The sequence below is a fragment of the Lagopus muta genome, chromosome 18 (assembly GCF_023343835.1).
Source record: "Lagopus muta isolate bLagMut1 chromosome 18, bLagMut1 primary, whole genome shotgun sequence".
Taxonomy (NCBI): domain Eukaryota; kingdom Metazoa; phylum Chordata; class Aves; order Galliformes; family Phasianidae; genus Lagopus; species Lagopus muta.
The window spans coordinates 6,064,681-6,204,937 of NC_064450.1; the positions used below are offsets into that span (position 1 = coordinate 6,064,681).

The following is a 140,257-nucleotide window of genomic DNA, read 5'->3' on the forward strand; positions in this document are numbered from 1 at the left end:
GCCCAGGAGGGCTGTCCTGGCTGTGCCCTTCCCCAGGAAAGCCATGGGGTTTCCATAGATCATATCCTCAAAGGCACATCAGCAGCCATCCCTGCCAGCAGGAAGGGCAGCACAGAGCTTGGCTGTGTGTTTTGCGGTGCTGCCTCCTTGAATTTCCCCCCTGTGTAGGTGATGTTGCCACCTCTGTCCCTTGTGTCCCTCAGGGCGCAGCCTCTGTGCCCTGGCCCCATCGCCCTGCAATCAGCGTGCAGCCTTGGTTACCCCCAGAGCACTGAGGACTTTTCCCACCATCTCTCTCCACCTTCCACCTCCAGGTCCCATATTCAGGTTGCTCTGCAGAGTTGCTCCAGGAGGGCTGTCCCCATCCCCTTCACCTTGTGCTGTCCCAACCTGACGCTGAGCATCACCCCGTCACCGTCCTCCTTCCTCCCCATCTAAGCAAAGCGTGGTCACCTCTGGCCCCACAGCTCAGCCCCCTCTGCCCCACTGCTGTGTGAACTCAGCCACTGAGCTCATGTTGGTTGAAACCAGATCTGATCATTGAAAAAAAAAGAAAAAAAAAAAAGAGAAAAGAAACGAATGAAGTGAAGGGGCAGTGAAGGAGGGCTGATCCGAGCTGATGGCTGAATGGTGAGGGGTCAGCTGGCCAAGGCAGAGGAATGCTTGAGTCTTTTCAAGGTTCTTTTTCCCTTCCCCTTCCCTTCCCTTCCCTTCCCTTCCCTTCCCTTCCCTTCCCTTCCCTTCCCTTCCCTTCCCTTCCCTTCCCTTCCCTTCCCTTCCCTTCCCTTCCCTTCCCTTCCCTTTTTCCCCCCTCTTTCATTAGATTTATCATTGAATTTTGGCCTCATGTAGAGATCTGTTCCTCTGGGTGGTCCCTGGTTTGGTGAGACGCTGCCTCACCCCAGCAGCTGGTTTGGTGCTGGCAGATAAACTCCTCTTTGTCTTTCAGCTTGCCAAGTATCCACTCTGCTGAAAAGCCATTTACTGGCAGGCACGGATTTGGGAGAAATGCAAGGCCCCTTCCCACACGGCTCTGACTTCCATACAACCCATGGGAGAGGGGCAGGGGGATTACGTGACCACAGAGCAGCTTTCAAAGTCCCTCTGAGTCTCTTGCCATCCATTCCCAGCTGTTCTTCGAGGGTCATGGAAAAAAAAAACAACAACAGCGTTTGTGACCCCTGTCCTGGAAATGAATGTTGCAAAGTGCTGGGAGTGTGGTTGCCAATGGAGGGAGAGGGTGACCTGACCTTCCTCCCCAATCGGGAGGGAGGGCAGGGGGCTCCCCTGGGTGCTGTGCAGGAGGGCAGAGGGCTTGGTGTGCTCCTGCTCAGCCCTTCAGCTCCCATTATCCTTGTTCAGAATGTCTTAGGGACGCGGTCAGTGGGCGCAGTGGGGATGGGTTGCCGGTTGGACTCGACAATCTTAGAGGTCTTTCCCAACCTGAACGATCTATATGTTGTTCTTGAAGCCTGGCCATGCTCCTGCTGGATGTAGCAATGGGGCAGGTGGGGTCTGCAGAGGGATCAATGGGTCTGGTGGCATGCTGTTCTCTCTGCAGCCCCTGCACGAGGTTGTCCTCCTCTTCCTCCTGCTGCCTCCCACTCCTGCAGCCCTTCCTGTGTCCAGCTCCTCGCCTCCCGCCTCTCTCGTTCTCCCACTGCCATTATTTGCCTTCATAATGAGTTTATTGATCTCTGCCGAGAGTAGAAGGACCGGGCTGCACTGAAAGATGCTGCTCGCACCGGCCGTGAATCATAACGATAACTCCGGATGCTAATGAGCCTCTGGCAGCCACGGGCTGCAATCCCAGCTCCCGCCTGTGTCTCTCCCTGCTGCGCTCTGTGCTCCGCAGGGCACGCATTAAATTTAACAATGCGTTCGGCAATAGAAATTCATGCAGCCACTCCCGTTGTTGGGGTCAGTGACACCATGTGCTGCATAACCTCGCTGTCCCAGCAGAACACCTGCACTTTCTGGCTGTACTCCCCCAGATCTGTACCGTGTCCTTTATGTCTCCCACAGCGAGCCTGAAGCTGGCAGAGAGGCATAAAACTGTCACTCGGTGCTCTGTGATGGATGGGTGTCATCAGCTCTGACTCATGCAATGGAGATGCAGTGCCCCTGTCTGATCCTGCTTGGGGGGCAGCTCGCTGTGCCCCATCCCCAGAGGAGAGCTCTCAGGAAACTCTCATTCCTTTGGCTTACCAGTGGATCCAGATTGACTCCATGCATCGCTGCAGACACTGATGGATGTGTGCTGTGCAGCAGCCAGGCCACAAGGACACACTGCTGGCAGGGCAGTAGCACGGGGGTAGCAACAGGGACACTGGGTGTATCTGCAGATACACCCCAGGTGTGGGTGCCTGTGCCATCGCTGTGCTGCTGCCACAGTGATCCCCACTGGGAGCTTTATCTGAACAAAGTGAAGGGGTTTCTGTGCTGGTTCCAGTGCTTCCTGCTGCCTCTTATTGAGAGACACTGCACAGGACTTGCTGCCCCTCTTGCTGTTTCAAATCACATTTTAGGGTCTCTGGGTCTCATCCCTTGCCAGCTCTGCCTACACACCGCCTGCACTGTCACAGTGCAGAGCAACGATGTCCCCATCCCTTACCAGCACTGGGCTGCAGGAAACAGGCATAGATAGGTGGCAGGTGAGGTCAGCCCCATTATTTTAGGGCAGGGAACGTGGTTGCCTGTGCACGTCACTGGGGAAGGAAGGTGTGAGCTGATTTTGTTGGTGTTTCTGCAGAGACTGACTGTTCCCATTGCCCAGGGCTCTCTGCTTGTCTCCACACAGGGATAGCCCTGCTGGTGTCCCTTGGCCCTGCCAGCTGTCCCCACCCCACGTGCCCTCATCATGGCTTGCTGGGAAGCTGGGGCTGTGGGCGGGAGCTTTGTGTGCTCGGTCCTCACATCCCTCCCTGCTGGCACCTCGTGCCACATCTGCCTTGTTACGGCAGCTAATGAAGGATGCAGGCAATTATGGGGAAAATTGATTAAATCCTAAATCAGAGAGGTTTCTAATGGCCTCGACCTTCCCCAGCTGCAGCAAGGGAGGCTGATCAAAAACTGTTAAAAGATAAGCACTAATGAAGAAGGGTGGTGGCGTGGAACTCAGTGCATCCTGCTGCTACCTATGGTGCAGCACACATTGGTGGCACCGGGATGTGCTGAGCACAGAGGATGGGGTTCCTCTGCTTTTGGTGTAAATCCCAATCCCTGGGCTGCTAGGGTTTAATCGTTCCAAGGGAGGGATGCTCATGAGGCTGCTTCAGCCCTGGGATGGGGGGACGGATGATGGTGGATGGGGAGGTGCTTGCTGGGCTGTACTGCAGCAGGGGGAGGAGGTGTGCTGGTCTCTGGGGTGCAGCCCGAGCAGGATGTCAGTGAGCAAGACGTTAATGAGCGAACAGCGGGACTGATGGAGCTGCACACACCGAGCTGAGCGCGGGGTCTCGCTCGGGTGCTGCTCCTCCCTCGGTGTGAGGGGAGGGGACACAGCCTGGGGACACCCCGATGCAGGGACCTCCTGTGTGACATGAGGACACAGCACGTGGGTGGCACTCGGTTCGGGCTCATGGGGAAGCTCCTAATGGAACAGCCCTTGTCTGTTCAGCTCTTTATTTTTCCCGAGAATCGGGTTAATTCTGCCTTCTTCCTCCGTCACCTCGGTGCTCTCCCACGCCCGCCCGCGCCGCTCCACCCCCACCTTGCCGCGCCCGCCCGCACAGCCGCTGACGGCCCGCCCCCGCCGCACTCCCATTGGCGGAGAGCTCGGAGTGGGCGGGGCGTCGAAGGCGACACGTGTGCCGGTACCAGGAAGTGGCGCGGGGCCGCAGCCGGGGTTCGGGGCTGGACGGTGAGTGGGGCCGGGCCGTGCGGGTCGGGCCGTGCGGGGAAGGGACCTGGAGGTGCCGAAGAGGTTTAGGATTGTGAGAGTCTGTGGGGTTGGGGCCTGGGCGTGAGGGGCTGCGGGCTCAGGGCTTTGGGTCTGGGGGTTTCAGACCTCCGGCCTGGGCTGGCGGGTGTGGGCCTGGAGCGCGGAGGGCTGGCAGCTGGTCTGTGGGGTGTGGAGGGGGGCGGTGTGGGGGCTGTGGGGCTCCGCAGGCGCTGGGGACACAGGTGGGGAAGTTGGGGATGTCCCTCTGCTTGGGGCCGGGTAGCTGACCACGCTAGGGCAAGGCTGACACCTGCTGGGGGCTGGGAGGGCGCTCTGAGCCCCCCAAGGGGAAAAAAGAGACAAAGGTGTGTGTGTAAAAATATATGTTTATCCCTATATGCCTGCATTCTTAGCGAGCCTGTCTGTTACAGAGTAGTGCTGCTCCCAGGTGTGCAATAATTCCCTCCTGGCTGTAGCCACTAGCTGTGGGTTTTGAGCCATGCTGTGGGGCCCATTCCAGGGATGATTCTTTTCCTGCTGTCCTGGCTGTGCCATAAGGATGTTTGTCTTTGTGATGCCTGTAGGATGGGTTTTTGGCACAAAGAAGTGGGGTGTGAGGCTTGTGTCTGGGAGCTGCCAGGGGATGTGGGCCGAGCTGTGCTCAGTGAGGTGTTAGGTTGATCCCTGTGTTCTTCCTGCTCCTCAACATGCACGTGAGGTCATGCTGGAAGAGCTTGCGTGGGAGCTGGGCTCGTGCTTGCTCCAAGCAAAACACCCTCCAGACTTGGGAGATGCTCCAGTGGGTGGAGGATGCCATTCCCTGCCTGGATAGGGCTTCTGCTCCCTGGGTCTGAGCCCAGCGTTGGCTGTGTGTAGGGTTGGACCTGCCTGTAATCTCTCCTCTATGTTTGGGTTAAATTGCAACAAGAAATGCAGAGAGAGAGGGCACACAGCTCAGTGAGCTCTGTCCCTTGAGTGAGGGGCTGAGCTCCCCCATCAGCCAGGCAGTGACACGTGGGTTGTCCCACATCCTTACACTGCAGGCTTCTCCTGATCCTCCCTGTCTTTCCTAGGCTGCCGCTCCCTGTGCACTCAGCATGATCCCAGGGCAGGGCCCGGTGCTGCAGGCGGTGCTGGGGACCCTCCTCACCTGGGGGCTGACAGCTGCTGGCTCAGCACTGGTGTTCATTTTCTCCAGTGGGCAGGTGAGTACTGGGCAAGGGCTGCACTCAGCTCACAGGCAGCTTTGGCAGTTGGAACCTGAGCAGAAGGGACTTTATTTTGGCCCTGAGTGGTCCTTGGGCTGGCGGGGAAAGAATCCAGCTTGTTCCTCTCCTGCGTGCCAGCACAACAAAGGAGGAAATGAAATTCTCAACCCTGGGCTGTGGTGTTGGGGGCAGAGCAATGGGCTTTTTCCCCTCTGCTGTGTGATGCTCAGAACAAGCAGAGCTCTAATCTTCAAGTTATTTCATATTCCAAAATTGGAGACCCCACCCCCCGCTGTTGTGTTCAGAATTGCTGTGCTGGATTTATTATTTATGTCTCTCTCTTGTGATGATTTATTCAGGAGTGCACTGCAAAGTGAGATTCCCTTTGCAGCAGCACGCTGCTTTTCTTCTTGGGGGAGGGCAATGTGCTAAAGGAGAAAAACTGCTGTGGGTGAAGCAGGCAGGGTACGTGCTGGGCTACAGACTAATGGCTTTGTTTGTAGCAGCACGTTGGTAGAGGAGTAAAGACCTTCAAGGGAGGGGAGATGAATGTCAGTGGTGTACAAATGGCTTCTAGTTTGCCCCCTACATCCTTGGGGTGATCACAGGGCAGCATTGGTGAGTTGGCACGTGAAGTTGTTGCCAGGACAGCCCTCAGGCTCTGGGTGACACTGGAGGAGACCCCTCTGCTCCAGGAGGGTGGCTGCAGGGCTGGATACTGAAGCACTGCATGTTGTATGACAGCGTGGCAATTGCTTGGGTTGCAAAAATGGGAAGAAGAAGAAAGTCACCTTAGTGTGACACCAGCACAGCTGCCTCCTCTCCGTGTGTCTTTGTGGTGTGGCTGCACTCTGCCTGTTGTGCCCTTAGTAAATGCTGTGCTTTGTGTTCGTTTTCTTGTTTCAGAGGCGGATCCTGGATGGGAGCCTGGGCTTTGCTGCAGGGGTAAGTGCTGCATCCTCGTCCTGTTCACTGCCTCCACGTGCTTTCTCATGCTGACATCTCTGCTGCTTCTCTGTACATCGTTTGGTTACTTGCTGCTGTTAGCATCTCCTGGTGCTTACCTGCTGCTCTGGTGTGGCAGCAGAGGGGCATGGTGCAGTGCTGGCTGGGGGCACGAGGGTACCAGCTTTGGGGTTATGCTCTTCTCACCTCCTTGGGCTCCTGAATTCTTTGTCCTGGAGCAGTTCAGTTGGACTGGAGAGCTCTTGTCCTGCAGGCTAGTGTGCATAACTTGCTTCTTGCTGTCCTGCTGAGCTAGAGTGCTTAAAATCCTGGAGAATAAAGGCAGTGAAGCCTAAATCAAGGGCATACAGTAAACGTAGTGCTCACTAGGTCTTGAAGGAAGAGGTGAAACTGTGGCGTCAGTTGTGGTTTGAAGTTGTGCTGGGCTTGTGGATATAGAATGTCTCCCACTGCCCAGACTCTGGGGTGTTTATGAGCAAGTGGAGGCTCATTCAGACTCAATAAATCACATTTGTTTTCTATGTCTGAGAGCTGTAGATGTTCTCTGGCTGCCGGTGCTTGGTGGACGGCGCTGCTTTTCCCTGCAGTGCTGGTGTGTCTTGGCGACCTGCTGAAACACCAACCTGTCAGCACCCGAAGGCTTTAGGAAGGCACATCAACCCTGGTAGGAAGCCCTGAGGAATGCTCTTGGCGTTGTTGGGATGTGCTGTGGGAGCTGGCTGTAAAGAAGGATTTCAGGAGTGGTTTGGCTGTGGGTGTCTGGACTTCCCACGTGCTGTCAGATCCATTGCTGTGTTAGCAGAGGTTGGATGCAGCTCCTTGCTGCCCAGTCCAGTGCTGCCTCCCTCTGCCCAGTGCATTCCTAGTGTCCATGGACACAGAGCAAAGGGCTCAGCCAGAGCCCTCTTTCTCACTGTGTCCTGGCTCTGTTATCTGGCACCTGGAGCATGGAAGGTGCTGCCAGGTTTCAGGATGAAGCAGGAGCCTGTCTGTTGCACAGCGTGTAACTGCTAGCTCTGATGCTGTGTGTCGAGCAGGGCTCTTTGCTATGTGTGTATTCCACTGCAGCCCTGTTGATCAAGGTGAAGTTTGTTTACAGCTCTGGAGATCACAAGTCTTCCTCTGTTGCAAATGCTTGAGTCAAACCCAGCTGCGCTGGGGTCAGGAGGAGCTGCACCCATGCCTAGGCAGGTAAGGTGAAGCTCTGCAGAACTTGGTTTGCTTCCTATCAGGTTTTTCTGGAACATATCAGTGACCTGCTAGTGATGTGAATAATTCAGGTAGTCTCTTGCAACAAGTTCTTGGGTCATCTTTTATAAATTAATCACTTGTTTTAGGAATTGCCTGTTCTGGAGCTTGGCTCCAGTGCTTGATTTCTGAGCTGCCTTGTTCCTATGAGCAGCTCATCTGCAAGTCAGGGAGGTGCTGCCAGGTGCTTCCTGCTGTCTCCATCCCGTTCAGCTGTGGCACTTCTGTCCCCATCTGAGGAGGTACCAGGATGTGCTATGGGTGCTGCTGCCTTCTGGCAGCTGCTGTGTTAGCTCCAGTGCTGTCACTGAGTCATCCCTGCGTGGCAGAGGTGTGGCTCAGCCGCAGAGCAGATGTCCTACAAACACTGGCTGTTCCACGGCTTTCTTGCATTTGCTGGGAGCAGGGAAGGGAAATCTTCCTGAGATCACTGCAGTGTCTGAGGGGGAACGCCATCAGGACGTGGATGGGCTGCAGGGTCTTGCTGCTGGAAGCATTGCTACCCGCTGTGACTCGTGGCTGTTTATGGGTTGCTGGTTCTGGTGAGCTGCCCATGCCAAGCACGAGCTGTGCAGCCCTGCTCTGATGCCAGCGGCCCCTGGGGAGGAGGTGATGGTAGCAATGCACCTTCTGGGAGCAGCTCTGCATCCTAGGGCTGAGTGCTTGGGCAGCACTGACGTGGCAGAAACACTGGAGCTTGGATCTTTGTCCTTGCTGTTAGATTTGTTCCAGATGTGCCCATTGCACTCTGCCTTTCGTCTGCTAAGGGACCAAAGTGCCTCCTTCCAGAGGCTGCACTTAAACCCACACCTTTAAACTGCCCCCGTGCCAGTGGGGGCTACCCCAAGTAACAGAACCCCATCCAAATCCCAGCCAGGCTTTGCTCCTTGCAGCTGGGCAGTGCTGTAAGCCCCTTTCTGGCCACGCTGGTGCCCTTCCAGCAGAGGAGAGCAGGCAGTCCGTGGGTGCTCTGTGCATCCTGACTGTGGGGAGGAAGAGCAGGATGTGAGCAGCCTGTTCTGAAAGCTGTTTGTGCCGTTCTCTCTCTCTCTCTTCTGCCCTGAAAAAAAATGTTTCTTCAGACAGTGATCAGGGACTACTTCTGCTGTAAGGAATTTCTGCTAAACGCCGTCTCTTTGATGTAAATCTCCTGCCAATATATACAGGCTGTGTCTCCGAGTGCTGGAATAGAGAAAGAACTGAATTTATCTGTGGTGCGAGCTCTGAAATCTGGGCTGTTGGGTTTCTCTGCATTCCCCTGTGCTCTGCTGGAGCCAGCAAACCTCCTCGCCCCGTGTGCTGCATGGCTTCTAACTGCACTGCTTTGGTGCTCAGCTCCATGTCCTTGGAGCCACTGATAGGGCTGCTGGGGTCTGTTCCGTGCCCTCCAGGGCCAGGTTTGCTTGTGAGATGGGTCACAGCAGTAATTCTGTCCTGCTGGTAACAATTTCCCTGCCTGCGTCTTGGGAGCCTTCATTGTGAAGTATTGAGAATGAAGTCAAGACTTCTCTGCCACTGCTGGCTGAGCCAGAGGTCAGGGATGGGGACACTCGAGTGACTCGAGGTGGATGATCCGGTGTGGTTGGAGACCTGGGGAGCCACAGCTCGCCCTGCAGGTCCACCTCTGCTCTGGGGGGAGTGGATGCAAGCTGGAGCCTGTGCTCACATTACTGTGCTGCCCCGAGCTGGGGCATAGCCACAAAGTGAAGCACGTTGGCTTCACCCCTTTGGTGTGGCTGTCTGTGCTGGGTGGCACGTGTGGAGGTGCAGTGAAGGGAATGCTTGGCTGCTTCCACCCCATTGCTGCTGAGCACCTGGCTGTTTGTCTGCCTCAGTTCCCTCCATGCAAACCATGGGTAACAGCGGGTTGGGCACGCAGAGGCGGTGCGTTTCCATGGAGACCAGGCTTTGCTTATTGGGGCAGCTGATGTGGAATTCTGGCTTTTCTCTTAAATCTGATGTTCTTCAACAAGATCTTTTTTTCTGAAATGTCCCCTGTTATCTCAGCGTTGTCCTGGAGGTGCTGTGCTATCTGAACATCAAGGGGCTGATGCCCATATGAATGCTAGCAGTCCTCATCCCCTGCGCGGCTGTTCCTTTTATTGGGCTGTGGTTTGATTTCTTTTGTCCCAGGTGAAGCAGAAAAATCATGAAGACGTGCTCTTTACGCTGTACCAGATGAGTCTGGCAATGAATATTCCCTTTCAGTGCTGCTTAAAACAGCATGGGTAATTTACACAGGTCTGCTGAGGCTGCTGCTTGTTGCTGGAGCCTTAATGAAGTCAGGCACAGAAGTCCACTGGGGAAGCGTCCTGCCAATCTCTTGCCTTGCAGTTCTCTTTCCTGTTTTGTTGGGGGGAATCTCCCTTCAGGTCCTCCCATCCGTGTGCCATTCATGGGGCTGCTTCCTCTGAAGCTGTGCTCCCACTACAGAAGCATGATGCCAAGAAGAATCCTGCAGAGAATGCTTTAATTTTGACACGAGTGTGGTTTCGGGTGGCTGTGCCCAGCTGTGGCACTGTGGCACCCTGCTTGGGCTGGGGAGGGGAAGTGCAGAGCTGGGGCTGCAGTGTTCTGGGGAGCTTTGGGTGCTGAGTCCTCCCCTGGATGGAGATGCTGGTGCTGGTGGGGAGCTGGCAGTGTTATTGTGGTTGTGGACTGGCACATTTTGGGCTGTTTCCCATCAGTAGGAGGAAACAGGTCTGGCTTCACTCATTTTCCATGGTGCCTGGCTGTCCTGGTGTGAGGCAATCAGGTTCTGAGCCCATGGGAACCCCTGCTTTTCAGAGCTCAATCTTGTGTCAGCTCAATTTCGGCTGTGGAAAAGTCTTGCACTGCTGCTATGGAGGTACAAAGCAAGGGAATGAAACCAAACCAACCCTGCACATGTGTTCCATGCTCCTGGCTGAGAAGACCTGCTGTATCTGGATGTGCTGGCTGCTATAAGGAAAAGCTGGGCTCCCTGCAGCCTGGAGGTGCTTTAGGTGCAAAACTGCCTTCTGCTGGGCCTCCTCCTCCCCATCCTCCCTTTGTTTTCCCAAAGCTGGTGGCTTTATGGTGTTGTTGCAGCTCAGCTCCAGAGCATGAAGGCTCTGCTAAGGGTTTGGCAGGAGCTGTGTGTGCCTGTGCCAGCCTGGTGCTGGGCTCCTGCTCCTCTTGGAGCTGAGCAGACCGCTATGCACTGCCAGCAAATGCAGTGGGAAGGCTTTGTGCAGAACTTGTCCTCTGTGGGAATGGCTTCGTGCTCTATTGATCTGAGCTGGATGCAGGCAGGGCTTTCTCTTGAGTGCATGGTGCATGCTGGAAGGGGAGATCATGCTCTCTTATTTTTGCTTTAGGTGCTTCTTGTCCTGTAATGCTGTGGTGGTTGTATCCTGTCTCTATGGAGGGGATCCTGGGCTCTGTGCAGCCATAACCACTGTGTGCCAAAGGAGAGGATTGGTGACCCTGGGAGTATTATGGGAGGTCATCTGAATGTCCCACGGCTGAAATACCATTGCCATTCTTTCTAGGGTGGCTGTAGAGGTTCACTGTCATGCTGACAACCTGGGCACAGAAATGAATCCCTTCTTCCTGAGCAAACCCAACCTCTCAGTGCATCCCAGCACTGCTCCTTGAGCGTGGTGAGGTTTGGGCAGCTTAAAGCTGTGCCTTGCTCCTCTGGGGGCTGCACGTAGCAAGGCTGGGGGAGCTCTGATGCTGACTTCAGTGGTAAAGGGATTTGGAGGCTCAGCTGTGTCAGCCCTCTGCTGCACGTGGGGAATGATATCTTAACATAAGATGACAATATAATTCTGCACAGCCTTTCCCAGTGTTTCCATGTTGGGGTGTGTTGTTGTTTTTTTAAAGGAGGTGGCATTTGAAATATGAAGTTTGACAGCTGTGGTTAAGTCTGACATGACAGCCTGCTTTCTTCTTACTCACAGAGAGCTGAGATTTACACAATCCCTCAGGGACTGGTATCTACAGCAATAGGCATCTCACTCCTTCTATAAAAATGATTTAAAGTGGGCTAATTCATTACACACCTCTGTTCTGCAGGAGGATGCTCATACAGCAAGAGCAAGCTGGGCAGGACCTCCTCTGAGCACCATGCAGCTGGCAGAGCATCCCATAGATCCTGTGGGGTCTGTGGGGTGGAGAGCAGCATCCCCACTGGTGGAGGAGGGAGACCCCTGGAAAGATTGCTCCCCCATGGTCTCTGTCCTCATCCCAGTGACACAGACCCATCTGTGCTGTAGGAACAGTGGGCATCCAGCTGCTGCCTTTGCTACCTCTGCTTCACATCTCTTCCCTGCCCCCCTGTATTAAGCCTGGCTTGTGGATAGAAACTTAATAATCATTGAGCCCAATGGGGTCATTCCCCAGAGCTGGTCCCAGGTGAGCTGCAGCGTTGTTGCTGGGGCTGGGCTGGTGATTTCCAATTAACCCAGCCCAGTGCGTCATGCAGCAAAGCAGAGGAAGAGATAAGGGGATAAAATACACACTGGTGATAGGTTCTTTAGTATAAGCTGGTGGAAGCGGTGCCTTGCTTGGCTTTCTGTTCTCTAATCTGGGAAACACCCAGAGCAACCAGCTGTGACAGAACCTGCCCTGCTCTGGGCTGGGTTGGAAAAACCCCACAGGTCCCAAATTCTATTTTTCTGGGATAGTTCCTTCTCCTTCCCAGGTGCTGCTGCTAAGCACTAAGCAATGCACAGAGCTCTGCTGGGATCTGTGCCCAGAGCAGGCAGTGCCTGGGTGCTCCCCAGGGATGAGGGAGGTTTTCCTGCTTTGCAGCTGCTGAATTCCCCAGAAAATTCCCCTAACCATCTCATGTGCTTCACTCACTGTTTTAGGCTTCAGCCAACAAAAACACTCCTGGTTCATACTGATGGAAAATCCTTCCTTCTCCATCCTTGAGTTGGGCTGGGATGCTGGGTATGGTGGTGGGGCTGGGTTACAGTGGCCACACTGCTTGCGTGGCTGAGCGCATCGATGCCCATGGGGACTTCGGTTCTCAGCCTATGGGAGCAGAGCAGCGTGGTCCCCATGCTCTCACCACTCACCTTCTGTCTCCTAGGTCATGCTGGCTGCCTCCTACTGGTCCCTCCTGGCCCCAGCTATTGAGATGGCCGAGCACTCTGGCAGCTTTGGAGCCTTCGCTTTCGTCCCCGTGGCCGTGGGCTTTGCTCTGGGAGCAGCTTTTGTTTTCTTTGCTGACCTGCTCATCCCGGTGCTGGTAAGTGCACTCCCAAGGCTCTGCCTGCTGCACACCATGGGGCTGACCCAGCGCTGCAGCCACAGCTGGTGCCAGTGTGCTCTGGGGTTGCTGTCTGGGGTAGAAACGTGTTCCTAACCTCAGTGTAACATTCCTGTTTCCTGCAGTGTGGGGTTCGTGGAGCTGAGCGGGGCACTGCTGTGGGGTGGGTGCAGGAGTTGTGCACAGACAGCAGTGGAGCAATGCTGCTGGGTCTGCTGGTAGTCCCAGGCCACGAAAACTCATCTACTTTTGCATCCTCTGTGCTTCCTTTGGATTCTGCTGTGACAGAAGCCAGATACAGGCTGTTTTCTATCACAGATCTAATGAAACTCTCTTTTCCCCAGGACTCTGTGGCTCTGCCTGCGCTGAATGCAGCTTTGGGCTGTCTGTGCTCTTTCCTTTTTGCTTCCTTTATTTTCCACGCTTCTGCTTTTGTTCTTTTCACTGGCAACACTTCACAAACAGCTCAGGTGTGACCTTCTGTTTCAGCCCAGAGGTTTAATTTGCAGAACTGCCAGCCCTCTCAGCATCTCAGAATTGAATGAACCACCCTACTGTCTAAGAGTATTATTAAAAAAAAAATAAATAAATCAGAAGCTGTGCTGGAGCTTCTATGGCTGAAAATGGCTTCATCTGAAAGGATGTTATCAAAACCCTCCAAACAGATTAAAAAAAAAAAAAAAATCGATTATTTTAGTGCAAGTAGGATTATTTGTGATGAGGAGCATGAGATGTTCCCTTTGAGGAGTGGCAGGGCTGGTGGTTGTGGCTGTGTCCATGCCTTTGCATTTCAAGCCTCCCCTAACAGGCACAGTCAGATGGGGCCAGGTCTCTCCCTGCCTCCTCCTGGTGCTCCCAGAAACAGTGCTGTGCTCTGGGGCTGTGTGCCTTTGCTCAGCACCTCTCAGCAGCAGCACTGTGCAGAGCTGAGGCTGCTGGCCCTGGCTTGCAGCACTGGGGGACTGTCAGCCTTTTGTGTCTGCTCTGTGCAACCTGAGGGCTCCAGCACTGGTTTGCCTTGGCTGCATAGTGCTGCTGTGTTTGATCAGCTGTCTGATGCTGGTGTTTCTCAACAGAACAGACAAACAGTTGCATCATGAAGCCTGCTCTTTCCTGGTGGCTTTGTGCTGGTGTGCATTTTGAAATGGGAGTGTGTGTAGGGGTGGAAGAGCACTGGGGCATGAAATTCTTGTGTTGTAAAGAGCAGGATGACCAGGGACAGTGCCAAGCGTGTTAGAAACGTTGGTCTTGCTCAACGTCCAGCCCAGTCCTGATGGGAGAAGAGCTGCTGCTCCTGCTCAGCTCTTTGTGCTTCCGTGAGCTCTTCACCAAGCCTTGCTTCTTTCTACATCACTTAGCATCTTGCAGTCTTGATTTTTGTTTCTTTTCTCCCTCCTCTTGGAATCAGGAGACAGAGGCATGTCGATGAGAGCAGCGGGCACCCAGCCCTGGGCAGGAGGAGCCGTTTCCATACGCAGCTCTGGCACAGAGCCCTGCCCACCCCCGGCACCCCTCCCTCATTGCTGTGCTGTGTAGCAACGGGTCCTAAAAGCTTTTAATGACTCCTTATCACCCCAGAGCTGCTCCCAGGTGGGGAGCACTGCCTCGCTCCCCCCGCAGCTGGCAGCAGCTCTGTTGGTACCCGGCTGTTTGCTCAGCAGCAGTGCTGGGGGGGGGCAGGGGGGGGGGTTTAAGCCAAGACAAAGTGGTTAATGATGCTGAACAGCTGTAGTCATTAAATTCCCTACAAAAGACAGATTTAATCTATTACATCTTTATTGTTCACGGCTTCCCTGTGGGAAGGCTTTAGTATGTTTGCTTGTCTGTTAGCTGAGTCTGTAGAGCTGGCAGAGAACAGCAAGGTGTGACACGGTGTTTGGGTGCGCTTGGGGAGCGTGACCTCTGCAGAACAGACCTCAGAACCCTGAACAGTGGGCCTCTCCTTTATGCTACTAACCACCTCCTTCCATGTCATATTTAGCAGAGCTGATTCTGCAACAGGGTGTTGTTGTACCTTCAGGGAATACCTTAGCCTTACTGAGTGACCTGCCTGCTTCTTTCTTCCCCTGGCCCAGGTGATGCTGCAGCAACTTCCTCCTTCCTGTGCTGAATTCGAACATTATTCCCACTTGGTGATGTTCTGAGGGGCAGGTGGTGGGGTGAAGAGCTCTCCCCTGTGCACAGAAAGCACTGGGGCTGAGGGTAACAATCAGAGCCTTTGAAGGAGGACTGGCTTAATAAAAGCTGTGTGTTGGCACAGCACTCTGCACAAAGGGTCCCCGAGGCCGAGTGGCTGCCTTTGGTCTACAGTAGCACATAAGAACACTGGAATTAAGGAATATTATTCTCATCCTTCAAATCTGTCTTGCAGCTCTGCTGACTTTGCTGCCTTCTGGTGTGCGTGATGTGTTGTGCTTCCACCTTTGGGTTCTTGCTCTGGCCTTACTCTTCCCAAAGGAATTCTACACGAGTCTGAAAGAGGCAGCCAGCTCTGCCCCTGATCTTCAAACACTCCCTGGCTGCTTTTGCTCCTAAATCTTTGCACGCATGCATGTGTTTTCTTTCATCTTCAAGCTGCTGGACCCTGAACAGCCTCTTTACAGCCAGGTCAGCAAGCCTCAGGCGGGGGCTGCAGGCAGTCCCAGTGCCTATTACTACTCTTGTGTCCAGGTGGGTGTATTTGGAGCACAGCCTGTGTTAGAGCTGTGGCTTGGAGCAGCTCTATTGCTTTTTCCTTTTCTGGATCACTGCTCTTTAAAGGCTCCTTTGAGGGAGTGAAGCTTGGTGCTGGTGGAACAGGGAAGATGGTGCAATTCAGGGAAGGGAGAAAAAATGCATCTGGAGGTTAAAAATTACTGCAGGGCTCAGACCCTCGTGGGCTGCGTCACCCCGATGTGCTGCTGTGTCTGTCCTTCCCATTAACCACGACGTTCCTTCCGCTGCCCGGCTGCATGACATCCTCTCTGCTTTGGGGTCATCGTGCTAAATAGGATAATGATGCTTAATCACCTTCGTCTCCTTTACCTCAAGGCTTGTGGGGCTGGAAATGTCGGGTGGACTCCTGTGCTATGCTGGGGTCTGGGCGTGTGAAGGGGATGTGAGATGGGCAGCAGCTCATGGGTACCCTGCCAGGGAGCTGTTGGGTACCCAGCCATAGCTGGAGCAGTGTTTGGGTAAAGGATGAGTGGAGAGAGGCTGTCGTTCCATTCTGGAAATACCTCCTTGATTGAATTTTTTTTATTTTCTTGCCAGCTAGATACAGGGTTTGTTTTTTCTGACTGCAGGTAAATCAATAAAGCTGCATGTGATGGGTGGAGCATTCCTTAGATTTACAGTAAATAGTATCTAAAGTGGCTTTTAAAAGCCTTTCTCCTGGGTTGGCAGGTGCTCTGTGAGAGGAAGCTGCATGGCAGAATTGTGCTCAGCACCTGGCTGATGTCTCTTACCTGATGTGGGGCTTCTCACACTGCTCTGTGCAGCTGTGTGGTGGCTTGATGGGCAGGTGGGAGTGTGAGGAACTTGGCCTGGGGTCAGTGAGGGAGGAGTGAGTGTGTGCATGGGGTAGCAAGGGCCAGATGCCATTAACTCCCCTCGTAGCAGAGCAGTGCTGTGCTCCTGCCCCTCATCCACGTGTTTGTGAGCACTGCAGTGGGGTCTTGGTGTGTGCTGGCCTGGGTGAGCGCAGCAAAACCAATGATGCGTGTGAGCTTTTTTTAGAGTCTGTTGTGGGATCGAGCACTTTGCATGGTGAATTTTAGGCTATTTCTGGGAGCACTCTTGGGAAGGACTGGAGCACTCAGTAAACAGACATCCCAGGGACGCTGTCCCATGTAGTAATGATGGTATCTGCAGTTTGGCTCAGGATGTGCCTGAAGGAGGGATGCGTTGCTTCCCAAATCCCTGCCAGCCCCACATTTAAGGCAGCAACAGTGCAGCTCTCCTGTGGGGTCTGCGTGGGGCTGGGGCTGATGGCTGTGTTATTCCATGCGGTGGTAGGGGTGTGCTGGGGCTCATCAGCAGCATCAATTTATAAACAGAATAAAAATTCCTCTGATGCAATTTGTTAATTCCCCTGAGACGTGCCCATCACGAGTTCCCATTCTTAATGTGCTTTTTCCTGTTCATTTGTGACTCCTAGAAAGTTAATTAGCTGCACATCCTCATTGCTGTAGTAGGTGGAGGCTTTGTGTTCTGAGTGTTAACCTAAGGGTCTGTGTGTGTGTATGTGCCCAGTGTGTTTTCTGGCTTATTGAGTTCCTGGCCATGGGACAGAAGCTGCTCAGGGTTTGGGAACACAGACTTGAGCTGTGTTGGATGAGGACCTGGAGCAGGGGATTGCTGGCTCTGGTTCCCGAGGCACTGGAGGAGTTGTGCAGCGAAAAGAGATGATGCATTTCATCTGAGCTGCTCTGCAGTTTGTTCTGTAGTCAGCTCCTGCCTGGGGAGCTCTGGTTGTTGGACTGGGTGGTGATACTTCTGCAGAAGGTGGGAACTGGCAGGCCTGTAAATGCATGGTTACAAAACTTGTCTATCTGTGAGCTGTGCTTGTTGCTGGGGTTTCAGGCTTGCTCCAGATCCCAGCTGAGCTCGTGTTCTGTGTGTGCAGGGGCTGCAGGAGTGGAGTCTGCCTCGTAGCAGGGATGGGATGAGCTGGACGGATGGGGTTGGTGAGCTGCAGCCTGACTGCATTCCTGCTCTGATCTGACTTCCTTTGCTTCGGGGAAAACAAACAGCAGCCCTTCTGCTTGGTCTGCTCCATGTCCTGCTGGCTCAGACAGGGGGATCCTACTCTGGTCACTGAGGAAGGGGACCGTCTTTGGGAGTGTGGAATATGGGGAAGGTGCTTCTGCTTCTTTGAACCCATCTATGGGATCCTTGGTGGATACCAGTTCTCCTCTGACAGCATCTTGCTGGTCCTGCTCCCCAAGGCAAGCCTCCATTTAAATCAATGATATTTCTTGAGTGCTTTGACGGCAGATGGACCCTGCAGAGGTAGGAGCTGCTGACAGCAGGAGGTGTAAATCCTGCAGAAGTCAGGGCTGGGGGACCCTGGCTTAATTCAATGAGCTGTCAGCACTGTGCCAGCCATGCTTCTCCCCCATTACCTCTATGCTGTGCATCTCTGTCCATTCCCTCTGGTTACCCTGAGTGTGGGGTGTTACCTGTTGATAAGGCTCCAGTCAAAGTAGGGCTGCTCTCTGCCCTGATACACTGATTTTTGGGTACCTGCAAGAGGCCCTGTGCACCTGTGGTACAATGAGTGCTATTGATGGCTCCTCATCTGTTCCTTCATCTTCAAATCCACCTTAGAATTTGCTTCTGGCATCACCCAAATGAATGCCCCCACTGCGAAGCGTAAACCTGCCATTAAGAGAGTCAAGCTCCAATTGGTTGGTTGGTGAACTGTCAGGGAGAGGAAGCCTGCTTTCATGTAAAGCACGGGAAATCTATCTGCATCCATCTAGAAATGCAGCACGATGTCAGCCTGCTCTTGAGGTAAGCTGTGATTCACCCAGATCTGCTCAACACGCTGCCTGCCCTGTGATGGGCTGCGAGGAGCTGATGTTGTGCCTCGTGGTGAGGACAGCAGTGCCCATGTTAGGACATACAGCCCCACACCTTGCTGCTGCACAGCCCAGCATGGCAGGGAGCAGTGAGAAGGTTTTGTGTGTTGGTTTTTCATCCTTGAGGCTTTTCTCATGGTGCCCACCTGGCTGTCCCTCCCCCTCTAGCGAGGCAAAGGGGGGCACTGGGTGCTGCCTGAGGATGTCACAGTTCAGGTGTGAAAGCCTTTGAGATGCATTTTGCTGCCTCTTGCCCTGCTCTAATTATCAACAAGGCATTGAAGACGAGGTGATGTTAATGTGGTGCTCTCAGGCTTCACAGCCAATGCGAAATGAGGAGCTGTCTGCGTGAGCCCTTCCTTAGCTGCAGGCTGGAAAGGCATCTTGTGTTTGCTTTACATTTCTCACGTGCTGTTTTTTATTTTAAGGCCTGTCAGGACTTTATTGGTGAGGTAAATGCAGCACATATAAGTAAGTGATATTTCATGGGTGCTTGGGAGAATGAGATGCAGCCAGGAGGGGAGCAGCACTGTGCAGGTTTACAACCACCAACAGAGCTGAGTTGTGAAAACCCAGAGAGTGTTTTTTGTAGGTTTTGGTAGAATGAGCGAGGAGAGGAGATGTGCTCTTCTGTGCATGTGGGTTCTGCCCTATTTACCAGCTTGAGAAAGGGAGAGATGCTGAACCCTGCTGGGTTCTCTCCATGCTGGTGCAGCAGAACTGGGTTCCTTTGCTGGAAGCTGTTTTGGAATGCAAAATGTGAACCAAGTGTCCTTGAATCAAAGGGTGAGTGCAGGCTGTGTGACTGGTTAAGGGCAGGCCCCAGATCCAGCTGTGCCCTCTAGGGCAGTCTTGCTACTTTTTGCACTCTGAAGCATGAGAAATTGGTTAGCTTCTCATTGGTGGTAATTAGGAAGTGCCTTGTCCCTCATTACACCTCTCTCTTGTAATGAATTAACGAACTAATTGGACTGATGGAAGGGCCTCTCCTGATGAGTGCTGGGAAGGCACCGGGCTCCCTTGCCTCCTGCAGACACCCTGAGAAGCCTGCATCTCCTCTGTGAGAAAGAAAAAGCAGCAGCAGAACCTTGAGCTGGGGAGTGAGTTTGCTGCAGGCTCTGTCTTGGGATGATGCTCTGATGCTGCTGGCTCAGGGGCAGTGCTGCAGGGGAAGGGGCCGTGGCTGAGGAGCAGCATTCTGCCAGCCCTTCCTGGGCCTGCTCTTCCCTTTTTCCCCATCAGTTCAATCTGCACTGATAGCAAATCATTCCTGAGAATTACACGGTGTGAAAATGAGCTGTTAATTGAAGTTCCCTTGGCTTTTTTTCTTACTGTTGCAAAAAGCCTCATGCGATAGAGCCTGCGAAAATACACACTGCCACGTTCTGAATATGCAAAGTGAGCAGGAAGCAAAGACTGGGGCAGGATGCAGAGCTGCTCCTTTAGGCTTCAGTAAGCATGAGGAGCAAAAGCTTTGGTTAATCCCATTGGTGGCTTAAAGGCTTATTGCTCGCAATTAAAACCTCATCTCGCAGCACCCGCTCAGTGCTGCTGTGCCAAGTGATGGCAATGGGCTGAGCCATCCCTGGGGGAATTCTTCCAACCTGTTGCAGCTGGAGGACAGCAGGATGGCTGCATTCCATGTGTGTGCTTCTGGGTGTTGCCACCCCTAACCTTGCTGTCCTGGCTCAGCAGCAGTGCCTTCCAGAGGTGGATTTAGATGATTGCTTAGCAAAGGGCTGCTTGGGTTCAAAGTTCCTCCAAGCGTTCTCAGAGCAGGAGATTGGTGACATCAATTTGTCTTCTCCTTTTGCCGAGGAGCTCTTGTTTGTTTAACAAGTTGTTTTCAGCTGGATCGCAGGGAAAAAAAAAACAAAGCTCCATTTGCGTGCCTTTATTTTTTTTTGGAATGGCAGAGGTTACAAAAACTTCCTTCCCCTCTGCCATGTTAAATATTGCTCTTTACAAAACATCACGTTGTGTAACAAACCCCCTGGGTTTCCTCGGGGGCTTGGGAACGGGGTGCCAGCAACATTCCTGTGGTGTTTGTGCTCCCTCCTGGAAAGGCAAAGTCCCGAGCACTCAGATGAGGAAAAAAAAAACCCAGTATATTTGGCTTTGACCAAAAATATCTTTTACCATCTTGTCTGCCTTTGTGGGACACCCGGGATGCTCCGGATCAGCCCTTGGGACTGTCCTCATCCCCTGGGAGATGTGGGAGGAGGATTGATTTATTCCTGCAGCTCGTCAGTGGGGAGCGATGATTAGAGCTGCTGTTTGCAATTTGGAAGAATTATGAGTTATCAAAGCAGCTGATAATTAGCAGTGAATAAAATGTACTCGCAATAGTATTACATCAGTTACAGATAAACTGATACCGGGCTTCCTTAATATTCACTTAAGCTCTCTTGCTCCCGGTTCTTAGGGGGAAGTTTTGCTGTCTCATTGCAGCAGGAGAGACCTTCTAGTTTGCTGTTGTCTTCTTGCAAGATGCTGTTGGAGCAAAAACCTGATGAACAAATGCTGATTTCTTTTCTATCCAGGGACAAACCTTCCCTTCCCCATTCCCGCTGCCATAGCTACGGGCTGTGTGGACGTGGGAGGATGCAGTGTGGCAGGAGGCAGATGGAAGATGCTCAGTGTGGGCACTGGAAGCCCCAGACCCCCCCATCTTTCCCCTCCCCCCAGTGGCTGTCCCAGCCCTGGGGTGCATTTGGGTGAGTGTAGTGCAGGCTGCAGGGCTGGGGGTGGTGGGCTGAGCGCCCTGGGAAAGCTGTGGGGTAGAGGTATGGTCCTGGTGGGGCTGAATGATGATGGGATTGATTGTTTTATTGGAAGCTGAAAACGTGGCTGTGCTCAGATCCAGATCCTGTGAGTTGGTGCTGATAGGTCTCCAAAGGGCTCGTGCTGTGATGCCTCTGGGAAAGGTGATCCCCAGCCACTGCTGGATAGAGCTCAGCCCTGGGGCTTCAGTAGGAGGAGAGATCACGGCCTCACGTTGCACCAGAGGATGTTCAGGTTGGATGTTAGGAAACATTTAATCCCCAAAAGAGCGGTCAGGGACTGGTACAGCTGCCCAGAGAGTGGTGTGGTCACCATCCCTGGAGGTGTTTCATGACCATGGGGATGTGGCACTGAGAGATGTGGTCAGTGGGCACAGTAGGATGGATTGGGGTTGGGCTTGGACATCTCGAAGGTCTTTTCCAACCTTAAGAATCCTGTGATTCTGCAGGGATGGGAAGCAAGGGTCCAGCTGGGAGCTGCCTGTTGGGATTAGGGTTTGGACTGGGTTTGTAGACCCCAAGATCTTTGTGTAACCACCAGGACCACGCAAGCTCATGCTGTGCATCCCATGCATTTATTTTTTCCGTGCGTCATCTTTTCTAGCATGGTCTGTGCTCTCCTGGCAGTGCAGCTGGGAGCTCTCTGTGGGTGGCTCTGATTGCTGCCTCTGGTCATGCCTGCTCTGGTTCAGGCGTTATGAAACCTCAGCCAGCTGACCTCTAGGGGGAGAGTGCAAGAAATCCTGAGACACCTCCATGTCTTACAGTGCAGTTAGCAGAGCTGACCTGGCTCTCATTAGCAAGCCTGCGAAGAATTGGCTTTGAAGTGCTTTTCTGTTGCCCTGCCTGTTATTGCTGGTCTGTTCTTAGCGGTCTGCAAATTAAAATGCAAAACAAGATGTACCTGAAACACTTGAAGACCCACAGCTTGCATATGAAAACAAATTTGGCTTTCTCCTCCTTACACAGTACTGTGTGGCCGTGCTGGGAGCTGGGGCTGTGCAGGGCTTGGGGCTGCCTTGCTCTGTCCCTCACAGCTCTGCTCTTTGTCTCCACTGCTGCCCATCTATCCTGGTGCTTTGCCTTTCTGTTGCCACTTTCTCTCTTTTAATAAGCACAAACTGAGTGCCTCTGGGCACCATCAAGGCATCCTTATTACCCTCTCTTATTTGTTCCTCTGTGTTAGCTCCTGGACAAGTTAGAAACGTTTATTTAGTTTTAAAATCGCATCATAAAATCCATCCCATTTCTTTTTCCCCTTGAAATGCTTTCTGCCATTGGCTGATGGATGGCAGTTTGTGTCCGTGGAGCTGCTGAGGCATCCAGCACAGCAATGGGTTGGCAGCACCCTCAAGTTCTGTACTGACTGATCCCCGCCAAGCTGTAGCGTTGTGTTTTGTCATCCTGATTCCTTCATTAATTTGTTCTCCTTTATTGGTTGCGTGGGGAAGGAGCAGGTTGTTTCTTAAAGGCATTGCTCCGTTGTGTTGCTGTTAAACTTGGTTCTGCTGGCAGCTGGTGCAGAAGGACAGATTGGCATCATGTGGGGGCATCTGGGATGCTGTGCTCCAGGACTTGACCCTGCTGTGTGGTGAGAGCTCTCCTTCAGCCACCATACAGCTCTGTGCTGATCCCTTTGCCTTGCAAGGACATGGGGAAGAAGAAAAGCCTATCCCATGCAGCAGGGCCAGGGGGCTATTGTGTCCATCTGCAGCATAGGTTGCTTTGGGGAGCTGGACTGGGTGCTGCTGCCGGTCTGCTCCTTCCCCACACTATGGCTGCTGCAGGTGAGGGTTTCACACCCCAAATGGGATTTCCCTGTTGCAGGGCATGAGCTGCTGGCGCTGCTTCCATGCTCTTGGGCACCTCCTTGACTTTTCATTGTGTATACATGTGGAAATTGACTGTTCTCTGCTGCCTGTAAGGCTGTATTTCCTTTGAACACAATCGGCCATGAAATCCTACCGACTTTTCTGCTGCAGCTCTGCAAAGAGAAGCGAGGGCCGCGGGGATTCCTGTGCCCAGAATAGCTTCCTCCCAGCTCCGCGGGTCTTCCTGTGCCTGTCTCCCTTTGCATTTGGGCTTTTGGAAAGCAATCAGCCCCCGTGGTTATTTCAGTTAACGCTAATTAGTGGCACAAGCTAATTAATGTGGGTTGACTTCCCTCTTCTCTTTCTAATGCTTTTTTAACCCATTGACACGTTCCAATTAAGGGACTCATGCAGGGATCGGACTGAAATGACTCAGAGCGATCGCAGTTGGAAGAACCGTGTGCTTTCCTGAAGGTCACTCATATTTTTTCCAATTGATAGAGTTGTGTGTTTGTGCAGCCAGCAGGGAGGTGACCTGACCTTACAATAAGCATCTTGAAATACCTTCAAGTTTTGCGTTTCCTTGCACGGAAGCAGAGCTGCTGGTACCGTGTTGATAATCATTGGCTGTGCAGCAAATAGCTGTGGGATGCTGCTCTGCAGGACTGCAAATGTGGAGGCAAGCGGCCTGACCTCGGGAGAACTGTGCTGCTGGGACCTCTTTAACTTGAGCTGCAGTTGTTTGGATGGTTTGGTAGCTCTGTGCATGGGCAGGGAGAGCGTGCTGAAGGTCAAGATCCCCGAGCCCAGCTGCCCCTCAGTACCACATCCCCACAGTTCTGAACACCTCCAGGGACGGAAACCCCCCACTCCCTGGCAGTTGTGCCAGTGCCCTGCTGCTTTTTGGGGGAAGAAATTGTTCCTGCTCAAGCAGAGCAGCAGCCCCTCCTACAACAATGCTGCTTCCAGGTGCTGGGTTAGAGGAGGTGAGTGCACCCTGATTAAACTGCAAGAGAAGGCCGGCAGCGAGTGTGTGATTAGTATTAAAAGCCCAGGTCAGACAGTATTATGCAAATGCTGGGAGAAGAGACGACTGAGTTATTCATCTTTAACCTTTACTTTTGTTTAACACGACCTTACCCAGCGGGGCTCCCATTACTGCTGGGGGCTGTTGGGTGCACGTCCCTTCCTTCTGCTGCCACCAGCACAGAGCTCAGCCCGTGCTCCTGCCTGGTGACATCCATCCCTGTGCGTGCCATTGCTTCTGGCTGGGAACCATGGGGCTCCAGGGGGATTGAGCAGCCTGGGGCAGAGCTCGGTGCCACGTGTCCCAGAGCACAAACAAGGCTGTTAGGATTCTTTTAGCTGATGCTCTGGCAGTCCCCAGTCACAGCAGGTTTGTGTGAGCCTTGCCTGGGTTGGCAGGGCTCAGGGTCCCTCTCGCTGTATGCTCTGCTCTCTGCAGACTTTGCACGTAGCTGGATGTGTTGGTTTTGGCCATCTCATGCTGTTTTCTGGAGATTACAAGTGCTGTAGGGACATACTCCAGCTGAGTCTGGAGTCTCACAGGGCCTTCTGGCTCTGGAAATAACACTGGGTGGTTGTGAATGTGACATCTCACTTAAAGGCCGAGGAAACTGGTTCATTTTGGAACATACTGTTTCCCTTGCAAACCCAACACAGCCTGAAGAAATGAGACCTCAGTGCCAACCCATTATTGGGGTCAGCAGGACTGGGTCACCAACCCCTGGGCACGTAGGAGCTTGTTGTCTCCCAGGCATTCCCAGCCATGCAGATGCTGGAGCAGTCCCTGGGGACAGGACTGAGAGAAAGCAGATGGGAAGATGTGGGAAAAGCCTAAATTTGCCTCTTGCATTGCAGGGTTTCAGCGGACCCCCCTCCACTGTGTTTGCCATGAGCTGCGACCCGCGAGCGGCGAAAGAGAAGTGTGAGCAGGATCCTGCCTGCTGGCCAGACCACGAGAGCGAGCTGTCCATCCGGATAGGTAGAGCTGGGCACCATCCAGGCAAGCATCCTGTCATATACCACCTGCAGAGCGTTTGGGAATGCCCCTCTTAAGCTGGCACCCAGGCTGTAACGTATGTGAATGACATTGGCTTGGTTTTGACACATGCGTGCGAAGTGCACCTCCTCTTCCCCTTCTGGTTCTGTCTCTGCGCTGGCTTTCATTCCAAGAATCATTATTTCTGTTTCTACTTCACTTCTCAAAACCACTTGCACATCTGCCTGTGGCTATGAATTATTGATAACTAGATATCTAATTCACCAGGGAAATGAAATCATCAGCTCAGCCTGAGATAAGTTTACTGTGAGCGTGGGCACAGCCAGCACTGCCCTGCCCTTGCTGCTCAGTGCCATACGGAGGTTCCTGCTCCGCTGACCCTCGGTGCCCTCCCTAATAACAGATGAGAGCCTCCGGTCGTGCTGTCAGTCCTCATTTTGGAGGCTAATAGGATTTCAGCTGCCAAAGCGAGGAGTGAAGTGTCTCTTTGGCAGCTCTTTCCCTTTGGAGAGCTTTTAAAGAAGGAACTCCCAGTTCGGAGTGGTGGAAGCTCGCCAGGTTTCCAATGGCCGTGGTATGTGGGGGGGAGGGGGTGCCATGCCCTATGTAAACCCTCTGTGCGGCACAGCTTGCTGTTCTGCTGCACTTCAGCCTTTGTCTAGGCAAAGAAAACATAATTTAGGGAATTAATCTCATCGCCCTTCTGCTTTATCTTGGTTGGCAATGGGGTGAAATGCTGTTTTAGCTGTCAGTAATTGGATGCGGGCTGAGATGAAGAAACGATCCTTTTTGCAAAGAATAGCACTATCCTCGTACACCAGGCTCTGTTATTTAACAGCATTGCTTAATTGCATGTTTCATAAAACGTTTCAAATCTGTGCATTCGTCAGGATTTGAAATGCCAGCTTGCATTTCCCCAGAGGGAGGGAGGGAGGGAAGCCCTGAGCTGGGCACAGTGTGCTGGGGGGCTCCCAGAACAGCCTGAGGGCTGCTCCAGCATCCCCTCTGTGGGGCTGCTGTGGGGGTTTGATGTTCAGTGGGGTGGAAACTCCATCCCAGGGACAGAGGAGAAAGCAGGCAGCCCAGCAATCGTCACAAACCTAAACCACTACAGTTTGATGTTTTTGTCTTCTTTCATAGTTACAAACAGTGCAAACAGTTTTGAGAATTGAAAATTTTCATCGGGCTCCAAGGTTTTTTTTTCTCTCTCTGTGGGAACAGCATTAAGAATCTACAATGCATTAATTCTTCTGTTTGTTTCTTGCTGCTGCTTTTGCCTGCTCGGTGTGCTCACGAGGTACGTGGAGCCTTCTGAGGAGGCAGCTCTCCCCCAAGTACTGCTTGGCTGGGCTCCTGGGAACACTTTGGAAACATAATGGGTATTTTTGAAGTCTAATGGGTACGAGCTGCAACATTTCAGCCTTAATCGCTGTTGAATCATTGACCCTTACTTTGTATTTACGTGCTTGAAAATCGCTAAAGCTGTGAAAACAACAACAGCAAAATCCCAAAGCGCACCGCTGTGTTGTTCTCAGTTGTCTTTACTGGCTGTAGGATGTGGAGGTGCATGGACCCACCAGGCTGGGCTCTGTGGATTTGGGGCTGGGAACCCCTTGGCCTTAATTCCTCCCCATGCAGCTGCTGACTGCTCAATGGGTCCCTAGGATGGGGGCTGCCCTGGAGGTGTAGGAGGTGTTGATGTGGTTCCAAATGAGATTTGATGGGAGTTGGTAGGGGGCTCCTCCTGCATGCATGAAGTGGGACATGAGTACCTGCATGTCGATGTGAAATGGAGTATAGGCAGATTTGTGTGAATTGCAGAGAAATATGTGTCTAGACTCAGTGTTTGATGAGTGAGATAACCTCTGGGCTTCAATTACTACAAATCCAGCCTTGTCTTTGCTTTCTCAGGGTGAGAAATGGTGGTAAGCTGTTTCTCTCCCTCCCTGGGATCGGGTTGTGATAAGAACAAGCAGGTTTCTTTGGCTTTGCTTTGCACAAAGCCCTTCAGAGTGCTGCCCCCTCCCCATGGCTACCCCAGCTCCATGGGTCCTCGTGCTTCCAAAGCACAGGAATACTTCCAGCAGATCACTGTGGGCTGTGCTTCCTGCAGGTTGGGAAGTCCGGGTTTGACCCTTTGCATCACAGCTACGTGCACGGTGTTCTTGGGCAGTTCTCAGAAAGGATTTACATAGGGCATGGCATCCTGCAACCCGAGCTGTGACTCACACCCCTGCAAGCTGTGGCGATGGAGCAGCAAGGCGTGCTGATCCTTCCCCATGTCCTGGTGCAGAGCCATTCATCTGATGGTGGGTGATGATGTTCACAAGCAGCCTCCTTCATTCCTGCTCTGAGTTCCCATTGCTGTATCATAGCGAAAGTTCTGTGTCCAAGGAAATGCCTGGATGTTGCCAATGTGTGCATCCAACAGGGTGCTGCCAACGTGGAGTCATCCCTATGAAGGGGCACTGGGCTTTATGGTAGTGGCTCTGCTGGCTTTCAGAAGGGGTAATGATAGGACAAGGGGGAATGGTGTTAAACTGAGAGAGGGGAGGTTTAGGTTAGATACGAGGAGGAAGTTTTCCTCACAGAGGTGGTGATGCACTGGAACAGGTTGCCCAAGGAGGCTGTGGATGCCCCATCCCTGCAGGCATTCAAAGCCAGGCTGGATGTGGCTCTGGGCAGCCTGGGCTGCTGGTTGGTGACCCTGCACACAGCAGGGGGTTCAAACTAGATGATCACTGTGGTCCTTTTCAACTCAGGCCATTCTATGAAACGGCACCATGGCGTTCTTGCACAGTTCAGTGAGCGAATCCACAGGGGAAGAGCAGCTGGGGGAAAGTACTGGTGTGTGAAATAGCATGTTTACGAAATGAAATTTCATTAAATGTGTTACTTATATGAGCCACGGGACTTGGGGACATTGTAGACAAATCTTGTTAGATGAAAATTGTATTTTTTTTTTTTTTCCCTCTTAAATTTGAGCTGCTGCAGCAAACCAGCTGCACTGCCAGCACCAGCCCCGGAGCTGCCTGAGACTCATCAGAGCCTCTCTAATTCTTTGCTTTTTTTCTTCTGAGGGTCATTCTGTCCCTTTCTGCTTCTTTTTTTTTTTTTTTTCCCCCTTCAAAGGCAATTATTGTGTATCACAGTTGCTGCCGTGGACTGTGCAGAGAGGAAGCAGACCTCATTCATGCAGCACAGCTTTCATCAGCACGCGGGCAGTTAAAATCCTCTAATGATGTAATAAACCTCTGATGAAAGGAAGGAAAGGAGCTGCAGAGATGAAAGAAGGCCCCAAACCCCTTAGAGAGTGATTAAAAAGAGAGGGCAGAGGGTGGAGCGTGGGCTTTGTACACCAGGCACAACATACGTTATTGCTCACCTCTGTCACCTGGCTGTGTCCCTGCAGCTGGAAAATCCCCTCCTGGCCCCATTTCTCATGGGTTTGGGGCTGGTGTGTGCTGTGCTCACTGGGATGACTGGAGCTAATGGGGTTCCTCCTGTCTTGGTGTTCCTAAGACAGAGAAGGAGCTGGCCCTGTTTGGTATCTTAATATCTTCATTGATGATCTGGGTTGAGGGGATCGAGTGCACCCTCAGTATATTTGGCACCAAGCTGGGAGGAAATGTTGGTCAGCCTGAGGGTAGAAAAGCCCTGTGGAAGGATGTAGGCTGGATCAATGGTCTGAGGCCGGTGGTATGAGACCAAGTGCCAGGTCCTGCGCTTTGGTCACAGTGTGTCCCTGCCAGCCTGGGGCAGAGCAACTGGAGGACAGGTTTTACAGAGTGCAGCTGAGGGAATGGGATGGTTGGTTCTGGAGGAGGCTCAGGGGAGAGCTTATCTCTCTTCACAGCTCCCTGCCTGGAGGTTGTGGTGGGGTGAAGGTCAGCACCTGCTCCCAGGTAACAGATGGGGTGAGAGGGAATGGTTTTATGTTATGCTGGGGGGTGGGGTGTTAGGTTTGATATTAGGAACGTTTATAGGTGTATGTAGGTGTTTCTTCTCCTAAAGGGTGGTCGGGCACTGGCACAGCTGCCCAGGGGGGTGGGAATGTTACCATCCCTGGAGGTGTTCCAGAACCATGGGAATATGGCACTGAGGGATGTGGTTATGGGCACGGTGGGATGATTGGGGTTGGACTTGGGAACTTGGAGGTCTTTTCCAACCTCAGTGATTCTGTGCAGCAGTGTCTTTAGGGCTGCTCTCTATAGCAGTGTGGAAGGCTGCGTTCTCTTTGGGATGTAAAGAAGTGTTTTGAAAATCTGAGGTTTGTAAGCTCTGCATGGCTTTTGGGTACAGCATTCGAGCAAGAATTTGGTGGATACAAGAATAAAATGGGTCTCTGAGGGCCCTAAGGACCCTCTGCTCCCTGGTCCAGCTGCCAAGGGGGAAAACTCCTCCATGGCAGTGACCTGTGCCCATTGCAGGGCTGTACCCCCCTCTTCACTCCCCAGGCAGCAGCAGAGCTGTGAGCAGTGATGCTGCACGGTGCCTCAGCAGCCACGCGACCCGCAGTGATTCATGGCAGCAATATCCAGCCAGAGCCCCGTGTGTGTGTCAGGAAGGTTCATTAAACCATTACAACGTATGCAACACGCAGATCCTCCTGCAGAACGGGATGCTCACTGCTTTTTGTTGGTCCCGCTGCATTTGTAACAGCGCTGACACGCTCATGCCATGCTTGGCCTGGAGAGCTGCTGCACTCCAAAGGCATCAATTCATTTTGAATTTTAATAGCCAGCTTGATGATGAACGCCTCTGGCTATGGCTGTATTGATTTAAAAACATTCTAATGCCCCTTTCTTGAGCATTTCAAATGGTTATTGACCGTCCCTGTCAAGCTGGGTGCTGGCGGTGGGTTTTATGGCCATGACTAAGTGTGAATTTATATACACAGAGCTTCAAAAAGTAAACATAAAAAATCAGAACATGCAATCCCTCAGCAACTGATAAAAAGCTGCCTTCAGATGGGGCCTCATGCCCCTGTTCTGATCAGAACCTGCAGTTCTGAGTCTAGATGTGGAAGGGTGGTTTGTCCTCCTTCACCCTTGGCGCAGTGTGAGCATCTCTTTGTGTGTCAGTGCACCTTGGCAGGTGAAAAGTGTTGGGGAATGTTTCTGTGGGCTCAGTTCTGTCTCCCTGCGCTCCTCCAGGTCTGCAGTCAATAACTCCTGGTGTGAATCTGTCGAGTTTCCAGCCACATTCAGCCCAATCCCCGAGTAAACATCAGCCTGCGACCTCTAGGGGCAGCTGTGCTGTGCTGTGGGGCAGAGTCCTTGTGTCTGTGCCCCAGCTGGTGGCTGCTGCTCCCTACAGCCCTGTGCTACTCAGACTTAAGAGTCGTTTCTTGAAGGCAGCTGCAGTGGAATGGTTCCCCTGTGCTATCCCACTATCCCCTTGCAGTCTGTAACGGGATGAGGATGGATCCCAGCCCTCTGCACAGCTTCCAAAGCTCAATGCAGCCCTGGAGAAGTCCCCAAGGGATGCTCCAGTGGATGCTCCTGTAGGACTGAGAAGAGCTGCCTGCTGCCCAGCCCTTGGGGGGGGACGTTTGTTCATGCCTTGCACTCCTGGCACTGCTCCCCACTGGCTCTGCCTTCCATAGCTTCTTGGTAACGCATCCTTCGTTCCTTCAGTGTTCTCCCAAATGGAACGTGGCCAGAAGGGCTCAGCTTTGCTTCTGGCTTCTCCATCTTCGTCTGTTCAGCTCTTGGAGATGCGTCATTTCCATTGCTTCCATTCCCTTTTTGGAAATGCAGGCTCGTTTCCATCAGCCCTCAGAGAATGGTGACATTTTGTTCTCCTTGAATGTTCCAGGGATGTGGTGCAGGTGGAGGAGGATGGCACAGAATTACCTTTAAATTGCAGAATGGTTTGGGTTGGGAAGGGACCTTTAGAGCTCATCTTGTTCCAACCCCCCTGGTAGGGGGGTCCAGCCCTACCAACCTTGCTAGTCTTTGGGCTTTGGAATCCCATGGATGGTGCAGTGATGCCTCGTGCACCCTGTGCTGTGTGTGTGGGCAGGGAGGGGACAGATGCACCTGAGAATGGAGAGGCTGTTTGTTGTCTTTGAAGTGGCTTTTCCTGTGAGCCTCTTACCTGTTGTGTCAACACAGGCACAGATTTAACAGCACAGGACGTGGCTTTCTGCTCTCCTGTTTGCTGTGTGTGGCTGTCCCTTTACTCTAAAGCAAACCTAGCAAGCCAGGTGGGCTGGGTGGGCTCCCAGGTGCTGCAGCCTTCACACCCACCTGCAGAGCCCTTTGCTCTGCTCCGTGCTTGCTTTGTGTAAGCACAATCTGTTCATCCGTGGGGCTTATTGAGGTTTGCTGAGTGATGTGCTGTCAGGACACGCTCTGAAATCAGTGCTATCAGCAGGCTTGGAGGCTGCCGAGATGCTTTCTGCAGTGCTTATGGCCCTTAATCAGAGAAGTCATTTCCCAAATTGAGTCTCGTTAACTCTGTGCAATATTAGCAAGGAGCTTTAATTTCCTGGCTACGCCCGGCAATCTGTTACCTTTCTCGCTCAGTTTTTAACTCGGCCTCTTTATCAAATAAGTTATGCAGCCTTGGTTCCACCCTCAGTTGGTTGGGGCAGCTCTGTTGGCGCTGTACAGTGATGCAGGATCGTACAGAGTGGGAGAGCCATGAGAGGTGGGCTCCTCTTCTATCCTCGGTCCTACAGGAGCATCCACTGGAGCATCCCTTGGGGACTTCTCCAGGGCTGCATTGCGCTTTGGAAGCTGTGCAGAGGGCTGGGATCCATCCTCATCCCGTTACAGACTGCAAGGGGATAGTGGGATAGCACAGGGAACCATTCCACTGCCGCTGCCTTCAAGAAACTCTTAAATATATCAAGGTTTATTAAATTGAGCTGAACTGGCAATCAGTGTTATTGCTTTTGAAATGGATGTTGCTTTGTTGTTGTTTTTTTTTTTCCTCTTCTTTTGACTTCATTCAATAAATGCAATAATTCATTTATTTTCTTGATGTGGCTCTTCAGTTGAACGGGGACAGGCATAAATGTGATTTGCCCTAAGGATGCTTTGGGGGAGCGAAATGATCATTGGGACCTCTTGCAGTCATCAGGTATGACAGCAGTGATAGCAGCCAGGGATGCTTACAGGACGTGGAGCATGAAGGGCATAAAGGAAAGGGAATGAATTGCATGGGGAAATGGGTTGTTCCCCCACATTGAAACTAAACAAACAGTAAGTATAACAGTGTATGAAAGCAGGCAGGGTTGATGTGACTTCAAGTGAGTGAGGCGTGCTGTGGGGCTGGGGAATGATGGGCTGGGAATTTGGGCAATCCTGAGCTGCAGCAAGGTGAATGGTGTCCTGCCCCATATATATGTATGTGTGTGTGTATAATGTTTATATATATAGTGTCTGTTGCCACACAGGTGCAGTGCCCTGCTCACTTTAGGTGTGACCATGGAGGGCTCTGCTTACACAGCCCTGTGCTGCTTTGGGATTTCTGATCATTGCTGGGGCTCTCCTGCCTCTGCTTTGCTTTGTGCCAACTCTGAGCAAGCGCAAACCTCCCAAGTGCTGCAGTGATCCTCTGGGTGCAGGGAGGGCCGAGAGGCTCAGGAAGCTGTATTCCTTCTGAGAGCAGCTGATTGTTTTTTCCTATTGGTGGGAGTCCTCCTGTGATCTGTGGCACTGATTCTTTCCCATCTGATTTCAATTCCAGCACGTTTCCACGATGGCCTGGGCCGGTGGTTGCTGCCCTGGCCCTCTCCATGCAGTCTGCTCTGTGGTATATGGCACAGGATGATGAACATGCCTCTGCACTAGAATCCATGCTTTCTTTCCTCCCCCTCAGGAAGCTTCCCCAGCTCTGAGCATCATTGGCACTGACAAATGCTGCACTCACAGCACTATTGCTCCTGGAACTGGTGGGACCAGAGCTCTGCTGGGCTCAGGGCTTCGGGTTGGTAGGCAGCCTCAAAAGGAGCTCTTAAAAAAGCAAGGGGTGATGGTGGAGCTGTGCAGGCAATGGGATCTGGGAGAGGTGCTGGGATTTTGTACTGCTGATGTAACACCTGGTGTGTGCAGATCACAAGCACACAACATGGTGCTTTGCCTTCAGCTTGTAGCCCTGGAGGAAAAAAAAAAAAAAAGCTTGCAGAGCCTGCAAAGGAACTTAATTTTTAACCTGTCTGTATCTATTTTCATGCACTTGCTTCTTAAATATTAATTGCTACATAAGGTATGCAAGAATTGCATGAATATATTAGATGGAGGTTTAACAACTGAAGTGCAAGCAGAAGTGTTGCTTCCAAAAAAAGCCTCTGTGGTGTGAAACAGGGCTGCTTCCCCCCAACTCTCCAGGCACAGGGAAGGTTTAGTGCCCCTACTGTGCTGCCAACAGCCCTGGGTGCAGGGATGCCATCACCAGGAGCTTCCCCAGCTGCTTGGGCTGTGCTGTTTAGAGACGTCCTCTGAGTACTTTTGAAGGATTCGAGTGCTTGAATAATATTTTTGGAGAAGTCCCCAATGATGGCTGTGCTGTGACAGCTCTGGATTTTACATTGCATGCCTAAGGCTGAATGTATGACTGTCCTTGGTGCCATGGGGGGACTTATCAGTGGCTTCATTTCATTTGGATTTCCTGGTGTCTGCAGAGTGAGCTCCCGCTGGTGCTGTGCCAAGGGAGCCCTGCCAGCAGAGCTTCCCCTGTGTAGCCCTGCTCCAACCTTGCTGGCACCCAGTGACCCACCTGAGGGCCATTTGGATAGTGCTGGGGACCCAGGTGACCTCCTGCCCAGGCACCAGCCTTGTGCTCAGCCTCTGCCTTTGGAGGCTGCACCTTGACTTCATCTTCATCATGCAAAGCAGCTGCAGTGTATAAGCAGAGGGCAAACAGGGCTTTTTCTCTTATATTTATGTGTATATGTCTATGTGTCTTATATTTTTCAGGAGGCTATGGGGCAGGAGCAACCCCAGCACATGGAGCTGATGGCAATCTGTGCAGTGCTGCTGGGGAGGTGCAGGATGTGTCCCCCCTCTGCTGTGTCGTCTCAGCTTTTGTCCAAAAAAAAATCTAGATGTTCTTATCTACAGCTGAAAAAAACCACGTGATGATGATGGTTATTTTTCCTTTTTTAAGATGAGGTGGTTTCTCATCACATTTTCTCCCATGCTCAACTCCAGGCTCTATTTTTGGAGCCCTATTTCCCTGTGAGTCCCGGTGCTGTGCACGCTCGCTTCCATCTGTCTGCACGCTTGCAGCACGCTCCTCACCCCCCATTTTGCTGCTCCCACCCCACACGTGCTGCATCCCACAGGGTGTCTGCAGGGCTGCACCGGGTCTGTGGCAGCAGATGGTGCAAGCTGCCTTCGAGCAGTGCAATTGCACTGAATCTACAATTCCTCAGGTCGAAATGCTGCTTTATTTATTTTGCTGCTCCTCCGGGCGGCTCTTCTTTGTTAGCGAGGGGATCTGCCTGCGTGCTGCAGTGTGGCTGTGCCCTGCAATTGGAATGCAGGTGCTGACAGCATCTGTGAGCCATTCCTGGATTGTAAACGAATCAGTACAATACTTTCTAGGCTCTTTCAGCCCTTTCTAGCTGTCCCTGTGCCCCATTCTCTTTTTTTGGTGCTGCTCCTGCTCTGCTGCAAGGAATGCAATTTGTAGAATGATTTTTTTTCAAGCTGCACTTTGTTTTCTAGGAGCTTTGTGAGAGCGTGGCGAGGCGTCCAACCAGACTGGTAATGTTCTGATAGCAATGGATGCTTGGGCAGGAGTTGGTGAGTGCTGTGCTTGGAGCAGGGCAGCTGATGGCTGTGGATGGGTGCTGGCACTGCTCTGTCATCCTCTGTGCAATGTGGAATGTCAATGGGCTGTGCTGGGCACGGCCCTGCGGTGCAGTTTCTGTGGTTGTTTGGACCTCTGGTCCCTCATGCATTTATTCATCGATTCCTATTTTCCAACAAATTGAATTAATTTGCAAAGGGAACTTCTGTAGCTGAAGCGGCGATGTCCTTCTGGGATAAAAACAAGAAGACTAAAAGGACTTTGAATGAAGGCATGTGAGGCTGAAATTATGGAAATAATGGAGAAGAATAGAGCTGCTCCTCTGGGCTGGTTTTAGGCTGGCGTCCTGGGAGTGCTGCAAGAAGTCTGCACAAAGAGCAGATGGATGGAGCCCTGCTGAGGGGCTCTGTGGCACAATGATGGCCATGAGGATGTGATTCTGAGCATCCGGAGCACCGTGGTGGCCCCATGGGTGGCACCACTCCTGCTGATCCCATCCTATATCCCAATAAGAGCTCAGTTTCCTTATTATTAACTAAAGAGATTTATCTGTTGTTCCCTTCAGGAATCCAATGCATGTCGCTAAGATCAGCTGCTGTTCCTTGCTAGGGATCAGAGATCTGAATGCAGCGTAGTGCTCCAAAATGAAGCAATTAAGTTATCTCAGATGTGTAAATTTTCAGCATAAAATGATTCAGCAGTACACTCCATCTACTGGGAACTCTTTGAAGAGCTCTTGGAAGTTAGCAGGAATAAGTTTGCTTAAAACGACCTGGTGCATGTGATTACATTTAACGTTGTGTTGCTGCTCTTGCCCAAGAAATTAATCTTTGAATGCTGCAGACACCAGGAGGTGAGCTTTGGGCAGCCATCCTCCTCCTCTTTGGCACAATGTCACCTATGTCACCCTGAGGGGTGAGGGATGCTTTGGCCTCAGTGTTACAGCAGTGCCGCTGTGTGCTGGGTTGGGGCTGTGCCTCTGCTGCCACTGCTCAGTCCTTCACCCAAGCACAGCTCTGTGGCACGGCCATGTGAGGTCCTGATCTTGGGAATGTCTCCTCTGTGCCTTGCACTGCTGGTTTTGGGGTGGGGGTCAGGCTGCTCCCATGCCAGGCGTTCACTCCCTGCCCCATCCTCAGTCAGGTCCCTGCTCTGGGGACCGTCCTGGGCCACCACCACCACATGTGGAGGCAGCTCCCGAGGCATTGGCTTTGCTGCAAGCAGATGCTTGAGGGTTATGGGAGTGAATTGGTGCAGCTCTGGAAAAGGAAGGTGCTGCTTTGTTGCACCTTGTGGAGATTTCCAGAGGCTTGGCTTGCTGTGCTGTTTCTTCTCGTTTTCATTGCTTTTCTCAAGTGCCTCTTTGTCTGAATTAACAGCTGTGTTATGCACTCGTTTTCCCATCCTGGAGTGCACCTCTGAGCACAGCAGCAGCTCCCTGGGACACCTGGAGCCTTTCCCAGCCTGGACATTGCTGGCAGCTCAGAGCATCACCTGCAGCAGGAGAGAGATCACAGAAAATATGGGAAGATAAAGGGAAAGCAACAGTAAGGCCCATGTGTTGTGTGCCTGCTGTGTGTGATTTCTCAGCTGCTGTAGGTAAAGGAAGGTGCTGAGGGCTGGAGCAGTGATTTCATTGAATTTCACCCATTTTTGATGATGGATTACAGGGAGGGAGGAGAAGTTCTTGTGTTAGCATCAGGGCTGTGTGGATGGAGGTAGCACTTGTGAAGCTGGGGAGAGCTGCTCTGGAGCTGCATGTGTCCCCCCTTGCTGGGATTGCCCAGGGTGGGGAAGGTGTGGGGCAGGGAGGGCAGCCTTGGCTCCAGGAGTCTCCCAGCTCCTTTCCCTTTTTGGCCATTAATACTGGGCTGATTGCAGGCTGTGTTGTTCTGTGCAGTGCTGTGTTGGGAGCTGGGCTGCAGGAACCCCTTTGCTCATTGTGTGATGCTCTCTGGAGCAGGGGATGGCTGCTGCCTCCTCCTGACTCCAAACTTCAGACGGATCCCAGCAATAACCGTGTGTCTGAGAGCCAGTGGTAGTCAGTCATGCTGAATTAAACAACCTTTTATGAGAGCTCCTGTGCACGCTTGGATAAATGAAGGCGCCTAATAGACAGTGAGTCATGACACTCTCTATTTATCTTCTTTACTGAAAGCCCCAGCAGATGCAGAGACCTCTTTTATCTGCCAGAAATGTTGGAAATAAATTTGTTCCTTGGTGGGGGGGGGGGGGAGCAGAGTGCTGAGCTTGTGCCAGCGGGCTGGGACTGTGGTCACACAGCGTGTAAATGGTGTCACAGGTGTCCCCTGGCGCTCATCTCTGCTGGTCTGTGGGTTTGATCCCTGAGCTCTTCACTGCTGCTTTTGCTGGTGCTGAATAAGCAACGTGTTTTAAAAGCACCATTCTTTGGCCATAGCTGGGCAACTCCACGGAGCTCCCCGTTCAGCAGCTTTGTTGCATGAGCAGACTTTCTGTCAGCTGTGCTTCTCTTGCACTTGGGGACTTGTTCCTTGAAACAGGGAAGGGAAAAGGCTGTCTTTCATTTCCATTCCCTCTGATCTCACTGTGGGCTCTGAGCAGAGCAGACCCAGCTTGGGGCCCTGCAGTGCCTCTCCCATCACAGGTGCTGTGCTTAATTACTCACAGTAATTAAAATCTGTTAAAGAGCAGCATGTGAAGGGGAGCAGGTGCTCGCCAGCACCCATCTGCTGCTGCTGCTCTGCTCCCTGAAATTCCTGCAGAATATAATGAGGGAATGGCTTTAGCCAAGGGGTCCCCTGACCCATTCCATGGAGTGTCTGTGCCTGTCAGATCGATGGCTGCACAGTCAGAGGCTGTCAGCACCTGAGCAGAGCCTTAAAACAATAGCAGGAAAAAGATATGAAGAAAGATTGGTGTTGTCCTGGAAAGGCTGAATGTGCTGCTGTGAGAGCTTGTCTGGCTTGGCTTCCCCGGGAGCTGTGGCTGTTAATTTTGAAGCACTTTCTCTTCTGGGGTTTCCTTATGGTCGGAGAGTGAAGGAAGATGGATGGGAGGCAGGGAGCAAGGGCAGGGCTGTGCTGGGTGCTGCTGGGCTGCAGTGTGAGATTCCGTCCTGCTGTGGGGTCTGCAGGTCCCGTAGAGCTGCTCCTGCTGCTGTGCTTTGCATTGCACGAGATGAGTTCAGTTCCATCCCAATTTGATGCACTGAGATATTATAGTCATAGAACCATTAAGACTGGAGAAGATCTCTAAGTTCTCCAAGTCCAGCCCTGCTATGCCCACTGACCACATCCCCATGGTTCTGGAACCTGGGATGGTGATACCCTCACCTCCCTAGGCAGCTGTGCCAGTGCATCACTGCTTTTTCTGAGAACAAATGTTTCCTTATCTCCAACCTGAACCTCCCCTGGAGCAATGTGAGGCCATCACCTCTCATCCTATTTCTATTAAACGGAGCAACTTCAGGGAGTTGTGGAAAGAGAGCAGCTCTCCCCTGAGCTTCCAATTCTCTAGAATGAACCATCCCCTTCCCATAAGACTCCAGACCCTTCACAGCTTGGTTTCCAGGCTCTCAGCTCAGCCTGTCTCTGCTAATTGCTAATGAGCTGCTGACACCTGATGGGCAGCTCTGGGAGCACTGTAGCTCAGCACTTAGATGAATTTTTCCCCTCTCTCCCTCTGGGCTGTGCTGCCTGAGCAGAGCAGGCACTGAACCAGCTCCTCACAGGAGTAGCGGTGATGGAGCCCATATGGTGTGGGATCAAACAGGAGCATTTGTTATGTGTGCTTAAGGTTAATGGAGCATCTCAGGCTTATGGAGGGTGAAAGGGGCAGTGCTTGGGTGTGTGTTACCAGCTGCATGCCCTCAGCATGTGTTCTATAAGGGGCTTGGGGGATCTTAGGCGTTTCCCATACAATTTGATCTCGGTCATTAGGGGAGAGAATTGGACGTGCTGTTATTTTCTGCACCTCAGGAGGGACAGCAGCTCCTTGTGTCGTGGTTTTCCTTAGCAGGTTGTTCTCTCTTCCCCACCCCACCCTCAGACAAGGGTCAGTGCACACTGGCTAATCTCTCATGTTTTTAATAGAGCTGCTGTAGCGTTTAGTGCACGTTTCCATTTTGTGCAAAAGACTGAGTGCCAACGCAGTGCGGTGTTGGGCAGAGTGGGTGCGTGTCCATCTTAAAGGCTTCTGAAATGAGAGCATTCCCTGTGCAAGCTGACACAGAACAGCTTTTTTGATTGCCTTGTGCATGGCATTTAGTCACATTTTTGTAAGTGTTGTTCTTCATGCTCAGCACTTCTTCCCTTCTCCCACAGGTTGGGGATGGGAGCTGACAAATGCTTATCAGTAGTTAGTTACACTGAGGCTGCTAATTTATCTCATGCAAGTTTGGCAGAGGGCAGAACCTCCACATGGCCCATGATGTGCTGTGCTGTGCGGTGATTTCCTCCTGTCTGCAGCGCTCCGGACGCTGGCAGTAAAATCCCTTCCCAGCAGGGCAGATGGTCTTGTTGCAAGAATTTGATGAGGAAATCAATGGGGAAAAGATTGAGCAGCATGCTGGTGCTGTGAATGATTTTCATTCCAGTACCTCTAGGCGGGGAGGCACTGAGTGCTGTGGGTTACCCCATCCCATCCCAAAGGGATGAAGGCACATGAATCCCAGCCCTGTGTTATATGGGCACCTGGACAAGACCTTGGACAGAGAGTTGGGGGCTGCTGTTGGCCAAAGCCATCCCTGAATGGGGAGGGCTCTGAAGTAAAGAGCTCTGTTGCCTCCATAGGGTTTGATAGTAATTCAGGAAGTCAAGTCGTGAAGGGTTTTTTGGGTGCAGATAGCAGGTAGTGTATTCATCTGTTTGTGTGTGCTTGCAAGTGCAGCAGAGCTGAGCTCCGGCTCATGCAAGCAGTTTTCATTAAGAAATAATAAAAAAATAAAAAGCTGTTTCACGTGCTGATAAGGAGTCTGTTGGCTTTTATGTTTTGCAGCAGTTTAAGCCATACTCAAAGCCATTTATCTTTTTCAAGGGCTGGCTACAGAGGATATGAAAAATGCAGCAGGCTGCACGTATGTAATTAAACTTTTGGCAGAGTCTTTGCCCTGCAGCTTTATGAAGAAATTCAATAATGATAAATTGAGGAGAATATATAGAGGAGTTTTTGTGAGCAGGACTCAAAGTAATGCATGTGGCACAGATAATTATTTGCTATATAATTGTCTTGGCAGCATCCTTGCGAGCAGCCCGTCTGATCACAGCAGCTATTCCCTGAAAGCCGCCCCCTGCTACACTCTTAGCACTGCTCCAATTTGCTCTTGAGGCTCTTCCAGCCCTGTTTAGCTTTTGCTGTTGTTTTGTTCCCTGCCCTGTGCCCTGGTTGGAGCTCTGGCTGCTGTTGTGTGTTGCAGTGCTGTGTCTCTGCCCGTCAGCTGCTGCTGTTACTCCTTTATTCCCCAGTTTTCCCCAGCCAAGCAGTTTTCCCCCCTTTGTAGCCCTGCTGCTACATGTGAGTAGGGAATGATGCTCGGGTTGTCTCCCTGGTGGGGATGCTGCTGCTTTTCCTTCTGCTAAGGCACAGATAATTTACATGAGAGTCATTCTGCTGTTCAAATCACGAATCTAAATTGCCCTCTGTGTTTCTGCAGAAGCTGTGTCTGCTCTGTTTATTCCCATAAACTGCCCTCGTGCTGCTGTGCTCTGTGAGACTCGTTACAGGTGTAGTTCTATTGCACTTTGGGCTGTTTCCTCCCTACTCCTGCAATCCTGGAGGTAATAGTGCATGAAAAAGAGCCAGAAGGGAGATGGGAGAAACGTATTTACAAGCAGAGGAGGTGCCAAAGCGAAGCTGCTTTGTTCAGACCCCAGAAGTTATATTTTAGAAATGCTGATGACATTTGTTTTATCACTTCTGCTAAGTGCCAAGCGAAAGCAGCTGGAAGGCTTTGATTCTGGTCTCGTTCTGTACAAGCTTTGTTACAGCACTGCCCAGTGCTTGTTCCTCCCTTCACAGCCCTCCCTGGGGTTTGAATAGAGCTGGTGGTCATTGTGCTGCTGGGAGCAGAGCTCCGGGAACCCGGCACCCCCAGAGACATTAACAGATGGCAGCAACAAATCTTGCTGGGTGTTTTTCCTTCTCTCTACATTCTCCTTCTGAGAGGAAAGGTGGGAGGTGTCCACCTCCTGTCCCATGCTGCTGACCCACATCTGTCTTTCTGTCCCCTCAGATAAGGCTGAGAACGGGGAGCCCTACCAGCGGAGGAGAGGTGCGGGGACCCCCCTGCCTGACAGCCCCCCAGCATTCCCCATGGCCAGGGATGCTGCCCTGACAGCCAGCAGCAGCAGCTGGAGGCGGATCCTGCTGATGATCCTTGCTATAACCATCCACAACATCCCAGGTAAGGCCCAGCTGTCTGCCCGGCTATCCATCAATCTGCCTATCCCTCTGTCTGTCCATCCCTGTACCCTTCCCATAGCTGATGCTGAGCTGGACACAGCCCAGGAGGATTTTCTGGGGCTGCCTTCTCTTCTCCCTTCCTCCTTTTCACTGCTGCTTGCAGATGGCACCTGCCTAGTGGGATCTATCACACTGCATTGCGCTGTTTGCATGGGGCTGAACCGATGGAAGGTTTTGGCAGCAAAACCTCATACAGGGAGGGGAAATTGCAGGCTCACTGGTGTGTCTTTAACATCTGCAGCCTCACTTTGTTGCCAGCCTGTCGTGGGCAAAAATTGTAAATCTGAGAGAAGATTGAGAAAGACGGCCCTGTAAAGACAATGGGATTCTGGTCTCTTGTTATTCCTTTTTTTGGTCTGTGTACAACAAGAGATGCATTTTAAAGCAATTCTTCTCTGCAGGAGCAAGTACAATGATGACTTTCTTATTCAAGGGATGGAGTGTGCCAATAGATGGGAAACCGCAGGGCCAAGAATCTTGGACTGCATTGTTCCAGGAGCTGGGCTTTGAGGGTACCAGAAATGATGCAAGATGAGAGAAAGTGCTAACAGCTGAAGGCACTCAGCTGCTTTGCAGATCTTAGTGATGTTGAAAGTAATATCAGGTGGTTTTCCTGACTTCATCTCCCATCTTTCCTCTTCTGCTCCCTCCCATCTGTTCCTTCCCCTTTCTCCATCCCTAGCTTCCTTTCTATCTCTCAGGCTGTTGCCTGAATGAAGGCGAGGGGTTTAAGAAATGGCTTTTCTGCATAACTGGAACAGTAAGCATGGGGAGGATGGTGAGTGCCCTTTAGAGAGCTGTGGTGTGAGCACGGGGTTTATGGCCATGCAGCTGCTATGAGTGCAATAGCCACCTCATCCTATAGCTGCAGGCACTGGTCCCAGGGCTGCTCCTGTTTGTAGCCCACAGGGTGCACAGTCTCTTTACAAATTCCCAGCCCTGCTGTGCACTTGCAGGAGAGGAGCAGAGAGCTTTGAATTAGCCACGTGTGTACACAGAAAGGAGGAAGCTTTTGCTCGGAGTGAGCGGTAATTGGATTGCATTCTGCAAATGAAGTGCCAGGGAGCCTGGAGTGGGGAGCTGGGTTGTGTGAGCAGCTCACTGCCTCGGGCTGTGTTGGTGGGGGATTCCTTTCACTGTCACTGCAAAAATCAAGTTTTGTAGAGGAACGAACAAAGCAACACCCACAGGACTGAGTTAATGACTGCGTGCCCCAGGTTGCTGTAGAGACGCAGATCCAACATTTCATTGCTTCAGCAAGAGCACAAAGCCACCTTTGGGCAGCTGTGAGAGCTCAGACGTTCTTTTGCATCTTAAAGGTCACAATATTAAAGCTTAATATTTGGGGAGCTGTGCCAGTGGGGGCCCTGAATCCAGCCTGTTGCTTGCTGCTGCTTTATGTCCAGCCCATGAGTTGGGGCTCAGTGCAGTGAAGTCAGGCTCGTGGTCTCTGGACAGTCGGCAGGATGCTGCTGGGTTTGGTTTTCCCCAGAGCTCTTGTGTTTTATCATCCCAGTGCCGTCCCCATGCTGCCAGTGTCACCAGTGCCTGGTGGCACACCCAGATCTGCTGAGCTCTCCGCCTGCTGCACAGGGTTTGGAAACACTGTAATGCTCTACCTCAATTATCATCCCTGCCGGCGGAAAGGCTGACGCTGTAATTAGTGCAGACTCCTGCAGTGGAATGACACTGTGCTTAATGCTGTGCTGGAGGAGGAGCACGGAGAGCATGGGGCTGAGCTGCTCTGTGCAAGCTGAAAAGCTGGGATGCCCTAGAAACCGAGATGCTGATGGTTGGCAGCATCGCTCCCAGGGTTTGCCATCCTTCCCTGCTCTATTTGAAGCACATCCATGGGATGAGGGATGGGCTGGGTACTGTAGGAAAGTGAATGCAATTGGGAAGGGGCTGCTTGCAGCAACTGCTGGAGCTCTGTTCTGGCCTCCTATGGGCTAAGAACTTAAAGGCCAGAAGGGAGAACAGGAGCACCGGGGCTTTGCAGGTGTGATAGTTGCACCTTAGCTCCGGGCAGCAGCTGTTCTCTTTCGCCTCTGGCCCAGCAGCACTTTGCCAGAGCAGAACCAGAGGTAGGGCTGGGGGGCAGAGCTGAGCCTGCTGCTCCACAGCCTTTTGCTCTGAGTGCCAGCAGAGTGCTAGGCTTGTTTACTCTGAGCCCTGCTTGGGGATGAGCACATTTCAGCCTTGGCAGTGTGTCTATCTTTCCTTCCAGGCTTGTTGCTGTGTGTGCTGAGATAATTGAATGTAGGGACCATCCTCCTGAATTTGCTGTGTTCTGCAGGCAAGAAAAGCTTTGCTAATTCCTTCCAAAGCTGGGGCTGGCAATGTAAAGAATAAATTGATAATGACAGGAGATGCCGAACAGCAGAATATCCCCACTAATTAATATTCATATATGCCGGCTTTAGTAGAACATTAATTATGTATTTAATCAAGCCCTGTTTATTCTGCTTCATCTTTGTACCTTAGGTGGTTGTTATGCTGAAGACTTGAAATTAATTAAAATGTTACTGGTGTATCACAAATAACAATTAGCGAGGTGTGAGCTTAAACTCCTTCCTCTGTGCGCACATCCCTGAGGGAGGAGGGAACGCTGTGGGATGGAGCTGTGAGTCTGGCATGGGCTCCCTGCTTTGCTCTGTGCTGCCCAGTTGCAGACACACCATTCAATGGCAGGTATTTGGGACTGCAGGTTTTTGGGATGGCTGTTCCAGCTGGCTCTGCTGGCTGCACTCTCTTCCCCTTCCTGCAACCCCTGCTGTGTGCAGGCACTAAGAACAGTGTGCACTGATGCTCGCATCTTGTGCTGGTCTTGGGGTGCCACAGGGGTCCCTGCAGCCCACACCAGGGGATGCTTGCAGCCAGGGTGATGTTGCCAAGGAAACCCAGCCTGAATTTTCCTTATGTTTCTACGATGCTGTGGGGCTGGAGGGGCTGCAGGCACTGCGCTGAGGGACCCAGAGGAGCCCACTTAGTCCCAGCCCCATTGCCCCATCACTTCTGCAGTAAGATACCCCGTGTTTCTGTCTGTGGCCCTATTACTCTGTGTTTGCTCCCTGGTAAGATTTCTGCACTATTTCCGCCTCAGGTGTCCGAGTGAAGTGGGGGTGAGAGGGAGAAAGCCAGTAGGAGGTGGTAGTGGTGGTGGAGGCATCCACGGTGTGCCCTAAACCCAAAGGGCTCCACACAGAGCCTTTTCTCCATTTCACATTCCCAGAAGCTGACCAACATGCTGCACTGCTCTTGTTTTTCCCTGAGAAGGAACAAAGCAAGCACAGAAGTGTGAGGATCAGTAAAGTGTGTGGGCTAAATATGGAACAAAGTCATCCTTGGCTGTGAAGCACAGAGGAGAGGAGGGAGGAGTCTTGCAGTGACAAAGTGAAGCACCACTATGGGCAAGAGAGGAAAGATCTGAAATGAAGAAACTTTCAGCTGGTGACATCTATAAGGGCAAAGGACACTGCTTTCTTTCTTGTTTCCCACAGCCTTAACCATTCTGAATGCCTCTTAATGTGTCACCTGTATGGTCATCTGGGGTGAGGTGCTCTGCTGAGGGGCATTTTGCTGTGCCACCTGCACTGATGCTCACTGTGCTTCAAGCAGAGCATGAGGACAGGAGCTGAGTGCTGTGCTGCTCAGTGCTGTGCTGCTCAGTGCGTGTCTCACCTGCATGCACTCTTCAATGCTCCCCTCTTCAATGCTCCCCTCTTCAATGACAGCTGAGTGCCTTCTGCTGTTGGTTCCACTGGCATTGCTTTGAACAATTGCACTCAGCAGTCTGTGAACAGTTCTCTGAATCTCTGAACAATTGCACTGAGCATCTCTGATTGCTGCTGTGAGGATTTGTTTGTAGTGAGAGAAAGGAGAAGATGTGCTTGTGTTTGAATTCCTGAAAACAGGGTGGGACAGAGGGCAGGGGAAGGTGCCCCTATGTTTGGTGCATCGTGCATGCTTTGCTTGTGCAGTAGCTCCGTGGAACCAAACTGCTGCAGAGGGAGCATCGTGCTCACCAGGTTGTGCTTGCTGCTTAGAGGGAAGGATGGTTGTGTCCCAGGTCAGGGTCATGGCCTGGACCTGGTGGATGGGGACTGGTTGGGAGCAGAGGGAGCCATGCATCCCCAAAATGTTTTGCACGGCTGCGACTCAGTTGCAATCAGTCGCTTGCTGTGGAAAAGGTTGCACAACCCTTTCATTAAACCTCCCACTAATTGCAGCCTCATCAGCACATATTTTGACATTTGCACGGATGAAGTGCCTTGATGGATTGAAGCGACTCACGCAGAGCTGTTGGGCTTCTGCAAAGGGGGAAACGCATGGAGAGGCACAGGGATTCCCTGCTGTGCCCTGCATGGGGCCATGCCAGCAGTATGGGGGATTGCCCCACTCCCATGAGCTGCTGTGTGTCACACAGACACGTGCTTTGGCTGCAGCTCTGCTGTCGGTCCCAGCTCTGAGGGCAGTTCTGGGTTCTCAATATAGGAAAGGGATTTGCTCGCCCATCGATGCGTTTCCATGGTGGCAGCGTCAGGGTGTGGGCAGTGGGTTGTTTAACACCAGGTACCTCGTTTGGGTGCACAAGGCTGTGTGCAGCTCAGCTCTGCTGCGCTCGCTGGTTGGAAGCGGGGATTTGTGCCCAGTTGTGCTTTGGTGATAGTGGAGAAAAGAGGAATAGAATGGCGTGCTGGTGGTTTGGCTCCTGAGGTAAATCAAGAGGAATAAAATGGAACTGCCTGGTCTACCCAAGTCCATCCTACTGAATGACAAAGATCCCAAAGCAAGGCCTTGTGGTTCCCAAGCTGTATTTCCCTGTGTCTGCTGGCACCGTACACCCACAGCTGCCATGGTGCACACCACCAGTTTGGCTCAGCATTCTTGTCCACTTCTTGTTCTGCTGCTGCAAACCAACCTTTCTGGTTGCTTACAAATGGGTGAGCAGCTGTGCTCCAAAACACCCCATCCTGCTGCCCTTCTGTGAAATCACCTGGCATCCCCCTACAGAAGGCATTGGGATCAGAGTGCATTGCAGCCTAGCATCCCCTCTGATGAAGTTTGACCCCGTTGTGTTGCACGCAGTGCTAGAGCTGTTTCCTTTGTGTCAGCTCTGTGCTGAGCACCTCAAAGGGATGGCTGTTTGTTTTTGCAGGCTTCAGCCTGCCTCCAGCTGCTGTTTGCTATCGTCACATGCACAGCATTGCTCAGATCTGTACTCAGATCTCTGGAAAACTGGAGGCAAAAAATAATCTTGCTAAAGTTACCTCAACCTCTTGCTTGCTGTTCTTAATGGCAGATAATTGGAGATGTGAAATTCACAAAAATCATTGGTAACCTCTGCACTTTCTTGCACTGTAATGGCAAAAAGATGTTGTCTGATGGGAACTGGAATTCAACCTTTGGGTAAAACTGAAGAGTTTGAATAGTGGAGACAGGGACATGCTTGAACTCTTAGAAATACAAACCTCATTAGAGCCAGATTAATTTTCCACGAGGAACTTACAGTTCTTCAAAGAGGGAGATGAATAATTGATGGTGTGTTGGCATCCCCAGCCCCTTCCTGGAGGAAGAGGGTTCGTTTGCTGACCCAGGAGAGCTGCCTTTGCCCTAACAGGAGGAGCAGTTAGCTCAGCACCATGCTGCTTCTGCCAGCCTGGAGATGCTCAGAGCTGCAGGTGCATCACGGCTTGCACAGCGGCCATTGCAGTGCATGGTTGGAAAGGATGTGGGCAGCAGTCTGCTTGCCCAAAGGTGCTGGTTTTATTTAACCAAAAGCTCTGGAAACAGCTCATTGCTGCTCCTGGTGTAGTGCTGCTGGGCAGGGTGGACCCAGAGGGAGCTCTTGCACTGAGCTAGCACGTGCTTTGCATCAGCTGTGCATTAGCTAATGCAGAGGGTGTTGTCCAAATTGCAGGCTCTTTCCATTGCTCCCAAGGAAGGGCTGGCACATCTTTAATTCTTTCCATTCTTTCAGATGCAGCACTCCAATATGCTACAGCTCTCCTTATCTCCCCAGGAAATCCAATATCCCTCAGGCTGTGTGGCAGCATCTCCTTTGTAGGCAGAAGCCACCGACAGCCCCTTATTTCCCCTTGCCTTCAGTCTCTCTCCATGCCTTGGCTTCTGCCCCTGCTCAGCTGTGTGCTGTGCACTGCTGCTCAGCTCATGATCCCTATGGAAGGAACCTGAGCCCCCATCCTGCCAGCTCTGCATCCCGTTGAGTTCCTGCAGGAGTGTTAGAGAGGGTCTGAGTTCCAGGGTGTTCTTTGTTCCTGAAATGGAGCTGTGTTATTACAAACCGGGAGGCAAAGAGGGATCAGAAATGCTACTTTTATCCTTTTTCTTTTTTTGGTTACTTTTGTTATTTGTTTGTAATCATTGCATTGCTGTTCTCTGCCTGCAGCCTGTGCTCATTTTTCTGCTCTTTAAGCCATGTAACACAATAGCTGGGGTTAATTTACTTGCCAGTGTGATTTCTAAAGGCTCGGTGAGCGAGGCTTGCTGCTATTAGTTTCTTCTGGAGAATCAGGAGGGCTTTGAGTTCTGGGTGCTCTTTGCATTACAACTGGCTCCCAAAGGCTGCAGAGCTCACTGCATGCTGAGAGCAATGCTGGAAGCAGCCAGGGCCAGGTGTGTGCATGGCGTGTCCCTGGAACAGGGGAGCTCTGCGGCTCAGCACACATAAGCTGCAGTGAATAGGATTTAGAAGGGCAGTGGGTTTTATTTCACCTGGTTCTTTCAGCTGGTCGAGCTCTTAACGACTTGTGCAACGGATGGGAAGGGAAAGGTCTGCTGGGATGCAGTCAGCCATTCTGCCTGCAACTTAATCCTCTGAACCATGCATGGGTTCTGCATGGCCGCGTGCATTGCAGCAGCTCCTGCAGTGCTGTGCATGGGTTTGTGGGGAGCTTTGATGGAGCTTCCTTCATCGCTGCTCCTCCCTTTCTGGATGAGCCCTTCACTACGCACCATCTGTTGATTCTAATTTCCTATAATTTGTTCCCATGTATCTGTAATTTGTACTTGCATTAATTGTGCTGCTGAGTTCCTTACTGCATGCGATTTCCTTTACAGCAGGGAAAATCGGTGCATTGTTTCCAAAACTCTTTTCCTTTTTTGCACAAGTGGGCACTTTTACCCCTTGAATGCTGCTCTCGGGGTGAGTTACACTTAAAAAGAGATCTTTCAAAGGAGCAGAGTGAAAGCCCTTTCTGCAGAGCTCTGTCGTGCCCTCCTCACACTCAGCATCACCATGAATGCACTGATAGAGCTCCCTCCTCTCTCCCCATGGTGCTGTTGAGCAGCATGAGAGCTTTGCATGGGGGCTTTGCACCAGTGCTTTGCCTAACCCTAACCTTGGCATGTGGGTTTTGCAGGAAGGCTTTGCACAAGTGCTTTATATGGGGGCTTTGCATGAGGGCTTTCCACCAGCACTTTGTACAGGGACTTTGGCCATGGCTTGCACCACTGCCTTGCACTTTTACCTTAGGAATGGTGAGGAGTTTCCTCACCCTGTATGTAGGACTGATTCCTGATGTCGTTTTCACTGTCTCCACCCTAAGCCAAAACTCAGATCAAGGCTCTGGGTTCTTTTTTTTTGTGATCTGTTTCAACTTCACACACTCAGCCTGTAGCAGGGGACGCCGTGCTGATAGTAAATCAGTGCTGCTTCTTATGGTGTGTTTCCAAGGCAACTGGAAATCCAAGGGGCCACAAACAGACACGGTTCTGTTCCTCTGAGACCTCATCCTCGCAGGCACATGTAACACCTTCCATCTGTTTGAATGCCTTCTGAGCGCTCCCCTGCATGGCTGTCACACAGCCTGTGTGAGGAACTGCCTCCTCGAAGGCTGCAGAACGTGCAATGGCATCGGGCTGCAAACCAGCACTGCTGCTGTGCTTTGGATGGCTTCCCCCTGCTGTGCTTGGAGTTGCATTGAAGCTGCTGGGGGTTGTGGCCTTTTCCCCTCCCATGTGCTCATTACAGGCGTAGAAGTCTCCCTGTGTTTGGCTGCAGTGCATTAGGCTCAGATCAGGGAGCCGTGAAGGAGCCCAGCAGGCAGCACCTCTGCACCCGATGCTGCTCAGTGTCACCCCTTGCCCTCCTTGTACAGATTTGCACAGAATTTAGGTTCAAATGAGAAAAAGCAACACCCTGACCTGCAGCCCTGCTTCCTTGGGCGTGCTGAAAGAAAGGCAGCCCCAGAGATGCTGCAGGATCTGACCTTAATTCTCTCTCCTTCCCATTGCAGAGGGGCTAGCAGTGGGAGTTGGATTCGGGGCTATTGGAAAATCGGTGTCTGCCACCTTCCAGAGCGCCAGGTAAGGCAGAGCGCGGTGCTGCTGCGGGGCTTGGGGCAACTCTCCCTGCCACAGTTTGTCCCCTGTCCCAAACGGGGTGTGCAGCATTGCTGCTGGGTATTTCAAGGCTTGTCAGGCGGAAAGAGAGCTTCTCTTGGTGATGCTGGTTCCTGAAATGGTTCTGTCCCAGTACTGCTGGGCTGCTAAGTGGGGCTGCAGGAGCTGTGCTGTGCCTGGCACAGTGGTGGGATGGGGTAGTGGTGGCTCAGTTTTTGCAAGCAGTGACTCAGGGACATCATCACTGCCCCCAGCACAGGGGGCTGCCAGTGGCTTTGCAAAGCAGCAGCTGAGGTGCACCTCAGTGTGTTCTCATCAAATGCTTTTATTTTTCTGTTTGAATCGCATACCTGAATTTTACCTTTTGATTACCAGACCCGTTTATAACAAAGGTGTTGTGGAGGGAAAGCAGCATGTTCAGGCTTTGCAGTGCCTTTCCCAGCCCCTCCAGGTGGCACGCTGCATCTCAGCCACTCCAGTACTGCTAGTGGTCTATGGGGCCCCAGCATTGAGTGAGAGCTGCATGCAGCCCCCAGGTTTTATGCCTGGATCTGCTATGGGCCTGAGTGTTGCCCATGTCATCCCCCTCGCAGCCGAAGGCTTGTGCTCACTGCTCTGCCCTGGGCACTCGGGTTGTAGCAGATACAATCCAGATTTGTGGTGAGCACAGCACAATAAAGCAGTTATAAACTGCTTTTCTCCAACCTTTTGCAATAAAAGGCTCTTCATAAAGCCTGCAGAGACTCTAGGGATTCTCTTACAAAAGGATGTGTGTGGTTTTTTCTTTTTTTTGTCAGCTGCTCAGTAAAAGCTGAGAAACCAGAAGCAGCTGCTTCTTTCTCTGTATTTACAATGGCATTAATCATGTTAGATAAAAGGTGGAGTCTGCACCAGGGAAATACCAATGCAAATGTTGTCAGCTGCAGAAGGAGACAAAATGACTTCGTTGCCATCAATCTGTCTATCGTTGTCATCTGCGGGCAGAACAAAAAGCTCTTCGTGTGGCCGCTGCCCCGTGGAAATGGTTGGGGATATCCAGGAGTGAAACACTGTGCTGTTGCCAATTCCTCCTCATACAGCATCTCTGGGGAGGACGGGCAGCTCCTGCCTGCTCTGCAGGGCAAGAGCAAAGCGTGGCTGTGCTGGGCATGGGAAAGAGATGCAACTTGCATGGAGTATTGGGAAAAGAAATTGCTGCTGTTGTGGGGGGGTTTTGTGAAGAGGAAAAGATGGGGACAGATCTCACAGGGGCTTTGCAGGAGCCCTTCGTGCTAGAAAGTAGCAGTGGAGTTACATATATATGTATTTGTATGTATAAGGTGATGAAATAGAGTTAAATCTTTTGACACATTTGAAGGGAAAATTGCTCTGGGTCAACCCCAGCACTTCGGGGATGTGATGGCTGTGATCTCCTCCATCTCTGTGATTTGAAAATAGCATTTCGATGGAACAGCTGCATGACTCAGTTTACCCCCTTATCCCCTGGCTGTGACTGTGCGTTCCTACAGTGATGTGAGCTGATTGGCAGCAGGGCTGAGCAGCTCCAAACCGAATTGTGTGACAGTGCTTCTGACGGCTCCCACACTCCGATACAAGCACCCAGGGCTGCATTGCATATGGGTGGGTGCTTGCAGAGCCTGTTGACCCCGTGCTCGCTTCTGCCTGCTGCTGGCACCGTGCAGATGCTGATCGATGCATTTCACTTCCCCCATCGGACTGAGACCTGTGCAGGAGCTCGCTGTAGGACCCTGGGGAAGCTCCGTCCCAAAGGGCTGTTCCAGCTTTGAGTGTAGGAAATGAATATCAGCAGGGAGGGAATTATGAAAACCGGGAAAGCCCCAGCTGCCCTGCAGAGGGCGGCAGGAGGAGGCCGGGCCGTGCTGGCTGCTGTTGTTCTCCGGTCGGTGCATTGGGGTCCCCTGGGTGCCGCTCCCCATCGCCCCGCTCCGGCCCCGCAGCTCCCGGTGCGCGGCTCCGCGCTCCTCTGCTGCCCCCGGGCGTGCGCATCCCGCTCCTGCTGCCGGGCCCGGCTCGGAGGAGGCTCTGCTGACGATGTCACCATGCACAAACAGCAGAGATCTCGGCAGCAGAGCTGCTTTTTTTTCCTTCTGATGTTAGGCAGGGATTGCTCACCCAGTTCTAGATCTTGTGTGCTGCACTCCGGAGGGGCCTCAGGATACAAAGGAGCCTGCCCTGAATTTGGGGAGTGGGGAGCAGTTTGAGTCCCTCTGTGCCAGATCCAATCTGTTTTGCATCCCTCTGCTCGCCATGGGGCAGCCAGGCCCCAAGGAGCTGCTCAGCACAGCGCTGGGAGCAGGACAGCTGTGCCCCACTGCTCAAAGTGATTGCATGCAGGGAGGAGGAAAAAGAAATAGTTTGACCAAACCTCCCCATTTTGTGTGGCTGATTTAAAAGGAACCAGATGGGGCTGGAGCCGCCCAGTGTGGTTTTGCAGGAGAAAAAAACCCCACTGAAATGTCTGTCAGTTTTTTCTTGAAGTCTGTGGACCCTGAGGGGCTCTCAGCATCCCCATCCCATGGGGGTTTTGCTTGCAGCAGTGTCAGGGAGGGGAGGCCGGGAAGGTGCTGCCCACATGAAATGCACCATGTCCCTGTCCCTTCATCTCACTCCTCATCCCTGTCCCCACATCCCTTTCCCTGTTCCCTTGTCCCATTGCCCATCCCCACATCATCCTCCATCCCCACATCCCCCAGACGCAGTGCAGCACTCCCTGTCCCTGTCTTTTATGGGCTCTGTGGGTGTAACCTCTGGGTGATTCATCTTGCAGCCCTGGTGTTATTCTATTGTCATTCTTTACAGAATTGTAAAAACTGAAAGATTATTATTAAGGATGGAAAACCAAGCCTGGAGCCACTAGAAAAAGCTGGGGATAGGACTGCCTGTGCAGTTCTGACAGTGCATAAACATGGTAAGAAAGCAGCCTTTGTCACAGCCTTTGTCACAGCCCATGGCTAAGTCCAGTCACAAGGGATAGTTGGTGCCAGAAAATAAAGTTGTTTCTTTTTTTCTTTAAAAAAAAAAAAAAAGAGAGAAGTTCACCATGGCAATTTTTCAGTGGTCTGCAGCAAGGTGTGAGCGTGATGAAGGGATTGTTTCATTTCAGAGTCAGACAGTGCTGCGTGTGGCCGTGCTCTGTCCTTCATTCAGCCGAGGGCAGTGATGCCTGGCTGGTACCTGGTCAAAGAAAGTGGGAAGTGTCAGCATGGTGGGCTTGGTCTGCACATAGGTGGGATATTCCTGCACTTTTCTTCCCTACACTTCTGCTTTTTTAATCTGCTCCTGTTGCAGAGGTGGGAAGCTGCTGTTCCTGCTGGCTGCTGCACAGTAGAGTGAGGAGATCCCAGATTGGGCACCAAAGAAGAGCCCCATCCCCACTGCTCCTCTCCCACCTGGCACTATGTGGTAACACCCCTGCTCCCATTGCCTGCTCACAGCAGCACTGGGCATGCTTGGTGCCTTTGCACAGCTCTCATGGAAGCTCTGGCCCTGCTGGGTGTCTCCCTGGCAAAGCACAGAGCAGGAGCTGCTCTTTCAGGTGCAACGGAAAATTGAAAGAAGTGAAAGAGGTACAAAGCAGCAAAATGCAGAAATTTACTTGGAGCGTATAAAGGTCTCGAAGTTGGAAAAATGATGTGCAATATTGCATTGTGCGTGGTGCAGACAGCAGGTCCCGATAGGACACCTGCCCCGTGCTGAATGAAGGCTCCTGTTCAGCTGCAATGCGTGTGTGGCAGCGACGCAAACAGATCTGTTTCCCTGCTGGTGCTGGGGAGGGTTCCTCACTGCAGCACAATGGCCCCCATTCACAGCCCTGTGCAGGGAGTGCTGGCCCTGTTGTGCCCACAGATTGTTTCCTGTCCAGCTCTGCTGAGACAGAAAGAGGCTTCGGGCTGGCGGTAGGACTTTGACGATGGCTCGGAAAATATTATTTCATGGGACAGCCTGTGCCTCCCACACTGCTGGAAAAGAGAAAGAAATAGGCTGAGGCTTGATTAATGCATGGAGATTGAAACCAGGCAATGCTTTTACGCTGTGTTTTCTTGGAATGAATGGGAATCATTGTGGTGTGAGGCAGCAGAAGACGCTCTGGGTTCATCTCTGCTATTTGCACACACCAGCTCTGTCTCTTTGCTACAAATAGGTCATGGAGGAGCCAGTATGGCTCAGGTGGCATGGAGATGTGGGCCTGGATCCTCTCTCCTTTATCAGATCCATGGGAGCACTGAATGGAAACACCTCTTCCTGCTGCGTGGTGGGGCTGGAGGGGAATTCCGTGCCCTGAGCTCTGTGTGTTCCTCAGCCACTGCTCCTTCCTGCAGTGCAGCCTCTGGTTACAAAACAAAGCTGTTGCAAGATGCCTATTAAGCGCCTCTTAATTAACCTGTCCTGGAGGTATATGTTTATTATTCAGTGATGGTTACTGAGCTGGGAGCTTCTCCCTTCTGGGTGCTGAATGTTTTCCCCGTGCACTGAATGCCTGCCTTTGTGTCATTCAAGCAAGTGCGGGTGGGTTTTGGCTCCTTGGGTGCTGCATTTCTCATCACGGCTCATTAATTAATCTCAGGGCTTCTGCTCTGTTCCTTGAGCAGTGCTGGGAAGGCACTGGGCATAGCAGTGTGTGGATGGAGGCATGGATGCTCTGCCATGTAGGTGCACATGGCCCAAGGCAGCTTGCACTGAACGCTTCTGCTTCCCAGCTCGTTGCAATGCCAGGAGGGTGAATGTGGGGTCTTCCTGTGCCTTGCTGCTCGGTCTGTGATAAAGAGAGGTGCAGCAGGGAGCAGAGACCTCTTGAGTGGGGTCTGTTGTGATGGGACATGGGGAAGTGGTTTCCTGTGCCATCCCTCGTGGGTCTGTGCACGCCAGCTTTGATCTGCACTGCAATTCCCATTAAAATAAAAGAAAGAGGGCAAATAAAAGAGTAGAGAAAGAAAAAGCTATTATCCCTATTTATCTTATCAAGATAAGGCCAAACAAGGCTCACTTTGAGCAAGGGGCTGGCTCTGCACTGCAGCCCGTACCTCTCTGTAGCAGCGTGGATTGAAAATAAACCTTCCTAGGAGGGGAAGCAGTTTGAATGAAGACATTGTTACCGTACAAGATGTGATAATGGGGCTTTTTATAGCTACATCTGTTAGTAAATTGTTTAGTTCCAGGTCTGGGGCTGCATAAAGGCGCCGCTGCGGTGCTTTTTCACACTCTCTCCAGGCGGATTTTAGCAGCGATGTTGCAGGACAGGGAAGGGAGGAACCATTTCTGTGCTTTTCATTCTATTCTTACCTTATTCTTACTGGCACAGGTCCCAGCAGTGTGCAGTTTATGGCAATCACTTGAAGCCCCCCCAGCCCACTGGGGAATCTGTGGGGCTGGGACCTATCCTGAGTCCTATGGGGATGGTGTGTCCGTCTGTTGGCTCTTTGGGGATGTCACTTCATTCATCCAAGAGACAAGAGGGGAAAAGCACACATGTGCATCTACCTGTGGAATCATAGAATCATTAAGGCTGGAAAAGACCTCTAAGATCCCCAACTCATCCCACTGCGCCCATAGCCACGTCCCTTAGTGCCACATCCCTGCAGTTCTGGAGCACCTCCAGGGACGGTGACCCCACTGCTCCCTGGGCAGCTGTGCCAGTGCCCAACCACTTTTTCCAAGAAGTTTCTCCTGTATCCCACACGAACATTCCCTGGTTCAACTTCAGGCCATCGCCTCATCCTATCGTTCTCATGTAATGTAACTTTCTGTGTGAAACGTGCTTGTGATGTAGAGTCACACAAAGGGAGAAGGTTGGTGTTTTGGGTGAAGCTATAAATGTTAACGGGCAGCTTGTATTGGGGTTTATAGGTGGGCCGCAATCCCAGCCCTGCTTTTGGACCACCCAGCCTGTCTGTGTGTTTAATTTCTAAAATATATTTTAATAACCTTTATAGGGCTCTGTATCTGCCTCCAGCTCAAGCCCTACCCGCGATCAATGCGGCCACATCATTAAAATCAGGTTATTTATGGGTGTGCCTACATGAATATGTAAAAATTTAGATTTGGGTGTAGCGAAAAGAAGAAATGGGCTCAGCACTGTGCTCAGCTGTGCCTCGCTTGCAGTGAGGCTGTCTGTGCATCTCTGCAGTTTTGGGGTTGTTGTGCATCCAGGGGTGCAGGCGGTGCTTTTTTTTGCTCTGGGTCCTGTCTGCAAAGCTTTAGATCTGTAGTGTGATCGTAGAATGAAGGATCCCCTGGTGCTTGCCTGCCCCAAGCCTCCCTCTGCCCTTCTTGGGGCTGAATTTCCTTTTTCACACTTTTCCTTCAATCCTGAAGGGCCATTTTAGAGAAGAACATCATCGGGAACAGATTGTTCACTTTGAAGTTGGCACGTGGGGCCTTTCGTGCGTGTGTATTTTTGCTCTGAGCACCCAGCACACGAAAAGCACAGCTTCGAACATCCCTGGGCGCTCCCTGCTGCAGTAAGAGCAGAGGGATGAAACTCAGCATTGTGCCCGGTGGGCAGGGGGAGATGCAGACCATGCATGAGGCTGATAGAGAAAATCAAACAGTTCTGGAAGTAATAGGGCAGATAGAATATGGATTTTTAACTCCCCCCTCACCCCAAGGGAAGAAATAATCCCACACATTGGGCAGCTCTGCTCTGGCTCTGGGCACATGAGGACATCCCTGAGCCCTCTGTGAGCTGATGTTCTGTCAAGAGGGGGACTCTGGTGGCATCCATGTCCCCTCTGTGTCACCGTTTGCCCTCCTCACAGCCCATGCTCCTTCACCTGCCTCCTCCCTTTGCCTGGAAGCAATGGCAAAGCGCTGTGAGAGCTGGGGGGTTTTGTGCTCTCCAGCTGAAGTTCACGTCCCGGTTGCTGCGGGCAGAGGAGAGAGCAGGTTTTATGATGTTCAACTTTGCTCATGTGCCTTTGGGATAAATTAAGGGTAAAATTTCCTAAAATTGTAAATGTTTACTGCGTGTGGACCCGGGGCTGTGTATGTTTAAGGCTGGCAAGGGGCCAGGCGAGCAGATGGGACGCAGACTGCACGGCACGCTATTGCGCAGCGGGGCAGGCGGATTTGGGGAGGTGACAAAAAGCAGCACCAGGAGAGGCTTGGAGCAGCCAGGCTGTGCCACCACTGCTCAAGGATGCTCATGTAGGCTGCTGAAACCCCTGCAGCTGGGCATTTGCCAGTTTTAGACTTGCGCATTTGCGGTGTTGGTTTGAGATGGCTGCCTGTTCGGCTCTGAGCTCTGGGTGTTTTCCACTGCTTGGTGCCCTGCGTGATTTCCTTCTCTTGTGCTTTTTGCTTCCTTCCAGTTTTACTGATGCCACTTGAAGCCCTCGCTCTTTGTAGAGGTTGGGTGGGATGTTGGCTTCCCAATGGACTCGACTCGGACTTGATGACTCCAGAGGTCTCTTCCAACCCCTATGATTCTCTGAAAACTAGACTCTTGCTTTATTTCACCTTTCTGTCCCATGAAACTCCCACCTTATCCCTACGCCTGCTCCCAGCCTGCTTGTTGCTGCAGGGAGGACAGCTGCTCTCAGGACTGGAGCACTCCACAGCCCAACCTTGCGTGAGAGGCACCGTCAGTGCTGCACAGAGCTTGGCGTGCCGAGGCAGCTGTGCTGAACAGGTAGGGCAGGTATGGGGAAACGCTCAGGGCCCCGTGCTCACCGCAGGGCTCCTTCCCACCTGTGAGCCCTGATCAAACACCTCTCCAGGCAGCCCGAGTGGGAAGCCATGATGTAATCTTGGGAACCCAAAACAATCGGCCCTTTCATGGCAAGACGATAACAATCAAAACAGTATGTAAGGGCCTGCCATGCAAGAATACACATGCACATTATACACTGGAGGGAATTGAAAGCCGTAGTGAAAAGGGGCTTGTTAAGAATATGTAGCCTGCTTTCATAATCAGTTTGTAAAAGAATAGGCCCTTGAAAACAAGGGTTTAGGCTTATAGAAGGCTTTCTGTGCCTTGACCTTGCAAATATGCAGAGATGCCAGCTTTTTTCTGAAAGTGAACTTGGAGTCTCCCAGCATGATGCCGCGGCGGTTGGCAGTGAACTGGGCAGCACTCCTGGGGTGCTGGTGCTCCCCGTTGGGTCTCAGCCACAGCTTCACCTCTCCTCCTACTGGAATGCTGCAGGAGTGATCACCCCAACGCAATGTGGATCCATCTGTGGGACTCGTGGCGTGCCCAGGTGGAAAAGGTGCCGGAGCACAGCACTGTAGTGTGCCCATTTTACAGATGGGGAAGCTGAGGTTGAGCACTGGGGAAGGAAATATTTCCTCTTTCTGTGTATCAGTGCCTTTCTGTACACTGGGATTGACCTGAAGCTTATCCTAATGTCTTTTAAGTGGATGTAGGTGACCCACTGGACAGCACAGGCTTTGCTTTGAACACTTCGTCACTTGCACAGCTATTCCCCACCTTTCCCAGTGTAGATCCCAATGTCTCTGGATGTTTGCCTTTGCTGCCTTGGCCAAACCATCCTGCAGGAGCTGGACTCAATGATCTGTTTCCCTTCCAGCTTGGGTTATGCTGTGATTCTATTCTATCCCATCTCTGGAGCAGCCTTTGGGTCAGCCTGCTCCAAGCTGTCTTTGTGCATCTGTTTTACAATGTGTTTCTTTGCAGCAGGGGGAAACCTTCCAAGAATCCCCACCTATTTCCGTAATAAGGAAGCCTTTGTTTTCCTGGTGCACAATGCAGCTTTATGTGATTTGGTTGCTTTCTGACTGACCTCAGTGCCATCAGCTCGACACCAAGGTGTGAGGTGTGCACAAGTTGGCGGCCAAGGGAGGAGGAACACCTCCTGGGACTCTTTTGTTCCCAATTTGGGCACCAGAGCTCAGTGTTCTCTGCCTGAGCACCTGGGCATCTCCCATTTGCAGGGAGCCAAGGCAGGATGGACAGGGAGGTTGGAGTGTTCCTGGCTTCTGTGTTAGCCAGGATTCATTCTGATCCTGCTGAGATGCTGAGCCCCAAAATCCGAGTGGTGCTCAGGCAGAGCTGCGTGATAGGAAGCACTGAAGGAACAAGTGGCCCCGTTGGGTGGTGGAGAGTGGTTTCAGCAAGTGAGAGCCCTTTGGAGGGACCTGAAGCCATGAGGTGGCAGAGAGATAATGCCACCAGGCAGCTGAGACCCTTTCCCTATGCCACATCCCAGGGTGCTGGGGCTCAGCTGTGTGCTTGAGCCTCGTTCCACTGTGATACCTTGCACCTACGTCCTTGGGAAAACCCTAACCCAAAACCTGACCTGGAGTGTGGGGCACGCCGCTGCTGCCTCCCCCCCCCCCCCCAGGGGAGCCCTGAAGGGTTTGCTATAGGGGCAGAGGGCAGGGAAAGGGCAGGGGCCAGCCCACCCGTCCCGGCTTCTCCTGCTGGGTCCCTCCCTGGCTTAAATTCCCTTCCCTGTGCCCCTCGGGGCTGCCTCTGTGCATGGGCAGCCCTGCAGCGAGGGGTCAGCGAGGGGGGAGCGTGCTGCTGCTTCCCGTACAGACCCCTCCATTCACACTTCCCTCTCCCACCCCATTAATTTGTTGTGGTTGGGGCTAGTAATAGCTGCTTTGTGCGAAGGCGAGTGAAGGAGGAAAAAAAAACCCAGCACACAGACAGCGGCTCCAGTGTTTTCTAAAAGGGATGTTTTTCCCCCTCCGTTCTCTCTCTCTTTCCCTTGAATAATGTTTTTGATTGTAATAGCCTGTCCTGGTTAGGGAAACCCACAGCCTCTCCCCCCTTCCCCTCCCCTCTTCTGTAAACCATGGTTGAAGTTTAAACAACCCGGAGAGATTTTTCTCACCAGTCTTATTTTACTAATAGGAAACAAGTGTTTAAAGGGAGCTTTCAGCTGCTGGCCAAGGAGCCCCTGACTCTGCCTGCAGAGCTGGGAGTCCCAGTAATCCTTGGGACACGCATATGTGTGCACTCTGCTATGGTGGTAGTGGGGAGCAGCCTCTGCTTAATGAGGTGCCTGGTGGAGGGGCTCAGGGTGCGACCACAGATGAGATCAGACAGACCCCACAAGTGCAAATCTTTGTTGCTTGGCCGTCAGCTGTTTCCATGTTGGATGAGTGGTTGAGTTGGAGAAGGTGCTGGCTCAGGGAGTGTGGGGTGCTCTGAGGGTGGATGCTGTGCTGGCTGCCAGCACGCAGCTGGGGCTGAATTTTGGAGGGGAGATGGAAAGAGGAGAAACCTCACCTGTTTTTCTGCCCTTGAATATCCTTCCAAACCTCTCCTGCCTGTCCTTGAGCTTTAAGCTCTAAAAGAGCTGTGTTTTCTGCCACTGGGGATATAGGGCTTTAATTGGAGCAGCTCAAGTTTACCATGCCTTCCTGTTATAACCCCCTTAAGCCTTTTATCTTTTGGGCCTGAAGAAATGGTCCTTACAGCAGTCTGCATTCTCCTGCATTACTTTACCAATGGACAGACCTCTCCTCTCCTCTCCTCTCCTCTCCTCTCCTCTCCTCTCCTCTCCTCTCCTCTCCTCTCCTCTCCTCTCCTCTCCTCTCCTCCACGCTTTCTTCTCCTCTCCCTTTCTCTTTTTCTCTTTCCCAGTCTGTCCTTTCCACCCAATATAGATACAGATATCTACATGTTCTTTTCTCTTTGTAGGAACTTAGCTATTGGGATTGGCATTCAGAACTTCCCTGAAGGCCTTGCTGTCAGCCTGCCTTTGCGTGGTGCAGGATTCTCCACGTGGAAAGCATTCTGGTAAGCAAAGCTCTGCCAGAGCAGGGACCCCTGACCTACAGCTCCTATAAGCAGGTTCCTGTGACATGCTGCCTTGCACCCATTTGCACTGCCTGCCCAGGACACTGGTGGGGTCACCATCCCCGGAGTTGTGGCCCTGAAGGACGTAGTTTAACAGGCACAGTGGGGATAGGTTGGGATGAGACTTGGTGATCTTGGAGGTCTTTTGCAACCTTAATGATTCTTTGATTCAGTTGTTCTATTTGTGATTCTACTGGGCTGCCTTTGGGATGGACTTGTGTTGGCCACGGACTCCATGGAATGCTCAGCCTGCAGGCTGTAGACCAGCAGCTCCTGCAGCCAGCATTGCCCACGGCTGAGCCTGGGGCTGCTTTCCAGCTCCCTGCAGTGGGTGCTGCCCCAGTGCCCTGAGCTCAGAGCAGGGCTCAGCCCCGAGCCCTGCGGTTCGCCCCATTGTGGCTCAGTGCCTGTGGTTAGCTCCCAGATCCTGCACCAAAAGGGGATTTTTACTTTGTTTTCCATTTTTTTTTTTTTTTTTTAAATTCTCTCACTTCACTCTGGGCTGCATTTCAAACCCACTTTGTTTTTTTCCTTTTCCCTGAGGTGAAAAAGCCAAGGCCATGAACTCTGCAGGCACAGGGCTGCGTTCCTGCCTGTGCACGTGTGCTGCGCTTGGGTGATGGATGGGAGGGTGGGGGGGCTCACAGGCTGCTCCCTCCAAAGCTTTGTTTTCTTATCCTCCCACCCATCTCCATTGCAGCGAGTGCTGGGGCTGCACCAGGGCTGCTGAGGAATGAGTTCCCATGGTCACATTAAAACGATCTCAGAAGGAAAGAGAACTGGGGAAAAGAGTGGGGAGGTTGTGGCCAGATGCCCCTTTTGAGACTGAGCTACATTGGTTGGAAATATTTCCTCTCTTAGCTGCTCCTGGATTCCCAGATCTCACAAGGGGAAGGCATTGGATCATGTCTGAATTCCCTTCCTGGACAAATCGACACGGTTTGATCATATTTCCTTTGCTGCTCAGTGATTGCTGTGTGTGGAGTGAGCTGTGCGGCCCTGGCCTCAACCCTGGGGGAATCAGGGGATGCCCAGTGACTTTCAGTCCCACTGTCCCACAGGTATGGGCAGCTGAGCGGCATGGTGGAGCCCCTGGCTGGCGTCCTAGGAGCCTTCGCCGTGGTGATGGCAGAGCCTCTCCTCCCCTATGCCTTGAGCTTTGCTGCTGGAGCCATGGTCTACGTGGTCATGGATGATATCATCCCAGAGGCACAGACCAGGTGAGACTCCCAACTGGCCCTAAATTCAAGTGAAATATTACCAGTTTGTTCTCAGAGCAATCAGGCACTGGCACAGGCTGCCCAGTGAAGTGGTGGAGTCACCATCCCTGGAGGTGTTTGAGAATGGTGGGGACGTAGCACTGAGGTCAGTGGGCACGGTGGGATGGGTTGGCAGAACTCACGGCCTCCCCTTTCTCCCTGCAGTGGCAATGGGAAGCTGGCTTCCTGGACCTCCATACTTGGATTCGTGGTGATGATGTCCTTGGATGTTGGCCTTGGGTAGGCAGCTCACTGCTCCCCAGGAGAAGACTTCACAGCAATTCCCATGGTGGCATTTGGAACTGGACACGTGTTATGCTTTAGACTTTTTTGGTATATATATATTTTTTTGATCTGGTTGGTGTTAATTTCCTATAATTTTATATATCTCTTCCTCATAACATCAAGCCGATGGTTTTCAAAGCACAAATACGGATGGTTCCTTGCAGGTCCTGGTTTCCTTTCGCCACCAGATTTTTTTTCTCCAAGGTTACTGCGAGACGTTCTGGCCAGGCTGCAGATTTTGCTGCAGTTCTGGGGTGGTTCCTCTGATTCAGGTCTCTCTTGGTTTTGATCATCCTTGTAGAAGATTAGAAATTCAGCGTCGCGTGCTTAAGCTGGTCTGAGGTTAAGGACCGAAGTATTTGAATGCAGTAAACTCCTTAAGAGTCTCAATTTCCACTCCAGGCTTTGAATGGTGGAGGTGTTAGGACTGGGATGACACGTGCAGCACCCTGGGGGCAGCAGGTCTGGTGGATCCTGCAGTGCTAGGAGTGTGTCACAGTGCTGTTGGTCGTTTGAGAAGGCAACGTGTGCTCATCCACGTTGCTACATGATGGTTGTATGGCACAATGCATTTCCACCTGGGCTCATGGCTGTGCTCAGCACTACCAAGCAGCTGCCATTCTCCAGCTGCTGTGCTGGGTTGTTTGTTACTCTGAGCACAGTGCTGTGTTACCTTGAGCCAGCTCTCGTCCTGCTGAGCAGCACTGGAATGAAATAACTCATCAGTGTGCGTTAATTACCCACCCATGCACCACGTTTATCTGCCTCTTCATCCTCTTCCTTTCAAGCATCTCCTATCCAACAACCACGGGGTGGTTGAACCCATGCTTAAGGGGGGAGCAGAATGCAGGTGTGGGGAGGTCCACACTTTAGGGCTGCTCTGTTTTTCAGGAAGGCTAATGAGGCCCTCCAGCAGGTGTAACTGGATGGCCTGGCAGCATCTCAGCTGTACCTGCACCCAACAGAGCTGCAGAAAGGCAGCAGGGGGATGGGTTGGGTGAGCTAAGAAAGAGCCACGCACTTTTGTTTGGTTTGTTATTTCGGTTGGATTCCATTTGTACTTCATTTGTATGTCACTCTGGATGATACAAAACTACTGTTTGCCAATGGATTTGACCTTTTAACTGTGATTGGTTTCAATAAATGGGAAATTCAGCGTTTGCACTGATTTATTTTAAGGCAGTAAATCCGTACCTTTTCTTCTCCTCCCTTTGTTTTACTGCATTTCTTTTTTAATGGTTTGGTGGTTCTCAGCTTGCCAAATGTCCTGCCTCTCAACCAGGAAGGCAGCGAGCTTGGGGAAGGGAAATAACTAAACAAGAGCCAAGGAAAGGCATCTGCAGTGCATGGCACCCAAGAGTTTGTTTCACTGGGTGTACCGCAGCTCGCCCTGGCTCCAACCCCTGACACTGGCTCATGCTTTATGACTCATTAAAAACCAACCACAACAAATCCCTCAGGAAGAAGAAAGCAGCCCTTGGGGACTCCTTCTCTTCAGCTGAGCTGTGATGGCCACGTCCCTGGGGGCACAAGGAGCTGGGACAATGGCCCTTTGTCCATGAGCTGCAGGTAGGTGAGCCCACCTCAACCTTGTTGGGCTCCAAAGGCTTCCTATGGAACGAGGGCTCCAAAGGCTTCCCATGGAACGAGGGCTCCAAAGGCTTCCTATGGAACGTGGGCTCCAAAGGCTTCCTATGGAACATGGGCTCCAAAGGCTTCCCATGGAACGAGGGCTCCAAAGCCTTCCCATGGAACGTGGCAGCCCTGGAGGTGCCCACAGGTTGGGTTTTCTTGCGGGCTGCAAGTCGTGTTTTCTTGTTTGATTTCTGGCGTGCGGTGTAAGTTGGTACAAAAAAACACATTATGCATTTAAAGGCAACCTCGTAATCAGATTGCTGAGAGATAATATCACATAATGCACTTAATCCTGCTTAGATGTAGCCAGCCGAGATAATTATGTACATTGGACCTGGAGGGGAGGGCAGGAAGGTGATGCAGAAAACACAGATGAAAATCCTTCTTTTCTGTTTCTCCCCTGGAGGTGAATGAAATTATACATCTGTGTCCTGCCACGATTGAAGAGCTGGCTGGGGGCCAAGCCTGGAGTGACGTGTGGAAACAATAGCTGCCAATTAAAAGGTGGAGCCGGGAGCAAAGGCGACGCAAGCAGCAGCCAAGCGTGGGGCAGTGCTGGGCTGCAGGCACTGGGCAGGGGAGAGAGGAGCATTGGGGGAATTGTCCCACCTTGGTTCTGCCCCGCATCACGCAGCTGGGGATGGAGAGCAGCGGGATGGTCCCTGCCCCCCGTAGGGTTGCTGTGGTCAATGGCTGCATCCTCTGCTTCATACCAGTGTGAGATAGCAGCATCAGGGCTGGGGATTTCCCCCTCTCTAGTTCTTCAGTAAAGCTCCACACAGACAGAAATGTTGGATTGCTGAGTTTTTAAAGTAATAAAGGCTTCTTGTGCTGGCTGCAGATAAACTTCAGATGTGGCCCCAGTCCATCCAAGAAGCCTCAAAGCCCGAAAGGTAAAGATCTGTTCCTAAACAGCACGTGCTCTTGCTGTCTGATTTAACAGTAACCCCAAATACAGCTCTGTGGACTGCTTTCTGATAGCATTATGTGTAGTTTTGGGTTTTGTAAACTGTGCTGAAGAAGGAGAGGTGTGATAACACCTGAATTCTTCCCAGCCCTAGGGGAATGTGTTTATCAGCAGGTGGGCTCCCAGCGTTAGGAGGGTGGGGGTGTGAGCCCAGCTGAATCCCAGGTGCCCCATTGGGAGCTCTGGTACCTCTGCTGAGCAGTGCTGCTGCAGAAAAGCAATGCTGCATAGTGTATTTTGCTGCTTTTCTTTCAACCAAGAGCAGATGCTGCCTGCAGGATGCCCATGGCACGGTGTACAATGATGCCAGTGAGCAGCTTGCAAGAAGATGGTCTGCGAGTTCGTGTGGAAGCTCTCCTGCAAAGAGGAGCTGTGCTGGGGGCATTGCTTGGGGCTGAGTGGGGCACTGAGGGGCTGCTGGTGTTCAGGTGTATGGCATTACACGTGTCTTGGGATTGGGGCTTTGAGGTGGTGTTGTATGGGGTTGTGAGTGCAAATCTGCTGCTGCAGGCACTCAGAGCTGTGCCAAATATCGCTGGCAATTTGTCCTGTGGTGGCAGGAACTACTGTGGAAATGTATGGATTTTCCTCGGGTTTGGCATGGCAGAGCCCTCCCACCTGCTGCCTGTTGGGCTGTGCGTGGCGTTGGGCTTCTCCTCTTTGCTCCAGCTGCTCCACAGCCTGCCTGAAGTTGGGGTGCTCAGGGGGGGATCCCACCTTGTGCTGCTCCGAGCAGCTTGGGGGGGGGCTTTCCCCAGCAGTGAGCAATAGGGAAAGCTGTGGGAAACACGAGTTTGCCCCCTCTCGCTGGTCTTCAGATGGGATACGGGGATGGTTGTGTAAGAGGGGCAGGGACTGCTACGCTCACCCGGTGCCGTGTGGCTGAGTCAGGGAGCAGGAATGCTGCGCTGGGCGCTCGCCGGGCGCTGGGGACGTTGAAGGCGATGGCGGCTGCGGTTTGCAGGGCTGGGCGGGGACAGCAAAACCCCGAGCCGAGAGCTTTGCACGCAACCGAACAATAATCCCATTATTAGAGCCCCGTGCCGTAAAACAAAACACGGTGCAAAAACGCTCCTCGGGCTTGCAGGGATGCGCGCCCAGGGGAGATGGCAGCACCTGAGTCATTGCTTAGAAAGGAATGGATTTCACCTCCCTCCTCCCCACCCCTGAGGAGAGAAACAATTCAACCCTTAAAACAAAACGACTTCTATTCTTTGTGTGTGCGCTTTGTTGTACTTGGCAACGGGGCTGCAGTTAAAACTGAGACTCTCTCATATGCGCACACATGCAGCTCCCATCCCCAAGCTCCAGAGCGCACACGCAGCCATTCCTGTGCTTCCATCAGCTCAGGTGCTCTGATCCATCCAGCCACATCCACCCCGGAGCCCCAGGAGCCGGTTTGTTTGGAGGAGATGAGGGAAAAGGAGAAATTCCAGCCCGGCTGCCCCTTTCCTGGGGGAGATGCTATGGGGCCGTTGAGTTTCTCGCTGAGATTTAATGCCAGTCCCTTTTTTAATGTATATACTGGTGCTCTAAGCGTGCATTTAGTCTTGCATGGTCAGCCAACTCTTGAGAACTGTGCCATCGAGTGCTGGGCTGTGACTCCTGAATGTTCCCCTGGCTGCAATGCAACAGCTGCAAGCAGTGATGGGGGGTGTGGGGGAATGGTCCCTGTGCCACCTATGCTCCCCATGCTGCTGTGTGTCCTGTGAAGTGCCAAGGGTTGGGGTTAGGGTAAAGCAATGTCAATCCAGTGTTGTTTCTATTGTAAATTCTTCTGACTGAAGAGCAATTCCAAACAGGGGAGGAGAGGAAATGGAGCAGTGTGGGGTCCGTGCGTGGCACCGCTCTGTTCTTAGTGCCTCTTTCCTTATTTCAGGGCTCTCATAGCAGTGAGGGGAAGGCAGTTGTGAAGGGACAGGGAGAGGTTATCCCTTAGGCTCTCAAATGTGCTGAGTTAAGATTTCTGGGATGCATTTCTATGCTTTGTAATCCAACGAGAGGGGTTCGTGAGAGCAGGAAACTGAGCCTGTGGGTTTATTTTAATACAATCTTACAAATTGCTGATGATAACTGAAAAGCTTTTGTGTCCAGAGCTGGTTTGCATGCGGGAATTGCTTAAATCTCTCTCGGCCTATTGCATTCTCATGTTCTTATGCAAACAATGAAACCATTACAGAGCCCAACACATGCTCTCTCCCCATCTCATCCTGTACAATCCTTCTGCTGTGCCTGAAGCAGAAAAGAGAACCTCTGCTCCATGTGAAAATCTTGGGGAAGAGAATGGCCTGGATCTGCTTTCCTTTTCCTGCAAAATAATTTCTCTGCCATAAATTTGTCATTGAGAGCCAAGGGAAGATTAGCTCGTGTGGAAAAATGCGTGTGGGGAAACAGTGGAGGGAGAGACTGGAAAGGGCTGAGTGGACAGAGGGACCAGTAGATGGACAGATGGATGGATGGACAGATAGATTGATGACGGATGAATGGACAGTTGGCTGGACAGGTAGACAGATGAGTGATGGATGGATGAACAGTTGGATGGATAGATGTGGCAGGTGGATGAATGGTTGGATGGACAGACAGATGTGTGGATGGAGGGAGGGCTGGCTGGATGGACGGACAGACAGACAAACGGACCTACATCAGGAGCTGGGGTCTTTCCCATGGAACAGCCTTGGGACGAAGGAGGAGCTTTGGGAGTGATGCTGATCACCTGCCTGCTGTTCCTGGGCAGTGGCTGCTGTGCTGTTGTGAAAAAACCTTTCTGAGAGCAAGGAAATGTATCCAGACACCAAGGGGGCTCCAGGGCTTCTCAAGTCATTAAACAAATTAAGTTATTTAGAACATGGAGGCCCCAGATGACTGGGTGTGAAAGCCCTGCAGGCCTCTGTAATTGCTGTGCGGAGGCAGCCCTGGTGGGTGGGAGGGTGTCAGGGGATTTTGCCTTCTCCTGGAGTAGTCCCAGCCAGGTTTGGCTCCCTGGGGCTCTCTGGGTCTTGGTGGCAGCAGCACCCTATGCTGGGAGGCCTGAAGCAATGCTGTGGTCCAGCAGGTGCTGCTGTCCCTGCCCTCCTGGTGTGCTGCATCTTCAGCTGGGCTCCAATCCCATGGGGGTTCGCTCCCTCTGACACCTGACAGCAGCTTTCCAAGGGAAGATGCAGAATTCCTGAACATAGCTGCCTCTTCCTTTACAGCGTCAGACGTGCTCTGTGTTTAGACAAGATGACAAGCTGATAAGGCACCGTGCTGCAATCTCCTTTGGTGAGCTGTGAGCAGGAGCTTCCTCTGGGCTGGGATTGCACAGCATCCTCTGGGCATGTTCTGGACGGACAGAAGCATCCCCAAATGTGTCCCCAGATGTGTCCCCACACTGTGCCACTGCACTTTGATGGCACCTTCACCTGTCCTATCTTCTGCCCCCAGGATTTTGGACAGCCACAGCCCATTGATCTCACTAGTTCTCTCTCAGCAGGTGACTGAAGGTGCTCTGAGAAGTGCCACCATCTCCTAGAAGCCATCAGCCCTTCGTGTCCTGCTGGTCACGACATCTCCCGGTTGCGTGCGCTCATTTTTCCTATGGGGCAGTGCTGTGGGAGCTCAGCACCCTAAGTGCAACGCAGCAACGTGTCCTGCGAGTTGTGCTTTGCCAAGGGTTAAGGGCCAGGGGATGGGGTTTGGCAGCGTCTTGGCCACAGCATTCTGCCCACACCCTGGGCAGCGTGGAAAAAGCCGGTGAGAGCAGAGAAGTGGCCGAGGTTCCTCCTCCACGGGGGTGGCTTCTCTCTTTTTCTTTCTCCCTCCCCCTCTCCTCGAAGCTCTCAGAAACAAGTGCTGTTTTATGGCAGATAGTTTACCAGCTGCACAAAGGCGGCCTTGTGAGGCTGAGCTCCAGATGTTTAGCATTTCACAAAAATCTCATCGTCAGGAACCTGCTTCGCCGGCGCACCAGCTGAGCCGCCTGGGAAGAGCCGAATCGCAGCCCTGCAGCCTTCTCCTCTCCTTCCTCTGCAGCTGTTGGCAGATCCTGGCCTCGTGGTCCAAGATGGACCGGGCGCATCCTTGCTGATGGGCAGCCCTGGGTGGGAGATGATGCAGGAGATAAGGGTTCACATATAAGGGTGAGGGGTGCAGGTCTGGGTGCTGGGCTGAGTGCTGTAGAAGAGCGATTGGCACTGCTCCATCCCCACCCCATTCCTTTCACTGCAATCCCTTAATTGTTTTGGGGAGAGAGGAAAAAAAAAAAAGAAATCACATGACAAAATACAGGGAGATAATTACAGTCAATTGCCTTCCTCTTATCTCCAGGGAGAGCACGTATGGCAAATAAAGCCCAGGGAATTAATGCTGGTGTTGACCGAGGCTCCCCGGTCCAGGCAGTGAATGGCAGGAGGGGCTGATTTACTGCCACTCTTTGCAGCTATATTCGGTGTTTTATTGCAACTCTAATTACTGCTCCCGTCAGGATCTTGCAGTTCCCTTTGCCACATGCAGAGGATGGAGCAGCCCTGGTCACAGCAATGCTCTGCACTCTCCCTGTCCTGCCCTGCCATGGTGCCATGCCCACAGGAATGTGTGGCTGGTTGGGTTTGCTTGGCTGCCTCCCCAGACAGTGGGAACTGGGGGAAACGAGGCTGCAAGGTGCATCCATGGGTGCAAATATCCCAAGGACACTGTGCTTTCAGCAGAGCAGGGCTGGGGGAGATGGTGATGGGCAGAAAGATCTCACCTGGGCAAGGCAGAACTCACCCCAGGGCTCGCTAGGATGTTCCATCTTTGGGATACAGCATGAAGATGTTGGAGCATGGGGACAACTGGAGAGTGCATGCCAACTCTAGCAGCCCCATGTCCCCAGCATCCCCCGGTCCCCAGCAGCCACTCATTCTCATGCAAAGCCTGTAAGGAGGAGAGAAGGCACCCAGCCACTGGGGAGCAAAGACGGGCAATGAAGTAATCCTCCCCCAGCACTCGGAGCACATAAAGCACCGTGGAGCACAAGTGCCTCTCTGTCCCCTCTCTTTCTTCTCTTTCCCTTTAATACTCTCACTCCTTTGTCCCCATGCATTTGCTCCTGGTGCTGCTGGTCCCTTTGGGCTGCTCTCTGGCTGCCCATCCCCACAGGACCCTCTGTGTCTCCCACTGAGGTGCTCCTGGTGCCACCTGTTTTCTCCCTTTCCTTTTCTAGGACACCTGATTTATTTATTTTCTTTATTACTATTATTATTATTTTGCCACTGGTTTAGGGTCTATTAAGTTTACTCCTTCTTCCCCTTGCCCTGGGAGACCTGGTTAATGAGTAACCATAGCGTGCTTGGAGGCAGCTGTCTCAGACAAACTGACGGAGACTTTTTTGGAGCTGCATAAGGGAACGTTTGTTCTGCAGCTTCTCAATAGATCCTTGTGCAGGAGGCAAAAAGTGTGGGGAGAGAAAGAAAGAGACACTAAATCACGGGGCTCCTTGAAAATCTCGCTCAGTGTGTGTGTGTGGTTTTATTCCTCGTTATAATGGATGTTCAGTGAGTCACCTTTTCGAGCTCAAATCACGAATTTCTGTGGCAGAGAGCGCAATGTACTTCTAACAGCATTTCAGCCTTAAAGGTCTTATAAATTAAATTAATATAAAACTCAGCCCATAGATACGCTGGCATGGGGTCAGCATCGCATGGGTTGGTGTTCTTTGCCCCACTCCCTGTGCGGATTTGGCCTTGTGTTCCACCCAGACCCTCCCATCACTTCCATAGGGGGGCATTTGGGAGCTGAGGTTGTTGGGGTCAATCAGACCCTCACGGTCCCTGTGTTGGGATGCCCAGGTGGGAGCTGGAGGATCACTGTGCCACAGGGCTGCTGCGTGCCCTTGGGAACAGCATTTAAACAGCTCTTCCCTGCCTGGGCTTTGTCACTGTGCAAACAGGTGACGGCTGTGTCCTTTGTCCCACAGCCTTTCTTGGAGGTGGAAGGGATGTTGAGTGTGCAGAACTCACAGCAGCTGCTCTGGCATCGCTCCCTCTTCCAATGGCTCCTTCATTTCCCAGACACCCACGTTTGCTATCAGCAGTGATTTTCCCCCTCTCCCTCCCAGCTCTGTGCACAGAACCCATTGATGCTCCTCTTGTGGTCACCCAGAAACAGGGAGAAAACCAAACCCACGTCACGGCACTTTGTTACAAAACCTCAAGTTGTTTTTATTTTATTTTATTTTATTTCTTGAACTTTGGGGTTGGTTCAAGTTTTGGGCAACGATTCAGGTTGTTTTTGTTTTACCTGAAATGCAGCTCGCCGTTCCCTGGAGCAAAAGCTCTTTATTGGCCCTCACAGACATTTGGCACTCCTGGTGAATGAAATAAAAAGCTTTTTGTTCCCATATTTCAATATATCACTATATACTTAGCCCATGTGGGGAGGGTATCTGGAGGGCAGAGGACTTGCAGAGGTTTCAGAGCGCGTGTCTGATGGGAGCTCATTCCCACACCTCCCTTCCCATTTCCCCTTCATTTAATCCATGCTGTGCCTATCTCTAATCGCCCTCCCCATGCGATGCTGGTGCTCTGTCAGCCCTGTAGTGCTGCAGCCCCAAAGCCAGGCTGAGAGCACAGAGCACCATATGCATCCCGAGCCAAAATCCCTCCTCTCCCCATCTGCACAGAGGATTTCCTGCTCTTAAAAGCTCTCACAAACAACTCCGAGCCCCATGGCTGGAGGCTGCAGGTTGCACTGATCCATGTTCTGCAGCTGTGGGGCCAAACCCCTCCCTCCTTCCTCAGGTGCCCTGCAAGGATAAAGGATGCTTTCAGCTGGGAAAGCACTGGTCTGCTGTGACTTGGGAACATCTGGCTGACATTCTGAAGCCTGCAGGCTCTCATGTAATGATCCTCATTCCCTGACCTGCAGCATTTTATCTCTCTCTATGGTGACTCCACTCCCTGCCCACACCACCCTTGCAGGGCACTGTTCTAATTAAACCTCAAGGCTTTGCTCCCTTCTCCCCTCCCCATCCCAGCAGCTGCTGAGGAATGCGGGGCAGGAATGCTGTCCTCTCACAAGGAGCTGGGAAGGGGAGGTGGTGGCTCTCCCATAAAACAATGTCTTTGTGTTTGCAGGATCACAGGCACGCAGGGCCCCGTTTCATGCTCCAGCCCTGCTGGGTGCTGGCTCACCTGGCAGCAGCACACAGCATTCAGCATCTCCCAAACCTTTTGCACTTACTTCACGCTCTTGTAAAACTGGAGTTGGGATCCTCCAATAAATCAAAGCCAAGCTCTGCTGCAAGCAAGTTGATCACCTCTGTGCCAGCCCTGTGCTCAGAGCTGCATGGAGCTGGGTGGGCTGTGAGCAGAGCCTTGCCCATGTTTTACAGTGCATTGCTCCATTAGAGTGCATCACTCTGTCACAGTGCATCGCCCTGCTACAGTGCTTTGCCCTGTTACAGCATACTGCTCCATTCCAGTGCTTCACCCTATTTCAGTGCATCTTGTGTCCTGTACGCATGCTTCTGGAGGCAACAAGAGCAGAAAAGGAAGCAAAGCTTCCCAATGAAGCTACCAAAATGGTAACTTGCCTGGAGAAATCCAGAGCCATCTGAGCAGGTGGTTCTGTGCCACCAAGCTCTTCGTCTTCCTGCTGATGTTGGCCCTTCAAAGACACAGCTCCAGTTGAGAAGCCTTCTCATGGACTCCAGAGGACGTTGGGCACTCATCCTGCCTGTGGGCACCATATGAAGTGCTCCCTGCACATCCTGCCCAGCTGGATGTTACTTTGCTCCAGTTCTGGCTCTGTCCTTCTGTGCATATAGGACCAGGGCTGCCCCATGAGCAGGGCTGAGCAGGGCAACAGGAAGGGACACCTGGGGGCTGCAGGGGCTGCTGCAGTGCCACGCATAGGAGCTTTTCCCAGCACTGCTCCTTGCTGCTGGTTGCACTCCGCTGCTTGCCAAACAGGTTTTAATTTAGAGAATGCGAGGATGAAAAAGCAGCACAACCCCTCCTCCACAGCATTAAAATTTATATATATTTTCCTTTTAATATACCATAAACGATGACCTTTTACCTCCCTCAGAACGCAGCCAACACAAGCACAACAATGTGATTTGTGCAGCATTTCAGCTGCGGTTTCTTCAAGAAATTCATCTGGTCTCCAAGCAATTAAGGGAAGGGAAGCATTTCCACTCCAGCTTTGGGCCCTGAAAACCTGCCAGGAGGTTTTCCCCCTCCCTTTTCTCGCCCTCTTTCTCCCTCAGCCCCTTGCTCACTTGTCCTACAACACTCCTGCGGTTTCACTGCTGTGGTTTCCCTCCTGCAGCAGAGGATGCAGCCCTTTGCAGTGCAGGTGGGACGTTGGCTCCCAGCCCCTGTGCAGCCACTGGCTGGGAGATGGCTCACCCAGACCGAGCCTAATGGGATTTGGGGGAGCATATGGTCACCTCCCCCCCCAACCAACACCTTCTGTACTCTTCACCCTCTCCTTTGCCTAAAATCTGTCTGCAAAGGGGCTGTGCAAAGCTGTTTGTCCTCCCATTGCCACCTGCCTTCTTGAGGTCTCCTTTGGGGTATTTTCCTGTACAGAAACGGGGACTGAAGTAAAAGTGGTCGGGGGGGAGCACAGAGCAGAGGGGAGATGCGTGGGGAAGGATCAGTCCCATGAGGGCATACAGGACAGGCTTTGCCTGCATGGAGCACGCTCACAAGGATGGGCCTTAAATCAGCCCGCACGTCAACAGTACAGTTAATTGCTCATTCATCCCACAGACGGGTTAATCATTAATTTAAATTAATAATTGGGCCAATCATTAAACTAAACAATAACTAATACACGGGACAATTGAAACGATCACTCTCGGTGCTGAGAGCTCGCCGGCGTTACTCATTGACCCGCAGTTTATGGGATGGATCCGCCAGGGGACGGAACGCGGTTCCACCCCCCCCCTCCCCGGACGCACGCATAGACGGAGGGAGGGAGGGAGGAACGGGGGGAGGCGGCTCCCGGCCCGGGGGAGGAACTACAAGTCCCGTGAAGCCGCACCGCCCGCCCGCCCGCCGCCAGCGGGGCTTTATAAGCGGGGAAATGGCCCAAACGCCGCAGTCGGAGCATCTCTGGGCGCGGTGGTGCGGGCTCTGTTTGGGCACGGAGCGGTAGCGATGCCGGACCGATTTTCCCCCCTCTACTCGCATCTTCCCCCCCCCCCCCCCCCGAGCATCTCGGGATCGTCCCCTCCGGGAGATGTGAGCGCGGATGATGGTGGTGGGGTGATGCGGCGGCTGGGAGGCGGCCCGCTGAGGTAGGCTCCTCGCTTGGGGTCGGGGGAGGGGAGAGTGGGGTGTCGGGGGGGGTCCCGGGCATCTCCTCGCGGTGCCCGCTGCCCCTCCGATGGGCTCCGGCCCTGGCTCAGCTGCCTTTGTGTCCGGGTGGCTTTGGGGTCTGCGGCCGGGGGATGCTCCGAGGCTGGGAGCCAAGGGGCTGGGCTGGCAAGGATCTCTGTAAGAAAAACCATGAAGGTATTATTATTATTATTATTATTATTATTATTTTTAATGTTTTTAAAAGATTTTATAATTTTTATCTTATGACTTCTCCCTTTCCCACCCGTGGGAGAGCCTCTGTAGAAAGGCTCTATGCTACAGAGGGGCTGTGGGCAGGTGCCTGGCTGGGGTAAGGGGAGGCCCTGAAGAGCCTCAATTCCCCTTTCCCCCCCTCTTTTGGGGACCTAGGGCTCTTCCCCACCTTCTCGTGCTGTATACACGGAACTGGGGACACTTGATGAGGGTGGGTGATGTGAGGTATCTGTGATGCACAAGAGCACTTTTGTGTGAACGCTGGAAAAAACATGAATGAGTCCCTTCTCTTGCTCACTACAACAAAAAGACCACACCAGTCTAGACCTGCAACCAATAACACACAAATTAGTGCTGTCTGCTCCTGGGGATGCAGTGCACTGAGGACAACGCCAGCCCTTCCTGTTGGAGCCCACTGATCCGTATGGAGGGTGAGGGATATGTTTGGGGAGAGGATTTTTGAGGTTACTTTGATATAAACAAGAGGAGCTTTTATTGCCCGGACATTGTTAGTGTTGCTCTCTGCTGGATTGGAATGCATTTCCTCTGAAGGGTTTTGAGATGGGAGGAATTGCTCTGCTCTCCTGCTAATTGAGACATCTTTTTATAATCACAGTCCCAGCTGGTGGGGTGGAAGCAGGGGGGAGAGGGGAGCTGCTGAGTAGTGACTCAGGCATGGGGAAATGCTGCCTGCTTTTAGAAGGGCAGCTTTCAGCTTAGTGGTGTATGTGAGGGCGCCTTCCTCCTCCCCAGTTTGTTCTGTGCTGTCAGACAGGTGATGAGATCACTGATGTCCCAAAGCCACCATGTAAAATTATGGATGGGTGGGAAAATCTGCACGCCTCCATCCTCCCACAGATGTGGGGTCACACCTGTGCTCATGGGGTGGCAGTGTGGGGCACAGGGGGTGTTGCAATGCTTGGGCTCTCCTTTCTCAAAGGCTGTGGTGCTAGTACTGCTTGGACTTGTCTTTCCTATTGTGCTGCTTGTTTGCTGGTTGCTTTCCATGTGCAGATCTCTAAACCAACCCCTCAGGTTTCATTCCGTGGGTTGGCAGGAACCTTTCCTGGGGTGCTGTTGTATGGTTGAACCTCAGCAGCCCTCTGACAACAAGGAAATAACTTCTTGATGAGAAGAGGGCCTGTAGCCCAAAGTGTGAAGCTGCACAAGCATAGCATGTGTGAAGAGAAATGCAATCCACGTCTTCATTGGCAGGGGGAAGTTATAGCTACCATTAGAGCCATGGACATTCATGGTGTCTCCTGAGCAGGGAGGGCTGTGCTGCAGGAGTTGAGTCTCTGCAAGGTAGGGCATGGGGAAGCTGCTGGGCATGGGATGTGTTGTGCTGCTGGCCGCCACCTGTGGGTTCAGGTGGGGTTGGTGCTGATTGGGATGTTGGTGCCACAGCTGCAGTGTTGGCAGCACTGATTTACTGGCTCAGACCTTCTTACCTGCAGCAATGGGGAGATAGAGGCCATGGTGGAAGTGACCTAAATGGTTTAAACCACGAATCTCCTGGGCTTTGCTAGGGCCAAGTCCCCCAGGTTCACCCTGCAGCCTGAGCTCTGGGGAAGGCAGCTTCACCCTTTGGGTTTGGGAGAAGAGAGCTGCCCTGAGCCAGAGAGGATTGGTGGTCACAAACACTTGCAGGGGATGTAAGCAGCTATAAATTAAGCTGTGGGTTCAGTATTTAGAGCAGCTCACCTGTACCTGACTGCTTCAGTGCAATGCAGCTCTGTGGGCTGCAGAACAGCGAGGGCTCAGAGGACATTGGGACCAAGGCCTCTGAATGTAGTGAAGAACAGCAATGAAACATAGGAGCCTGGGCTCTGAGGGCTGGACATGGGCATGCATTCCTCTTGTGTTTGGTTTCAAATACACTTAATATAGGAGCATTGCTTCCCCTCAGTGGGATGGGTGTTTCCTAACAGCAATTGGCTCATCTTTACCAGAGGGTTTGAGATGGTCTCTTCTATCCAGGAGAGCATCCAGACTTCCAGTGATCCAAGTGCCTTCAGTGTGGGGAGATCAGATGTCTCAGATCCCAGACAATGGGGGGATAAGGCAGCAGCACAATGCAGCTGCTGGGGGCTCTTCTGTTTGACCTTCCAGTAGAAGGGAACAGCAACAAAAGGGAGGGTAAGGAAAGCACGGTGCTTTGCCAGTTACCGAGGCCGGCCAGAAAGTTATAATGGCATTACAAAGGGCAGCCTTGTTCAGAGTGGCTTATTTCATCAGAAAGATGAATTTAAAATAATAAAAGGGGCAAATGCTGGCGTAAAGTCCCCTCTGTTAGAGTAAACACTGCAGGAAAACCCTTTTATTAGGGACTTAAAGGAGGTAGTAAATACGGTTGGGTTTTGATGAGAACTCTTAACACAGGATTAGGGTTTACGGGGCGTTACCATATTAGCCCCTGGGGACGGAGCTGGGTTTTGTGTGGCTTCGTGTCCTGCTCTGCTTTCAGGGCTTTGTTTTCTCCGCTTTTCCTGCTGGGTTTTCCCTCCTGTGGTGGCAGGCAATGCAGTTGGAGGGCTAAAACCCAAGCCTTGAAGTAAATGTTTGATTCCCTGGGTAGTTATGGAGCTCTCCTGCAGAAATGGAGCTCAGGGTGGGTTTCAAATCTGGACAGGCTCTCTGCAGGCCCTTCTTGCTGTGGTTTTGTTCTTGCTTCTTGCCCCTGGAGCTGTCAGTGGTCTGGTATAGCTGCAGCAGAACTGCCAGTGCTCTCACAGAAGGCAATGCTCAGTGGTGGCTTCCAGTGGAACTCTAAGACAACCTCTAATGCACTGTGACAGCAGGTTGCTGCGTGCTGCGCGCTACTGCATGGAGGCTTTGGGTTGGGAGAGTGCTGCAGGGAACTTTCCTTTGGGATATGTGTTTAATACTGCTTTTTGGCAGGTGGAACTCTTCTGCTCATCTTCCCATGCCGATGAGCTCAGTGCTGGGGTTGGTTCATCCCTGGGTAGGCAGCACCTCTGGGAGGGAGAGGAGCAGCACCTGGGTGCTGCTGACACCAAGAGGCAGCCTGGCTCACTCAGAGCTCCGTGCCCAAATGCCTATTGGTGGGAAATAAGCTCCAGGAATGAAGCTGGCAATGACTTGTCTGTGTTTCCAAGACAGGAAAACACTGCTTGGCTGCTCCTGGGAGCCCCCCAGCAGAGCCTGTGGCTGAGTGCTGGCACCTCAATGAACAGCAGGAAAGCCTGGTGACTATGGGCAGGTCTTGCTTGCAGGGGGGGTTGTTCTCCATCAGCCCTGCTTTGAGGCCAGCTGCAGCTTTGTAACATATGCTTTATTTGGAGCACATGGTGCCAGTATCTCCTCTTTCCTGCACGTGAAGGAGGGCACGGTGCCCCCCTCTGGGGGGACAGTGATGAGCAGGGCTAATTTTGGGGTGGAAAAGCAGCCACATTTGGGTTGTGCTGCAGTGCAACCTGCGGGTGTGTGCACTGAGCATCCTGCTCAGACACAGAGGGCATCAAGAGCTGGATGTGGGCACTGGAAGTGTTTGGCATACAAGCATTTGATGCAAACACTGAATTTTGCTGTGAGTAGAATTACCTGGAGCTCATCAGCCAAGCTGCAGTGGCATCACAGTTCCCTTGGAAAAAAGGGAACCGGGTGGTGATGGGTGGCCCCAGGTCCTGTGTGTCCCAATGGCAAACATCACATCTGCCCAGCTGAGGGGGAGGGAGGGCTTCCAGTTCAACAGCCTGGATGGGAAATAATGATCCCTTTTCTATAGCTTCTCCAATTGTTCCCAAAAATCCTTTTTAAAGGGAGGAAAGTTCCTTCCTTCCTTTCAGCTCCCGGTATCTTTAAGAATTCACTCTATTGTGGCCCAGGACAGAGACCCTTCTATGAGGGCTGCATTAGGCACTCTTCAGAGGCCCCCTCCCCTGTGCCCCCCCGCCCCATCCCAACAAACCCCCATTCTCCTCTGAAGAGGGTCCCTCTGTCTAACGCCAAGTAACTCTTAAGGGTAGCATTTATCCCCGGGCACTCAGCACACAAAGAGTGCCGGAGTGTCAAATAAACTCACTCCAGCCTGCAAAGAGAAGAGGAAGAAAATACAAAACCCCCTTTATTTCCACCCCTGCAGGGAAACAAATACGGACTTTGTGCTGGAGAGCAGCAGCGCCCTAACGAAGCGGGGCAGTCCCAGTGTATCCCCATAAAGTGCTGTGCATGCTGCAGTGCTTGGGAGCGTGGAGCCATCAGACAAGTGCTAAATCAAAACCCCTCCTAAGGAATCCTGTGTGCTGCAGTGACGGCGTTCCAGTGACTTCTGTTTGCTTTTGAGGGAGGATGATGCTGGGTCCCCTGCCAAGGGGCATTGGGGTCTGCAGACCCACAGAAGGGCTCAGCACAGCTCCTGCTGTGCTCATTTCATCAGGGCATCCTAGCAGTAGGGGAATTCTGCTCCCTGCCCCACTGCAGGGTGCTTGGCTGTGTTGTCCTGCCAAGGAATTGTCCTCTTTTTGTAGCTGGGTTGTTGTTTCTTATGTGTCAGACCTGCTGCAGGTCACTGCTGTTCCTTCATCCTGACGCGTGTTTCTCTGCAGGTTTTGGTACCTGCCGTCGCTGATGGGCAGATGGATGTGATGGCTGTTGGAGTGTCCTTTGTACCTGGAAGAGAGGAGGCACAATCAGCCTGACCGTGTGTGGGTTTGGGACTTTTTCCCACTTGGCCAAGCAAGGAGGATTTATCTTGAGACTTCTTCTGTCTGCTGGGATATCGCACCTGGAGCCCTCATGGACTGCCGTGGGTTTTGGATGCACCCTTCTGCCTGGAGCTGGAAATGTGTGCTGCTGCCAGGTGGCCACAGACACCTGCTCCTCTAAACCTGCTGGATTATTTCTTTTGGCATCACTCAGCCAGCGTGGCAGCTTTTCCTCAGCTCGTGCAACTGCCTTTGGTGTTTGAGATCACCTGACTTGCAGATGTAGAAAGCTGCAGTTGCAGCCCAGCCTGCAGACACCTCTCCTTTTTGGGCTACTATTTCTCAGCATTGCAGCACTTTGGGAGAAGACCCCGTCCATACACATGTGTGGGAATGTCCTGCTGGTCTCAGGTGAGTCAAGGATTTGATTTCCTTCTTTTTTTAAGATATTTTTTTCCTACATTTTTGGGAAAGGAGGCGAAATCTAGTTACCTCCTACTCAGGAGCAGTGGAGTAGATAGAGGTTTGCTTTGGAAAGCTGACATGGCTTTCATCTCCTACTTCAGTTATCTTTTTAGCACTGTCTGAGCCTGAAATCTCGTGCTTTCTTTCTGAGGTTGCTGCAGAATAATGGACAAAGCAGTGGGAGCACAGCATCCTGCAGGCAGGTTTCTCTTCCTTTCCCTGGAAAGGGGGAACCCTGCTGGCTTGCTGTGCTTGTAAGTGTGTCATAGAGGGTGGTGAGAGCTGTGGGGGGTGCTGCCACTTGTGGGGCTTATTGGGAACGGTGTGGGGCTCATCTCAAGGGGGGGGAAGCGAGAGCAGGGAGGTGAGCTGTAAGCCTCCTTGAAACAGCAAATCCACTTTGGAGAAGGCAGGGGAATGCTGGAAAACGATGCCAGGCCTTTGGTGTGTGTCTTTATTTTTCCTTTGGGCAGGTTTGTGTCTTCAGTGACATCAGCAGGATGCTGAGATGTGCCCAAGGGGCTCTGCAGGAGGAGCTGGGGGTGGGGAATTAACACAGGGATTCTGGTTGTGCTGGTGACTGTTGTGCTGAGGGAGAGGGGCTTCTCCTGCTGTCCTGGAGGGTATTTCCTGGGGCTCTGTGCCCCAAAGCACCTCAGACTCCTGTGCCATCCCTCATGGTCCTTTGCTTGGGCCCTGGTCCAGCCTTCTGTGCAGCCCATTGCCAAGAGGGGAATGCAGTTGTCTTGTTTTGGCTTTCCTCTGAGACCAACCCGCTGATAGAACATAACTTTCATGGTTCCTGTGTGCTTTGGGGAGGATGTTCCCCTTCAATCCCTGTTTACTGCCCAGGCTATAAGCCTGCAGGTGCTCTGTTGCTTTGAGCTGAGGTGGATCCTATTTATTTCTGGGTTACGGAGCAGAAATGGCTTTCTTGAGATAATGCTGTGGCTCACCCTGCCTAGACTGCTTTCTGTCACGTGTTTTCCTGTAGTGAGCTTTGGTGTGGGAGAAACGCGGCTGAGAAATGTGATGAACAAAGGGAAAGTTGCTGTTGTGACAAGCTTCTTGAAGTACGCTTCTGTTTTGAGTTAGAGCTCATGTGTTGTTGGTATTCAGCCAGGCCAAAAGTCTGATGCAGGCTGGTGGGAGCGTGAGGTCTGTGCTGGTGTCCATTCGGGTCAGTGCAGCTGTGTGTTCTGCAGCAGCTGAGAGGTTTTCTGCACCCGTGTGGATGAAGGGAAGCAGGAGATGTAAGGATGCTGTTCTTCCAGCTGAATGCAAATACAGGAGAGGATGTGGTGCGTCCTCCCCAGAGGCAGCTCTGCCAGCTGGATGCTTTTCAATATGGATGGAGAAGGCAAATGCAAACCTGGAGAGGCATCCGGCTCATGCTCACTTTGCACTGCACGCACCCAGCTATCTGAGCGGAGCTGGGATGCTCCCAGCTCAGATGTTCCCAATTCCTCTGTTGGCATCTGACTGGGGCTGTTATGTAGCTCTGTCTCTTCCCAGAGCCTTGTGGTTGTGGTTTTCCCAATGAGCATCTGAATGTACCAAGCACTTGAGTTTATCTCCTTGCAATGAGTCCTTTGGCTCCCTGTCCCTGAACTACGGGGAGGGGGGATGATATCACGTATTTCCTTTTGTTGGTGGTACAGCAGCTTGAGACCAGAGCTCCTTGGGGTAAGGCAAGGCGGAGACTCCACCCCAAACAAGTGTAATGCAGCTTGGCTCTCTAACAGCTTGTGCAATAAGGGGCCAGGCTGGTACTTCTGCCTTTGTTTTGCTACCTTCAGCTGTTTGAGAGGCGAACTGTAAACGAGGATCTCCACCATCGGCTTGGCTGCTCTCTCCACTTGTGTAACCAGCGATGCACCAAGCCCTGCTTGCCCCCTGGGGTGTCGCTCTCCTGAGACGCCGCGTGTCTCGATGGCTGTCGGTTCTGTGTGGTATTGCGCTCCCTGGGAACTGCAGGAAGGCTTAACTGGGATCTCCCTACAGAGAGCCTTACCTCCACTTGCAAGCAGTGAAAACTCACAGACGTTAAGTCGGGAAATCCCATCGCTCTCTCCGGTCTGCTAACGACTCCTTGCGGCGGAGATAACTGAGCCTTTCCCAGCTGCCGTCGTTCAGGATCCGTCCCCGGGCGGAGCGGCACAACGGGGTCGATCCGGAGCCGCGCTGCCACCTGGCGGCCGCTTTGGGCAGAGCCGCGCTGTGCGCCCGGCGATGGGCGCTGGTTTGACAAAGGCTGCCGGATTTCTGCTCAAAGCTGAGGAAAAAAAACCCGAATTCTACAGTTCCTTCCGGCTGAATGGCTCTGAGTGTGGGCTGCTGGGCTCCAGCGGCCTCAGCTGTGCCTCTGTGGTTGTCTGTTGGGGCTGCGAGGACCAAAGTGGGCATCCTCGTGTGTTGTACGCTGTGGTGTGGCTTCTAGGATGGACTGGGAGGAATGGAGCGGAGAGAATAAGTGTGTGTGTGTTTACCTGGAATGATGATCTGTGGGGATCTGTATAGGTTTAGGTCGCCAGTGCATTTTGGGTGCTTCAGATAGTGAAAGAGTGGCTGTGGAAAGGATGCTGTGGTTGCAAAATGCAACTTTGACCGTGGCGAGGGAAGGGCAGAAAAGAAATGTGTTTAGAAGTGCACCTTAGAAATCTGTTTTGGATAAAACTGAATCTCTGTTCACAACAAACGCTTCTGCTCCACTTCTCTTAACAGAAGTCCAAACAAATAAAACAGAAGTTAAGCGTAAATAACTCTTTCTGATGCTCATTGGTGCTTTGGGTGTGACAGATGGGAGGATTTCTCTCTGTTTCTCTTCATCAGGTATCTCCTCTTGGCTTTGATTGGGAAGTTTGGTGCTGCTACTGCTGAGGCACAGCTGTTAGCTTTGCAAGGAGCTGCAGATTCAGGTGGTGGAATGCCCAGATTCAGGGAGGGGCTGGACATGGTCCCAGCAGGGCAGTCCCTGCCCTGTGCCTGAGCATCTGGAGAACAGTTCCCCTGGAGCACTCTTGGTCCGTTCTTTTCTGCTTCTGCTTTGAAGAGGTGGGAGCCCTTAACTGCCTGTGAGGAGCATGGATTGGTGCAAGAGCACAGAGCTGCAGGAGGAGCCTTGCTGTCTTCTGAGATGCTCACTGGCAAAGCAACGGAGAGATGGGCAAATTACATGAAAGGGAAAAGAAATACCCGCGAACCTCGTGTCGCCGTGCCAGTCTGCTCCCTGCAAATGCCAACGATGCCCTTCTCCCAGCTGCAGAACACCGGGCCGCAGCCCGAGACCTGCCGGGCGATGCGAGCGGGTGCAGAGCAGCGGTGACCGCTAGGAGGCGCTGTGGCCCCGGCCGCCGGGTGGCGCTGCGGTTTCGCCGCTTGGTGGCGCTGTGGCTCCGCCGGTGGCGGACTCGGCTGTCCTCGGGCTCGGAGCCGCGGGGTGGATCGCAGCGCTTTGGGTGTCTGCCTTCCTGCTCCCCGAAGTGCTGCGAAACTGTTCTGGCAGTCGGGTTTGGATGTGGTTGCAGACAGAAAAGAGGTGGCAAACGGCTTGTTGCAATGCAGGAGAAGAGGGAGGCTGGGTAGGCCTGGGAGCATCATCGTGCCCCGTGCTGGTTCAGGCACAGTGGCTCCCAGGGAGTGCTGGGCTGGTGGCTGACCCGGTGCTGGGTGGTGCTTTGGGACCTGAACTGAATCCCTGACGAGTTTGTTCACTGTCTGCAGATCCCAACATCAACGTGCAAGGCCCAAGTCTCTGCTTCCTTTCCCCAGGTTTTTGTGGCAGCCAAATTCACTGGGTATGATGGCAGTGCAGGATGGGGCTGGGGAGCGAGCAGACTTGAGGGGGCTGTAACTGTGATCTCTGTGGATCTGGCTTCAGCCAAAACCAATTGGTGTACAGCTTAATAGATTTGTCTGAAAAGCTTCAGCAGAGCCATTCCTTTGGTGTCCCCTTGAGCGTGCACTGAGCAGGCCCCCACCTCCAGCACTCCTGGACTTGGGAGGGTTTGACGTGTTGCTTTCCCCCTGAAAAATACATTAGGAAGGCTGCTGCTCTGCTGTCCCTAACTTCTATGGCCTGACTTCCTCAGGTGAAGAAGGGCTGGGAGTGCTGACTGGCTTAGCATTTCCACATTGTGCTGTCTGGAAGCGGGTGAATAATTACAGGATAAAGCAGCGTGTTTGGCTGCCTCAAAAAGCACTTCCAGATCAGTTCCAGACTGCTTGGTCGGCACCATTCACATTGAAAGATTTTACTGTCCAGGCTGCCTCCTCCATAGCTGGAGCCAATGGCAGATTCCACCGGGGCTACCAGCCTGGAGCCGGGTTTCCATGGTGAATGCATTTGGGTACTGCACTGCTTCCCAAAAACTCTGGGCTTTTTGTGCCATGAGTATCACAACTTGCCCATGGTGGCTGCAGGAGGGCTGCCTGGGGGCATGGCTGCTGAGCTGGGATGCTCTAAGAGCCACCAACAGCTGGAAGCTGTACCCTCAAGTCAGTGAGTGGCCATGTCCTGCTCTGCATGGCAGCGATGGGAGCCCTGTGCTGGGCACCCCCTGGCACTCTGCCCTTCATTGCCTTGTGGGGGAACTTATCTAGCTCTCTGTGTTCCCTTGTGTGCTTTCCTAAGGCAAAGGAGGTTCTGAGGTGTTCATCTGGCCCACAAAGACACCTGGGTGTGCTGGGAGCTGTGCGCTGTGGTCCTTTGGCACTCTCTTCTCACTGATATGTTCAGCAAACAAAACCGCCTGCTTTGTATCCTCCTCTGCTTTCCTTCCCCACGCAGAAGGGGGAGGGAGAAAAATGACTAAAATATTTTCTTGCAACAAAAGGCTGAGGGTGAATCTGGATCAGCCGTTTGGATCCATCTGAGGCCAAATCTCCAGGGTTCTCAGCGGAGGAATTAAAACACTGAGGCTTTTCTCTTTTCTTCAGAAGAACAAACAGGAGCGGTTACCACTTCCTCTCGCTCATAAACAAAACCAGTCCGACGTCTCCAGGAGAAGCCCTGCCAAGAGACTTTCCTTCCTAATTGTTTGATATTTCTTCAGCTCTGATTAGTATTCACAAGTGCCTGGTGCACGTGGGAGGTTCCAGCAGCAGGTTGGGGATTTTGCTTCGGTCGGAAGCCGCTCTCTTTTTCCAGCCCATGCCCTCATCCATCCCTCTCCCTCCTTGTGTTCTTTCAGTTGTTTCCCTTCACCTGTCGTGCATGGCTTCATCCAGGGCTTTTGATGTTGTTGTCTCTTGGCCACCGACCTCCCTGGTTTTGTCCTCTTGAAGTTTTTATGGATCTGCAGCAACTGCACCAATCTTCAGCAGTTCCTCTTCTTCCCTTTCAGCCTTTTCTCTGCCCTGGGGAAGGAGTTCTGCTTGGAGCAGCTGCAGGAGCGGCCCCCTTCCATTGGGGGAAAGGGCAGATTGGGGTTTGCACTGAACTTTGGTAAACCCCAAATAAATGTGAAGAGGGTGTAACTGACCAATGCTTGGCTGATGTCTGGAGTCTGAGGCTGTCCCACCTGCCTACAGCAATGCCTCCTGCTTTAAACCTTAGGTGAAGTCCTTCCTATGGAAGGATGGGGCTCCAGGTGCCCTTAGAGGTCCCTGCAGGGATCCTGCCTGGCAATTGGCAGCACCTGATGGAGACAACCTGGGGGGAGCAGGGAGAAGCAATTTGTATTTTTACCTCCCACCCTGGCATGGGGCTGTGCCTGCTGCCAATGCTCTGGTTGGAGGAGGACTCGCTGCTCTGGTGCTGTTCTTCCCAGTTAGTTACTGTGCAGAGCTTTCCCAAATCTCTGCTTTGTGGCCGGGTTTTAATATGTGACATTGTTCCAAGTTCTGTTCTTGCATCATGTGCTGGAGATTAGGAAATCAGTAGCGATAATAAATATCGCTGAATGAGTGGGTGTGGGCAGAAGGAAGGGAGAAGAAAATGATTTAAAGGGCAGGGAGAACTCTGAGCCCCCACTGCAGAGCTTTCTGCAGGGGTGAGCTGTGCTTTTACAACTTCTTCTGCGGGAGCTGTGCCAAAGCAACTTGTTTTGAGTATATGTGGTTGCAAATGGCCATCTGGGATGCAGATATGGTTCACTTGAGCATCCCTGCAAGGGATGGTCCCAGCCTGATGGAGGTGTGCTGGTGGAACCTCGAGGTACCCAGCCCTTGTGCTGCTGCTTTGGGAAGTGGTTTGGTGCCTGGTGTGCGCTTTGGGAGCATGCAGCTCCGACTCTGTGACTCAGCTGGAATTTCTTAATTGCCAAAGCAGTTCCATGTTGTGATGTTCTCACACTTTCTGTGCCATCGGATGGAAGTGTTGTGCAAAGCACTGGTGGATGCAGCCTCCTTTTGTGGGCATAGCAATGGCCCCTCTTCAGTTTATCAAGAGGGGAAACTGAGGCTCTGTGAGATGAAGCCATTTGTCCAAAGTCATGGAGAAAAGTGATGGCTGAGCACAAGGCCTGAGGAGCTGCACCTTTGGTCTCCTAGGGCTTCCCCAGCTGGGATGCTTGGTCTGCATTTCCATCTGTGCAGTAGAAGCTGAAGCACACCCCTTCATTTCTCATGGCAAACAAATCAAATGATGATAAACATGCAAAATGCCCCTAGGAGGCAGTGGCTGCAGTTTTCTGCAGTAGCTTCAGCTTGGCTGCCTGCTCTGCCCCTTGTCTGCCTGATGCCATGACCTTGGCTGCTGCTCCTGCTCTGGTTACTGCCAATATCCCTGGGTGCAGTGTTCCCCTCTCAAGAGCCATGCACCCCTTATTGCTGGGCTAGAGGACAGCAAAGGAGCTCAGCTGGGGCAGTTTGGGTGCAGTTCCTTGCACAGCTCCATGCTCGGTTCATTCCAAGCTCTCACTGCTGCTCAAAACTGGGTTAGCAATGTTCCCTTGGAGCAGGAAGGCATGATCCCCTTTTTGCAGAAGGAAGGGCAGCTCGTACAGCACGGAAGGATTAGGAATGGGATTTCCTAAAGCCTCCTGATTAAGAACACTGGGACTTGCAAGTCACTTAGGTTACTCAAGAATCCATGTGCAAAATCTCTGGCTGGAACAAAGCATGGTGCTCGTGTCTTATGACAGTGCATCCAAGCTCTTCAGCAGAACAGTGAGACACTGTGATGATTATGAAGCCATTAGGATGCTTGTTTTGGAGCACCATTTTTTTCCTCTCTGATTTCCACCTGGCAAGGTTTCCTGTCTCTTTTTTTTTCCCCTTTATTTTTACTGCTGCTTGCCCAGAGACTGAGCTGAGAAGAGTTGATGGGACGCGATAAGCAAATGTCTGAAAATGAAATTCAGGCACAGGTAGGGCTGAATGGGGAGCAGGTTCCCTCACTGTAGCATCTGGGAAGTGCTTTGCCTTTGGGGCACTGAGCACATCTGAGGATGGGTGGCCCAATCTGTCACTTCAGGTTTAGCTTTTTGTCCTGCAGTCTTGATGGGACTGTGCAAGAGGAAGCAGCTGCTGCTGGCAGCACTGGAATGGAGTACCTGGCAAATTACTGCAGACTGCATGGTTATACCAAAGCAGATGGACAGCTGAGAGCAGTGCTGCTGTGGCATCTCACATCTGATGCTCAGGTTGGCTGCATAAGAGCTGTGTTTTGTTCTATGTTCTTTGGCATCCCTTGCAGCACTTGGAAAAGGGATGCCGTGATGTCAGCACAGGTAGAACGAGCTCCGTTCTGACCTCCCCTTCTTGGCCCGGGCTCATCCGGATGCTCATAAAACTTGCTTTCTGCAGCTCCTGAAACTTGTTCCAAAGAGGTTTTGGCTGGTTTGGGGAGCTGTGAGCATTTGCAGGATGACAGGGTGTAGTGGCTGCAGGGTGAGAGCTGCAGGGAGCTTCCCACCCTCTGTGCACAGCCCTCTCAGTGCCCTTCTGCTGCAGCTCTGCCCAGCTGCTTGCTCAGCCCCTGCCCTGTTTACAGAAAGGAATTCAGCTGCAAGCTGCTTCCCTCCAGCCCTGCAGTTGGCAGCCCAAAGCGAGGGCAGAGAGCTTTTATAATGGATCTAAATAGAGATGCCTTGCTCTCCAAACATGTTGAGGCCAGCCAAGAGCATCCTTGATAGGATGCAGGTGGAGGAGGATGGGACCAGCTGCTGGGAAGGAGCTGGGATCCCACCAGGAACCCCCTTGGAGCACAACCCGGTGCTGTGGGACCGTGGGCTCTTCCAGTGGGAGCTGTGTGACCCACATCTGATGGGGCTGCTCTGTTTTCTGCTCTTCCTGAACACCTCTGCAGAGCTGGTGGTCGCCCTGTAGCAGAGAGCCCTGCTTGTGCAGAGCAGTGCTAACACAGGATTAATGGTTAATCGCTTGTTCATGGAGGGTTATAAACAACCTGTCGGGCTCTTTAACACCTTTTGCTGATGTGCTCATTGCCCTTCATAACACATTCCTGTCTGTCTGATGCAACCTTGTAACCTCTATTAATCACTCGTTAGCTCCTGCTGCCCAACACGACTTGGGTGGTGCTCAGCAGCCCGTGCTTCTCACCTGTGGGTCAGGATTTCCAAAGTCCTCATGGGACCCAGTGAGGGAGGAGGGAAGGTGGACCTGAGAGGCTCACATTCAATGCTGCATCATGGATGGATGGATGGAGCCTGCTGGGGATGCAGGAGTTGCTGAAAGAGGTTTCTGGGCAGGTGTGGAGGAAGCCTTCTGTTGGCCCCATTGAGTTATGAGGATGCAGTGCTGGAGGTCCATGAAGTAGCTGAGAGGTTGGCTGCCGTGCTGTTGGTGCTGTGCTCTGCCCTGCTGCTGTTTGGGATGTGGCATTGCCTGTCCTGCCTGGCTGAGCAAACATGCTGGGATATTACCTGTCTGTTAACCTGTCAGCTCTGGTTTGCAGCTCCGTTTAATCTTTGCTGGTGGAATTTCCCCTGCAGTTTCTACCTTCTCCCTGCTGCCCCTTCCCACGATTGGGGCAATTAAATATTGTCTGAGTCCTGTCGCTTAATGGCCCACTTGTTTGCTAACAGGAGATAACCTGATGTTTGCTCTCTGCAGACCAAGGACGTGGGCAGCTCGTGCCCAGACAGGGCATGTGACCGAGCCCTGGGGTGACACCACAGCAGGGTGATCCCTGGGGATGGATGGCAGTGCTCTTCCCACGGGTCCCAGCCAGCACCTGCTGCTGGCATTGGGAAGGGATTTGCCTGTAGCAGCCTGTCCCCTTCAGATGGGGCTCTGTTACTGTGGGGCACTGGCACAGCTGCCCAGGGAGTGGTGGGGTCACCGTCCCTGCAGTAGCAGGGACGTTGCAGTTGCCACCAATGGGATGTGGTACTGGAGGGATGTGGTTATGGGCACGGTGGGATGGGTTGAAGTTGGGCTTGGAGATCTTAGAGGTCTTTTTCGACCCTATTGATTCTATGATTTTAAGCTGTGTTATTTGGTTGAAGCATGAGGCTGTCCGGGAGCTGCTGTGCTCCTGGGTCTTTTTAAAGTGCTCTGTGCTTGGGCAGGATGGAGAGCTCTGCAGAGCTGCTGCCTTGAGCTAAAGGAAAGGGAGTCTGAAGTCCTGGAGGCCCAGGCTCAGCCTGCCCAGGAGGTGGGGTTTCCCTTGCAGAGGGTTTGGGTTCCTGCTGGCACGATGAGCCATATATGTGTTGGATTCAATACGTATTTAAAGCTGTCTGTGGAAGCCAACCTTCTTAAGCCAGAAACAAAGTTTTCTAGTGGAAAAGCTCAGAAGGAAGAAAACTCCCAAACGGTGATTTCTGGATACTCTTTAATTTTAGGGCTTAAGAGTCCAATTCCTGCATTTCTCCAAGGTTACAGTGAGCACGGTTATAAATTAAAATTGCTGCAGAACGGAGTGCTGCTGCCAGAGCTCTCCAAGTCTGGATGACGCTTGGCTGCAGATGTCCTTGCTTCACCTTTCTGCAGAAAAGAGAGGAAAGCGTTCACACTTGGCTGGAGAAAAGCATGTAAAGAAGTGAAGGAGGACAGCCCTGCAAAACCCATCACGTAGGCGTGAGTGTGGCGCTGGGGCTGAGCTCAGTAAGAGGCAGTGATGGCACTGAGGCACCGCTTGGCATGGAGCATCCCGGTGTGTCCCGGTGTGGATGTGGCTGGGGAAAGCTTTGCTTTGGCTGGGATCTCGGTGCCAAAGCCTTCTGAGGCCCTGCGCCCATAGGATGATGTCACTGCTGTGTGATGGTCATGGTACTCTGCGTCTCTCCGATCCAGAGCGATGCCAACTTCTGCTACTTGGTGTTTAGCCCCTGGCTGCTGGGAATGCAAAGAGCAGAGGTGCTGCCTGTCCTGGGATAAGGTGACATACCATCAGAGGTGACATCTGGCCATCGGAGGTGTCCAGAACCTCTTAGCCACCCCAAGCAGCAGCTGTCAGTCTGGGCAGTGCTGGAGCAGGCTGCAGGGCTGCTCTGATGTACTGTGCTCCTGCCCTCCCTCCCCAAATCTCTGAAGTTTTTTTAGTTTTTAAGCAGCAGGTTCTGTCTGGGGCTGGTTTAGAGGATTAAGATCCCTGAGTACATGCTGCTCTGGTGTGGTACAGGGTATGGGAAGGCTGCACGCCAGGCTGCCTGCCCTATAGCAGCTCATGACTGGGGACAGAGAGCTGTGGGGCTGCTCTTGCCCTCGGCCACGTGAGCAGCCTGGCTGGCACTGTAGGATTAAATTAGTTTCTAGGAGAACAAATCCAGGATTAGAGGAGCCATTTGCTGTGCTGAAAGCGGAGCCCTGCTAATTAGGTTTATGTAAGTGATTCACATGGCGTTCCGCGCGGTCCTGCTCGGGAGGTGTGCTGTGGTCTGGGGAGAGCTGAGCTTCTGTGCGTGAGAACTTGGTAACGTTGCAAAGCATACCAAGAAATGTGTGCTGTGCTATCAAACCATGCTGTTCTCCACTTCTGGGTGCGACTGGAGGTGTTCCAACTCCTTGCCCTGTGGCACTGATGCTTGGCCTTGGGGAGAGCTGCTGCCGAAGCTGCTGCTGGCTGTGTGTTCCCTGCTCAGTGCTGCTGAGCAGCCCCTGTCCCTCTGCAGGTGGGTGGGGAGGTTGGCATCCCATCGGCATCTCCTCCTCTCACTGGATTAATATGAGCATCCCTGGCAGCGTGCGCAACGTGCCCATGAGCAGCAGCTGGGTGCAGTGGGACCCCCTTCATTTGTTCAACCTTTGGACTGGGTGAGCTCCCATGGGCTCTGCCTGAGCCAAGCTGTGGGCAGTTTTCTGCAGGAGGTGCTTTGTTTGGTTTCAATTTCCTGGCTGGGTTGGTAGCGTGCGGCATCTGGATGGTGCAGCCAGCCCGCTCCCTCCTGCTGAATGAACCCCAGTAAAAACTGCCCAGTGAACCTCAGTAAAAATTAATGGAGTAGTCAAAGGCTAATCCATCCCAGGGAGACGGCAGACTAAATCCCTGCAGCAATGGGAGGCTTTCCTTCCAGCTGTGGCTGAGCTGCGTATTTTTCCCTTTGGTTCTGTGGCTTTTCCCCGTCCTCTGCAGGTGGATGATGGCAGGAAGGGACACCATGTGTATCACAGCAGTGGGGACGCTGACTCGGTAGCTTGGAGGGATCTCTAGTATGAAGTTGGGAATGATGGAGCAGGAGGTGGTACTGCTGGAGCTGTGTCCCACACGGGGCTGTCCTGGTGGGCAGTGGATGTCCCAGGGGCACGCTGAGGCTTTTCCTGCTCCCTATGCTCCCACATGCATTCATCCTCTGCGTTATCCCCGTGCGTTCGGCGCGCCACCAACAGCACTGCAGAGCTTTGATCTGCTCCGAGTGATTAAATTCATATCATCCCAACTGACAGCTTAATACACCTCAGCGAGGCCACGCTAAATTGGTTGTGTCTGCCTCGCTCAAAGCTGGAGAAATGCTTTCTGACAGCTGCAGACGCTCGATACACTTCTTTTTTTTTCCCCTTTGTATGCAGTCAGGGTTGCCTTTGCTCCGTTTGCAGCATTCTTCAATGAATTTTGTGTGAACTGCTCTACTGTTGCTGGAGCTGCACGGCCACAGGTATGTAATGTCTGCATGGGAGCGGGCTCACTGCATGCATTTTGTTAGGTTTTGTTTTAGGTTTTACCCTTTTGTTAGGTTTACATGCATGCTGTCGTCATGTTTTTTTAGGTTTATATGCATATGTGTGGATATATGACTTAAAGATTGGCTTGAAGTTTTGCTTTGGGAACCAATTGCTGGTGGAGTCCCAGTCAGATGCATCTAAAGCCTCCCTGTGCCCACAGCTCTCCTGGGCATCATTGCTGGGGCTCCGTTGTGCACTGAGGGTTATGTGAGCAGCACTGCATTGAGATGTATTCAGCTCTGACAGCTGCTCTCCTCCATCACCACCACTGGCTCTGCGTTTGCAGGTGGATGTTCCCGTCCTTTGTGCAAATTGCTGCTGGGGATGTGCTCAGAAGGGGAAAAGGAGACCGGGATCCTCGTTTAACTGAACTGTTTGAGCCAACCTGGAGAAAATGTTTTTCTTGCCAAGAGCTTAAAGGGAAGAAAAAAAACCCAACAACCACCCTTCATAATTGCCACATTTAGAGGAAAGAATTCTAAATAAAAAGTTAATCTCCTCCGAGGATTAGCAAAGCATGCGGCGTCTTGTCAGATGTGGAAGTAGAGCTGAAGCCTTAATTTCTAAAGACAAGGGCGACGTTGCTGTTGGAGCCTGTCTGCATCGTGTGCTGCCCAAGTGACCTGTGCAGGAACTGTGGCTGAGGAAGAGGAGTCACTGCTGGGGCTGTGGCAGTGGGATGAAGGCCTCCTTCAGGTGGCTGGTCCACCTCCTTGGGCTCTTCTGTGCAAAGAACTCCTGTTGGCAGGGGGTCCCTCCTATGGAGGTTGGATGCTGCTCTTTGTGTGCAGTCCCTGTGGCCTTTAGGAGGGGAGGGTTGCAGCACTGTGTCATCCTCAGGAAAGAGGAGCTTCGTGCATCAGCTCTGAACTTTAAAGAAGTGACCACTGGCTTTGGGAGTTGCCTTTTTTTTTTTTCTTTTTTTGGCAGCTGGGCTTTGAAGACACTCGTATGGTTTGGCTTCAGCCTGAGTGCGCAGTTATTAGTTACTGTGAACTGTGGTGGAGGGTTTGGGAGCTGAGCATGTCTGGATGCCTGGATGTGGATGCTTGGAATTAAGTTTCCAAATGTGGGACCCTGGTGTGAGAGTCTGGTGGGGCATGAGAGCTGCTGGATGATGCTTATGCCTCCTTTCTGAAAAGCAGCACTCGGCCTTAGGTCTGGCATCTTCCTCCCCTTGATCTTTGCATCCGTCCCCTTTCTGTTTGCAGGGTGATTTGTTTGCAGTTTGTTGATTATCTGCTGGATCTCAGCTTCGGTGCTGATAAGGGCACATGCAAACCTCAGGCTTAGCTTTGGGAACACCAATAATGCAAATGGGATGCAGCTGATGGGAACACGTTGCTTCCTGGGGGTTGGACCCACTGCTTTGCAGCATGACCAGTGCCAGTTTCCCATGCAGTTTCCCATTGCACTGCATGCTGGCTTGGTGCATTGGCTGAGCACTGCTGAGGTGATGCTCCAACACTGCCCCATCCCTACTGCTGGCTGCAGAGTGAGATGGAGCAGAGGAGCTGCAAGAAGAGGGGCTGCTTTGCTGCTGGTCACTTACGCCTGAGCCCGCCTCGGTGGGGAGAACCTCTGTGACTGCAAGAGGTTAAAACTCTGCCCCTGTGTTTACTTTAGTTGGCTGCCACACTGCGTAATAACCTGTCAGCACTTCAGGTGGGGATTTATTTGTGCATTAAAAATTGCCTGGGGCGGGCGGATGCAGACACTCTGCAGCATGCTGGAAAATGTGCCTCCAGCGTAAAAACAGCCTCTCCAAATATTTCACCCTTTTAATAAGTGCATTTAATTAAAGTCATATAACTTTTTTTTTTTATTATTATTATTAAAAAGGAGGGAGGGGAGGGAAAAAGAAGTGGGGCCTGCTGAGGCTGCGAGCAAAGGCTGGGATACAAAGTGGGGGTTTAAATGTTCGTATTTAATGGAAAAGTCATCAACAACATGTTGTCTTTCTCTTTATTTCCCAGCCTCGCTTTTGATTATGGATAGAAAGTTGAAGGGAGTTCCTGGATTTCCACGCTGCCTTTTCTCTCCCTCTTCCCCTCTCCATCCACTTCCATTCTCTTAAAATGCTGCAGAACTATTAATTTTTCCAAACAAAGTTGCCAGATGATGTTGCTCTTGGACCGGCTCTCCACTGCTTTCCCTTTTCTCATTTAACCTTCTTGTTTCTCTAAGTCGGATCCTTGTGAATCTGTGCGGCGCCGCTCAGTGTGAGCGTGGAGGTGGGGAGCGGTGTGAGCAGGAGCAGCTTCTCTGTGATGTGCAGCCCCAAATCTGGGCTCTGTGCTGGTCCTCTGGCTGAGAGCAGGCTGGATGTGATAGAAGGGCATTGCTCAGCCCGTCCCGTGCCTGGATGCCAGCACCCTTCGCGTCACAGCTGACATCTGTGGTCAGAGGGGTGGAGGATTTCAAAGCTCCACTCCGATAAGTCCGATGTGATCAAATTCCATATGGGAAGGTGCTGAGAGATCAGTGTTACACAGAGCTCCTTTATCCTGGTGCAGACGGCACTTAGAGGAGGTGTGCTGCAGCGTGGCTGAGGGTAGGGAGAGCATTCTGCACTGGGTTCACCTGCACTGCTGTCAGCATCGCTGAGATGGGTGAACAGAGTCAGGGCAGAGATGTCAGTCCATCCCAAGTCATGGTGGGATGTGATGCGTGCTTTCTTCCTCCTTCTGAGGAGCATAAGGCTTGCAAAAATCCCCAAACAACCAAAAAAACCCAACCCTGAAGGCTGTATTCACCACAGGGCAGCATGGCTCTGAAAGTTCCAAATGCTCTGGAGCTCTTCTGTGCTGTGTGGTGGCTGCGTGCTGCGTTTCCAACCCTACCGCGTGTTTGCAATGCATGGCTTTGCCTTGCAGATCTGTAGGATTTTGGTGCCACTGTCTTGTTTGCTTCTCCCTGCTTCCCCTCTCTGTGGTGCAGATTTGTCCTTGCTCTTTGAAAACTGTGTTTTTTTTTCCCTAAAGGAAAAAGGTGGATCTGAAATATAAGGAAGGGGTTGAGGGATTGGCTGTCCCCACACGCTGTATCCCCAGCATGAGCACCTGGGATCAGTGTGGCTGTGGTGCCACCCTCCTGCACAGTGCTGTGCTGATGCCATTGAGCAGCAAAGAGCTGCTGACCCACTAGGATACGTGGTGGGCTTGGGGCTTTTGGTTGAGCTGTGGAGATGGGCTGAGAGTCTGCACCCACTCCAGTCCTCAGTCCAGGCCCTATGAATCTTCTATTTCCCCTTTCCTCTCCCACCCAAAGTTCACTCTATTCACTTTTGTTTTGAGCAAATGAACGCGCTGTGAAGGAGACTTGCATTCCTCTGGATAATCTTAGGCAAACATGGCCTGGCTGTGGTTTTTCAATTAATCAGAGTTTCTCTTGCCTTTCATCCCCTTTCCCCTGGCATCCCAACTGGAGGCTCTGCATCCTGCTCAGCCGTGGGACGTGGTATGGGGATACAATGGGGACAGGGGTGGCTTCAGTGCAGGTTGTGCTGAGCCACTGCTGTGTGCTGTTTGCCCCAGGGTTCCTTTCAATGCTGGGAAGGTGCTCAGTGCATGCCATGTCCTGGCTGCTGGGCTCATGTCAGTCCCATTGGCTTCACCCAACATCTCTTCCCAAGGGGAGCATAGGTGCTGTCCTGGCAGCCTGTGCTGCTGCTGTGCTTTTAGCATTACACCTTGTTGAGCCCTTGCAGTTTGCATAGGAGATTTCTGCAGGGCCTGATTGTGCTTAATAATAACGGGGTCTGTTCATTCCCTTGGCAGCTCTGCTGCAGGGGATGTTCTATGGCACTCAGCAAAGTTTATGGGACTTCTTAAGTTTCGCCCAAACCTTTTTCTTCCCCTTCTTCCCTCGTTTTATTTTTCCCCTTCTTTTCTGCTAAACAGAATTTCGAGTTGGAGCCACCAAAAACAGTCAGTCCTCTTAAAGCTCAGCTTTGCTACAGTGCTAAAATAAACATGGGGGAACTGCTGCTCGCATGAAGCCACTCTCAACAGCCATGTAAAGTGCATAGAAAACATGGATGTCAGGTCTTTGAGTGCCTGGGGGTGCAACAGTATGGCATCAAGGGGCATCTGTCCAAGCACACGGATGGCAGGTCCCCCATCACCTGCAGCTGTTTGCTTTGCAGCAGTCGCTCACAGCCCATCAGTGTTCTGCCTCAAAACTTTTGGGTTGGTACCAATTTTTGTTGGTGTTTTTTTTTTTTATAGATATATTTTTTTTCCCACCAGCAGTTTTTAGCCCCATTCACGCTATCTCCAGGGTGGGGGTCTTGGTGCCAAAGCACTGCGCTGAGCTGCTGCTAAAGGAGAGCAGTGGGGCAGAGGGAGGTTACAGGGTTGCTTTGCAGTGCGGGGGGGGGCAGCACATCCATGCTGGGCCCTTCTGAAAGGATGGGGCTGTACTTGTAGCATGCATTATCTCACATAGGCATTTTCCTTCCTAATGTGATCCTCAGGGGACTCTAAATTCCCCACAGCTTCTCAGATTGTGGGTCAGCGGGTGTTCTGTTTGATGTCAGCACGTTGGATGTGGGCTTGGGGAGTGCACAAAGGGACCTCTGCAATTCAGCTTTTTCCTGCCCCAAAGCAGAGATCATAGAGTCATTAAGGTTAGAAAAGACCTCTGAGGTCCCCAACCCATCCCACCATGCCAGTAACCACGTCCATCAGTGCCACATTTCTGCAGTTCTGGAACATCTTCAGCAACAGGGACTCCCCCGCTCCCTGGGCAGCTGTGCCAGTGCCCAGCCACTCTTGTGGAGAAGAAATGTTTCCTAATACCAAGATGAAGTGATGTGCATGTGCGTGATGGAGCGGGAGGTGGGTGGGAAGGACAAAAGGGCTGGGATGTTTTAATGCAGTTCTTGGGCCATGATGCTGGGAATGAAGGTGGCAAAGTGGTGTAGGACATCTGTTGTGAAGTTTTCTCGAAGGCTTTGAAGGTTGGAAAGCCTCCGCAGGGAGGAATGGTGTTGGGATGTGTATGGATTAGATGAAGGAGCGCAGCTCACAGTTATGAAGTCCTGCCTTCCCCTGCACCCTGCTGGGTGCTGCAGGGAGATACAGGGGTCAGATGGGGCTGTGATGCAGAGAAGAGTAGGAGAGTCCAGCCCTGAACTCCAGATGGAACCAGAATGGGCTTCTGAGCCTCTCCAATGTGCTGCTGTGCAGTCCCAGCGGTGTCTGCAGGACTGTGCGCAGATCATTGGATGTGTGGGTTCAGGATCTGCTTTCCCCACCATCCCACACACCCAGCACACCACTAACAGGGGTTTATTATTCCTCCTCCAGATGCCAGGTAAGCTTGGCCCTGCCATAAAACTCCAGCAGGCGCTGGGAAAACACAGCACTGCCAGGTCTGTTTGCCATGGGCGACGGCAGCTGTTTCTCCTCCTTGGCCCCATCCAGGCCCCTTTCCCATCAGCACCTCTGCAGGGAGCTTTTTCCCACCTAGAAAGCTGCTGGAGCTCTTGGAGATGGGGGAGGAGGAGTAGGATGGAGGGCGCCCATGGAGAGCAGAGCGTTTCCCAGGTATGTCAGCAGGTGACTTGCAGAGCCCTTGTCCATCACACGATGAAGTGCTCATGGTGGGGTTTGTGGCATTTTCCAGATTTGCTTGGGGAAATCCGTGATCTGACTGGAGGAGGAACTATGAGCATCCCATGCATCCCACTGGAGTGACTTGTGGGATGTTTGTTGAGGTGGCATCCATCTGCTGAGCATCTGCAATGCTTTCATTCCTCAGTAGTGATCAGGAGGTGATGCAAATATTTTTCACTAATTATGGACTTGGAGAGAACAAGATCTGTTCAGGTGATGGGAAGGAAAAGCATGCGTGTGCCCCCTTCTGCTGCTCCAGATGTTTGCTCTCTGTTTTAGGGGGCACGGTGGCTAGAACTTAGCTAATTGATTTAATTGCCAAAGGGGGCTGGTTTGGAACACAATGCTGCAGCAGCCAGGTGGGCAGCGTGTGGTGTATGGTAGGGTTTGCTGCCTGAGTCAGGTGAGGAGTGCATCCCACACCACAGGTACAGACATGCAGCTGTGGGGCTGGGTGAGAGGCGCGTGCAGATGTTCCTGGAATTCCCAAGCCAAGCAGGGAACAGGATGCATTGGGAGGAGCTTGCCAAGGGGCTGACAGGATGAGAGCTGCGGGTTCTGTCCTTTTGATGGCTCTGGGGCTCTCGGTGGGGTGGCTCTGGCAGATGCTGGTGGCAGTGATGCAGTGGATGTGCTCCTGTGGGTTGTTGCCTGGGAGGTTCTGTGCTGCTGAGTGAGGCTCAGTGCAGTTGCCGGATCCCAGAGGTGATGCTGTGGCTCAGTGTGATCCCTGCTCGTGTGGGGCCAGCACCAAGGCCATCTTGGTGGTGTCCACCTTTGGAAAACCAAGTGTGGCAAGACGGAAATCCCATAGACAGAAAAGAGCCTGCTTTGTCTAGGGGGTTGCTCCTATGCATGGCTTCGCTTACAGGGACTGTGTTGGAAGCCTGTTGTGTGGTTACAGGGCTTCAGAAACGTGTTCAGCCAGAGCCTGTGCTCTGGAGAGGTTTCCTTATGACCTCAGGGAGCACACGCGTGGTCCCTGCCAAGAACTCAACATCTGCACAATTGATACTTGGCAGGAAGCTTTAAAATCCATGCGTGTTCCCTGAGGTGAGGAGGGAAAATGCCTGGATCTGCAGCTCCATCTCTGCGCTGTCTCCAAGCCAGGAAGGAGCAGGACCAAAATCCAGACCTCTGAGGGTGGTGGGATATTCTGGGTCCTCAGTGCCCCATACTGTGTGTGCAGGGAGCTGGGGAGCCTCTTGTGGGTCCTTCTGCCTCCCAGACTGGAGTTTCCTCTGAGTTCGGAGTGATGACAGCTAGTTGGGCAGATGCTCGTGTCAGAAGGGCAGCAGATCTCACTGCACATCGCCAGCTCAGGGCAATTGCTATGCTTCTGCAGGGATGCAGAGGACTCTGGGGACACGTGGGACAGTATTGACACTGCAGTGGTGCTGGTGCTGGGAACCGTGGGTCTGCTCTGAGCAGTGCTCTCTTTGGAGGATGCAGTGCCTTTAAGAACCCCAGTGCTCCCAGCTCGAAGTTGGCAGCCAAATTGGGCTCCTGGGTGTTGCAAAGCAGATGTTCGGAGACTGTAGAGCTGTCCCTTCTGTCTGGTGCAGCAACTTTTGTTTCCCGGCTCATCGGTTCCAGAGACTTTAAATGCAACAAGCAGCTCGTTCTGCTGCTCTCTTGCCCTTAGAAAAGCCTCTGACTTCAGCAAGCAGGTGAATGCCCTCTATAGGCAAGAAATTTGCTTAATTCCTCATTGGTCCTGCGTAGGACTGGGGCAGCTGCATGGTCCCCTTGCAGAGGAGCAGTGTGCGGGGAGGCAGGTGGGATTTCTGCCACGCTGTCACCTGGAGATTGCCGTCGTGATAATCCTCCCAGAAACAAAAATATGGAGGAGAACCTGTTGGACAGAAAGTGGAGGGTTGGACAGAGAGTGCAGCTGCGTTGGGGAGCAGGAGCGTGGCCAAGGGCACACGAGTATGCATGGGGCTGCTGCAGCTCTCAGGCAAGTTGTAGCATTTAATTAATGAGTCGTTATTATTGTTGCTCTCATGTGAGGGATTGGGCTGTGTGCTCTGGTGAGCAGAGCTGTCTGACTGCTTGAAGTTGGGGTCAGGTAAATCCATTACTTGGGGACAGCACAGCCACAGCATGCAGGGCTGCCGAGCTGCTTCTGCATCCCACATCTATGGCAGAGCTAAGCCTCTCTCTGTGTCTGCCTTGCTTTCCCCATCTGAGTAACGCTGCATTGGATACTGCTGCTTCATACGGCAGGGAGAAGATTTATCCCTTGCTCCAGTGAAGATGTGGGGAATTTGGTGACAGGAGCATTGGTGTGAGGGGACACAGCTGTCCCCATGGCACAGGTGGCTCTGTGCTGTGCAGCGTTGCATGGTCCCTGTGCCCCATGTTCTGCCCATGGCAGGCTGCATGGTGGCCCCAGCCACTTTCCCCCATGCCAGAATAAACAGAGGTGAATGGCTTTGCAGGCTCTGCCGATGGCTTTTCCAGCAGTAATTAACTGGTGTGCAATAAAAGTCTGAAGGTTTCTGGGCCATATGGCTGCTGCCCTGCTCACCGACCTGATGCATCACAGTGCAGTGACATTGTGGCTGCAGGGCACGTAGCTGCTGTCACCTTCCCAAATCCATCCATCCCAGAGCCTGGGGGTGTGGATGGCTCTCCCAAAGAGGAGAAAGCACACTAGAGCTGCTTGGTCCATGGAGCCAGGTGTCCTCAGGAGGCACCTCGCTGTCCTCACACTGCACTGGGGCATTGGAGGCATTTGCTGGGCAGGGCTTGGAGCGTGTCACAAGGGCATATGCCAGGGTTTGTCCCTGTTTCTCTCTTCAGGCTTTCTTGGAGAGGGGAGAAAGGGGGAACAAGGGACACAGTCACCTTTGTCCACCTCGTGCGTCTCTGGAGATGCGAACAGAGTCGTACAATCCAGGAAAAATCCTCTTCCCCATCATGGAGCCACGGCTCGTGACTTGGATGATGCAGAGGGGCTTGTGGGTTTTCTTCCTTTCCCTCCTGGTTGCCTTCCCAGCGTCTGTCTGTCCTGGCTGGCTCGGATTTTGGGCCAACCCCAAGAACACTGAGTTTACTTTGAGGAACGTCCCCCTTGGGTGGACCCTGCGGGAGGAGGATGGTGGTGAAGGGAACTGTGCCTCTCCTGTTCCCAGGGCTTGTTTGAAGGTTGCTGTGGTCAGCACGGAGGCTGCCTGCGAGGACCTGAGGATGTTTGGTGTGAGCTCATCTGGAGGCTTATTTAGGGACCACCAGCGAGCTGCCGCGTACCGCAGGAATTGGGCTGCGGACACCTTTTGATATGGCAAAGGCAAATATTGAGAAACCCTTCTGCACGGGGAGGGGGCTGGTGGGCACTGCCTGCAGGCTGCAGCTGGGATGGAATTTGTGATGGATGGCAGTGGGGTGGCACATGAAAGGTGCACAGAGGTTGTTAAAGCGGGGACCCAGAACCCCCGGCTGCCTCTGGGAGACCACCAGAGCTCTGTGGGGTTGGGACAGAGCAGCGTGTATTCCTTCTCCTCCCTTCATCTTTAAATACCACCCCGCAGATCGAAAGGAAAAAATAAATGCACTCAAAATGGCATCGTTTTGCGGTGCCTCTACGCCTATTTATATTTTTATTGCTCCCACCGTTTTTAGATAATAACTTTCTTCATGAAAGCATTGCTATGTATGTGCAATTAATCCGTGCATCATCTTCAGAAGGCAGTTTTATAGCTGGGTGTAGGGTGGGGGCTGCGGGTTCCTGGATGGGCTGATCTCGAGGTTTTCAGCCCCTTTGGGGCCAATCTGACCTCCCGTTCGTGAGGCTGCGAGCTCTCCTGGTTGAGTTATTATGGAGCACGGTTGCTTCACTCCCAGTGTGTCGGGTGAAAATACATTTCCCAGCAGTGAAATGAGTCAAACATCCCCAAAAGTTGGTGTGCAGAGGGCTGAATCAGGCTGACATCAGGCAGAGCCCTGGGACAGGGCTGGCTGCTCCTCCCCCTGGCAGCTCAGCTCTCCCATTCCCGGTGGAAAATGAACCAAATCTTTTGACTTCCGACCGAAGCGTAAGATGTGAGATAAGTGTTTACTGGAAGGTTCCTGCTGCCAAATAGCCTGGAGACCCTTTCCTTCCTCCTCTCTGAACAAGAGTCCAGGTGTTAACCGCCTCTCTGAGATATGTTCCTTTGCACATCCTGATCTGAAAGGAGATTTTTGTGTTTGTCAGGATGGTTCGGAGCCTTTGAACAGCACACAAAAACCACAGGCTCTGATCAGACGTCACCGTCCCCAGAGGTGTTCCATCCATGAAGGTGTGGGACATGGTTATGGGGACGGTGGGGATGGGTTGGGGTTGGACTTGGGGATCTTAGTGATCTGTGTCCATACTGTGTCCAGTTTTGGGCCCCTCACTGCAAGAAAGATATTGAGGCCCTGGAACGTGTTCAAAGAAGGGCAACGAAGCTGGTGAGGGGTCTGGAACACAGGCCATATGAGGAGAGGCTGAAGGAGCTGGGAATGTTCAGCCTGGAGAAGAGGAGGCTCAGGGGAGACCTTATTGCTCTCTATAACTTCCTGAAGGGAGGTTGTAGTGAGCTGGGGGTCAGCCTCTTCTCTCGTGTCATTAGGGATAGGACCAGGGGGAATGGTTTCAAGCTACGCCAGGGGAAATTCAGGCTGGACATGAGGAAGTATTACTTTTCAGAAAGGGTGGTCAGGCACTGGAATGGACTGCCCAGGGAGGTGGTGGAATCACCGAGCCTGGGGGTGTTCAAGGAAAGACTGGATGTTGCGTTGAGGGACATGGTTTAGTAGGAGCTATTGGGAATAGGTGAACGGTTGGACTGGGTGATCTTTTAGGTCTTTTCCAACCTTAGTGATTCTATGATTCTATGATTCTATGATTCTATGATTCTCCAACCTCAGTGATGGTATAATTTCTGCTCACCCCAAGCCATCCGTTACAGATCCATTGCAAAGCTGGCACTTGGTGCATGGAAGGATGAGGGGTTGTAACGCTGCTGCAGGGTGGGGTGGGCACAGGTGTGAGCCTGCCTGCTGCTGCTTCCTATCTGTGGTTGAAGTGCAAATGGAGCAAGCTCCAGCCCCACAATGTTTGTCTTGGAGATTAAATCTGGAGAGCCCATGGTCTCCAAATCCATGCTGGAAGGAGTGGGGAGGGGGGCTGAGCCCCGCAGTGCATGCTCTTCTTTATCCCTGCCTTATGAATGAGGGGTTAGAACGAGAAAGGGTGAGGAGGTGCAGGGCTTTGAAATAAGTGGAGGCAAAAAGATGAGTGCAGCCTGAATTGTCCCACCTGTGTGTGGGTTTTGTGCTTTCTCTTGGGGAAGAAAACACAGAACTCAGTGATGCTGAGGCTGGAAATGTCTGTCCCACAAGTAAGGACACAGAGCATCTGCTCCTTGTGTGTGGCCAGCTTCTCCCATAGCTTTGAGCCTTATCAGAGCTTTTTCTGCATCTCTTCCCCTCCTCAGAGTTCTGAGTCTGCTTGTTCCACTGCATCCCAGCTCTGTGCCTGCCCAGCATGATTTGTACCATGCACCCCTGCCCTGGTAAATGTGATCCTGAGCTGCAGTCTAGCATCCTCTGGGCACTGAGCATCATTCCTGTGGCCAGCAGGGAGATCTGCTCCAAGTCTTTAAGGCTGATGCATGGGGCAGGAGAGGGGGGAAGCATCTACCTCTGGGATATGTTGCAGTAATGTTCCCAAACACTTCATCTCGTGTACAGTGCGTACTACAAGTGTTCCTACAGTGCTCAGGGCTGTTTTTGCAGTGCTGTTTGTATAAGAGATCACGCATGGTGCCTGCATGCTTCTGGCACTTATAAACCCAGGTAGGCTGTGTTTATCCTGGGGATTGGCCCTGGTCGCAGTCATCTGGGGCCTAGCCAGCAGCATAGCTAGACTGATACATATATATATATATATAAACACACATATATAGATTATTATTTAAAAGAGCCCTAGTTGTTGAGAGGCCAAGCCTGCTTTGCTTGCTGTGCTGATGAAAAATGTGGCTGCAAGCAGCTCTACTCTGTCTGAGCTGGGATAGTTGTGCCAGTGGGCAGGGGGAGCACATGTGGGGTGCAGCAGTGTGACAAATGGACTGCCTGGTGCAGATCTAGGCTTGGGACTGTGAGGTCTGTTCCTCCCATGGGATGGGTTACTGGGCTGTGGATCAGCACCAGTAAAGCATGTGGACCTAAAGTTCTCAGTCTCGTCCAAGAGCCCTCCTGAAAATTGGGTCAACCTCCAGCATCTGTGTCCTCCCTGGGAGTCCAAAGCCAGTATGCTGGGGCTGGGCTGAGTGCTTGATCTAGAAGGCAGAATTTAATTAAATGAGATGTTGATCTCATCCACTGGGAGTTCTCCTTGTGGGCACTGTGCCCTGGATCATGCCCAGGGCATGGGAGGTAGGAAGGAGGAGGGTGGTGGGAGGAAGACTGGGCAGATGGGGGTACCCAAGAGCTGCAATTGGTTGTTGGGGGATGATTGCTTGTGATGGTCTCACGCCTTGAATCATAACATCAGACTCAGCTCCACGTGGCTGTGCATAGGAGAAAGTGAGTGTGACGTTGTGGCACATTCAGTGGGGTTTGTCGTGATGCTTGTGAGCGTCGGGTGAAGATCAACCCTTGGTCTCTTGGAGCATTATGAGTGCAGATCACTTGTTTGGGTTTCTTGGAGCGCTGGTGCTATTTCCTCTCTGAGGAAAGAGGATGGGTTTTAAAACAACGCCAAAGTGAGTGTGGCTTTAAAAATGAAATCATATTTAGTGCCTGTGATCCTCCCAGTATTACATGAAAATATCTTTCTTGGAAACTTGACATCTGCCCGCACTGTGAGCTCGCTGAGAACTGGAGAAAAGAGCTGGGAGCTGCCTGCCAGGCAGGGATGTGCAGGGCTGGGGATGGGTTGGCAGCTGCAGGAACTGGGGTTGTGCTGGTGCTCCGGCGAAGGAGAGCCTATTAAATGGGAATGGGCCGATTAATAAATCAAGACACCTGAAAAATGAAACCAGGGGGTTGAAAGAAGGTTTTTTGTTGGCTTTTTTTTTTTCTCCCCTCTTTTTTTCAGACTTTTTTTTTTTTCTTTTCCCTCGGTCCTTTCTCAATTAAAGCAAACAAACATAAAGCTGCAGAGCGTGGCCGTGTTGCGCTGTGGTGAGCTCAGTGCCTGGTGCGGGTGCCTGCGTGGTGGGCGCTGAGCACAGCGCTGAAATGAGCCCCATAAATTACTGCTACAGTGCTGGGAGGTGTTGAAAAGGGATCAGTGGTTCCCCTGGCTCTGGTGGGCAGCAGCGGGGAGAGGGTTGGGGGCAGCCTGAGTTCCTCTCATGGGTAAATCATCCATTCTGGAAGGTGGATTTTCTCTAGAAATCCATCTTTGTGCATCTATGGTGTTGAGCAGCAATGAAAGGAAGATGTTGGTGCTTAGGCTCCATTGGTACCCAGCCATACAGGTATGGAAATCACCTGGAATCACTGGGACATACAAAGAAACGGTACAAAGCCCTGTGTCCAGCAGCAAGCCAGGGTGCTGGGGAGAGTGAGTTACAGGGAGCTTTTCACTTGGACAATTTCTTCCTGACCTACATTTCTATAATCCTGCGTAAAGTTGAAGTTTCAACCAATTGGAGTTTTCCAAGTGAGAAACAGATTAAATAAAATACAATAAAATTCCTGCCTGGTTGTAGGAATGGCTCTGCTGGGAGGTCACCGGCGCAGCCCCATCCCTGTGCTTTGCCTTCTGCTGGGAATGCTCTGTGGGGACATACAAAGTCCTCGGGGTCATCAAATGTGCTGTAATCATTCCCAGTCCCATAAGCGTTCCCAGTCCTAGGGCTGAGTTCTGGAGCACTAAAAGAAAGAAGAACACAGCAGGGCCAGTGCGGGGTTGGCTGAGGCCATCAGCCATCACCACCTCGCGTTGCCTTGGAGAGATGTGACGCTGTGTGTCAGGGCTGTGCTAAACCTGGATAGCTGGGTTAAAAGCAAGATGCAGAGATCAAAAGGGATGTGAGAAATGCCAGAAGTTGACCTGGTATGAATGCGACAAGGTTTGTGAGGGGCTGGGTGATGCCTTTTGCTGGCTGCTGCTTGGGTTGATCCCTGCGCTCTGCAGCATTGTGTGTGTGATGCTGCAGCGGTTTTGTGACAGCAGAGGTGACCATTGCTCTCAGTGGGGATTCTCAGCTGAGAACTGCAGGGCCCCATTGTTTTATGGCCATTTTTCATTCCTCTTACAGGGAAGTTTTATTTAAACTTAGTAATAAAACAAACAAACAAACAAAAAACACCCCAATTTTGATGCCTTACTACTTGAAAACCAAAGAGCGGTGTGTCCATGGTTCAGAGCTCTGTGCTGAGTTATGCACATGAGGAATTTTGTGTTGTTGCTCTCCACTTTCCTGCTCAGAGGCATCTGCCCAGCTTCTCCAAAGACCAACACAGGACTGAGGGCAGCTCTGCAGCATGCCAGCCTGTGTCAGCAGCAATCCTAATCCTGACCTGGGATACCATCTCACTGCAGCTCACAGGTAATTTTACCCCTAGATCCAGAGTTGAAGCCCACTGTGTGAATTACGCAGCGTTCTGCCATGCTGATTTACTGCAGCAAGTTGTATAGTTACCATTTTATAGGGATGGGTGTGTGGTGGGTTTTCCTGTTGCCCTGCAGGAGCCCTGGGGGGTCCCCAACAGCCTCAGTTTTGCAGCCTGCCCAGTTTCTCCCTCAAAGCACAGCCCTGATGCTCAGCATACTGCTTGCTGCTGTGACTGAGGGTGCCTGGGAGAGGGCTGCATTGTACCAGGGCTCTCGGATGAGGCTGTGTTCTGTGGCTGTGGCCCCGCTGTGCCCACCCTGTCACACTTTGTTGGTGCCCGATATCCTTGTATTTCCTTGCAGAAGGAAGGGGAACACAGAACTAATCAGCTTTGGGTCAGCACAGGAAAAAACGCTGCTTATGTTGATAATCCCTGGGGGTAGAGAGCAGCTCAAGGTTGCAAAACGAATGTGTAGCATGGTCATACTGTCAGGGAAATGGGGCTGGTGGAACAGATCCTGTCTCTGGCACAGGCTGGGCTCAGTGTGGGTGCTTTGCCACCTGTGTTTGGGGATGCTCTCTGGGGCAAAGCTTTGCAGAAAGCAGCCTGACCCCGGTGTGAGGACTGGGGCTGCCCTGGCTGAGCCCAAGTGAGTAGGATTTGCTGCACCTTTCTTACCCTTATGCTCCATTCACAGGGTGAGGAACAAGCTGAGGGTGTGAGGATAAGAATGGATACTCCTTTAATCCTTTTATCCTGGGAACACATCCCTGCTCGCCTTTGCTTGCAGGCAGGAGGTGCTGCAGAACTGGAGGACGTTTTTCAGGTATGGAGAGCCCAGCTCTCCACTCTCCTTCACGCAGAACCAGTAACCCTGATAAACCCCTGTCTGCTTTGGGAATGGCATTAATGCACCCGGGCTGGTTTTGCCGTGCTGTCCTATCTGAGCTGGCCTGGCCAGCAGCCCCTCTGTTTCTTCCTATGTGTCTGAGCCTCCAGCTCATTGGGTAGAACCCAGGAGTTGGGTGGGATCATCAGGGAAAGGCAGAAAGCAAAGACAGCTGCTTGGTTCCTGCCTGCGGTGGGGGAATGCTGGAGTCCCAGCAGCAGGAGCAAAAATGCAGGGAGGCAAACAAAGTTCATGGCCCGGTAACACCGTGCTGCTGCTGTCAGTCTGTCAGAGGGTTATCACTTTGGGGATGCTTTTAATAAAGGAGTCAGAGCTGTCATCGGGTGCCAGAACCTGCAGGAAACCTCCAGCCCCTCCTGGGAGCGTGTTTTCCAAGCCTCAGTTTTGCTTACCACCAAAAATGAAGGAGGATAGGACTTTCTTCATTCTTTCATCTGCCTGTCAGTCTTAATGTGACACTTTAAAGAGTGTCATTGCTTGAAAGAATTACCAGGGCCAGACAGAGGTGGAGGCCCCCTCATCTCACACACACAGCAGGTGGAGGTGGGTGCGCTGAAGGAATTTCTATTGGGGATGGTCGAAGGGATGTTTCCAGTCTCACTTGTTTTAGGGGTGAGTGCCTATGGCTGTGGTGATGTTTGGGCTGTGATGCTTCCAGTGGCACGGAGAGCAATCCCCCTTTGAGGAGCTGTACTTTGCGGGACACACTGCAGCCGCAGCCATTCCCTTTCATTCCTCGGATTTGAGACCAGCAGGTTGCTGCCACGCTGGATGAAGGTGCTTTCTGCAACTTGTGGCTGCTGCATCTGAATGCTGTGAATATTTTGGGCGTGCAGGATCTTACACCAAGCTCTTGATGTAAACAGCGAACACCCTTTGCTCTCTTTGGGGTGCCCAGCCCTAGAACAAGGGGCTCTCGTGCATCCTGACCCCTGCAGTGCAGTGCTGAGCATCCTGCTCTGCTCAGCCCCGGGTTAGGGAGGGGCACCCTGCAGCCATGAGCATATGTGAGCATATGTTTGGTTCCAGGCACTGTCTGCCTGTGATTCATGGCTATCTGCACTGTGTCAGGTCAGTGACTCAGTGCTGTCCCAGCAGCAGCTCTGTGGCAAGGCTGACAGCACCTGTCTGGGATGCTGTTATTTATTAACACGTTACCAGAAAGGGCGGCATGGGAACAGAATGGCTTCACTTCCTTTAGCTGAAGGAGTTTTAATGGCACCTGAAGCCTTCTGGGATTTCAGCAAGGTTTTGGTGTCTGATGCTTAGGTCTGTAAATGAAGGTAATCTCTCTGGACAGAATCTGAGATTGAGATTGGCTCTTACAATGGAGTCTGGTGCTTAACAAGAGCATGCATTTGCTTTGCAGCATTGTCAAAAAGCTGCTCCAATGGAGTTGACAGCAAAGCCACAGGGCAATGAGATGCTCCAAGAGATGTGTGAGGAGGTGGGATGGGAGGTGGATGGACGTCCAGCAGGGGAAGCACGTGGCCAGGCAGAGCTGCAGTTATCCCCTCTCCAGATGGAACACATGCAAATGAGCAGAGAACACAGGACGGGTTCCTTGGCAGCACCAGGGAGTGATGGGCTTTCATCCTTCTATGATGTTCTGTGGGGTTGCTGGTGTTGGGGACACGGGGTGGCAGTAGGCTGTGCTGTCACCAGTGCTGGCAGAGCCTGGGAGGGCACCATGTGCTGGCAGAGCCGTGACTCACCGGCTCTGTTTCATCTCTCAGATCTTTTGCTTTTTTTCCTTTAATCCACTTGCCGCAACGACTTTATTTTACAATCCATTGCTGGGTTCACTGAAGAGCACTTTGGTCATTAAGCACGTTGGGGCATGTGAATAAATCTGCATCTCTCAACTGCGGATTGCTTTCAGGCTGGTATCAAATCGCCTTCCGCTGGGCTGCGGGAGTTACAGCACAAGCTCTTTGCACTGCTCCATGTCCACCACCTCCGTGCTTTGAAGGCCAGCTGTGTGTGCAGGTCTGCAGGTCCTATTGGTACAAGCCCAGCTCCTTGCAGCTCCTTTCCCGTGCCAAAGCTCTGTTCCCCTCTGCAGATCCACAAACTGTTGATCTTTCCTTTCTCTTTGCAGAGGTTTGGGTTCAGGCTGAGCTCTGCCTGGGCGTGCATGCAGGACCCAGTGTGAGGAGGTACTGGGTGTGCTGGGACCAGTTGCTGCAAACAGGATCTAGGTCTCCAGCTGCATTTTTCTAAGTCCAACCCATAGGATGGGAAGTGTTTCAGCAATAAAAGCAGAATTGGGGCATGTCTGAGCAGGGCAAGGGGTCTGCAGGAGGGACAGGCGGAGGGAGCAGCACGGAGGTATTTCCAGCTGATGAGAGCCGAGTGAGCCATAACGCGAGCGCTGCCAGAATCGTTTCCCTGTCTGTTGGTTTCCTTTCCTGTTTGGCTTCGCTGCCTACACAGTTTGTGCTCAAGATGTCTGTAGACGCGATGCTCTCATCCTCTGTAGCCAAAAGCCTCATTTTTGTTCCTACGCTTTGCTCGGCTCCTTGCAAGCCCGTGGCAGGGGGTACAGGGCAGGAGGCAGCTCCCCATGCAGAAATGCGCATCTGATTGTCATCAAACTGCACTCTCAGTGCCTCCTGTTTGCTCTGGATGGATGCGCTGCCTTCCCCGGGCGGCTGCTGAGTGCGGAGGCAGCCCCGTGCCCTTACTCAGTGCCGGACATCTCTGCTCTCTGGGGTTTTAGTGGGCTCACAGAGAGGAGAAAAACAAGGCGGGGGCTGGAGGAGCATAGGGCTCGCGGTGGGTGGCCAATGTGTGCTGCTGTGTGTCCTCCTGTGGCTGGAACAGCAAGGGCTGGGGAAGCAGATGCTGCTGGGTTGGGGAGCGTGGGGGCTGTGGGAGGCAGCGGTTTGGGGTAAGGGAAACTGCACCTGGAACGTGGTCCTCTGTGGGGTTCATGCTGGAGGATGTGCAGATGGTGGGGACAGGGGGAGGTGAGTTGTGAGTGGGTTTGGTCATATCCCCAAGGTATGGGGAGGATGGATGGGCCTTCGGCAGAGGGCGTCACGGGGACAAAGTGAAGCACTGTCCTACTGTACCTAGTGAAATGAGGGCACCTGTGGGGTGGCAGCTGGGCTGCATTGCCAAGGATGCCAGCAGTCTGCGTGGGGAGGACAAGCTGAAATCCCAATGGGCCAGAGAACAGGATAGGAGGACATCCTACAGCAGCAGCCAGGGCAGGAAATGTGATCTGCAGCGTCCCCATGCCACGGTGTCTCCATCCCGCCATGTCTCCATTCCTCAGTGTTCCCATCCCATGTCCTCATCCTGCAGTGTCTCCATCCTGCAGTGTCCCCAGCAGCGCCGGCCGGCGCCCTTGCAGGGAAGTGGAGCGCATCAGGAAGCGCCTTTGATCTCGGGTTGCTAACACCTTTTCAAATGAGCCGCACAAACAAGTGCCCTCCTCCCCTGTCCTGGCCGGGGCCAGGCTGATAACACATCAGAGCGTACGCACACAGCTGCGATAGCGTTGTTTTATGGTGCTTTGATTGCTGCCAACCACGCCGCTCGCTCGCGGGAACTTCAAAAGCAGCTCTCCATCCCTGCAACGCCCTGTGCAAAGAGTGCAGCGCCGGGCTGTGGGCACACAACGTCGATGTGTGTGCGTGTGTGTCTACGCCCAAATCTTTTTGCCCCGTCACATTTTTGCTATGGCAGCAGGGGTGGGTTTGGGAAACCTCCGGGGTTTACAGAGCTGGATGCGTACGCTGAGGTTGGATCTTTGGGCATGCACTGGGGTGCATGGATGTGAGAGCTCCCGGAGGTGCAGGGAGGGGATTTGCAGCCACTAGCCGTGTGTTTGCCAGCAGCGTGGGAGTTAACATTGCAATGGGGGCAAAGAGGAGGAGAAGGGCTCAGACCTCCCCCCCCTGCCCCGTTCAGCCCCCCCCAACTGCTGTGATTTCATTGAGGCTGTGTATTGGCCTCCCGAGAGTCAAGCAGGGTAACACCACAACATAAACAGAACATCTGGAAGCTCTTAAAGGGTTTTATTTTTTAACACATTTACAAGAGCCAGGGACTCTTTGCAAACTTGGAGATGCTGCACGGTTCCTTTCCCCCCGAAGTTGACTGTCAGTGGGTGTGGGGCCGTTCCCCATCTCTGTGCAGTATTTCTGGGGGGCTCAGTGCTCGGCCAGGAGGTGCCAATCTGGCTGGCATATTCCTTGCGAAGTCCAAAGCAAACAGATGATAAGTGTGGTGTGATAAGCGAGCATAATCCTATTCCCGTCTTTCTGCGTGCTCCTGGCTCATGTTGGAGCAGGATGGGGACTTGAGCAGGGTTTGCTGGATGGAAAACCTGCTTCACAGAGCAGGGGGGGCTGAGCCACATGGGAGCTGGTGGTGTTGCACGTAGCAATGGGGTTTGGATCCTCCATACTGTGCTGCTGGGCTGAGGGACCTATAGGGGAAGACCATGGGCAGCAAAGCCAAATGGGATGATGCATTGCCATGCTGGTGACAACATCTGCTGTCAGACTGTTTTCCTCTCCCCATCTCCATCCAAGTGGCGGCAAGAAAAAGTTTAAAAAAAAAAAAAAAAATGGCTGGGAAAGTTGTCAGCCTGTAGAGCAGCTCTTTGGGGTTGGGTGATGTTTCCAGCCTGTGTCAACCTTGTGGCTGCCCTGCATCCTGCTCTGCACAGTGCTGCAGCGTGCCACTGTCCCTTCATCCCTTGTGCATCCCTTGCATGAATACAAGCAAAATGAGCCGGTTCCCCTTCCTGTGCACTCACATGTGTAGTGGTTTTGTCTCTTCTATGGAAACAGCCATTTGATTTCCTCTTGCCAGCCCCCAGCCATGTCTCCTGCTCACCTTTATGCTGGGTGTGGGTGTTGGGCTGCAGTGGGTCCCCGCTGGCCTTGGTGTCAGGCCTTGGAGATGACACTGAGAACTGCTGGTGTGCCTCCCTCATCCATCACCCCATAGGGTAAGAAAGAGGAATGTCGATTTCCTCCATCACAACCCACTAACGCTGGATTTTTCCTTTGCAGGGCCAGCAGTGGAGGCTCGAGGTGCACCTGAGAGGAGAGCCGATGCACTGCAGCAGGAGCAGCCACCAGGACCTCACCATGGATGGGAGGGAGGAAGCACAGAGGCAGCACAGTGCCCGGCACCCGCAGGGATTGGGATGCACGTAGGGTCATGCTGTGCTCCTTCCCCCAGCACTGATGTGGGAACGGCCCCAGTGCAGCCGCCCACCATTGCCACTGTGATCCGGGGTCCTGAGCTGACCTTGCTCTCCTGCACCCACGCAGGGCAGGGATGGCCGAATTACTGCTCCCTGCTGCACTCTGCACATCCTCCTCCTGGCCGGGTGGCCTCAGGATCTGTGGGGCTGGATGGCTGCGTGCTCTCGGGTCAAACAGTAGCTCCATTTTTTCCCTTGTGAAGCACCAAGAGCTTGCCCAGTTCCAAGGAAGTGGCTGTGGAATTTTATTTTATTTTTTCTCTCCTCCGTTCTTCTTTCTGAATCTTTTGGGGAGTTTTGGGCTCTTATTGAGGATGCCCAGACCTGCACTGGGTGCAGCCCAATGCAGAGGGGCAAATGCCTCTGGAGAAGCAATGGGAGCAGCACACCAAGAGCTGGCAACTGCAGTGCCTTGGGACTGAGACTGTCTGGGAGCTGTGTTCCTTCACATTGCATAGCTGCATCCTCCCCAACACATCCCATAAGGGTGAGGTGGGATTCTGGGGGGCACAAAGCCAAACCGCAGCGAGGGGGACGTCAAGAAGGGGAAAAATGTCACCCTCAGAAACAATTAAACTGCTTAATAAAATCCGTTGCCTCTCGGAGTGCTCGCTGTTCTTTTCCGTTTGCCTTGGCTCAGCCACACTTACATCATGGCCCTATCGCGGGGCTGCCGAGTGGACGGGTTTGATTGCACAGGAAACCGGCGCTTTGGCAAACTTTTCTGCCCCGGTAAAGCCAGGCCAAGAGCTTAATGCCTTTGCTTTGCAGAAAAATTCTTCCCTGTCCTTTCCCTCTTTCCTTTCTGCAACCCCTTAACCATCACCCGCCAACTAGGCAGCCTCCCCTCGCATGCCTCCTGCTCCAAGAGCGCCTGAGATGCAGATTAAATCCCCTTAAATCGTGTTGTTTCTTGTCCATGGACTGTGTGTTCCCTCCCACCCTGTAGAGCCGAAGCACTGGAAGGTGCTGTGTAGAAACATAACATTAAAAAAAAAAAGGATGTTTATGTCATGGAAATGTCCTTTGATTTTTTCTTTTTTAAGAGTTATGTCTTCTATTACAAAAAAAAAAGAAAAAAAAAAGGATGTCCTTACATCTAAAAAGCACTGTAGCCTTAGGCACGTGTATGAATGTGTTGGGTGTTCAGCTGTGGTGGAGTGACTTTTGGTCTCGATATTGAGCTGGAACAGCAGAACCTTGGTCAGGAGCATGGAGTTCTGGGCCCTTTCCTTTGAAAATATTACTTGAGTGTTTTAAGAACCATGTTTTGTGCTTGGGAAAGCTATGGCAGAACAGCAAAGCCCAGAAATGTGTGGACATTGCTTGGTGTTTGGTTTGGTAATGATGGGTAATGGTGATGTCAAATTCGTTGTCATTGGTGAAGTGTCCTTGGAGGCAGAAGCCAAGGTGATGCTCAGCCCTTTGCCTCTGCTCATGTTTGAGGTGGGACTGATGCTCTTTTCTCCTCCTGGTGGAGCGGAGCCATGCCTCATGGAGCACTGAGCAGGTGATCAGGTAAATCACAGCATTCCCATCCATGAGCCAAACCTGATGGCACACCAGAGAAACGCTCTTCCTTGGCCAAGAAGAGCTGCACCACGGGATGGCCAACACATGTCCACGTTTCTCTGCAGTAGGATGCAAACCACTGGCACTGCTGCTGGAGTACATCTGCTTTTGGGATCCTTTCTCACTGCTCTTCCCTGCCAAAGCTGCCCCCAAGACTGAATGGGTGCTGCCTTCCTCCCGCCCTGCTCTGGGGATGGATGGCAGCTCCCAGGACCCTTCCGAGTTCATAACTAATATTGACTTCAAAGGCTGTTTGCCTTCAGCGTCGGTCAGTCGTGTAATCCCGGCTTGTTTAGAGATGGTGAGCAAACAGAGAGCCAGGCCGTTAAAAGGGGAAGGGCGTGGGAGATGTATTGCTATTTACCTGTGGAACCGGGAGGAAAACTTGCCTGTCATTCTCGCTAATAAATATAAACTGGAAGCATGGATAAACCCAAGGGGATTTATTAGTTTGCTTTACCAAAGGCAAACATTAAGACAAGCTGGCTGAGCCCCAGGGCTGCCTTGGGCCTTTTGTGTGCTGCAGCCTGGCGCCTATGGGTGCCGATAAGGACGCGCTCTGTGCTCAGCCACATGAGCTCAAGGCATTTCTTCTGCAATATTTCTGTCTCCGTTTGGCTCGGGTCCTGCATGGAAATAGGCACTTGCATGGCCCTGCCTGGACTTTGGAGCCACCCCGGTGCCAAATTACTGCTTCCTTCCCCAGGCGCTGCGGGACGTGGTTAGTCAGTGTGGTGGTTGTGGGTTGGTGGTTGGACTTAGTGAATTTAGTGGCCTTTTCCAACCCTAATGATTCTATGGTTCCATCTATCTTAGCACTCCTTGTTCACCCCAGGGCTTGTGTGTGCAATGCTGCTCAGGACATATAGATGTGAACGATGGACAAGGGGAACTGGATTTGCTTTTCTAATGTGGGATCTCCTTTTGGAGAAGGATCAGGGGCTGGGAAGTTTTCTATCCTGCTTGGAAAAGGGGGGAGCAGAGCGCAGCCGGGATGCAAAAGGCTCAGACATGGTGCGAGCTTAATTCTGTTTGCTTCAGTTTGACCAAAGCCACATTAGAAGCCATGAGCCATTACAGGGGGAAAAGAAAAGGCTTTCCCTCACCTCAACCAACCATCCATCCATTCACAGTTCTCCCTTCTCATCACTATACCTCTGCCCCAATTCATCCATCCCTGCAGCATCTGGTGCACGTTTACAGGCAGCTCAAAATGCTCCTATAACTGTGATTTTTCCTCTGGGCCTCATAAACCCCTTCTGCTGGAGCTGGGGGTGTTCAGGACCTTCTCCAGTCCCAGTACTGGAAGTGGGCAGGTTGGGAATGGGCTGCAACTGCATGCAGGATGCATTGGGCTATATCTCCAGTACCTCCAGTGCTGGAGATACAATTCCCATCAGTCACCATCTACAAAACTGTTTGGTTTGTTTTATTTTTTACAAGGGGGGCATGAATGTTACAACTCTATCAGAAAACAAGGCTGTAATAGGCCTATGAAAGGAGTATCGTTCCATCGACTCATTTGGTGTTAGGGCAAAATTTCTCCCCTCTTTCCTCAATCCATTATTTGGGACCTTTCCCCTCTATGCTCTTCAGCATCTCTCACACTGCTGTTTGTCTGATTTAGAGCAGAGAAGAGCAAAACAAGCATGATAAAAACCCTTTAGAGATTGTTTGGGCAAGGTAACAGCTCAGCTCAGCTCACTTCTTCAAAGAGGCACAGGTGCTCTTCATCAGCCTGCACAGCTGGGGAGGGGATTGGGGCACTTCTCCCTTTGGAACTCTTGCCCTGCTCAGGTGCATCTCGTTGGTGCCTGGAGCAGGCGGGGGTTGTTCTTTAAATAGGGCAGGGAGGAGGGGACTCAGGTTTTTGTGGTGGGATTTACTGGAGGGAAGAAGCTCTTCGCCATGTTCTGCTGCCTGGTGAGTTGGTTGATCTATTTTCTTCCTCTAAAATACCAAACTTTGCAGTTTTCTCTTCTGTAAGTAGGAGGAGGATGTGGCTAGCTTTGGTTTCTTGTTGCAGCTGAAAGAAAGGGTGATGGTGAGCTCCACCATGGGATGTAGGCTGGACTCAGGCTTGGTCTGAAGCCACCTACAAGGTGGGATTAGTAGGTGAGCCTGTAGGCATTGGAATCTCCATGCTAGGATTTTCTCTTGATCTCCTTAGAGGAGAAACTGTTGTGTCTGGCCAACTGGTGTGTGGGCTTGTGTGCTCTAGCTACTGTAAGAGCTTTAAGAAGTTGGTTTTATCTTTACTGAAGTGAAAAAGCAATAGTGTATGGTATTTCATAACCAGTAAGAAGGGTAAAGAAGGGTCTTTGCTTGTTTTGTGCTTTAAAGCTCTTTTTCCTTTTGAGAGTAGCTTGGGGGAATGTGAAAGTACCTGGGGACAGACTGCTCTGGATAGACCTGGTGCTTACAGAGCTCCCTGTGGTCATGTTGTAGAAATGGTTGTGATTAATGTGTATTACTTCTCATTACCAAATCAGCCTGAAACAAGCCATACTTACAAGGGCTTTCTGTGGAAGAGTAGCTTTGGTCTCTGCAAGATGCATTTTTTTGTTGTGTAGAGCTTTACTGGTTTCATTCCTATGGTAGCAAGGCTGAGCACCTGGGGGTGATTTTATCCTCTTGATGACTTGCCAGCTGTCCTGGTTGTTTTCAAAGCCCCTTTGCAGATGTGCCTTACCTTCAATCACTGACCTGCTCCTTGCAGAAGCAGTGCTGGGTCTTTGCAGGAGCTGAGCTCAGCTCTGTGCTAGAAAGCATTGAGGGGAGGTATGTGCTGTTGAACCTCTCCTGGCTGTTGCATGGTGCTCTGTGCTCCTGGACTTGACTGATGTCCATGCAGATAAGCAGGGCTGGGGTTGCATGCCTCAGCTATTGTGTTGGTGTGATGCAGCCAAGGGATTTAGTGTGTGGAGAGGGCTGAACCCAGGAAAGAAATAGTTGATTATTGTTTTCTGTTCTTCAGACAACACAGCTGAGCAAATCCAAGCTTGCTGACTGTTAGTTAAGGGCCTAATCCTTTGCTTTCCCCTGGAAAAATCCTTTCCAGACATCCTGAGATTTTTTTTTTAAGAAAGGCCAATAGGGGAAAACAGAGGCAAATATATCTCTCTCCCATTGCTTCAGGTATTTCTCAGCTGTTTCTTCAACTCTTCCCCTTCTTGCTTATCCTCATAAGCTTCCTGCCTCTTTCCTACCTTCTGCACAGAAACTTGCTTGCGGAAGCCCTTGTTGAGAGCAATGGTGATGCTGTCCTGCCAAGGGCCAGGCTCATGTTCCAGCTGCCCCTCAGGCAGATCTGTCTCTTCCAGCTTGCTCATAACTTTCCTCAAACCCATAATCATAGCTTTATCATATCAGAAAGTAGAAACGGGCTGATGAAAGCTCCCTGCCCAGGTTGCAGCCACCCTGAAGGGCTGAGAAATGGGAAGGATGCTCTGTTCTGACTCCCTCAGCTTTGAGGGATGCTTTGGGAGTGCATTCTGCATGGTTCATGTGGGGACTCAGTGCATGCCTTGCATCCTGGTAAATCCATGGGAGGAATAGCAACATCAGGGTGCTGCCAACCCCAATCCTGTAGGAATGCTGATTAGCTCCAAAGCTGCTTGGGAGCAAATGCTCAGAGCTAAGCTAGCTTTCCCTTCTAAGCCTTCATGTTTCAGTTGCCTTCAAGGAGAGGAAATTCTCCTGCAGGAAATACCTCCCTCTGCTTGCTTCTGGTGAACAGAAGTCAAACCTTCCTGTCACAGACAGGGCATGGTGGCCTTCAGGTCATGCAGGCTGCTCCTGGGGGGCCCTGCTCCCTGTGCAGTGCTGGTGGATACCAGCTGGGTATTGTAATGGCCAAACCTTCCTGGAGCATGGTCTGGTGCCCTCCCCCTCCTCTTTAAATTAATGTGCCAGCCGTCTCTCACCCTAATTAAAACCAGCAAAGAGAGCTGGACCAGGACATAGCTTGGGAGGCTGTAAAATTCTAGGACAGTTTTATGTAGAGCAATTAAAAGGAAGGTAAAAAAAAAATTGTTAAGAAATTAAACACTAATTACTTTTTTTTGCCAGCTGAACTGCTTTGGCAGCAAGGCTGGAAGTGGGATGCAAAGACCTGGGAAGGCTGGTTCTCTGCTGCCATAAATCAAATTGATCAAATGCTCCTTTGCTTTTTAGCAGTGTAACTCATCTGCTGTCAATTAGCCTAAATCACATTTTTTCAATTAAACAGGCTTAGAGGCCTGATAGCAGAGTCTGGTGGGGAGGGGAAGGGAAAGGCACAGCCTGGCTGTAGGCAGTGAGGTGGAAATACCTTTTTTTTTTTTTTTTTTTTAAGATGTGATTCCATTTAACTGTTTTCCATATAAAAAGCAATGTTATTGTCTGTGCTGTAGGGAGCACTAGGAGATGGAAAGCCAGCTGAGCTGGGGAGGGGATGGGGCAAGGTGATCTATGGGGATCAGATGGGGCAATCCCAGCTGCAGGGATGCTGTAGGCAACAAAACTCCTTGGGATGAGTTCCAGATACTCTTAAAAACTCATGCCCCGTGGTAGGGTGGAGGTTTGGAAGATCAGTGATGGGCAAAGAAGCTGCCCCAGGGCTGTGGTATGACTGCATGCTTGTGCTCAAGGGAAGGTGAAGTCACCCCATCCCTGTGCAGGCAGCAGTGGGAGGAGGTGGCTTGTGTGATAAGTGGCATAGCTTGCCTTGGATGCTGGGGTAAATTGCTATGTCCTCTTATACACAGTCTTGCTCCTTGTGTGTTTTCTTGACTGGGCAAGAAAAACAGGCTGAAGAATTGGGAAGGGCAGGGCTTGGAGTGGGCAGATCCTTTATAAACCTTCACCCTGTGCCTTAAAAGCACCACCAGCGAACAAAAAAGCCATATCAAACTCCTTGGACTGTGGGAAGAGGAGGAAGCAGCTGGAGTGGAAGGGTCAGTTCTGCCAGCAGGCAGAAATGGAGGTGTGTGCAGTCTGATAGTCAGTGAGTTGGAAGAACATGGGGACAAGATGTGAGCAGGATCCCTGAGAGCATCTGCCTGTGGCCAAGCAAGCTTCCAGCTCTCCAGCTTGTTTGTTCAAGGCTTTGCACGAGGTGATGCTCTGGGGCAGGTGAGGACACTGGCCCCATCCCACTGCCCTGCACTGGAGCAGGAGGTGTGTTGGGGTTCTCCTGGAGTCCCCATGGCCTCATCCCCCAAATGCTGGCAGTCTGAAAGGAGACCAGGCCTCCCAACAAGCCCCTGCAGGTTACCCTGTTGGGAAAACCAGACTCATTTATTAATACACATCATGTTAATTACTGTAATTGGGAAGCTGGCTTCCCTCTCCTGGGGATGTGGGTGTGTGCTGCGGTGTGGAAATGTGCAGAGGAATGTGAGGGGGGGAATTGCTCCTGTGGTTGTGGTGGTGATGACTGGTTTGTGTTGTGTTTGGGTTCATGTGCTCGCAGAACAATGGGAAAACCAACCATATCTCCCCATCTTTGCTACATCATTATTGCAGGCTAAAAATACAGCCAAATGGATGTTTAAAAGTTGATAGTGTAATTCCCACCTCCAGCTCTGCAGGCAAGCCCTGATTCTGAGTGTGCTTCCTTCCTCCTGACTTCCCTCTGCACTTCAGTCTCCAGTGATAGCTTTGCCCACCTGGAGGAGCTTGAGATGGGGCTGGGGAGGGAGCATGACCTGCAGGTTGGCAGTGATGTTACTGTGCCATCAGCACCAAAGGACCTGGAGATGTGTGACCCAGACACCCTTCAAGGTTCTTGGGCTTTGCTAGGATGGCTGTACTGGTAAGAAGCAGAGGGAAGGAGGAGATCTGGCTCTTTGCTCTCAGCAGGACTGGTGTTTTCTGATCCACCTGTGAGGTTGTGGGATGGGTCAAGGCAATGCACTGTCTCTTGCTTGCAGGAGATGTTGACTCAACTCCATCTGTGTCCAGGCAGTTTTAGCAACATCAAGTCCAGGGTTCTGCTGGAGGTAGATTAAGCAGCAGGGTCATGGATTGCTGAGATGCTGGAGTTTTTTTCTTTGTTGAGCTAAGACAGAAACCCATCTTTTATGGCTGCATGGCAGTGCCATTAGAAAGCTTGCTTTGGGGCTTCTGCTCCTGCGAAGCAGCGGAGTGAGGTCCCAGGGTGCAGCCTGGAGCTGTGCTGTGCTCTGCCAGCAGCACGTGTGTCCTCATGAGCTGGGTCTGCTGCTCCAGCTCTCCTGCCCTGTACCAACATTTGCTTTGGAAAAGCAGCACTGGTGGTTTCTGGAACGTGAGCCATCTCACCCGCCATCAGAAAACAACAAAACCAAACCTGTAATTGCCTTTGGTCTCGAGCAATTTGAGCTGGGTGTGAATTGGCCACGGAAGCTTGAAAAGTGCAATGTGCTGCTGGGTTGCAGAGCTGTGCAGGGATGGGAATTCTGCCGGCAGAATAAAAGGATGGAGTATGCAGATGGGCACCCTGCTTTTGCTTAGCAGCCTCCTTCAGTAGTGTTATCCCAAAGTGAAGCCCCCAGTGCTGGCAACAAACTCAATGTGATTCCCTGGCTTGGCTGCTGCCTGCCATGCTGGGTGAGCAGTGCCACGAGCTCTGCACCCAGCTGGGTGTTTGGAGCTCCTGTGGAGGATTACCAGAAATAGAGAATTAAGCATTGCATTTCCTGATTTCCCTCCTGTCAGCAGTCCTGTGTGATGCTTGTAGCCCTTCCCCCTGCCCGGCTTTCTGCAGTCATTAGAATTCCTTCTGGGAAAGGGGAGAAAGCGGCGAGGGGAGTAAATCTGATTTAATTAACGCTGCAACCTGCATGGCCCCGGCGGCTTGGTGGGTTTAATCTGATTTGGAGCAGGGAGGTGGTGCAGCGGCTGCTGCTGGCATGAGCATCTGCTGCACATGATGGGCTTAGGGCAAAGCCAGGTGCGGGCCGCCTCAGGTCTGGGATGGGGATGGAGGGCTCTGCTATCATTTCTTGATGCTCTGGAGGCAGCAGGGTCTTGGCAAGGAGGGGTTTCACTGCAGGTTTTCTGGTTTGAATGTGTGCTCTGGTGTTCTTCCAGCTATGGAGCTGCTCTGCATAAGCATGTCCGTTGGGGTTCTTGGTCCTGAAGCTCGGCAGACAGCCTTTTCAGTGTAGTTGTCATCTATTTTGCTGTGTCCTCAGCATGGAGGAAAGTCACTGCTTCCTGGGAAAAGTACCTTGGGCTCTGGCATCTGCCCACCTTGTGAGCTGTCACTCTCCTGGATCATAGTATCATAGGGGTTGGAAGGGACCTCTGGGGATCATCAAGTCCACAAGCAGGAAAAACACATGGAAAAATCACATTCAGCAGACAAAACAGAGTGAAAGATGTGGACATTTCTCAGCATCATAGAGAGAACAGAGTTTCTGACAGGATCCAGAGAATGTAGGAGAAACTTGGAGGGACATCACAACAAGAAGTCAAGGCACCTACAGGGATGCGAAGAACCAACAGCAAATGTGGCTGCAGATCTCCTGTCCTTCTCTGTGTAGCTGCCTTTGGATGGGGACAAAAAGGGATGAGGTTCAGTGGAATGAGTGACCAAAAAGAGAGTTGGGATGAAGTTGGAAATCTGGGTAGTTGGGATGAGGTAAAGAGCCTTGTGTGGCTGGAATGCAGTTCACCTGGTGCAATCTGTGGTGATGCACAGTGCGTGGTCCCAGCTCTCTATGTAACATAGGATGTTCTGGGCTGGTGAAGAGAATAAGAGATGCCTCATCTCAGCACCGCATGGTGACCTGCTGGGTACCTGGCTGGTGAACTCCACCCTCTCCCCATTCCGTTGTGGGGAGCTTCCCTTTCTGCGTGGGCCATCAGGATGTGTTGGGTGGTGGCACTGCTGGTGCACAGGGGTGTCCTCCTCAGTGGCACTAGCGTCTCTCAGGACGTCAGGAGTTAACGGGCCTCTGTCTGTGATGCTCTCCCACCGAATTCCCACCCCTCTGAGCCTCCTGGGGCTGGGAGCAGGGCGGAAATGTCACCTCCCACCATGTCTGAGGCTTTGGCACGGCGGATGGGGAGGACACACCCGGTTGGAGGCGGAGGAGAGGCCAGGGCCAGATCCTGCAAAGAGTAAGAGGCTGGCAAGAGGATTTTGGATAAGGGCAGGAGTGTGTGGGAGGGGACTATAAATCCTGCAGAAGGATCTGGTGAAAGGTGATGGTTTGACAGCTCTGGAGCCCTGAATCCGCTTGGCCCATATGGTGCTGGCAGGGGCAGAGCCTTCTTCCAGGGCTGTGGTTTGCTTGGGCACCAGAGTGCTTTGCTTCCAGTGCATGCTTTGGTCCTTAAAGGCTTTTCCTCAAGACTAGAACAGCTGCTTTATGTAGTGCCTGGAAAAGCAGCTGGCTGCAGTGAGTTGTGTAGGAACAGAAATGCCTTGAATCCCTCCTGTCTGAGCTCATCTTTCAAGGAGTGAGAGCTTCCTGGTGATACCCAGCTACTGCACACTTCCAGGGCTGGTACTGTGAAGATGGGGTCTGTGGGGATGGCAGTGGCTGCTGAGAGCTGAGCACTGCAGGAGCATCCCTGCAGGATGCATTGCGCTGCTGTCCTGTTTGCTGGCCAGGATGCACTTGGGAGGAAACAGCAAATTGCTTGTGAGAGCTGCAAGTGCCCTGCAGGTGCATTGGCTTCTTGCTGTGATGTACCTCAGAAGTTTCTCTTACACCTGCTGAGAAAACCCATATTCTCCTGCACTGCTGTGAAATCTCCATCTCTTTCACTCTGTCTCCTCTGCTGCGTGTGCTTCTCTGTGAGCCTGCCATGTGCTGGCTGTGACTTCCAAAGCTGGACTGTCATTGTGTGGGGGCAGCCTGGGGACATGTGATGGAGAGGGGTTTTCTGAGCAGCCCTTGAGGTCTCCACTGGAGCAGCCGTGGGAGGGCTGCCAGGTGCAAGGACATGGAAATCACAAACTGAGCACTCCAAACCATGTGGTTTGAAGGAGAAAACCCATATAACCCAATAATATAGTTTGAGGTTCTTTTTTGTTTAACTTCTGGGTTTTGAGCTTAAAGGGGAGATGCTTTCTTTTCTGTGCAGTCAGGAGATCTGGAGCCTTTCTGCTGAAGGGAAAAGGAAAATAACTGCCTATCTGCAGATTCTGCAGCAGCATTTGGAGAAATGCTGGGGTATGGGGGTGGGCAGCACTTCCAGGGTCTGTGGGCATGATTTTAAGGAAGGAAAAGTTATTTTATCTTTTTAATCAGTTGAGATGCATCTCATTTGTAAAGCGATGGAGGAAACGCAATGACCCAAAGTGAGCCTCATTTCCTCAGGCTGAAGTTTTACGTTTCTGCTTCAATACAACTTTCACTGTATGCCCTCCTGAGGGGCACCAGCCTTACCCATCACCTGCTGCAGGCTGGGAAATGTCCTCTGCTCTTTGGCTGGGACCAATGCAGCTTCAAGCAAGTCTTTTTCTTCTGCTGATACAGCCACTGTCTGCTTCAATTGCAGACTATCAAGAACTGCTTTCATTTTAAGAACCTGGTCCCTTGCTACAGCGCAAGTCCCCAGCCCTTTTCCTGCAGCAGCATGCAATTGGATTTCAGCACACAGCCCTTGCTGGGCTATGCTGGGGTTTGGGGAGCTTTCAGAGCACTCAATAACTCAGGCCGGCCTACAGCACTAGTGAGATATTTTACACTCCACCAAGGCAGATAATTAATCATTCCTGAGGAATGAAGAAATGCTTCTGGATGTCCCCCCAGCCTCCTTTTTTAAAGACAAATAGGGATTTTGGAAATCTGATGCCCTTCTGATGTAGAGCTTTGGCATAAGAGCGTGAGGGCTGGTTGGCTTTTTGGGGAAGCAGTAGCAGGAGTGTGATGGGTTGGGGTTTGGGTGTTACGTGGTGCCCATTAGACTTGCTAGGCTGAATACAGATGCTGAGTCCCATGGTTGAGTCCCAGTTGTCTGTCAGGGGCCTTTTGCAGTGGACATGGGGCAGCGTGTCTCGGAGCTCAGCTCAGTAATGCCAAGTGATGCTGACAACCCTCTTTGGTCACACTCAGGCTTCCAAAGGGTGATTGAGAGCAGGCTGGGGGATGTGGGCAGTGAGGAGAAGCCTTTTGGAGGAGTCCCCTGCCAGGTCTGCAGAGATGTTTCTCCAGCATCACCACCTGGCAGGGAGGTGGATGCCACATGTCAGCACTGCTGAGAGTGAGCCAGCCCTTTGTTCGGCTGTCTCCTTGAAATGTTATTGTGGTTTACTTAATTAAAAGCACAGAGTGTTATTATGAGAATGACAATGAATTAAAAAGATTAAATCTAGGAGAAAACTTATCTGGCTATCTAATCCAGCCCAATTCTGCTGTTCTGAGGTATCCTTCTGTGCAGTTTGAGCTGCCTCAGGTGATGTGTTTACTCCCTGTTCCCCATGGAAAGCTTTCCATGGCCTATTAGAGCCCTTTGTAGAAGTGAGCAGTCTGGTTTCCCATTCACCTCCCAGCTGCCTTTCCACCCAGCAGCAGTTTACTAACAAGCCTGGCCAGCCTGGCAGAGGGCTCAGCTCCTCCCAGTGTTGGTGCCCTTGGGCAACCTGGGAGTGGGATCCCTTCCCTCCCCAGCTGCTTTTCTCTAAGCTCTGTGCTGGCAAGAGTTTGGGTTGAAGTGGGAAGCACTGGCTGGTGAGCTGAGCAGCTCTTCCTGTGCGTCCAGGATGTTGGGCTTCCTGCTGGGCACAGAGAACTTGCATTTTGGGGCAGCTTTTAGGCTGTTGGGTTGGTTGTTTTTTTTTTTTGGCCTACTTCAGTCCAGTTGTTCTGGAGCAGAACAGAACATTTGGGCTCAGTGTTGTTGTGGTGGAGCACCTGGAAACCAGGAGGAAATCCTTGAAAAGCCTTCTCCTTTTCTGCCAGAGAGAACCTACAGCTTCTGCAAGCCCAAACCATTCTATGATGTTATGAAAAGTGGGTGTCTGAGTGCTGAGCATGGGAGGGATGGGGGAATCCACCTGCTCTGCAGCTGGGCTGAAGTAAAGAGAGAAGCACTCTATTAATTTAGGTGAACAACCAACATGCCAATCACTGCTGTGTTGCAAATGGAACTGAGAGACCTCAGCTGGTACACAGCACATGGCTGCTGTGAGCAGGCAGTGGGTGCTGGCTGTGTCCTAGGAGGTGCAGCTCCCCACTGAAACGCACCCTTTGCAAACACCGCTGCTGTGTTGGGAGCTTGCTCAGCTGCGGGAGCAAACAGCTCCCAGAGCACTCCAACTCCCTGTGCTTTCACATACAAGCAACAGGCATATTAAAAGCAATGCAATTCCTTTCCAAGGAGATCTCTTGGAGTTTTCAATTTGCATTGAAGCATTAGTCTTTGGGGGTGCACTCCGGTCACCCAGAAACAAATCTTCCTGGCAGCCTGTTGCAACAGAACTGTCATTTCCAGAACACAAACCATGAAGCTGAGATTGTTTACTGCCACGGCTCTGGAGGCTGAAGCTTTAAGCGGAGCTGTTAGTTTTTGACAGCCCTGTATTAGTCATGGGAACTGGCAGTGGAGAACTGAAATTAATATTTGCAGAACCCCCCCTTCCCTGCTCCTGCTTTCTCCTGAATGCAAAGAAAACTTTCAACTCCAGCCCAATTTCCCAGTACGTGATTGAGAACATGTGAATCCACAGTGATTGAACTGCCGGTGACCTCTGGGGAGTAAGTGGGTTAATCAAAGCTGCACTCTTCCCTGCACTTCAGTCGCTAAAGCTCCTGCATTTCCTCCTGATGGCTGATAAGAAGGGATTGAATTTATGAAAGAGATGAAGATGTTTGGATAAGCAGCAGCACCGCAGCAAGCCTGTCTGACAAGTCAGGGCCTGAAGGAAGCCAGCGGAGGGTTTGGTGGTGTTTTTCCCAGGTTCCTTCCCCCAGCTGGTGCTCTTGGTGGGGATGCAGCTGTGCACGGTGCTATGCAGGTGTCATGATGCACTTGCACATTGCTGTGAGCTCCTCAGCTGCATGGCAGCTTGCAGACCCTGAAACTGCAATGCGAGTGGTGATCACTGTCACTGCTGCCAAACTGATGTCACTGTAATGTGCTGCTCCCGTGGAGGTACTGCTGTGGCAGTGACTGTGCCATGAGGCCTAAGGGATCTTTGTAGCCTAGAAATGCTTCTGAGCTTTTCCTCACCCCCAGCCAAGAGTGTGTGTGGCTTTGAGTTGCGTTGGTGCTGTTGATTATGAGCAGCCTGCTGCTGGCAGAGCCCAATGTGAGAGCGCTGTGGCATCTGCCTTTGTTTCCATACCCTGGCCCTAGATAAAAAACGTAGGCATGTGTTATTGAATGGACACTTGATCATTTCTGTGCTCTTTGGGCCATGTTTGCTATGCCAGAAAGGCCAACAACTGCATCTCAGAGATCATTATCTCCCCATATATTTTTTAGACATCCCTTATCAATGCTGGAAGAAGGTGAATCATATGCATTGAAGGGAGCTGCTTCTGTTCCAGGTGTGTTTTGGAAAACACGGGGAGAGGGGGGGGGAATGATGGTGGAGCAGGGAATGACGGCATAGGATGAGGCATTCCCTTGGCTGCTGTCCCAGTGGGGATGGGCTGAGGGCTGATCGGGGGCTGCTGAGCCCCTTTGCAGTGCTTTTGGGTTTCTACCCAAAGAGTGCTTTCTATGGGAGACGTCTTACAGCTCTCCCAATGAGCAAGCAATGGGCTCTGCTCCCCTTGAAGCACCCAGCGTTTGCTTTTCTCACCCCCCCCTTTTCCCTCTCCCCCCCCCCCAAGAAGATGGAGAACCTGCATTTTGCTTCTAAACTTGGAAAAATCCTCTGAAGGCTTTTTGCCTTGCAGGTGGCATTGGGAAGGTCAAAGCTCCGAAGCTCTGGAGGCAATCATTGCCCCCTCCTTTGTTATCCCTCCACCTGTCCAGGAAAAAGCAATTTCGGGTGATGTCTCCATTAAAAAGCTGCAGGGCTGGAGTGGCTGTTTGTGCTAAGAGGGGAATGCCCACAGGTAATTTATCTTGACGTTTATAGAAAGCATAAGGGTTTACTCATTCATAAACGAAGGAACAGAGTGTTTTTCGGCATTGGCTGAGCTCTGGGGCTGCTCCAGCGTTATTGTAGCTGATCGTAATCGTTTCCGGACATGCCCCAATATGCCTACAGGGGGGTTGCATGGGAACAGTAACAACGTGAGACAGGAGAGAAAACCTGTTGGGCAGGAACAGCCCGAGGAGGGCTGACAGCTCCTCTTCCTCCCCTGCTTTTCTGAATGGCAGTGGAAGGAGAGCCTGGGGAGGTGCTGGCACCGGGTGTGATGTGCAGTGGGTGTATGGTTGTTGTGGCTGTCAGCTGCTGTGTGGACAGCAAACAGCGGGGCTGCACTGCCAGGCAGTTACCTGGGTTTGCTGTCAGTGTGCTCTGGAGCAGTTGCAGGTTTTCTGTGCGAATGCAGTGGCTTGCAGAGCTTTCTTCTTGCAAACGGTGCATCCATTGGCTGCTCTTGGCAAACCTTGTCTAGCAGATGAAAGACTGGAAGAGCTCTCCGGTCTTTGCCATTGATATGTTCAAATCTGTACTTGGCCCTGAACCAGGTTCTATTGGATTATCCTGAAGTCTGCAGTGATACTCTGTGTTTTGTGGCTAACCTTATGGTATGGCTGCTAAGCAGCCAAAGCATCGGTATCATCAGGATCTTGGTAATTTAGCTTGTTAATGAGCTCAGTCTTCCTCCTGCTAAATGAGCAATTATGGCAAAACTACGTGTGAATGAGCAGCAGGTGAGATGCATTGAACAAGAGCTGTGGATCTGGCTTTGGGTTCCCAGGCTCCAATCCTGGCTGCTGCCAGCAATATGTTCCACATTTGGGATTAGTGTTAGGAACCTGGTGCTTCCTGATCCACTGTAGCTGCTAGCGTGGAAGTTGTAGACCTCAGAAAAATGCAGAAAGGAAAATGAAGAGCTTTTCCATCCATCCACCTGGTGCTCACTCCTCACCACCAGGACGTGGGCTCCATCACTGTGTCCCCAGGGCTGGTGGCAGCAGCAAAGTCCTCGTGCCCCATCCTCTGTCCCCAGCCAAGTTTTCCTCCCATCTCTTGGGAGCGGCCAAGCCTCCGTTTTGGCAACAGTGCCTCTGGGGAGTGACGTGGCCGGGTGTTTGAGCAGGTGAGCTGTGACTCAGTGTGCCCAGCTGCCACTTGCACTGTGCCAAGGCCACCGGGGCTGCTGGGAGGGGGGGCTGCTCCTGGGGCTGGGGGCTGCATCAGGGTCCTGAGCTCAGTGTAGGGGACACTGTGTGCACACACACACTGCTTCTGGGGAGTTTGGGTTAATCTTGAGTGCACACAGTGCCTCATCCCTGGCGCAGGGTGAGAGGGCTGAGTCACCCGTTGAGTCACGCGGTTCCCATGCCAGGCGGGGGACCAGACAGGGGACACTGCCTGCACTCAGATGTGTCTGAGCTGCTCAGTCCAAACCTTTGTGCTTCTCCTGTGTTAATCTTGTGCGCTCCTGGTGCTGCCACCTGTGCCGACTGGCAGTGCGGTCCCTGTCCCCCTTTCTTTCCCCTGTGGCTGTTTTCTCAGCAATGATTTCATGAGCAATAAATCATAACTCAGCATCGTGCTGCAGCCCTGCCTGCATGGTGGCTGTTCTCAGTGTCACTGAGACTTTCCATGCTGATGCTGTCACAAAGTGGCGGTCTCAAGGGCAGTGTGTGACCCCTGTTCACCTGCTTGGGAATTCTCATTTGCTGAGCTGACCAGAAATGCTCCAGACTTGGGGTAAAAATCCTAAATACTAGGGATGTGGATCAGCTTGGTGTTAACCCCAGCAAACTTCAACCTGATGATGCTCACTTGAAGCAAAAGTGCAGCAGCCCTCTGCTGATGGGATGTGATTGCAGAGTTTTGGAGACTCAATGGCAGACTTTCTGGGGAGCTGCCCTGCGCTGCTGGCCCTTGCAGCAGGTGAATGCCTCACTCGTGGTTGTTTCCCCACTTTACTGAGTCCACAAATGAGTTTAACACAATGCACTTCTCCTGTGGGGGTGCTCAGGCCGCAGGGTCACCCTGCAGTCCCTGCTGTGGGGCTGGGGGTGAGGCCATGACATCACCTCCACTGCTGCCCATTGGCTGCCTGATGGTGATATCACAGCTTTCTTCACTGCCCATCCCTTGGTTTTCTTCCTTGCTGGGATGTGGTGTTGCCATGGAGATGTGACCCACCCGCACTGTGCTCGTACAGCATTGGGTGATGAGTGTGCTGGAATGGGAACACTTGGAAATAAGTTTGCTTTTTCAGATAAAATAAAGCCTTGCGTGCGGATGCTTGGTGCAGGATGGGATCCTTGCCTGGATGCTGAAACTCAGATCTGATGCTGTGGGTCAGATTGCTGCCTTTAGGAAGCTGTTGTTTTTTGTTAAGCAAGCTGAGTGCAGCTTATTGCCTGCCTGAAAGCTTAAAAATCTTTCACCAGCCCTGAAAATAATGCATACTGAGGAGCTGGAGAAAGTTAAGGACGGAGTACAGGTTTCAGGGGCACAGCAGTTGGAAATGAGCACTTTGTGAAGTGAGATAAAGCACTCAGTCTCTCCAAAGCAGCATCCAGGGAGTGCATCCTGCAGTCACCCAGCAACAGCCACACTGCAAACCCCTTCCAAGGGCAGAGCAAAGCCCCTTGCCCCCGAGTTCAACTTTGCCCTTGCCTTGGCAGGATTAGCATCTCATGAAGATGGACAGCCTGACTGCAAAGAGTTAATTCCCACCCCGCCTCCTTTCTCCTCCCCTCTGTTTTTTGCCTCTTTTCTTTCCAATTGGCCTGGTTTGCTGCTGAGAATTTGGGAAAACAAACAAAATAGATCTCGGCCTTGTGGGTGCTGCTGGCTGGAGGATGACGCAGGTGACCCAGCATTGCTGTGGCCAAGGGAGGGATGTGCAATTGGGGCTTTATCTCCTCCCTGCTGCGCTGTGTCTCCAGGCTCTGCAGTCCCTGTTTACTTCTTGGTTTCAGAGCATCCTTCAGGAAGCTGGTTTTAGGGAGCCCAATGTGTGGATGCAAAGATAGAATGCACCCAGCTGTGCCAGGCAGGGCTATGATCCTGTGGGACATCCCTGGCACTGACCTCTTAACCAAGGGAGCAGTATTTTTCCTTAATGTAATCTAAGATATTTATCCTTTATGCTATCCAGCCTTATTCCTTCAGCTTCACCATAAAAAGCAATGCTAAAGCCCTGCTCAGCTCAGGCTTCTCACCTGTGTTGCAGCAGTTGCCCATTGCACTGCTGCTGTGGTGGTCGGCACTGAGGATGCTTCTGACACCTTTGCAAAGCAGCTGAGCACCGCTTTGTTCTGGAGAGAAAGATGTTTCCTAACCCTGGGCAAAGTAATACATGGTCAAATGTTAAATAGAGTTTTAAGAGGTTAAAATAGTGAAAGATTGCTTTGATCTTCTAGAACCTTGCCCGTGCTGTGAGGCAGCCACCTGTTCTCCAACAGATGGAGGAATGTGCACCTTTGCTGCTGGCGGGGTATGACCCTTTGCAGGAAGTTGGAGGGCACAGCTTTTCTTGTTCTGTGCCCTGGCTCCTGGCAGTCCCCTCTTCTGACACCCAAACAAATGCATTTTTCACCTATTATATAACAGCTGAGTGAGAATGGCATAATTAGTGAGGAGCTGGAGCAAACCTCCAGCAGTATCCAGGGAGGAGGGAGATGCCCTAAACAGCCCTCAGTCCCTCTGCCAGCCACAGGCTGGTGCCTGCCATAGCTCAGGGCCACAGTGCTTGCAGTGCTGGCATGGTCACAGTCCCTGTGCAAGGCTCAGGGATGGGTGGAAGCAGCTGTGTGTTCTAGAGGAGGGCTGCAGGCAGCAGCAGCACTGCCCAGACTGTGCGTCTCGGGTGATGCTGTGAAGTCAGGGCCAGATGGACTTAGGCGCCTTGCTCCTATTCAAGCCAGTGGGATCTGGACTTGGGGAGCTGAGGCTGTGCCAGACCATGCACTGAAAGGCTCCTGACCCCTTTAAGGCTGAGCCGAGAAGGATTGTTTGCCTAGGAGCTGGCTGCCAGCAGCTGTTTGGGATGCGGTGCTGGTGCTCTCCCTGCGGGTGCTGCTGAGAGCCCACAGGGACCTCTTAGCTGTGTCCTCCTGGGCTCTGAGCTCCCTGGCATTCAAGTAGGGCATGCAAAAAGACTTCTTTTGCTGCCTGTTTATGCCACTGGGAAAGCAAGGCTTGTGCAAACCCACATTCTCTCCTCAGTGGTTGTGCACCATGATGCAGTGCCCTTGATGAGCCTCTCTCCAGTGCTCCACGGCTTTTTTGCAAGGAATACAGAGGATGCTCAGGGATGTGGGGAGATGACTGAGCACTTGTGTAGCATGCACTTCCATCCTTCCTACTGCGTTGTGGGGGTGGTGGAAGGTGCTGTGAGGGATTGCTCCATGGAAAGGGGTAGAGCTGCTGTTCCATAGCATGATTCAAAGCGTGCAGCTTTCAGGGGAAGCATCACTGTTGGGAGCCAGTGTGGCTACTGCAATGGCACAAGTGTGCCCAGGGAAACCAGAAGCTGTGGAAACAGAGGCAGCATAGAGATATTGCTACAGCACTGCTCTCAGAGGAGGGGTCCTGGGAGTGTGAGGCTTCTGTTGTGGTCCTCAGCATTAGAAACTTTGGGGAGCATTGCTGAGGATTTGGTGTGGAAGGGAGGATGTGTGGTGGAATGAGATCTTGGTGTCAGGGCTGAAAGCACACACGGAGCTGCACGTGAATCTGAATTGCTGGGTGCAGAATTCCACTCGAAGCAGGAGTTGCTATGATGTAAATCAGCTCTGCCCTGCCTTTGGCTTTCGATAGTCGTTTAATTTTTTTCTAATAAACTCAGTGCTGTCCTCTGAGGGCTGGGGAAGGCGATGGAGGAGTGTGAAGCTCCTGGTTTCCAGCCTGCTATTACTAAGCAACCGTGTCCTGAAATTCACAGCCCAATGGAGAGAACTTTGTTTACCAGGAAGAAAACACTTGAAAAGGGGAATCTTTGGCGGAAGCATGATGGGATTAGTGCTGGGGTTTCTTTAGGCAGTTTTGTTGTTTTTCAGGGCCTGACCTTAGTGCTCCAATTCGCTTTTGCCAAGCGACTCTTTCCCTGCCTAATTTAGATGGTGGCATTGTGTTGGGGTGGGAAGGGGGAGGTGGAGGGAGCGGGGCTTGGCAGCACAAATAGGAGCCTGAGATTATCTGGTTTAGAGCAGAGGGAGTCGATCATTAGATGCCATGCTTCTGAAAATCCTGCTGTAATTAATTTTCTCCTGAATTCATTAGAGGAATCTGGGCTGGCAAAGCATGGGGGAAGTTTTTCAGAGTGATATATGGGTTGCTGGCAGGGCAGGGATGGAGCGGCCTGGCTGTGTGGGGCAGAGCTGTCAGCTGCAGTGCTGGGAGCTCCTGTGGGCACCATCTCTGCATGGGTTTTTCTCCTTGGGATGGCTTTGAGAGCTGATTTGGGGTGTTGATGCTGAGTATTTTTGCACAACCTGGGGGAGTGATCAGTGATACCGTTGTCTCCAATAGCTTTGTTACCCTATGAGAGGGGGGAGGAAGGTGTAGCATGGGGAGCTGTGCCTCAGGTTGCTGTGTTCCTGTATCACCTTGCTTGGTTTCTTGCATCCCATCACCCGCTGGCATCAGGCAGCAGAGATTCCTGTGCTGGTGAGTGTGTGATAAGAAAATAGCTCTGGCATCTTCCCACCCACATCTGAAAGTAGGATTTGGGGGATCTGCCTTTGAAAAGTGCCCTCTATCTCTGAATAAGCAATGCACATAGACCTCAGAGGAGGCAGTTATGGGAAATGGAAGAAATCAGAATAATCTGCAGCTTCTCCGACCCACCTGGGAACTCCTGCCCCAAAGGCATTCAGCAAGCACTGGCTGTTCCATTTCAGGATACTCTTGGATTTGGCATCAAGGATGCTGGACCCAATGTTTTGTGGGAGGAGTGAGTTGTGGCCTTTGAAACAGCACTGCTATTTTGTCCATGAGCTCTCTGCTTATCACCTGGCAAAGGGTTTGCTCCTTTAAATAAAAGCTCTGCTTAAATTTATCAGAGGTTTAGGTATATCCTTTCTGCAAGATTACCAGTAAAAGCTACGCCTCGAGGTTGGATCCAGCCTTTAACAAGCTGTGGCGCATCGCTTGGCTCTAGCACTATCTCCAGGTATCCAAATGCAACCGACGCTATGGGGACTGGAGCTTGTTTCTGCAGCTCACTCTGGGAGCTGTTTGGGAGCTGGCAGCACCCTGTGGCTGTGAGCAAAGGGCTCCTTGCTTCCCTCCTGCCTCCTAAATCCAGGGGATGCTGCAAGGTTGCATTTAGCAGGGACTCGAGTTGCATCTCGAGGCTGGACCTGCTGTGTCCTGTCCCGTCCCATCCTGTGCTGCCCCAGGTGCCCCGCAGGGAGCAGGACCTGCTTCCATCCATCCCTGCCGCTTCGTCTTCAGGGCCACAACACGTGGGTAATAAAACCCTGAGGTCCCTCTCCCCTGCTCTGAATGGAAGCTTTGTCTGTGCACAGAAATGACTTGAAACCGATCCGGGGGAAGGCGATTGTTATCGGAGGGCTCCTGAACTGTTTGGATCCTGACTTTGTTAGAGATCTTGTAATTTAAACTTCAACCTGCTTATTAGAAATTTGAGATAATAGTTTAATAATAAAAAGCAGATTTTTTTTTTTTTTCCCCGAGTTCCTGTGTTCCTGTCCTCCTCTTTCTCTCTGCTGCCATGGATATTTAATCGTGTGATGTGCCCCCTCCCGCTTTGCTTTTATTTTTTATTTTTAAATAGTGAGATGAAATGGTGAAATGTTTCTTTTTGAGGGCTGCCAAAGACAGATCATGTCGGCCTGTCCCTGTGGTCCCTGTGCATGCATTTTGGAGCATGCCACTGCAAGCTGAAAGGAGCTGGAAGCAGTGCCAGCATCTGAATTGTCCTCAGCTCCTGGGGGTCCCCTGCCCTGTGTGGGTTCCCCCCGTCTGCTCAGTGCCTGTACTGCACCCTGGGGATATTGGGATGGGATAAGGGAACTCATTCCATGAGCTGTCACCAGCCAAATCCCCCCCATCAGTAGAGCAGCAGCTCCCTGGCCCCACAGATCCCATGGGGAATGTTTGGATGCAGGTGTGTGTGTGAGTGATCCCTGCCTTGACGGGGCTGGGGTGGATGGAGAGGCTGGCGTATCCTGCAGGGCCCTGTTGGGGTTGGTGCATGCTCACGGGTGGGTGAGCACAGGGCAGTTATGCTCTGTCCTGTTCCCCCTTGTCTCTCCCCAGTAGACAAATCCCATAGCACAGCTGGGAGCACAGTGCTGGAGCGGCTCCTGGGGTGCAGGAATGCGGGAGCACCACGGGTGCCCTGTGTGGGTGTGGGACTTACCATGGCCTCTTGTGTTTCTTGCTTCTGTGGCCACCTCCCATGGGAATAAATGCTAATTGCTGTGGTTTGGGGTGGCCATGGGGCAGGCTCGGGCTGCTGCTGTCTGAGATGTTTTGTCTCTGCTCACTGCTGTGTCTCAGGATTCAAGGATGCTCTGAGTGGTCTTCATGGGGTGCAGCAAGGTAATGGTATACCAGGAGCTGCAGCATGATGCTCTCTGGTTCTGCACATCACAGAGAAAATGCCATTATGGATGGGCAGAATGTGACAATCCCACCTGGGGTGGGAGGTGGGCAGTGGGATGTGGTCCTCTGGTTGCGCCCCTGTGCTGGTGATGGGCAGCAGCAGGGAGAAACAAGTTTTATTTATTGGGGGTTGTTGGTGCTTGTGAGCTATTTCCTGCTGGGCACAAGTTATGTTGGCTCATATTGGCTCCTGCTCTGGATGCCACTTCCATGACATCATTTGGCTCTTGAAGAGCAGAGGTGAGACACTTCTGAATGACTATCTAATGCAAATAGCCTATGGTAAACAGACTCAGTGAAGTATTGACACTGAGACTGTTTCTATTCCTAATTTCCTGCTCTCAGTGAGTTTGCCTAGTAGCCAAAATTGGAAGGCGGGGGGGGAACCCAAACCCTTCAGTTCCAGCCTCAAACCAAGACTGCAGATTTCAAGTCAGGGCACAGAGCTACTGCCATCCAGGTAATTGTATTAGCTGTTAATGACATAACTTCCACCCAACTCATTGAAGAGTAAGATTGAGGCTGGCAGTGATGTGAGGGCTGGGTGGAGAGAGACATGGCTGTGAGCAGTTGGTGGTTACAGGGCTAGCAGAGCTGTGAGGCCCCTATCTGCTGGGTCTTTGTCTTGGCCTGGGACTAATTTTTTGGTAAGGAGTCTCTTGTTTGCCTCTTTGCATTAGCTAGGGGGTCTTTCTTGTGAAGCACTGCCCTGATGTGCTCACTCTTGTGTTGTCAAATCAACGGTCTGTGTCCTGAATGGTGCTAATGCTCATGTGACAGAAATCATTCTCAAAACCCCAATAAAATGAGTGCCCATTGATGTGCTCTGTGGTTGCCTCTTCCCTGCACAGCAGCCACGGTTGGATGACTTTCATTGAACACAGCATCCCTTTTGGTGGCAGAACTGGGGGCACAGCAGGGCCTGGGGACCGGGCACAGCATTGTGGATTCTCAGGGTGTCAAAGAGCCCCAGTGGCTGTGATGGCAGAGTCTTCTCCATCCTTTAGGACTGTGGTGCACCCAAATGGGAACAGCAGCCATTTCCTCACTGAAGGTCCATCTCCCTGCGCAAACCCTGTGCTCCCACCAGCTTCCCCTTGCTCCTGGGGGCTGTAGGCACTCAGTGCTCTGATGCTAGCAAACTTTAACCAGCAGAGCCCGTTTTCTATTAACCTGCATTTCCGCTTGGTTCCAACATTACCTCTACAGAAAAGAATCTGACCCTTTGCTCTTAGCATCACCTTCACTTTTTTTTTTCCCCCCCTTGTTTCTTTGCTGTTTGGTGGTTTAGGTGAAACCATCCAAAGCCCCTCTCGGTGTCCCTGCGTGGTGACACTGCTCCCTCCTTCCTTTGTGCAAGGCTCTTGAAAGAGCTTTTGGGCTGGCACAGCCGTGGAGTTAAGCCTGTCAGAGGTCCCTCTTAATTAAATTTGAAAACTGCACGGATAAGAGGGCTTTCTGAGCGGGTCAGGTGCTGAGCCATAGGCCTGAACAACTGCCACAGACTAGCACTACCACCCACAGCCCTGATCCCCATGACATGTGTACAGATTACAGAGAAATCCCTGAGCAATGAGGTTGCTTTAACTCCTTCACGCTCTGAGGCTGCCCAGAGCAGCTCCAAGGTATCCCCAGCTCCATTGGGTTTGGGACATGCTCCTATTGCTGCTAGAGATGGCAGCAGGCGTTGCTGGGGTACGTGCAGCCTGTCCAGGCAATGCACAATCTAAATATTTTCTTTGGATGAGGCATGCAATGAAAGAAGGAACATCTCAAGGATGCTCCGCTTGGCCAGCGATGAAGAGAAGGGAGGCTTTGGGTCACTGCTTTGCAGAAGGGCAAACTGGAGAAGGGGTAGATATAGAAGGAGTTTCAAAAGGGTCTCTGCAACGTGGCACTGACCTGTCGTCCTCTGGGAAATGCTGTGCTTACCTCACCTGAGCTCACAGTGGGATGTGGGATCTGGCTCCATTGAACCTGCCCAGCCTCCTAACAGAACTGTGCTGCCTGGGAAATAGGGAATGGAGAAAAAACAAGTCCTGAGTGGTGCTTTTTCCCCACCCTGCTCAAAGCAGAAGCCAGCTCCTGCAAGCTGAGATGGGTGCTGCATTGCAGCTCTGAGCATATCACTTGCATTTGCATCTTATTTGCTGCCTGGTGTATCCCTGGTGGAGCTGGCTGTGTGGTTGTTAGAGTCCTTGGGTTGTGTTATATAACAAAAAAACCCCAACCTTTCTTCTATCTCTGCTTGGAGGAAAAAAACCACAAAACCAACCATCCCACCCTCCAATCACCCAGTCCCCATTCTTAGGGTGTCTGTGATCTGCCTGGCAGGTTTTATAGGGGCATTTTGCAAACTGGTGCTCAGCGGTGGTGAAGCTGCAGGGCTTGCGTTGCCTCCACTTGCATGCTGGTTTGCAAAGCTCACCCTTCCTTGGTGGGTGACAGCTGCAGGAAGCCCAGCAGGGCTGTGCACAGAGAGGTAGGTGCATGGCTTTGCAGAAATGCCTTTGCTTTTATCGCATCTTACCCAGTGCTTTGGTGTGATGGGAGCAGGCATTTAAAGCAGAGGGTGGTTCAGAAGGAATATTAAAAAGCAATAATGCTGCTTGTTGAAGTATACTGAAGCCTCCTTCCAGCCTGGGATTTTGCTGGAGTCAGGGTTTCTTGTCTCCTATTAAATCACACACTTCCAAAGAGCCCTTGAGCCTGGCGCAATGGGCACATTGCAGAGCCCAGCCAAAACCAACAATTATCTCCAGTTTCAGGAAATTTGAAGCTGTGGTTAATGGTGTCTTCTTGAGGACTGACAGATGCCACAGGTGCTCAGCGTGCAGCCAGCACTAACCCTGTGCTGCGGTGACATCCATCATCTCAATGGGTCACGATGGGGTGAATGGCTTGAAGTGGGGCTCTCCTGGTTTTGGGATGCAGGAGTGCTGCCCCACAGAGGAATGGGGTGGACACAGAGGATGGCTGTGACCTGCAGAGCTCTGTCTCTGAGTGTGGCTCGCCGCTGTTATTTCCCCAGGCGGTGGATGCTGAGCAGAAACCACTCGACTGCTTCCCACAAAGAAACAGAGCTAGGAATTTTTTATAGGCTGTTACTACATCTTGGCCATTAAGTAAGAGCTGAGGGAATAGCTCACTTGTGGAACAGTTTGCTTTCATGTTTGCTGAAGCTGTTTTGATCAAATGCATTGAAAACTCATGGCTCCAGCTGCCCTCGTGCTTCCATCCTTCCTCGTTCCACTTGTGCTGCATTCGAGCCCTGCTGGGGTTTGGTTCCTGAGGAGCAAAGGGAGTTGTTCTAGCTCAGAGCCAGACAGGAGCCAGCAGCTCTCCAGGTTCTGTGGAGGGCTCATGGGAACAGAGCCCCAAGCAGTGCTCTGTGTGACTGGAAAATCCCATTCTTTCCTATTCTGGGGAATGCTGAGGGATGGGGACAACGAGCTGCCAGGAGCTCCTACCCAAATGCCCGCGGTGAGGAGGAAGGATATGTTTTATCAAAGTGAGTCCCTGCTGTTTGAGTTCCTGGTTAGGAGCTTGATAGCATCTAAAAACCAACACAGGGAAGTAAACAATGACTCTGGTTTTATTTTAGTCCTCTTTTCCTTTCTCTAACTTTTTTTTTTAACCTTTTAATTACTTCGAGGGACCGAAACCTTGAATCCTAGTGGATGCAATGAGATGTTTGTTGGGGAGTTGCTGCCACTGAACCCCTTTCAGGGGAAATATTTTTCTAAGGCAGCTGAAACTAGTCCTGCTTTGTCTGGTAACACTGCAATTACTAATAATTGTATAAGTATTTATGAACAGATGTGATTCAGGAATAATAATGACCTGAGAACCTTAGATCATGCAGATCAATGATTCATCTGCTGGTTATGGCTGCTTTGCATGTTGAGCTGTGTAGGCAGAACCAGTGCTATTTTTATGGTGTTGCCTGGTGGCAGTGGGGTCATGGTCATTGACCGAACCTGACGTGCTCCCAAAGGGGAGAGAGACCAGGCTGCTTCCGAGAGACCATAGCAGGAAAGAAAACTCAACTTGAGAGCAAACACTACTTAGTGCTGTCTGTGGAATTGATGAGAAAAGTCATTTTTCTGTTGAGCTGTGCAGAGAAAACAAACACCACCCCCAACAGCTGCCTTCAAGGAAGAAGCTTCCTGGCCCTTGGTTGTGCCAGCTGCTGGATGGTGTTATCTGCTCACCTTCGTCTTGCATCCTCTGCATCCCACCAGGCAGTCAAGCTGGCTGCTGCTGTTCCACAGAGCCGTCAGTGCTGCTTGTCAGCCCCTCTGCAGTTCTACTCCTGTGCTTCCCATTTCCCTCTTTTGCTCTCCCTCAATTGCAATTCAAGGAAAACACGCACGATCTTCCCAGGAGAACATTTTGGCATAGGTGTAACTTGTTAAATACTGCAATTAAAATATTTTTCATATTAACTTGGAAATAATATTTCTTCCGAAATGATACCTGTGGATTTTTGTTAATTAAGTTTCCAGTTTCAACAAAATGGCTTCAGAAAATCCTGCTGTTATGAGCCTGGCCCTGCTGGCTCTCAGGAGTTGGGACTCCATGATCCTCGGGGGTCCCTTCCAGCTTGGGGTGCTCTGTGATGCTGCTCTGTTTGATGCTGGTGGCTGGAGTATCTCCTAGGCTTGCCTGAACTCCTTGAAGCTCTCTTGCTCATTACCCCAGCTTCATCCTTTCCTTATGGAAGGGGCTGTTGGCTGAGCTAGGGGGTCTGTACGGGTAGTGTTGGGGGAAGCTGCTTTTCATCCCAACAAAACCCCAATCTGACCCCGTTCTGCTCTTCTGACACTCACCTGTCCTCCCCCCACTGCTGTGTGCTGTGCTGCTGACTGCGGTTCAGAGCAAGGACAGAGTTATGTACACATCACTGTGGCAACGTTTAGGTAAAAGCCTCTTGAGAAGCACTGCATATTATGGGCTGTTGCCTTCCTGTGTGTGTGTTCATGTGGGTTCTTTCCTGACACTAGCCTGAGGTGCAGGGAGCACCTGAACTGCTTTAATTAGCTTTCCTGCCTCAAGCTTTGGAAATCTCTACCCTGTGTAAGGTTTTTTTTAATATATTTTTTTAAACTTGCATCTGCTCCAAGCCCTGCTGCAGATCTGTGGCCCCAGAGTCCCATAGACACAGAGTGCCACATGCATGAGTTAATTCAGGGTCACGCACGTGAGCACTTCTGCTAAGGCTCAAAGCGTGATGAAAAGTTCACAAAAGTATCACTTTGGCTTAAACTGGATGGTATTGAATCTTCAAGGATCCTGGTTTTATTCTGAAGTGGGAGGGAGGAAGATTTACCAAGCCAGCATTTTCTAGGCAGCTGCTTTTGGATGGGGCAGGAGGTGGTGATGGCTCTGCCCAGGGTATGGTGACCACCAATTGCAGTAGGGCTCTGCAGCGACTGCATCACGAGTGTTAAATGTTGGGTGTAGTAAGGTCGAGCTTGTGGAGGGCTCCAGTTGGGCCAGGGGGTGTTTTGATGACCTGCTGTTATTTGAGAATTGTCAAATAACCTCCTTAAGAAACTTTAATCTGAGCGCAGCCGTGGGATCATTCACTTCAAGGGTATCCTTGTGCGCTGCTTTCTGAAGCTAATCTGAATTTTGTATCATTCTCAGGCTTCTGTCTTAAAAAGCGTGATGCTGTGCTACACTTCAGCAGTGCTGACAGGAGATAGTGCTGGAATGCAGACTCCCAGTTTTCACTTGGCTGCTGGTGGTTTTGGGAACCTTGGGCTGGTGGCTTTGTCTCTTTGTAGCTGCATTTCCCCCTTGTTCAGCATAGGGGGACAGAGCCTTGCTACTGCCAGAACAGGGTGCAAAGCATGCTTGATTTTGATTCTGCGCTTTGGAAATGAGAAAATCCATTTGTGTTTCCTTTATCTTGGGCAGTTTGAATAAAGGCTTTCTCCAAAGAAATGCTTTTTGGAATCCTAATGCGTTGTAAAGAGGAGACAACGTGCCTCATCCTGTCTCTCACACATGGCACTTCTCAGTGCAACCACTGCAGGAAGGAGAGCATGCCTGGAGCCATGGGCACATGGAGAGCTGCGGAGATGCTGAAGAGGGAGGAAGAGAATGGCCCAATCCATACCTATTTGTCTTGTAATTTATTGCATTATCCCTGCCTCCCACAGGGCAGCTTGCAAGAAAATCCACATTGGGTTTTCCTGCTTCCAAAGGATCTAGCAAGGTACGACTTCAATGAGTTCTCCCACCACTGACACTTCATATGGAGCATCTCTATCCACAAGCAGTGCTTTTGTGGGTGGCAACATCAGATGAGCTGATGGCATTTATTCGCTCTGGTGGAACCCTTTTTAGGCAAGATGTTTTCCCTAACCATATTTCATTATAAAATGCTGCTGTCAATCACCTCCAGGCAAATGACTCTCAAAAACCCAACCCTAGATTGAAGGAAATGATAAGTAGCTCTGCTTGTCCTGAAAGCTTTTTTTCTCCCCTCTCCTTGTTTAATATTTTGCTGGGTAAATAATTACTGGCCTCACATACTGCAAAGTGGGTGTGGAGGGTCAGCAAGCGGCTCGAAAATGGTTTCAGTTCTGTTTGATAGTCAAGGCAGAGGTTTTCACAGGTAAACAGGACTGACTGCGCTGCATTCCTCCAGCCTGGCTGAGGGGTGGGTGCAGCAAAAATGTGCCCGAGCAGCTGCATGGTGCTGCTGGACCTGCTGGAATGGCTCTAGCTGGGAGTGGTG

General features: G+C 52.0%; 1 protein-coding gene and 1 long non-coding RNA gene across 2 annotated transcripts; both read left to right on the plus strand.

Annotated features, from left to right (window-relative positions):
* Positions 1–3,580: 3,580 nt before the first annotated feature.
* SLC39A11 (solute carrier family 39 member 11) lies at positions 3,581–62,797 on the plus strand. The gene is made up of 10 exons (XM_048965528.1): positions 3,581–3,862; positions 4,957–5,088; positions 5,998–6,036; positions 12,368–12,526; positions 24,587–24,710; positions 40,708–40,878; positions 49,196–49,265; positions 59,935–60,033; positions 61,155–61,313; positions 61,518–62,797. The coding sequence occupies exons 1-10, from the start codon at positions 3,581–3,583 to the stop codon at positions 61,594–61,596; spliced, it is 1,314 nt and encodes a 437-aa protein (XP_048821485.1). The 3' UTR covers positions 61,597–62,797.
* A 10,443-nt stretch (positions 62,798–73,240) lies between these two features.
* LOC125702224 (uncharacterized) lies at positions 73,241–112,825 on the plus strand. The gene is made up of 3 exons (XR_007380489.1): positions 73,241–73,507; positions 78,350–78,859; positions 111,088–112,825. It is a non-coding gene; the product is annotated as an uncharacterized LOC125702224 (long non-coding RNA).
* Positions 112,826–140,257: the final 27,432 nt, after the last annotated feature.

Bases quoted from the DNA above. Each gene is read 5' to 3' on its own strand.
- SLC39A11 (XM_048965528.1), top strand. From the start codon at position 3,581: ATGGGGAAGCTCCTAATGGAACAGCCCTTGTCTGTTCAGCTCTTTATT. The intron at 24,711-40,707 runs GTAGAGCTGGGC...CTGTCCCCTCAG, and splicing joins CGAGCTGTCCATCCGGATAG to ATAAGGCTGAGAACGGGGAG. The intron at 40,879-49,195 runs GTAAGGCCCAGC...TTCCCATTGCAG, and splicing joins AACCATCCACAACATCCCAG to AGGGGCTAGCAGTGGGAGTT.